Source organism: Oryctolagus cuniculus, chromosome 4, assembly GCF_051225735.1.
Source record: "Oryctolagus cuniculus isolate XC-2025 breed Fujian yellow rabbit chromosome 4, ASM5122573v1, whole genome shotgun sequence".
NCBI lineage: Eukaryota > Metazoa > Chordata > Mammalia > Lagomorpha > Leporidae > Oryctolagus > Oryctolagus cuniculus.
In genome coordinates this window covers 40,852,082-40,996,260 of record NC_142870.1, presented here as the reverse complement: position 1 = coordinate 40,996,260, position 144,179 = coordinate 40,852,082, and the positions used below count along the sequence as shown (strand labels likewise).

General features: G+C 36.6%; 1 non-coding gene and 1 pseudogene across 1 annotated transcript; both read right to left on the bottom strand.

Annotated features, from left to right (window-relative positions):
* Positions 1–29,316: 29,316 nt before the first annotated feature.
* LOC149126957 (eukaryotic translation initiation factor 2 subunit 3-like) lies at positions 29,317–131,439 on the bottom strand (annotated as a pseudogene).
* A 9,022-nt stretch (positions 131,440–140,461) lies between these two features.
* Positions 140,462–140,645, bottom strand: LOC127483018 (U2 spliceosomal RNA). Its single transcript, XR_007909002.3, has one exon. It is a non-coding gene; the product is annotated as a U2 spliceosomal RNA (small nuclear RNA).
* Between the last annotated feature and the right edge of the window lie 3,534 nt (positions 140,646–144,179).

Genomic DNA, 144,179 nt, shown 5'->3' with positions numbered 1-144,179 from the left:
AACATGGGAAGTGAGATACACAGCAGACCCATAGAATTGGAGATGTCCTAAACAGCACTCTGGCCTCAGAATCAGCCCTTAAGGCATGCGGATCCGGCTGAAAAGCCCATGAGAGTATTTCAGGCATGGAAAGCCAAGACAATCTGGAAAAAAAAAAAAAAAAAAAAAAAAAACAAAAAAAAAAAAAACCAAAAAAAAAAAAAAAAAAAACTAAATGAAAGATCTCCGTGAGTGAGATCCCAGTGGAAAGAACGGGTCATCAAAGAAGGAAGTACCTTTCTCTGAAGGGAGGAAAGAACTTCCACTTTGACCATGGCCTTGTCTAAAAATGATCAGAGTCAGTGAACTCAGAGGGCTTCCATAGCCTTGGCAGCTCATGACAAGAGCCTAGGGTGATTACTGAGGCCATAAACAAGAGTGTCAATTTGTAAAGTCAACAACAGGAGTCACTGTGTACTTACTCCTCATGTAGGATCTCTGTCCTTAATGTGCTGTACATTGAGATTTAATGCTATAACTAGTACTCAAACAGTATTTTTCACTTTATGTTTCTATGTGGGTGCAAACTGTTGAAATCTTTACTTAATGTATGCTAAACTGATCTTCTATATATAAAGAGAAATGAAAATGAATCTTGATGTGAATGGAAGGGGAGAGGGAGTGGGAAACGGGAGGGTTGTGGGTAGGAGGGACGTTATGGGGGGGAAGCCATTGTAATCCATATTCTGTACTTTGGAAATTTATATTCATTAAATAAAAGTTCAAAAAAATAAATTAATTAAAAAAAGAGGTAATAGATCTAAACCAAAACATCTGCTTCCTAAATAGTGTTTTCATTTCTATTATTTTGTATGTCATTATCAGGAAATGGTCATATTATGCACTATTTTATTTATAGTTGTAATTATTATATAAGAAAATACATCTTTGTGCGGTATAAAATATTCTCATTGGTGTAAACACTGATTTACTAGCTACATTTCATAATATTGCACCTCAATTTTTCTCCATATGACAATCACTTTCATGGTGATGTAAATTTGTAGCTGGAAAGCTCCTTCTCTAATGGTGGCTGTCTGGTTGGATGGCTTAAAACATTAAAATTAATACTTAAGAAAAATAAAAGTTTTCACATGTCAGAGAGTATATTATTTCATTTAATTATAGCAGTATGTACATAATCTATTCTTGGTAACGATAATATTTGAAAACTGTTTTCTCAGTTAAAATTGTAATTTTATTATTTTTAGTAGTATATTGGCAAGGGGACAAAAATGTTGCCTACTTATAAAATATTGAGATACTTAGATAAAGGGAAATAAATACTAATATAGAATAAAGATGAGCATTTTTGTACGTGTAATACATTAAAACGTTGACAACTGTAAGCTTGATTAATGCTGTTTGATAGCCCGAATTTAATGGCAAATTTTAATGCATTTGATTTTCAATGATCTCAATGATCTATAGAAGCTAAGTACAGTGTGCATGGGCTATCTAATGTTTTTCTGACCTCTTTCCAGACTAAAATTCTTTAAGGAAAGGAAATTTTTAACTCTAGAATGAAAAGACCTAAATTATCTATCACCATTAAGAAGACATTGAGTGGCGTATGATTTTTGTTTTATTTAAATCCTTACAGCTTCTATGGTGTAACATTTCTATTAACTGTATTATTTCACTAGTACATTCTCCAGAACACTGTGAAATGATATTATAGTTAAGTACTGGAGTGTGCTTAACAAGGTCTTTTGAATATTCTTCTTCTATAGGCTTAAAGACAAGTAAGAAAAGAAATCATTCCAATTAAAATATAAGAGAGGAAGGTGACCTCAATAAGTTGTAAAAATTGCACTTCAAACTTTTAGATGGAGTTGTTTCTGAATAATTAAAACCAGACCTTCCCACCTGCACCCCAATTTTTAGGCAATCTAGTTCGTCTTGTTATTCAGTTGGAGTTTCCTTTAGGGACAGAGGTATTATTGGTTTCCTAAGAGACACATGCCCTTCATATTTTTCATGTTAATAAGAAGGGTGAGCTGAGTGGAATCATTTTATAAAGAGACCAATTTTGATAAAAATTGAAGCATTAACATAAAAGCTATGTTTCCCTGACTTCAATGTGAATTATCCTTATTTGAAATACATATTTGATTTAGCCAGTAGTTGTTCCTTGCCTTCCAATATGAGTGCCCCAGAATGAGAGGTTAAAGAAACTTTTAAGCACATTAAAAATCACATATCACATTAAAAAGAGAATAATAATCAAATTCTATTATGTTATTTTATGGTAAAATTAAGTAGTAGTTATGAAAAAAATAATAAAATAATGTAGATTTATTGAATACTTCCTTGTATTATATGTGCTGTGTTCACGAATGATTTTGATTTATGATGAAATATAATTTATACAAAAGTCAATATGAAACAACACTAATTTTCAAACATAAAAATTAAATTTGTACATATAGAAGTCATCTCACATTTCAGCATGCTGATATAAATTTTAGCAAAAATAAACACCAAAATAACACTGATGAGTAAAATAATATGAAGTACTCAAGCAAATGAGAAGCCAGTATTTGAATAATGTGTACAATGTTTGGCAAAATAATCTATGAGTGTACAAAATTATTCATAACTTTAAATGCTTGATACATAAATGATTATGCTTGATTAATAATCCTCTCTCTGTGAACTGTTTTATTTTATATTGACTGAACCTGAAACAGCTGTGAAAACCTAATTAGAATATATAATTACATAATTATAATATATAAATCATATAATAATTTTGAGGAAGAATAATTAGGATACAATAAATTTATTTTCTTTTAAGATCTAGTCAACATGAAAAAAATAGATGTGGAGAAGGTGCATTTGTATGTATTATATCAATTTTCCATTCACATACACATATTTTTGTCTCTGCAGGTAATCATGATGATACCATTGGTGAAAACATGAGATTTATTTTTTGAATAGATAAGTCAACACTGATTTAATTACACAGCCACACTCAATAAAATTATGGTTTTATGAAGTCAAGTGAATGGTTAATGGAATCAGTTGCAATGATAATTAAACTTTAATAATAATTTATTTGTAATTGTTTATTTGCCAATTCATAATAATTTTTCCAAAAAATTAAGCATTTAGAAATTGCTCAAAATTTTATAGTACATAAAAATTCTAAGATGATCAATTCGATTCCAGTGTCATTAGATATGAAGCTCAGCTTTTACAATTTTTATACATAATTCCTTGGAAAATCTTTAATCTTTACCATGAACTGTCACAAATATTTTAATATATTCCCTTAATTTTTTCAGTATTCATACAAATAAATTGACTAGTGTCTCACAATTAGGAAATAACAGAGTTGGTTGGTCTGAAGATAAATGATGACAAGTTGCACCTAGCTTATGTTAGAGAAATACATTACACAGAAAATATATTTCAAAAGTCAGATATTGTTACCACTAACCAAATGGAAATAGAATGACATTTCATCAGCATGGCATTAGATATTAGTGAAAGAGAAATGTGTCTCTAGGTACCAGAATCAGAGTCTCTAGGAAAAGTGGCCAACTTGCAGTTAACGTGGTGCAGTGGGTTAAGCCATTGATTTGGACACCCATATACTGCACCACAGTGCTTAAGCCTGAGTTTCAATCCACTTCTGATCCAGTTAACTCATAATACAACCTCAGAATAATGATGACCTAACTACTTGTGTCCCTGCCACCCATGTGGGAGACCTGGAGGGAGATCCTGACTCCTGGGTTTGGTCTGGATGATTTCCAGCTGCTGTGGGCATTTGTGGAGTGAGTCAGCAGATGAAAAGACCTTTCTTTCTTTTTCTCACTCTGTCACCCAACCCTTCAAATAAATCGATTAGTAAAACTTGAAACAGCAGAAAAAGAAAAAAAGTGGCCAATGATTCTCATTTCCTTCTATCAGAAAGCCCATTAAAATCTGGGCTACTTTTGTGGCTTGATTTGTGAACAATCACAGAAGTGCAGAGGCCCCAGTTGCTGCCATTGTCCTATCTTCCTGTGCATTACCCGTGCTCCATTGGGAGATAACTAGCAAGTTAACAAATGAGCTTGGACTGCTCAGCTGAGAGTAGGCCAAAGTGATGAACCATAAAATCAAAAACAAGAAACTAAGTTTTAAGGCAATTTTTTTGAGTAGCAGTAAGTGACTGACACATGATACAATTTATTTATTTATTTATTTATTTATTTATTTGACAGGCAGAGTGGACAGTGAGAGAGAGAGACAGAGAGAAAGGTCTTCCTTTTGCAGTTGGTTCACCCTCCAATGGCCGCTGTGGCTGACGCGCTGCAGCCAGCGCATCGCGCTGATCCAAAGCCAGGAGCCAAGTGTTTCTCCTGGTCTCCCATGTGGGTGCAGGGCCCAAGGACTTGGACCATCCTTCACTGCCCTCCCAGGCCACAGCAGAGAGCTGGCCTGGAAGAGGGCCAACCAGGACAGAATCCGGCATCCCAGCCGGGACTAGAACCCAGTGTGCCAGCGCCGCAGGGGGAGGATTAGTCTATTGAGCCGCGGCACCAGCTACATGATACAATTCAAATGTAGAGGGGTTCTACTACTATTCCTCCCATGAACCCCCCTGCATTAATACTAAAAAATCAATGAAATATTTTAACTTGAGATTATGGCCCAATTATATGTATTTTTTTAAAAATTATTTAGTTAGTTGAAAGAGTCACATAAAGAGAGAGAGAGAGAGAGACAGAGAAAAATCTTCCATCTGTTGGTTCACTTTTTAGATGGCCACAATGGCCAGAGCTAAGCCAGGATGAAACTAAGAGCTGGGAGCTTCAACCAAGTCTCCCACATGGATGGAAGGGGCCCAGACCCTTTGGGCATTCTTTGCTGCTCTTCTCAGGCCATTGCAGTGAGCTGGATTGGTAGTATAGCAGCCACAACATGAACTGGCACTCATACAGGGTGCTGGCATCACAGAGCATGGCTTTACCCACTATTTCACAATGCTGGCCCCCAATCATATTTATTCTTTTTTTTTTTTTTTTTTAGGATTTTTTTTTTTTAACTTTTATTTAATGCATATAAATTTCCAAAGTACGACTTATGGATTACAATGGCTTTCCCCCCATACCGTCCCTCCCACCCACAACCCTCCCCTTTCCCACTCCCTCTCCCCTTCCATTCACATCAAGATTCATTTTCGATTATCTTAATATACAGAAGATCAGCTTAGTATACATTAAGTATGGATTTCAACAGTTTGCTCCCACACAGAAACATAAAGTGAAAAATAATAGATGATTTTTTAAAATGATGATGAAATCAGAGCAGACCTATTGTCATGTTTAATCCCAGTGAGAGTCAAGTTGGGAATTGATAATTTCTTTTTTTTTCTTTTTTTTTTTTTTTTACAGCGGATCAGTTTAGTATGCATTAAGTAAGGATTTCAACAGTTTGCACCCCCATAGAAACACAAAGTGAAATATATTGTTTGAGTACTCGTTATAGCATTAAATCTCAATGTACAGCACATTAAGGATAGAGATCCTACATGAGGAGTAAGTGCACAGTGACTCCTGTTGTTGACTTTACCAATTGACACTCCTGTCTATGGCATCAGTAATCTCCCTATGCTCCAGTCATGAGTTTCCAAGGCTATGGAAGCCCTCTGAGTTCTCCGATTCTTATCTTCTTTAGACAAGCTCATAGTCAAAGTGGAGGTTCTCTCCTCCCTTCAGAGAAAGGTACCTTCTTCTTTGATGACCTGTTCTTTCCACTGGGATCTCACTCGCAGAGATCTTTTGCCAGAGTGTCTTGGCTTTCCATGCCTGAAATACTCTCATGAGCTTTTCAGCCAGCTCCGAATGCCTTTAGGGCTGATTCTGAGGCCAGAGTGCTATTTAGGACATCTGCCATTCTATGAGTCTGCTGAGTATCTCACTTCCCATGTTGGATCACTCTCCCCTTTATTTACTCCATCAGTTAGCGTTAGCAGGTACTAGACTTGTCTATGTGCTCCCTTTGACTCCCAGTCCCTTCACCATGACCAACTGTGAACTGAAACTGATCACCTGGAACAGTGAGATGGCATTGGTACATGCCACCTCGATGGGATTGAATTGGAATCCCCTGGTATGCTTCCAACTCCACCACTTGGGGCAAGTCAGCCTGAGCATGTCCCAAATTATACATCTCTTTCCCTGACCAATCATATTTATTCTTAATAAGAACTTAAACTTAGATTCATTGTCTTGAAGCAAGTCTGTAAAACCAATTATCCTGATTCTGTTTGATTTAAACAAATTCCATGCAAGCACCATGGTGTGGTGGGTTAAGCTGCCAATAGAATACCTGCAAGCCAGGTATTATTCTCAGATACTCTCACCTTCTAATCAAACTTTTTAAAAAAAGATTTATTTATTTATTTATTTATTTATTTGAAAGGCAGAGAGTTACAGAGACAGAGAGAGATTTTGCATTTGCTGGTTCACTCCCCAAATGGCTGCAATGGCTGGAGCTGGGCCAATCCAGAGGCAGGAACCAGGAGCTTCTTCCAGTTCTCCTATGTGGGTGTAGGGGCCCAAGGACTTGAGCCATCTTCTGCTTTCCCAAGCCATACCAGGGAGCTGGATCCAAGTGGAGTAACTGGGACTCAAACTGCCATCCATATTGGATGCCGGCACTGCAGGAGTAGGCTTTGACCTGCTGTGCCACAGCCCCTGCTGTATTTGACTCCAGCCTTAGCAGGCATTTCAAGTGTGAACCTGTGGATGGGAGCTAGTTCTCACTATCTCTGTCTCTGACTCTGACTCTCTTTCTCTCTCTGTGTGTGTGTGTGTGTGTGTGTGTATGTATGTATGTGTATGTTTGTATTTCTGTTTCTCAAATACATTTAAAATTAAGATAAAATAAAACTCAACAAAAATGTGTCACAAAAGTATCTGCAACATTGTTTGAATATATATGTGCAAACTGTGTCCTAGTCAGGTTGATATATCAGAGTAACAAACCATCAAACTGGGTATATCATTTCATATGCCTACAGGTTCAGAACCTGAGACTTGCTATTGAAAATACTCTGTTGCTCATAAGATAAATCCTACAACTTTCCATCACATCGTGGTCATAACTGCTTATTGAGTTCAGAATATGTTCTTCCCTTCTTCCTTAGAAAGAGTTGTAGATTTAGTTGGGTACGTGGTCACACAGAACAGACACTGTATTTTGAATTACTACATGGAAATAGTAGTAGTCATGTGTCTGAGATCTGGTCAGTGGAAGGAATAATATTGTGTCTGCTGGTTTTTGTTTTGTTTGTTTTGTTCTCAAGAACCATTTTAAGAGGGAAGGGTATATTCTTCAACTTTCTATTATCTAAATAGAATCTAGAGTGAATTAACATGGTAAGTATAATGCAGTAGGTAGATAGTAGTAAATGGATTCTCTCATATAATGTCCTGATTCTACTTTCAGATTTAATTGGCTTGAGGAAGAAAGATGTTTCCATGTTGGTTAAGTCACTGTTGCATTGTTTTTTAAGTACTCACTTAAACATAACCTAAATAATACACTTATTTTCTAGTTCCTGATCATAAAGTGCCTTGCCACTTCTGTATAAATCCTCTATCATAGATTGGCCCACTACTTATTTTCCAATAATAATCTCTTTCAATGATGATTTTCTATATTTTCAATTTTATTTAAATTCCTTATAAACATATATTTTTACAAATTAAGAAAAGATTATTTTTATAGATAGTTACAAATAAATTTATGATTTAGAAAGTAAGTTGGTACATTATGTGAGGGCAAAAAAGGATATTTATCATATCACATATCAGAGAAAGAGACAAGTGAAGACTCTGAATGTCACTAATAGTTAGTGCCACTAACTTCAAGCTGATTTTATTTATTTTTGTCTATATTCCATGTAAATACTTAAATTTTTATTTTCTCTAGTTTGTATTAAATAAATTTATATTTTGAGATAACATTTTTAATTTGAATTATAATAAAAAGCATAAACTTCACTAAATAAAGAATTCAATAAATAAAAAGTAAAAATGCAAGAAAATTGCAAAGGGCAACAAACATTAATGAAATACAAAGATGTTCAACACCATTCATACAAAGTAAATCTTCAGATAGTCACAAAGTCATTAAAACTGTAGTAGTGTGTAATTCTTAACAATCTTTAAATAAAGATCTAAAACAGAGCTTCAGAAAACACTGAATTTAATTGTCCTCACTTGATACATAAGAAGCAGAAGTGATGCTATGATTCTTACTTCAGCAATATCCAGAGGATTTCTCCTAGGAAATGTAAAATGATTAATGTGGTCAGGAAAAGAAATTTTCTCCACGTTGAAATATAAGTAGACTTTGTGTTACAGAAATGAGCTATATCAAGTTTCTGAATGAATCAGCATATACTTCTGAGTAGGATTTCCATTAATTGATAAAAATATCTTCAGACTTGAGGAACTAAAGTCCACAATTGAGAAGGGAAAAAGAGATGCATTGCATAGCTCTGGGAATTCACAAAGTGAAGGAGTATTGAAAAAAGACTTGGCAGGCAAAGTTCAGTAAGAGTACCATAAAGGAAAGAATAAGATGTATTTGGACTTACGATCTTAACTTTTTCAAGCAGAGAAAAAGAGGAAAACTCCCATAAGAAATTAAGACTAATTGAAAAATGTATCAAGGTTTTTCAGATCCTGGCATCTCAGGAAGAAAGATGAGAAAGACAGTAAGCTAAAAACATAGGCTATTTTTATAGGAAAAATAAGTTCAACTTATACCATAAGGGTCCATAGACAGTAGTTTTCATGACATTACTTCTTGGATAGAACATTGGTCCAGAATGCAGAGAACTGTTATGACTGACTAGATGTCAAAATTTCACAGAAAAGTGACTACCAGACAGATCCCATTTTTCTCATTTTCAAATAGGAGTGACCAAGGCTATGAGTTTGTTCTTATGTTATCATTGCACATTGATTGAAATCTGAATTGATAGTTGCAATATCTGGAAAGCCACATCAGTATACAATTTTAGACCACTAAATTCTTGACTCTATTTGATGTGATAATTAAATGAGATATTGGAAGATACTGGGAGTCAATATACATGTTTTTAAATTGTAGTTAATGGATCATTGGAATTAGTGGAAGGAATTTTTTTTTAGAGTGTAGTATGAGTATATTCCCTCATCAGTGATATTAATCTTCTTTACTGACTGTTAAAGTTCCTTCCCACAAAAATTGTGGTATAATGTTTCTCTGTATATCATTGTCCAAGGGAACAAAAGAAAACTTAAATCAGTAGAAACTTAAAATCTATTTGTGGAGCCTGCACTGTTGCTTAGTGCGTAAAGCCCTTGCCTGCAGTGATGGCATCTGGGCACCGGTTCGAGTCCCAGCTGCTGCACTTCCAATCCAGCTCTCTGCTATAGCTTGGGAAAGAAGTAGAAGATGGCCCAAGGACTTGGGAAACCAGAAAAAGCTTCTGGCTCCTGGTTTCAGATCAGCACAGCTCTGGCCATTGCAATCACCTGACGAGTGAACCAGTGGATGGAAGATCTCTGTTTCTTTCTCTCTGTCTCTGTCTCTTGCTCTCACTCTCACTCTCTCTCCTTCTCTCTTTTTCTCTGTCTCTGCCTCTCTGTAACTCTGCTTTCAAATAAAAAAATAAATAAATCTCAAAAAAATCTGTTTGCACATTTGTGCTTGACATCTTTACCAGTTTTGCTATAGAATCATTCACTATATGGAGAACTTGCAGCCTACTAGATTACAGGGCGCAAGAACCCCAATTGCAGCTGCCCTGTCAGCCAAAGGAACAGTCAATTTGCTTAAGCCAATCTAACATTGATGAAAAACAACCAAGTCTAGAGAAAGTTGAGCCAAATAGATTATTATTTTCCTTATGTTGTACATTTGAGAATATTTTATTATAGCACAAGAAAAACTGATAAAATAATTCATATTTTAAAACTTCTTAACATGGATAATAAAGATACATTCAATGCAACTGATCTGAAATAACAAATCATTTTGTAGGCTAGTTTTCAACATAACATTTAAAAGATTCATACAATGGAGTCACAAACAAATTGAAAAAATAAGCACCAATTGTTTTAGAAACACATTAAAATAGAAACAATTTTTCCAAAAGGTATGGAGGTACTCTAAAAGGATAATATTTGTAAGACAATACTATAGTTTCATAAAAAATTTTTTGAGTTGAAGTAAATTTGCAAAAGGTAGATAATGTGAGTATGAATTTAGTAACTTGATTGTGTAATCTGTCAAGAAGTTTCATGATCAGAATATTCTGTTTAGTCCCAAAAATACAAATAATTACTGTGATGCTACAACATGCAAAAATGGAACCTGGGAAATGAAGCTACAAAGACATAATCCCTTGACTTAAAGAGTTTGCCACATAGTAAGAGATTATCAAATAAATGTAGGAAATATCAAGACTTAAAACTCAATTGTTTTGTTCTTATTTTTTTTCTTCTCTTATTTCAAGATAAAAACCTATCAAAGCAAGTGTGAATCCATAATTAAGTGATCTAATATACAGGGAGAGATTGGAGTTGCATTGCAGGATCATAAACGTGCAACAGAGAGAAATTGTGTCTATTAATATTAATATCTGATTATTTCTCTTCTTATTAAGTGTTCAGTAGAAAAATTTGTCTGTGAAGTCACTAAAGCTGTTTGACCAGTTTGTTATACATTATATTTTATTTATAAATCTGGGCAAAATCTAACAAACTGACTGAGCAGTTTTAGGTAGAACAACTCTTTCTGGTTTGCTCCTTGATGTATTTGTTTTTTAGTGGAAAATTTAGTAGTCAAAGACAAGGCCCTGGTTGTTATATGAGACTACTTTTAACTAGGTATGCATAGGTTAACATCAATAAATTTAAATTTATTAAAATCAATAAATTTAAGTGGGGACTCTTAGTGACAAAATAGGTGATTACCTCAACACTATCCACTACATCAGTCAGGCTTATAATTTAGTAAGCTAGTGCCTTTTGGTGGTCCTATAAAATCATATGGAAATATGGTAGATAGATATATTGCTAATTGGATAAAAACAGGTGAATATTGTAAATTTATTTGTACCAGGAAAAAAGATATAATTTAGTTGTGCTTTACTCCTTTTAGTAGTAGAATCATTCTTCATAAAATGTCTTCAAATACAGTTTGTTTTATCTGTTTTTGAAATAAAAATTATATTTGATAAATGTCCTTGATGAACTAAGTGAAAGGATTTATTTTACTAAATCATGATTCCAACTGAGCTGTTGAATATAAATATTTGTTAATTTGTTTAGAGAACTCCAAAATTGAAGTGTTCAACATAAATCTTCTGTATACCTTTGATCCATATACAACATCACTAAGAAAACCTTCTTAATTAATTCATGAACTTGGTTATTGCCATAATATTTCTTAATGTTTTATTGCCCACTTCTTCCCGGCAGAGTATGAATCACCAGAAGCGTCTCTAGTATGTGAAGAGGTCTGACTGGGATTCTAAGCAAAATGCTTTGATCATTTTATATGTAGAGAGTTCCAATCTCCCTGTTCTGTGTCACAGAACTTCCTTAGCTTCAAAAAAGGAGGAGAGGGGCTGGCATTGTGGCAGAGCAGGTTGAGCCACAACCTGAAACACTGGTGTTGTGGGACTACGAGGATGATCTGGGTCCTTGTCTCACAACAAAGAAGAATTTCCATGTGGACAGGGGATTGAATAAGGCAAAATTTATTGAATTCAAAAAACTTCCTGCTACAGAATTCAAGAGAGGGTCTCCAAGGAAGGAGCTGCCAAAGCAGCTTGTTACTGTTGATTCTTTTATATGCAAAGTGATTCTGTCTGATTGACACCTTTCTGAAAAGTGACTACATATTTAACAAATCAAGTTTGGGGGCTGGCATTGTGGTATAGAGGGTAAAGCTGCTACTGCAATGCCGGCATCCCAGATGGATGCTGGTTCATATCCAGCTGCTCCATTTCCCATCATCTCCCTGCTAGTTCTCTGGGAATAGTAGCTGAGAATGACCCAGCTATCCAGGTCTCCATCACCTACATAAGGGACCTGGATGATGCTCCTGGTTCCTGGCTTCATTCAGCCTGGCCCAGGACTGGGCATTGTAGCCATTTGCAGAGTGAAATAGCTGATGGAACATCTCTGTCTCTTCCTCTATTTGTAACTGACTTTCAGACAAATAAATAAACCTTAAAAAAAAAAAAACAACCAATCAGCGGTCAAAGACAACAACCAATCAGAAGGACAGAATAGAAACCAATCAAAGAATTGAATGTGCATGCTAATGAGGCATACTAAAAGAACCAATCAGTGAACTGGTATTGGAGTAGCCTATTTGTACCGAAATGTGCAGAGTGCTCAATCAGGTTTGGTCAGCAGACTCAACAACATCTGAAGTACATTTTATATATTTTTCTCTCCTATCTTCACTTCCGACAGGCCACTGGAGAGTTATATCCTGTGTTTTTTCTTTCCTATGTTTTTCTTTCCTTTCTGGAGTTCCTATCAATGCCATCCCATCTCAGACACCAGTTCAAGTCTCCCTGCTAGTAGCCTGGGAAATCCACTGGAGATGTCCCACATACTTCCACTCCCTGCACTCATGTGGGAACCTGGATGGAGTTCCAGGATCCTGTCAGTTGCCTGGTCCACCCCAGCTGTTGGAGCCATTTGGGGAGTGAACCAGCAGCTGGACAATCTCTTCTCTGTCTGTTCCTCTATCTGGCAATCTGATTTTCAAATAAATAAAAGTAAATGCAAAAACAAACAATGGAGAACAGTTTGATCTTGGATTTAGTGGATGTCATCTGTTCACTAAGATTCCTAAAATATATAAATAAAGAAATTCCACATCCACCCATCTGAAGCTAATGAAAAACGAATTTGGGCTGTGTCTTAGCGGGTAAAGCCCCCGCCTGCAGTGCTGGCATCCCATATGGGTTCTTGCTCTAGTCCTGGCTGCTCCACTTCTGATCCAGCTCCCTGCTATGGCCTGGGAAGGTAGTAGAAGATGGCCTAAGTGCTTGAACCCCTGCACTCACGTGAGAAAACCGGAGGAAGCTCCTGGCTCCTGGCTTCGGATCTGCATAGCTCCGGCCATTGCAACCATCTGGGGAGTAAATCAGTGGATGGAAGACCTCTTTCTCTGCCTCTGCCTTTCAAATAAATAAATAAATATAGCTTAAAAAGAGAAAAACTGAATTTTTCATTCATGTTCCCATATGATTGTGAGGCAAGCCTCTCAGAATGGCCTCAGTACTCCCTTTGTGGGCTGCTGATGCCAGTAAGCAGAACATTCCCAATGAATTCCATTTGTTTTCCCTTCCTCTTTGCATTATGCTATAATGAGCATAAAAATCCCAAGTTCTTTATTCAGGAGGAAGTTATTTTATCTGTTCCTCATAAAAGTGTAAGAGGCATGTTCCGATGACGATGTTATTATGAGGCTACACGCTGCCGTCTTCAAATAGCAGAGCTGAAGGCCTTGGTGGCTGCGGCTTGCTTTCCTACAAGTTCTCCTTCCTGAGAAAGCAGAGCTGGCAGGCTGTCTGTAGTGCTGTCTTTTCAGCTGGATTCCTTTTTGGAGTTGTGGGCCTCAAATAAGGTGTTTAGTTTTATTGTGACTTGATGCATAGCTGGGTATTACAAATTCTAGCTGGATATTGCAAATTTTATGTTTCTAGCAAGGCAAGATTTTATTCTCATCTCTCTCTCTCTCCCTCTCTTCCTCTCTCTCATCTTCTCACCCTCTCTTGCTCCTCCCTAAGAAATAAATAAAATAGAAGATACATATGTAAGCATATGATTTATAGTAGTCTAAACACAGAGAGGATAACCTCTGCATGGTGTTCTTTGCTAAAATACGAAGACCATTCCTAAATAATAGGCTTTTATTTATCAACACATGAGTGTGGCTGTTAATAAATAGAGAACAATAGTTTATGTGTTTTTCATCACTTTCTCCACATCCTATTCTCACATGCAAATCTAACCATCCCCTTCCTACTTCCTTAATATATACATACAGTTGAGAACCTCTTTAAAAACTCATGTTTTGGCTGGCGCCGTGGCTCAGTAGGCTAATCCTCCGCCTTGCGACTCTGGCACACTGGGTTCTAGTCCCGGTCGGGGCGCTGGATTCTGTTCAGGTTGCCCCTCTTCCAGGCCAGCTCTCCGCTTTGGCCAGGGAGTGCAGTGGAGGATGGCCCAAGTGCTTGGGCCCTGCACCCCATGGGAGACCAGGATAAGCACCTGGCTCCTGCCATCGGATCAGCTCAGTGCGCTGGCCGCAGCGTGCCGGCCGCGGCAGCCATTGGAGGGTGAACCAACGGCAAAGGAAGACCTTTCTCTCTGTCTTTCTCTCTTACTGTCCACTCTGTCAAAAAAATAAAAAAAATAAAAAATCATGTTTTATATAATATATTAAAATTGGAGCTAAGAATTTTGTGTCTAAAAGCTACTGCTCCATTTCTGCTGTTGCTGCTGCTCCTCTCTTAGGTCATGGTTCACTTATACAGAGTTGTTCCACCCAACTAGATGCCAATGGCACTACTGCAGAAGCCATATCATCAAAGAGACCTCTGAAATGACAGACTTTGCCATCAGGTACCTCACTTGGGGTCTTAAGGAGGCAAAAATGCTTTGAACTCTGTGAAATTCACAATAAAGTCATGTGATGACAATGATGTTTCACTCAACACCATACCACATATACCATGATGGCCCTGTAAGATTATAGAGGAACTAAAAAATTCCTATCACCTGGTAATGTTGAAACCACCATAATTTCATAGCATAATTGATAATGTGTTTGCTGGTATAAACAAATATATTGTGCTACAATTTTAAAAAGTGTGACAAAAGCAGCCATGTACAGTACATAATATGTGATAAGAAATGATTATATTACTCTTATAGTATATCTTTTAATCATTATTTTAGAGTTCAGTATAAAAGAAAACAATAAAACAGTAGACTCTCTACGCTAATAGTTAATCATATGTCTCATATTTACTATATCTTGATTGTATCAATCCATGTTTGGTGACTTACACAACTAAGTTTGTATAAATATGTATATTCTGATATGTTCACACTAGGGTGACACATCTAACAATACATATGCAGTTCTCAGAAAATGTGCCCATTGTTAAACAGCATGTAACTGAAAAACAAGGAAACATCTCTATCCCTATGTAAATTGAACTTTTAAATAGATTTAAAGAAGCTTACCCATATAGATTCTTTCATGAAAAACAAAACAAAAAAAAGAAGGTCCTGTTGATTCATCCCTGAATCCTAGACTTCGATATTTGGTCTCGATTCCTTGTTAAGGGATGGGGACGGGGTGAATCAGTCCCATGCACTATAAGATATCCAGTAACATACCTGGCAAATGTGAACCTGGTTGAGAACCACTGCTCAAGAATTTCAATATTATATGGTAGATTACTGGAACAAACTTGAGTGAAAAAAAAATATTGCCGTGAAAGTCTGCTTTTCTCTCAGATAAGATTTTATGACTAATATAAGTTTGCCTGAGTGATTCTTCTCTTATGGTGCCTGCAGTACACCTGCTTATATTAGCCCTCTAAACATGCCAAGTTGCATCTGTTTCACGCACAGAAAACGTTGGATTTTTAACCTGAACTTCATCAAAATTTTCATTCACAAATACAAACAAGGAGCATGCATTTGACACAATCGTTGATATTGCCAGCATTGCACACTGGAGTACTGGCTCCACTTTACGTTTTCACCTTCCTAATGATGCAAAACCCTGGGAGAAGCAGATGATGGTTCAAGTAGCTGGGTCCCTGCCAGCCACACAGGAGAGCTTGACTTCCTGGCTACTGGCTTTATCCATGCACAACCCAAGAGGCTGTAGTAATTTGGGGGTGGGGTGGGGGAGTGAACCAGCAGATTCATGAACATGACAGATTTTCATGTATCTTAACATATCTCACTCTCTTTCTCCCTTTCATATAAATAAAATGAGTAAATAAGAATTTGTTTTTAAAAAAATCTATAAAATCCATACAGGAAACTGAGCAATGGTTTTAAAATTGCTACTAAATGCTTAATTATATAGTATGTTCAGAAAAATAAAAAATACTTCTTGTTGTGATGCCCTAAATGTTCAAAAAGGCTTAAAATCTTGTATCATGACAATTAGATATCTAGCAACTTGAAATTATAAGAAATCTGAATGTTTTGTATAATTCTTATCATTTGTGCAATGTCAAAATAATATTATCAATCATCATGTCAGATGAAATTAGATATCTCAGATATGCAATGGTACAAGGTATAATCAATTAATCAATCAGACATGAAAATAAGGGTAACTTTGAAACATTCTGTTCCCTTTGTGGCTTTCTAAAAATAAAGTTGGTTATTTAATTTTATATTAATCTTAGGTAACCTATTTTATTTTGTTCTGAAAATATATTGTACATGTGTGTATCTTGTGTATATTTAAGCTTTGAATCCTAGCCTGTGATTTCAATTAGCAATGATAAATTTGAAACTACACAAATAGGAAGATATTTGTTTACACAGATAATTGAATTTTTAAAGATTTATTTATTTATTTGAAAGGCAAGTTATAGATAAGCAAAGACAGAAAGAGAGAGAGAAAGAGGTCTTTGATCTGCTGGTTCACTTCCCAGATGGCCGCAAGGCTGGAGCTGTGCCAAACATAGGCCAGGACTTCTTCCAGGTCTCCCATGTGGGTGCAGGGGCCCAAGGACTTGGACCATATTCTATTGCTTTCCCAGACCATGAATCAAAAGTGGAGCAGCCAGGACTTGAACCCGTGCCCATATGGGATGCCAGCACTGCAGGCGCCAGCTTTACCCTCTGTGCCATCCGCTGGTCCTGGATAAATTGAATTTTAAAAGGTTTATGCAACTTTATTTGGTTCTTCTTTTCTTTAGGAGTTGCATTTGTCCTTTCTCATTTCCTGTAGTTGAGTACATGGATTTGCTTATCAGGAACTGCAAACTGACACATCTTCAGAAGTGTAAGCTCACTGCTACTTAAAGTTCTATCCCCAGAGAAGCATTATCAATAACACCCAAGAAATTTCTGAAACAGAAAATTATCTAACTGCCACACCTGGAAAGCCACCTCCCTTCTTCCACATCCTCACCTAACTAGTCTTCCCATGGGATTCAACAATCTGGTTTATCAAGTATTTCAGGTGTTGCTAATGCACACCCTCACTGGAGAAAAAGAGGAGAATTGTAACACTGCTCTCCATAATTATTAAGATACAACACATTAGAGTATGTATATCATGCTTTTGTTTGTTTTACAAATTTGTTTTAAACATTCTGATAAGTGAAAAAAGTCAGCATAAAAATTTTAGGTAGGATAAGTTCTCACTGTTTTGCCTGATAGCTGCCAATTTGAAAAACCTAATTATATAGGTTTTATGTTGGTTTTGTTTCCATTACAAATTCATTTTATTTCTCATTTTATTGATAATTATGTCAATTTTCCTTTTTCCTCACTTTCAATTTTATACATCACTTGAACTATGATCCTTTTAATTTCATGAATTATTTATTTTTAAGTGTTATGTAATTTGACTAAAATGTTTCATTAAGAATTATATATGCCTGTTTTAAACTGCAAAAGTCGCTGAGTTTTCTAGAGTTTATCAAATAACAACATAATAAGCTAACTTTAAAATAGACGATCATGTTAGAAAGACACTAACCATTTAGTGGTTAAGGGGTTATTTTTTGACCTTCAGAAAAAGAATGCAAAGAGTTAACTGCAATTCTGACTCTTTTTAAATAGCCACCAATCCTCTGATAGTTCTGACATTTTGTCCTATTCTTAAATAGAGTTTCTAGGTAGTATCTCTGAAATTTTATATGTTCAATTCTCAAATGATTTAATTTCCATAATGAAGCAGTTATTTTGACTACATAGAAAACAACACTGGAGGGTTCTTGCAAATATTTTCATGCATTCTGATTTTATAGTATTTATTTAGTGAGGAAAACATTTTCCAGAAAGAACCCTTATTTCTTGGTAATTAGAACAAAAGCAAGCTTAGGTGATTAATAACTTTTAGGAACATTTGACCAGGGGCACATGAGTAAAACTTGCAAATCTTCTAAATCTTTTTCCCTAAATGTACAATAAAATATCATCTATGATAAATTATATATATGAACTCAACATCAGCAATAAAAAACTGAAAACTGAAACTTATTTATGCTATTAAATTCTAACATGTAACATGTCTAAACTGCACTGTCTTATGAATTAATTTTTGAAAATTATCTTTAGTGCCAACACTATTAGATGTTAAGAATAATTGAGGGCTGAGACTAACATGATCCACTTGACACTACAAAAAGTACAAATGCCCTGAAAGTACAGTCATATACTAGATATTGAACTTCTTTTTTGCAATATTATCTACAACACCTTACTTTCTATGTTATCCAATATTTTTATAAGAATCTAGGAGGTTTTAGATGTAAATGGATAGAGGTCTTGGTTCTGAAAATGTATTATCTATAAGTGATTATTACAAGCTTAAGTTTATTTTAAATAATTTGAAAGAAGTTTCAACCAAAATCATATGGATCTTTTCAATTGAAAATTCTGTGCTTAGGATGATTTTCACTTTATTTTCTTTTTAAAACTTCTGAGAATATAGGCAATTGTGTAGTTATGGATGTATGAATCTGTGTGTTTGTGTCTACGTTTAAAGATCCTATTCAAATTTTTTGCTATTGTGAATGGGATTGATCTTAGAAGTTCTTCCTCAGCCGTGGCATCGCCTGTGTATACAAAGGCTGTTGATTTTTGTGCATTGATTTTATATCCTGCTACTTTGCTAAACTCTTCTATGAGTTACAATAGTCTCTTAGTAGAGTTCTTTGGATCCCCTAAGTAAATAATCATATCATCTGCAAAGAGGGATTGTTTGAGTTCTTCCTTCCCAATTTGTATCTCTTTAATTTCTTTTTCTTGCCTATTAGCTCTGGCTAAAACTTCCAGAACTGTGTTGAATAGCAGTGGTGAGAGTGGGCATCCATGCCTGGTGCCAGATCTCAGTGGAAATGCTTCCAATTTTTCCCCATTCAATAGGATGCTGGCTGTGGGTTTTTCATAAATTGCTTTGATTGTATTGATGAATGTTCCTTCTATACCCAATTTGCTTATATCTTCCTGTTGAATTGATCCCTTAATCATTATATAGTGCCCCTCTTTGTCTCTCTTAACAGTTTTTGTGTTAAAGTTTATTTTGCCTGATATTAAGATGGCTATGCTCACTCTTTTTTTTCATTTCTCTTGGCATGGTATATCTTTTTTCAGCCTTTCACTTCTAGTGTGCATGCATCTTTGTTGAAAAGATGTGTTTCTTATAAGCAGAAATAGATGGGTTTTGTACCTTAACCCATTCAGCCAATCTGTGCCTATTAACTGGAGAGTTGAGGCCATTAATATTCAATGTGACTATTCAATGTGACTATTGTGACATTAATATTCAATGTGATAAGTAGTAATTTTGCCCTGCCATTTTCCCAAAGATATTTTCTAATATATACTTTGAACTTCCTGTGATATTTTACTGGGAGGTTTTCTTCCTTTACCTTCTTTCATATTGATGGCTGTGTTTCTGTGTTTCTGTGTGTAATACATCTTTAAGCATCTTTTGCAGGGCTGGACGAATGGCGACAAATTCTTCCAATTTCTGTTTGCTGTGAAAGGTCTTTATTCCACCTTCATTCACAAATGAGAGCTTTGCAGAATATAATATTCTGGGCTGGCAGTTTTTCTCTCTTAGCACCTGGGCTATGTCTCGCCATTCCCTCTTAGCCTGTAGGGTTTCTGATGAGAAGTCTGCTATGAGTCTAATTGGAGATCCTCTGAGAGTAATCTGACGTTTCTCTCTTGCACATTTTAAAATCTTTTCTGTATGTTTCACTGTTATGAGTTTAATTAAAATGCATCATGCTGAGGATCTCTTTTGGTCATGGTTACTAGTGGTCCTATGAGCTTCCTGTACTAGGATGTGTCTGTCCTTATCCAAACCCGGAAAGTTCTCTGCTAGTATCTCACTAAAAAGGCCTTCTAATCCTTTCTCTCTCTTCATGCCTTCAGGAACTCCTAGAACCCGAATGTTGGGTTTTTGAATAGTATCCTGTAGATTCCCAACAATATTTTTTAGATTTCTAATTTCCTCTTCTTTTCTTTGGCTTGACTGTATACTTTCTTGTGTTCTGTCTTCTAAGTCTGATATTCTCTCTTCTGTCTCACTGACTCTCTCTAATGTGTTTGTCATTTGATCTATTGAGTTCTTCATTTCATTTTGATTTCTCTTCACTATCACACTTTCCTGTTCTACTAGTTTCTGCATTTCATTTTAATTCCTCCTTAAGATTTCATTTTCATGAGAAAGATTTTCTATCCTTTTCCAGTAAGGACTTCTGTAGTTCAAGAATTTGTTTTTGAAAACTACTAAATGTTCTTATCATAATTTTTTTGAAATCCTTATCTTGCATTTTTTCTATCTCATCATCTTCATAATCTTATCTTGGGGTATCTTTTTCACTTGGGGGCATCATAATGTCTTCCTTGTTCTTGTTCCCTCAGTTTCTGTGTTTGTTGCTTGGCATTATGGAGATATTCTTTGAATTCTTCTTCCCTCTCTGTGGTGTTTTTTTTTCTTGTTACACTATGACTGTGTTAAGTGGACTGTCTGCTTTAGGAAGAGCCTTAGAGGCTTGAGGCTTGAGATGGGTGGGGCCAGAGAGCTCTGCTTGGTTCTTCAGGATTAAGAGTGTGCCAAAGGTGACACACTCAGGTTAGATGTGATAAATCTCTCTCTCTCTCTCTCTCTCTCTATATATATATATATATATATATATATATTTTTTGATTCAGGAGGGAAGTAATACTGCACAGCTGAGCAGAATTGAAGGTAGCCAGCTTCCGATCTCTGCCTTCTGTGGGTATATCATTCGTCTGCTTTTTCCCAAGGACCACATAAGGAATCTGTTCTGCCCTCAGTGTAGGCTCAAATTCTCCTGCAATCTCCCACCGGATTGCCAAGATTACCGAATTGAAGCATCTCTGGAGAGTACTCACGTGAACACTGTGAGTTCTCTCACCCACTGTCTCTTTTTTCACCGCCTCAGTTCATTAGCTCCACTCATTCACTAAGTCCTAACCTCCTCTTATTTCACTCCTCCAGAGTCAGATTTTTCTGTTTGACTGAGGGCGGGCACAACCCTGAGGTCACGCACCTTTTACACATGTCAAAAATGGTGCCTGCTCTTTGTCTCCTGCTCCCCTTTGCGAGGTGGGTGGAGAGAGACCATACTGGTCCCTTTTTTTCCCCCTCTCTCCTGTAGTTAGTCTGGTGAACTTTCCCCAGTGGGGCTTCAAGCCGTTTCCCCGCTGATGTCTTGGGTTACTGAGCTCACCTCCCTTTCCAGTGCAGATGTGTAGACTCTGCTGTTGGGCTTCAGAGCCGTGGGCATCCTTGCTCTACCCGCAGGTCATCTGTGTCACATCCACTAGATCTGGAAGAGTTTCCTCTGCATTTTTTTCCCTGAGTCTTTCCCTGAAATTACCGTAACTCCACTTTTATTAACCTATCTTTTCCCAGACTATCAGTGTGCGTCCTCACTATTCCACCATCTTCATAAATGTATTCTTTCATACTCAAAAATTTTGTGTGTTTTATTAGTCATAAAAGTGTTAATTTAGGACATCTGCCATTCTATGAGTCGGCCGTGTATCCTGCTTCCCATGTTGGATCATTCTCTCCTTTTTAATCCTATCAGTTTGTATTAGCAGACACTAGTCTTGTTTATGTGATCCCTTTGACCTTAATCCTATCATTATGATCAATTATGAACCGAAACTAATCACTTTAACTAGTGAGATGGCATTGGTACATGCCACCTTGATGGGATTGAATTGGAATCCCCTGGCACGTTTCTAACTCTACTGTTTGGGGCAAGTCCTATTGAGCATGTGCAGAACTGTACATCTCCTCCCTCTCTTATTCCCACTCATATATTTAACAGGGATCACTTTTCAGTTAAATTTAAACACCTATGAATCAGCCCTTAAGGCATTCGGATCCGGCTAAAAAGCCCATGAGTGTATTTCAGTCATGGAAAGCCAAGACACTCTGGCCAAAAAAAAAAAAAAAAAAAAAAAAGTTAGGAAGGACCTAAATGAAAAATCTATGTGAGTGAGATCCCAGTGGAGAGAATGGGCCATCAAATAAGGAGGTACCTTTTTCTGAAGGGAGGAGAGAACTTCCACTTTGATGATGATCTTCTCTAAATAAGATCAGAGTTGGCGAGCTCAAAAGGTTTCCATAGCCTTGGCAACTCATGACAAGAGTCTAGGGTGATTACTGATGCCATAAACAAGAGTGTCAATTGTTAAATCAACAACAGGAGTCACTGTGCACTTACTCCCCATGTAGGATCTCTGTCCTAAATATGTTGAACTATGTGAATTAATGCTATAACTAGTACTCAAACAGTACTTTACACTTTGTGTTTCAGTGTGGGTGCAAACTATTGAAATCTTAGTATATCTTAAATCGATCTTCTGTATATAAAGATAATTGAAAATGAATCTTGATGATAATGGGATGGGAGAGTGAGCTGGAAATGGGAGGGTTGCAGGTTGGAGGGAAGTTATGGGGGAGAAAGCCACTGTAATCCAAAAGCTATACTTTGGAATTTTATAGTTATTAAATAAAAGTTAAAAAAAAGAAAAAAGAAAAAAAAGAAAAATTGGAATTGAATCTGCTATCATTTAACCTTTAAGCAAACAAGTACCTGTTTTTAATTAAGTTTTCAATGGAAAGATATGGTATTGTATCAATAAATATTTGGTTCAACTCATAAAAAACAATGTTAATTTTAATGAACTTCATTGATTTCATCCTTTTTTTCTCAATTCTTTTCAATTCTTCATCAATTTTTTTCTTCTCTGTTGAAGAACTCACTTCCTTTTCACCCTAAACCATATAATCACTTTTATTTACTATAAGCTTTTTGTTTATTAATCTTTCACATTTAATTCTATATGTCTATGCTTAATTTTGTTGTGTACTGTAGGTAGGGGTTTGGTCATTTCCTCATGACACTAAGGTGGCATACTTGAGATAATAAATATGCAGTTTAGTTTCTACATTGAGTTTTGTTGTTTTGTGTATTCTTTTGCAAGTATCAAAGTAATGTATTCTATGTATCTTCTCATGTAAGCATTTTAATTTACTTATCTTCTCTAGATAGTCTTATCTTTTGTGCCTTTGCACTTTTTTAAAAGATTTATTCATTTATTTGATAAGCAGAGTTACAGAGAGTCAGAGGCAGAGACATTGAGAGAGGGCTAAGGGTCCTCCTTTGGCTGGTTCACTCCCCAAATGGCCATATGGCTGCAGCTGGGCTGATTTGAAGCCAGGAGCTTGAAGCTTCTTCCAGGTCCCCTATGTGGATGCAGGGGACCAAGGATTTGGATCATCTTCCGCTGTTCTCCAAGTCACATTAGCAGGGAGCTGGACTTGAAGTGTAGCAGCCAGGACTTGAAGTGGTGCCTATCTGGAATGCTGGCACTGCATGCAACACTTTTGCCTGCTGCCAGAGAGCTGGCCTCCTTTCCTTTGCATTTCAACATACACTTTAGAATTTGCCTGTCATTGTGTCAGAAAAGAAATTTGGAACTTGTATTTGCATTATTGTTGGGAAGGCCCCTTGCTAGGCTTGGTCCAGGCTTTTATTTTCATTTGTGAAAGAATTCATGGAGGACATATAGGAAAATGTGAGCAGAGCAGGAAGATCTGTTTTAAGACAAAGGGGAAGTACACACTCAGACATGAGCAAAGGCAAGTTCATGATAGAGTGAGCTGTCATTTATAAGATTTGGGTTATCTTTCAACAGGATAGGGGCTGGTGCATGGGTTGATGTCTAAGTGAACACTCAAAGAAGGCAGAGTTCGAGATAGGGCTTAAATAACATTCACTTCCATGCCCATTTTTTGGAAATTTCAGAAGTGACATTGCAACTGCTGAGTGATGGGAGTGGGGTTCAGATTCATGATGTGAGTGGATATGCCCAGCTTGCAGCCATACATATGGATTACTTCTAGCTGATCCTACCGTGGCAGCTGCAACTGTATGGAAGAGGTAGGGTTTGAGTGGAGCTGGTCTATGGCTTCAGGAGTTGCTGGCAACACTCAGTTTCTTATTACCCACAAACTACCTGCCTACATTATTATCAACATTTAGGGAAAATCGTCATCTTTGCAATAATGAGTACTATAACTACATCATTGTAGTTTACTCTGTTTAAGTCTTTAAATATTAAACAGTAACATTTTTAATGTTCTTATTAGCAGGGGTAGATATAAATAAATATTTCATTGCATATATCCCTAGTTTATAATATGTGATATTACTGTAAATGTATTCCTTTTAAATGTAATTCCCTAATTCCTTTGTGTATATAATGAAATAAGTGTTTCTTTCATATTGATCCTATATAACTCAATACAAAGGAAGTCACTCCATTTTTTTAAATTTATTGAAAATTTAGCTTGTAGGGCCAGTGTCGTGGCTCACTTGGTTAATCCTCCACCTGTGGCGCCAACATCCCATATGGGCACCGGTTCTAGTCCAGGTTGCTTCTCTTCCAGTCCAGCTCTCTGCTGTGGCCTGAGAGGTCAGTGGAGGATGGCCCAGGTGCTTGGGCCCCTGCACCACATGGAGACCAGGAAGATGCACCTGGCTCCTGGCTTCGGATTGGTGCAGCGCTGGCCATAGTGGCCCTTTGGGGAGTGAACTAACGGAAGGAAGACCTTTCTTTCTGTCTCTCTCTGTGTCTTTAACTCTACCTGTCAAATAAATTAAAAAAATTTTTGCTTGTATATCCTCTGCATATACATGGGTCATCTATAAATACGTTTATCTTTCTAATCATCATATATGAATATAGTTTATCATTTGCTCTCTTAGTTTAATCTTCCAATACATAGTTAAATAGCAACTAGTAGAGCAGGCAGTCTTGTTTCTTTCCTAATTTAAAAGAAAAATTCTTTCAGTGTGTCACTATTATACATGATTTTGAGTGAAGCTTTTCTATTCCCAAAAGATGAAAGGAATATACATAGTTGGCTACAAAATTTTGTCATATGGAGTTTCCTTGAAGACTGTTCTTTTGAGGTAGTTACATACAGTTTTCTCTTTTATTTAGTTGATGTGGTAAATTGTGTTGTCTGATTTGCAAATGTTAAACAGATCTCACTTTTCCATAGGAGCAAAATAACTTCACTGTGGTATGCTAATCTTGCAATGATTTACTAAACATCATTTATTAACAGGTTACATACAAATCTTATGAGTATGAGAAAAATTTGCGTGAACTTGGCTTCTCTTTGGTAAATGATAGGATCTGTAGAAATTACTTGGAAAAGTTTTTTTCTTTCTAATATCCAGAAGGGTTCTCTTATTTCTAGTTATTTTATTTGTTCTATTTTTCCTATTTACTCATATAATTTCATGATTTAGGTATTTTGTGATAAAAAAAGGATTTTGGTAACCATTCAAAGTTGTGACTTATGTTGAAGTTTTGGTATGATTCATCAAGCTTGTTTAGCTTTCATAATTATTTCAATACTAAAATACCTTGTTCCTACCTCAGGCAAAAATATCTTTTTCTTTAATTAGTGGAGTGATTAAAATCATTAATCTATTGAATAAAATATGGAATTCATTATGAATGAAGACACAACCTATTAATATAACTGAGGACATAGTGTAGTAAATAAATTAATATTGTAAAATTATCCAAATTGAATGCACATTACATCAGAATACATTCTACAATTACATACAATCGAGTTTGGATAAGTGTAAATCATGTTTGAACTGAAAATTTTATAATTGTGGATTTCTCCATGAACACTTCCCATTAAGGATGATAATGGTTGCAAGGCTCCTAAACTTGTTTAGACAATTCCTTTTGAAACAATAATTGTTATCATTATTCTGTTATCACTAGTATTGTGCCATTTTTCCGCAAAACTAGATTTTAAGAGTTATGCTTCAAGAGGTACAGTTGTTTCTTTAGTGAAAGGGAAGGGTATCTTTTATGCTTATCATTTACACCATATCTGATGTAGGTCAGATATCTTTTACACCCAATCTATCTCTTGTCATTATTAGCATCTTCAAGGCCCATTTTGAAGATACATCACACAACCTGCCTAAAAGCCTTCTACATGATTAGAGCCACTGGTCACCACATATTCATGTTAGGTTAGGCGTGTCCAAGTTTATGCCCCTTGCCTTGATATCATTTTTAATAGCTCTCCTTCATACTCTCAAAATAGATTTCAATAGTTTCTCTTGCAATCTCAAAAATGTCTCATTTTGGACATTATATGACACACTTCTGTAATGCACTCTGATAACTACAAGTTAGATTTTTTTTTTTTTCAAACAATTTCCTGCCCTGGTAAATCCCTTTACCAATTATCCAACACTCAAAAATACCAAAGGAAAACAAGCTACTTCTTGATGTATCCTGAGAATTCATGCAGTGTTTTTCTACCACATTCACTTGATGATGGTAAATATTGATTCAAACTCGTTATGCAGAAACAGTTCTCAGCATTGTCCTGCAGTCCCTTATACATTTAGGCTGAGATATCTCTTCTATTCCCTGCAACACTTCGTCCAAATTTACACTGGATAGACCATTACAAACCTTCTGCTCACCTCCTTATCGCTGACAGGAAATGTCTGCCCTTACATCACAAAAAGGTAGCAAATCAGTGATCCCATTTATATCACCTTGCTTACTGATATGTCTAACTCCACAAGTGGCTTCAATTGCTGCTTTGTAGAAAAGATTCATTATCCTTATACAAATGATCTTTTTTCCCTTTTCTATACTTTAAATTATTTTTTTAAATTGTATTTAAGTTATACAAGTTTCAGGTATTTCATATATATAGATTTAGGGACAGAGTGATACTCCTCTCCCACTGTTCCTCCATCCCACACTCCAACCCTTCCTCCTCCTCCCTCTTGTATTCCCACTCTTCATTTTTACAAAGATCTATTTTCAATTTACTTAATGATCACATGGTTATCCCTAACTAAGCAAAGGAGTTCAACAAATAGCGTGAAGAAGAAAAATAAAACAACAACAACCAAAACCTTTCTCTAAATGGAAAAGATAGGGCTGTAAACAATCATAGAACATCAAAATTTCTATCTCACTCCAATACATTTCAGGTATTATCTCTTATCTCCTTACTATTTTTATATAGGCCTTTGAATTTCTTTTCTTTTCTTTTATTTATTTGAAAGACAGAGTTACAGAGAGAGGTAGAGACAGATAGAGAGGTTTTCCATCCACTGGTTCACTCCCTAGATGACCACAACAGCAGGAGATTCTTCCAGGTCTCCCACTTGGGTGTAGGGGTCCAAGCACTTGAACCATCTTCTACTGCTTTCCCAAGCCATAGCAGAGAGCTGAATCGGAAGAGGAGCAGTTGGGACTAGAACCGGCGCCCATATGATGCTGGCATTTCAGGCCAGGGCTTTAACCCGCTGTGTCACACAGCCGGCCTGGGCCTTTGAATTTCTACACACTTCTAATTATTTTCCTTCAGTGTCCTCCTATTCTTTTCCTGCCTCTCCCTCTAATATTCTTGATTCAATCTTTTAATTTCTTTCTCACATGCTATAAAGATATAGAAGTAATTATTTCACATTTGAATGTTTTCTCACTTAATAAATGACACCATCATCCACATCAACACTCAGAATAAACATTACTATTCTTTTCCTTTCACTTATGTCACTGGCCCAACCAAGGTGTCTTTAACTTTTTGTTCAATCATCTCTGCTTCATCCAGCCACATATTTTTTTTTTTGATTTGCTCCACTCTTTTTCTTATCAAACTTACTTTAACAATGTAATAACTCATTGAGTTAACTCTTTCTTCCCTTCTATTTTTATGCCAGATGGTAGTTAAGTGACAAAAGTGTGTATGTGCTTATTTCATTTAATCCATCTACTATTAAAGTTATGATAGAATGAACTTGAAAAAATTAACATTAAGTAATTTTGTATTCAACCTCTTTACATTTTTTAATGGCTAACTTAAATATTATAGTGAGAATTATTAGATGATAGTCAACTTAGAATTCAGGTTTCCCTATGTGTATATATTATAACAGCTGATATCATAAATGTATTTGCTTCCTCCTTTATTATACCATTTTGCTACATATTTTGTTTTTGTACAAGTGTTACTCAAAAATGTTTAATTATCTTTATTGATATTATTATTATGGGTGTCTTAAACAGTTTACTTTCTTGTACAATGATTAAGATATAGTTGCATTCTTTGAACAACTATATTTATCATTTCTGTTGCTCTTCATTGCTTACTGTAAATTCAAATTGCAATTTTAGCATTGCCCTTTAGTAAACTATCTTCCTTAGGCATTTCAGATAATAGAGGATCTTTGAAAACAAATCATCTTAACTTCTTTGTATATGTTGCAATGCATTATTACTGTATAATATAATATGTATTTTATAATATATAATAAAGGATCTGCTTTGATGATACTTTTTCAGTTACTATATAATTTTCAGATAGTATATAATTAAAGGATATACTTTGATAATAGATTTCAGTTAACAGATTTTCTTTTTTCATCACCTTACAAAAGCTGTTCTATTTCTTAGCAATATTGCTTTAAATATAAATCAGTCTATTCTTACTGCAGTTTCCCTATATTTAATTTTATTTTTCTTCTCTAGGTTCTTTAAGATTTTCTTTTTTCCTTTTGCTTTTAACATTTTGAAAATGGGTTCTGTGGTATAGTGTTCTTTGTGCTTACCTTGCTTGAGATTTGCTGGCCATCTACAGTTTCCTTATGGTAACATTTTGGAAAATTTTGGTGAACATTAAAGCCATTTTCTATTTTATCTTGCTTATTTTTGGAACTTCATTTCTAGATTTGCAACACTACTTGATATTGTACAACACTTCCCTGTGTATCTCTTTATATATTTTTATTCATTTTTCCAACTTTTCCACAGACTTTTGCTTCTTCACTTAAAGCTCCCCCAAAAACATTTTTTAAAAAGAAAAATGAAAAGCTTTATTTTAAACAGGTTCAGTAGTATGTGTGCTACAAAAAGGCTGGTTGTAGCAGTTTCATCTCAAACCTGCCTTGATGTATAAATTAGACATTATTTCAGCTGAAATGTAGATCTATCATTTTACCTGATCCAACATACCAATTTTTACATTTATTGTAGGCTCTTTTCAGTCCTAGAGGTTAAATTTTCATCAACAGCTAATGAGAATAACCTTACAGCTACCTACTAAGGTAATGAACTGTGAAATTAATCCCCTAGTATTACTACGAAAATATACCCCTAGGTTGTAAGAGAAATTCCAACTTCATCCAAATGTATTGTTTAACTGGGATTCTTCAGTCATCATCTACTGTTGGCTTAATTGTCACTCTTCTTCTTATCTGACCCCACCCAGTTAAACGCCAGTGCTTCTCAACTCTTCGGCTAAGGGCAATTTTCTCTCCTACTTCTGTGCATACAGTGTTAGTCAAAACAATTTCGCCCAAATCAGCCTTGACAGCACGGACTCTCCCCAATGTGAACAGGGATCCAATATTCACCATGAGCACTTCATTCTTAGACAGCTTTTGTACTTTCGCTGCTTTCTTGATTCCTTCAGTGCATATACCTAGAAGGCGTCTAAGCAGGAAATATGAAATTCCCAATTCTTTTTTTTTATATCTTCTTTTTTTTAAATTTTTTTAACTTTTATTTAATGAATATAAATTTCCAAAGTACGATTTATGGATTACAATGGCTTCCCCCCCATACTGTCCCTCCCACCCACAACCCTCCCCTTTCCCACTCCCTCTCCCCTTCCATTCACATCAAGATTCATTTTCGATTCTCTTAATATACAGAAGATCAGCTTAGTATACATTAAGTAAGGATTTCAACAGTTTCCTCCCACACAGAAACATAAAGTGAAAAATAATAGATGATTTTTTTAAATGATAATGAAATCAGATCAGACCTATTGTCATGTTTAATCCCAGTGAAAGTCAAGTTGGGAGTTGATAATTTCTTTTTTTTTTTTTTTTTTTTTTTTTTTTTTTTACAGAGGATCAGTTTAGTATGCATTAAGTAAAGATTTCAACAGTTTGCACCCCCATAGAAACACAAAGTGAAATATATTGTTTGAGTACTCGTTATAGCATTAAATCTCAATGCACAGCACATTAAGGACAGAGATCCTACATGAGGAGTAAGTGCACAGTGACTCCTGTTGTTGACTTTACCAATTGACACTCCTGTCTATGGCATCAGTAATCTCCCTATGCTCCAGTCATGAGTTGCCAAGGCTATGGAAGCCCTCTGAGTTCTCCGACTCTTATCTTGTTTAGACAAGGTCATAGTCAAAGTGGAGGTTCTCTCCTCCCTTCAGAGAAAGGTACCTCCTTCTTTGAAGACCTGTTCTTTCCACTGGGATCTCACTCACAGAGATCTTTTGCCAGAGTGTCTTGGCTTTCCATGCCTGAAATACTCTCATGGGCTTTTCAGCCAGATCCGAATGCCTTTAGGGCTGATTCTGAGGCCAGAGTGCTATTTAGGACATCTGCCATTCTATGAGTCTGCTGAGTATCTCACTTCCCATGTTGGATCACTCTCCCCTTTATTTATTCTATCGGTTAGTGTTAGAAGGTACTAGACTTGTTTATGTGCTCCCTTTGACTCTTAGTCCTTTCATTATGATCAATTGTGAACTGAAATTGATCACCTGGACTAGTGAGATGGCATTGGTACATGCCACCTTGATGGGATTGAATTGGAATCCCCTGGTATGTTTTTAACTCTACCATTTGGGGCAAGTCAGCTTGAGCATGTCCCAAATTATACATCTCTTCCCTCTCTTATTCCCATATTATGTTTAACAGGGATCACATTTCAGTTAATTTTCAACACTTAAGAATAACTGTGTATTAATTACAGAATGAAATCCCCAATTCTGTAAAGATTTCAGGTAAAGCTCCAACTGCACCAAGCACCTGTCCCACCATTCTGTCAGCATGGCACAAAGTAGGGTCAATTTTTGTTCTGACTCCAATAAAATTGCCTGGAGCAGCATACTGAAGATCATTATGCTCCGCAAAAAGTGACACAATTTTGGAAAAGACTGGTTTACACATGAGTTTTCCTTCACTGTCTTTGGACTGTACAACACTTCACTGTGTATCTCTTTATATATTTGTATTCATTTTCCAACTTTTTCACAGACTTCTGCTTCTTCCCTTAAAGTTCCCCCAAAACATTTTGAGCAGCCTCTTTCTCTCCATTAGCACTCCACAAATGTTAGTTGCCTGAAAATATGTGAAAAACTATCTTCACCTAACTTGATAAAGAGAAGGGCTTTTTGGAATGGAATCGAGAAGCTCAAAGACTAAACAGGAGAGCTAGAGTAAGTAAATCAAATTAAAGCAATACATTTTTTATTACAATAATCTTTAGGGGCATTGCTGCCACTGTTATTTCAACTGCCTATGTTCTTCTTACTAGTAGTACACTACAATACATGGATTTTCCTTAGTTTGCCACTAGACATCTGTCTATAATGAAACTATGGAAAAATATCACAAAGAACACATAAGGATTTTCCTTCCTCAAGCTGCCAGTTAAATGAATTATTCAACAGAGAGCATGATATGTCTACATGAACTTTGAGAGATACTTTAGGTCATTACTTTTCCACAAAAGGGAGGAACCTGACCAACTGATAAACCATAGTAATCCTCTCTACTTCATGTTACACAATTGGATCATGAAAGTCTCAGTATCTCAACATTTAACACACTCTCTGCTTTTATAAGCCCACCCTGCTCTGTCCTTAAAGTTTCTGTCGGTTGGGGCCAGCACTGTGGCACAGCAGGTTATGCTGCCACCTGCAATGCTAGCAGCCATTATGGCTGCTGGTTCAAGTCCTGATTACTCTACTTCTGATCTATCTCCCTGATAATATACCTGGGAAAAGCAGCAGAAGATGGCCCTCCCATATGGGGGATGTGTAGTTCCAGGCTCTTGGTTTAGGCCTAGCTCATCCTTGGCTGTTGTGGCCACTTGGCTAGTGAACCAGCAGATGGGAGATCTCTCTCTCTCTCTTTCTGTAAGTCTGCCTTTTAAAAAAGTAAAAAAAAAAAAATGTTAAAAAACAAATAAACAAAATTCTGCCTGCAATTCCCCTATTTTTCAATTAACTGATTATGGCAAAAGACCATATTCTTCTTCTTTTTAGGATTCCATAATTTGGATTTCACAAATTTTGGAATTTGGATTTTGACAAAATTTAAGATTTTCACAATTTGTAAATTAATAGGTTTATCAAAAAACTTAGACTCGCAAGCAGAAATTAGTATTTCAATTAATTATACCTGTGGTTTATTAAAATTGTATATTTCACAAGTGACATGTGAGAGGCTTATAACATTTACAGCAGTTGAGATAGATTTCAAAGTTGGGAACTTCAGAATTGACCATCACTGAATGATTGGTCATAGCTATCATACAGGATTTGTGTGTTCCTCAACATTCATTTCCTTCCCAGAACCTCAAAATGTGACCTTATTTTAGAATAGGGTCATTGCAGATATGATCAATTAAGGTGAAATATTGGCACAGAATGGGGCATTAATCTAATATGACAGATGTGCTTTTAAGAGGGGAAGAGGAGACAAAAAATAGAGTCATATAAGAAGAATGTCATATGACATCAGAAGGTAGATATTGATTTATACTATCACAAACCAAGGAATGTCAGGAATTGTCAACAAACTGTAGAATCTAGGAGAACCTATCATAAATGCATGGAACAGAGATTTGTCAGAACCATGATGATTATCCATTTCTGTCTACATCTTGATTTCAGATTTCTAACTTTCGAAACTATGAGAGAATTTTTTTGCTACCGAGTTTGTTATTATAACCATATGAAACCAATACAGCCATATGTTATCTTCAAGGTGAAATAACCCAAGGTTGCTGAATAAAGGAGGTTGATATATTTAGATAATGGCACATGACATACTGCATTATATGTAGGAGAATATTAAGTCAATTATCAGACAGCCATAGCAGAAATTTTGGAAGTATAACAACTATATAAAACCAAGGATATGGTGAAACTTAGTTAGCAAAGTATAAATTAGTTGTAGTCTTAAATATAATTAAATTTATAATTGCAATGATGTGTCTTGAGAATAAACTGATGATGAGATACTGAGCAAATTTGAGTTCCAACAGTTTTGTTTTTATTTATTTTTATTTTTTTTAATGGGCAGAGTGGACAGTGAGAGAGAGACAGAGAGAAAGGTCTTCCTTTTCCATTGGTTCACCCCCAATGGCCGCTGTGGCCAGTGTGCTGCGGCCAGCACGCTGCGGCCAGCACGCTGCGGCCAGCGCACCACACTGATCTGAAGCCAGGAGCCATGTGCTTCCTCCTGGTCTCCCATGTGGGGGCAGGGCCCAAGCACTTGGGCCATCCTCCACTGCACTCTTGGGCCACAGCAGAGAGCTGGACTGGAAGAGGAGGAACTGGGACAGAATCCAGCACTCCAACTGGGACTAGAACCCAGTGTGCTGGCACTGCAGGCAGAGGATTAGCCTATTGAGCCACGGCGCTGGCCTGTTCATGCAGTTTTAATTGGTCATATTATATGGGAGCCATAAGAATTTCCCAGATTGTGCTTAAAATATATATATTAAAGGGCCATTGTTGTGGCACAGTAGGTTTAACTTCCCCTTGTAATGCTAGCATCCAATTTCAGAGTGCAGGTTTAAGTTGTGGCTGCTCCACTTCTAATTCAGCTCTATACTAATGTCCCTGGGAAAGCAGCAAAAAATGGTCCAAGCTGTTGGGTCCCTGACACCCACATTGGAGACCCAGATATAGTTCCAGAGTTTTTGCTTCAGCTTTATCCAGCCCCTTTTGTTGAAACCATTTGGGGAGTGAATCGCCAAATTGATCACGTTTCTCTCTCTGGACCTTCCTCTTTCACTACCACACTGTCTTTCAAAAAATAGATCTTTTAAAGAGGGGAGTGGGGAGAGAGAGAGAGAGAGAGAGAGAGAGGACTAATTTTAAAGGAATTAAGTAAATCATTTAAATCATTGGGAAGAATCAGTAGAACTTATTTTCATGAAGTATCTCTGCTACAGTCTTATCTGGGCCATGACTAAAGAAATGATTTTGATTACTCTGGCATAGAGACACCAACTATATTGTTGGTCTCCATTATATTCTATTTGGTAAAACCAGAAAAGAAAATTCCAAACGCTGAATATTGTGATAGAGTTGTTTAAAGTTCTCTTTTATGTCCCAGACTCAGGTGAAAGTCACTCAGAATTCAAATTTCTTATGGGATGAATTGCAATATGTTTTCATCATTTGTCTAAAAGTACTTAAAAGCTGGGGTATATTATCATTGCTTTATGAGATATTAATTCTAATACTATTAAAGTGAGTTTAATTATTACACATATGATATCATGGTTATTTTCCCCTTCAGACACAGAAGTTAAAGAACGCTTAATAATTGCAAAAGCTTATATGAGCTACCAAAGGATTAAAAAATTAACTAGATAAAATAATAGACTCTCCTTCCCATCACTTGAATTCAGTATTTAATTCAGTATTCAGTAGCTTGAATTCTTGAGAATGACTTAGTGGGGGAGAGAACAGAAAACATTATTCAGAGAGCTCAAAACAGACTGTCTTTGGCAATTCTAATAACAAAAAGGACACAAAATGCACATGCTACATAATCATTAGAACAACACTTTCTCTTCAGGTGTTTGAATGACATCTGAATTAGAACAGAGCTCAGGTGATTATTGGTTTACAGAAGCTTATTAAGAGGTGGCACCCAAGCTATTTACTGTAGATTACATTATATTTCAAGCAATAATATTAGAAATTATTTTGTGATATTATAAATGATTTTGAACATTATAATGAACTAATTTGAAAATAGCCTTTGCATAGGAATATTCTTACTTGGAATCTATAGTGGATTTCTAATACTGTCACAGTAGGAATTACTTTTTACCTGACCCAGTGTAAAACATTGCTGGAACTTTGTGGAAATAATTTTTTAAGACATATTTTTATGAGAGAGAAGGGGGAGAGAGAGAAAAGAGAGAGAGAGAGAGAGAGAGAGAGGGAGACACACACACATTTTTTTTTTTTGGACAGGCAGAGTGGACAGTGAGAGAGAGAGACAGAAAGAAAGGTCTCTCATGAGGGTGCAGGGCCCAAGGACTAGGGCCACAGCAGAGAGCTGGCCTGGAAGAGGAGCAACCGGGACAGAATCCGGAGTCCGGACTGGGACTAGAACCCAGGGTGCCGGTGCCGCAGGCGCAGGATTAGTCTTTTGAGCCATGGCGCCGGCCCCGTAGAAATAATTTTAATCTCAAAATATAGGCTTTGGGTCCGACTACGTGGTGCAGTAGGTTAATCCTCCACCTGCGGCACCAGCATCCAATATGGGCGCCAGTTATAATTCTGGCTGCCCCCTTCCAATCCAGCTCTCTGCTGTGGCCTGGGAAAGCAACTGAAGACGGCCCAGGTGCTTGGGCCCCTGCACCCACATGGGAGACTGGGGAGAAGTACCTAGCTCCTTGCTTCAGATCGGCGTAATTCCAGCTGTTGCAGCCATTTGGGGAGAGAACCAATGGAAGGAAGACCTTTCTCTCTGGCTCTCCCTCTCACTGTCAGTAACTCTGCCTCTCAAATAAATAAATAAAATCTTTTAAAAAATACAGGTATTTATCTCCTGGGTAAGGACTAAAATTTCAGTACAGATGGTGTAGCCCAGAAGACGTCACTGGGGAAAAAAACAATGCCCCCTCCAACAACAACAACAACAAAAATCATGGTAAGGCAGATACAGAAGTATGCTTCTGATACATTTGAAGGAAGGTGTGGTTCTGCCACTAGGACTGCTGATTGAGCTACTCAATATTTCAGTTCTAATTCTAAAGGGATAGTAAGGTAAATCTCTCTCTCTCTCTCTCTCTCTCTCTCTCTCTTTTTTTTTTTTTTTTTTGACAGGCAGAGTGGACAGTGAGAGAGAGAGACAGAGAGAAAGGTCTTCCTTTGCTGTTGGTTCACCCTCTAATGGCCACCGCGGCCGGCGCGCTGCGGCCGGCGCACCGCACTAATCTGATGGCAGGAGCCAGGTACTTCTCCTGGTCTCCCATGGGGTGCAGCGCCCAAGCACCAGGGCCATCCTCCACTGCACTCCCGGGCCACAGCAGAGAGCTGGCCCGGTAAGTATCTCTTAAAACAGAACATTTCCTGAATAAGAGAAGCAATGCAATGAGAGCCAATGCATCCCTGTAGTTATGTCAATATTAACACCTTAGATGAAGGAGGCAAAGGGAAGTCTTGAAACCAGATATAGTAATGGCATTTTATCTACTGGTGTGATCATTGGGATTTTGCTCCCAGAATATTGATTGAATGTTTATTCTCTCTTAGTTTTGACAAATAACTTCTCTGTCTGGGAAAAGAAAACTATCCCTACCTGATTGGAGAATCCAAAGCAATTCAGTGTAAATGATATGAATATGGGATTGTAGTGGGTTTTCTGATGCAAAATTAATTGGGACCTCAGGGTGTGGTGCAGTGGGTGTAGCTGCTGCTTGCAACACCAGAGTGCCTATTTGAGTCCTTGTTGATTGCCTTCTGATTTAAGTTCCTGATAATGACTCTGGGAAAGCAGGGGAAGATGATGCTAACATTGTGTGGATGTTCCCAACATAGGAGAATGGAATGGAGTTCCAGGCTTCAGTTTTAGCAAGCCCCAATTGTCGCAGTCATTTGAGGAGTGAACCAACCAATGGGAGACCTTTTTCTCTTTCTTTCTCTCCTTGTCAGTCTGCCTTTAAAATAAATATATCTCTTTTTAAAAATCTTTTAAGTTTATATAAAGGAAACAAATTTTATGTTTCACAATACAGTTTTTTTTTTTTTTTTTTTTTTTTTTTTTTTTGACAGGCAGAGAGAGAGAGAGAGCCAGAGAGAAAGGTCTTCCTTCCATTGGTTCACCTTAAATGGCCGCTACGGCTGGTGCGCTGAACCGATCCAAAGCCAGGAGCCAGGTGCTTATTCCTGGTCTCCCATGTGGGTGCAGGGCCAAAGCACTTGGGCCATCCTCCACTGCCTTCCAGGGCCACAGCAGAGAGCTGGACTGGAAGAGGAGCAACTGGGACAGAACTGACATCCCAACTGGGACTAGAACCCGGGGTCTGGCGCCGCAGGCGGAGGATTAGCCTAGTGAGCTGCGGTGCCGGCCCACAATACAGTTTTAAAAGCAGAATGATGCTCCCTAATCTTCCTCCCTTGCTCCCACTCTCCCTCCTCCTTTCCTTATTTTTCTTTGTCATTTTTACAATGACATTCTTTCAAATTACTTTATAACCACAAGTTTAACCCTCCATTAAGTAAAGAATTCAGCAAGTAGTAAGTAGAGAAACCACTGTTCCTCAAGAGTATAGACAAGGGCTATAAACAATAATCAAATCTCAAAATGTCAATTTTGTTCAATCTATTTTAAGTTGCTGGCTTTAAAAAATATTAAAGTGGGACCATGTAGTCACCCAGCAATGCATGGTGACAAAAAATTGTTTACTTTGAAAGGCATTGGAACTCAAATACTGACATGCTCTTCTCTTACAGATACATGAAAGGAGGCAGTACTAAGGACTACAAAGTATTCAATATGGCAATAAATGAAAACTTTTCCATCTCCTGCCTACTGACACTATTAATTTGTAAAATGAATATGAATAATGTAGGAAAATATAGCTTTGAGAAGGATTTCCCAAGGAAAAACTCCTACAAGGAAGTGATTCTAAAAAAGAACCGTACTGGTATTGTAGAAATTTAAAAATTTAGAAAAAATGACCTAACTTTTCAGACAAGTATTTCCCTTAGTCTAAAAATACTTATTAAAACTGTGAGTTGATTGACAGTTTTGTGCTCAAATGAATCAGATTGTTAATTTCACAAGTACAATGGCATAAATTGGCTAAAAGGCATACAATAATTTGAACTTAGTACATTGTCTGCAAATCAAACATTGCTATTTGAGTTAGAATCATATCAAGCAACTATAATGTAAAATAATTGTTAGTAAAAATGGGAAAAGGAGATCATAAAATATTATCTACTGACTTACTTAAGGTTTATGTGTCCTTAAAATTACATACATAAAGTGAGCGCTTTGTTGTGATTGAAATGATGCAATCACACAAAACCATTATTTCTTACATCGCATATCTCATCAGAAAGTCTTTGGTAAGGTGTATGATTACCTGCACATCTGGAAGAAGGAAATAGTGTTGCTTAGTAAAGAATTTAAATTTCTCTGAATTTACCAGTGCATGTTCCTAAACAAAACATGGGTTTGATCAGGTTTTTATTTAATGTGTTTTAAATGGGATTGATTATAATAGTTGCTCTATTGACTGATTTGAATAGGTAGTCACATTATTAATTACTCTTTTATTCTGAGTTCTTCCTCAAAATGATGCAAATGGAAGGTTTGGCAAATCTAATTGTGTTCTTTTCTCTGAATAGGTGATGTGGGCTAAATTGAAATGTCCAACCTGGGGAGATCAGGTTGGCAATGGAACAGTCAACACATACAGAAAGAAATGTTACATTAGGGAAAGAAAGTAGGGAAAGAAAAGTACACATAAACGTGTACTCATAAAAAAGAATACCATGCTTTTACTGAGAGAATATCTCAAAGCAATAGAATAACACTCTTAACTTTTTCTTTCATGATCAGTATTGAAAGAAAACCAAGTGAGTTTTGGTGCTGTTTGTTTTACCCCTGAGAGGAATAGAATTGAAGGTGCAATATAAGATTTACTGGAAGTTTATATGTGAGTAGTAAGCAGAAATGAAGTCAACTGATATCTTCTGATTATCTAAATTTCTAATATCAAGGGGGATATATTTTCTTAACTATGTTTCATCACATTTATTGTTTATAGTGTTGATAAAAATTCTATCTTTGAAACCACATGTACCAATAAGTAAAAACTGTAGCTAGAAATTTCATTCTGTAAATTTAGATAGCACTGGGCCAGCACAGTGGCGTGGTGGGCTAAGCCTCTGCCTGAGGTGCTGGAATCCCTATGGGCACTGGTTTGTGTCTTGGCTGCTCCTCTTCCCATCCACCTTTCTGCGATGGCCTGGGAAAGCAGCAGAAGACGGCACAAGTGCTTGTGACCCTGTACCCGCGTGGGAGACATGGAAGAAGCTCCTAGCTATTACTTTGATCCGCCCAGCTCTGGTCATTGCAAACATCTGGGGTGAACCAGGCATATAGAAGACCTCTCTTTCTGTCTCTCTCCCTTGCTGTATGTAACTCTACCTCTCAAATAAATAAATAAAATCATTAAAAAATTTCAGATAGCATTTTGTTAAGGAAACTTCTTAGGTATAACATGAAAGAATCAGAGGTATTTTTTCTTTCTATTCTTTTGAAAATGAATATTTATGCAATACACAAAATCAAGGCCTGAATGTCTTGATTATGTTAAATTTCTGCAAAAATTTCTATATATCTATGTTCACTACTTTTATCCTCTTCTAACCCAGCAATAGTTTCTGGACTCATACCTTTCAGAGGTTAAACTGAGTAGCAACATACTGTAACAAACATGATTGATTTTAAACACTGAATATGTTTAATTTTGAACTTCTGAAAAAAAAAAATGGAGACAAGCATGAGATTGAGAAAAAAAGTATTCAGATTATACCCTGGCATTTTGCAACTAATAAAATATTTCAACTAATAAAAGAAAAGAGGGAGGTTATGGAAAGTGGTGAAATTTACCAACAACCAACTACTTGCCAAAAAGAATGAGTTAAATCCCACAAATAAATAGCAGGTATTTAAACATACTAAATCAACAATTACTAATAAGATAATACAAGGAAGTAAAATTGAGAATTTTAGATAAAGAAAAAGGAAGATGGTTAGAATCAACTACTACATAGTTTTATTACTGCTTATAGTATAAAATAAACAGAGTCAATAGATAAGACATAATAGAGATTTAAAATTAATATGATTTATGCTGCCTGACAAGATGTTTTAGATTACTTTAGGTGATTTTCTTTCTAAATACAAATACCCTGAAAACAATTTAACATATAACGTGAAAGGATACTGAAAACTTGACTAAAGAGTTGAAGACTTGAGGAGTAAGAATGCAGTGAGTTTTGTGCTTTTTTTCCCCCATAAATCCCATTTTGTGGGCTTGATAGGGAAAAGGAATTCCTTACAAAGACCTGAAGTGAAAAATCTAATTTTACTCCAAACTATACGTCCAGTAGGCTGTTCTAGCCCTTAGCAACAGTGGCTGTAATGAAAACTCAAGCTATTTCAATCCCTTCTATCTGAAGATGCCTCAGTGAATGACACAACCAGTCCACGGTGCCATCAGCAATGAAGTTCTGTTTCTCCAGACACTAGACTTAGTGGACTAAGAAGACCCACAATCAGTGGGTTTATCCCAACTTTCCTTGCAGGTTTTCCAGAAAAACTGGGGTTCACGAAATTTCCTTTTCTATTTGCAAACATCACTACTAGTAAGATTTCATAAGAAGATTTCAGTAGTACCAGAAAAAAAAAAATGAAGAAAACCTGGATATTCTTGCAAGGGAAAAAAAAAAAAAAAAACTAAACCACCATAGAACCAAAGGGGAGCTAGAAAAGTCAACATCTACATAGAAGATATAAGTAAGAAAAATAAGTCTCCCATAGCAAAAATGTCTATGACACAACTAAAATTCACTCATCAAAGGGAAGCCCCAGAAATCCATCATGTAAAGGAAAGTAGAATATCAGCAGAAATAAAGATGTCAACATTATCTGTCAAAGATTTTAAAGCAAAAGTTCTTCAGCAATCACCTACACATTTTTTAAAAAAAACATAATTTCAAAAATCGAGAACATTTAATAAACAGATGTTAAAGAACAGAACATGTTAGTGGTTACAGAATTGAAAGAAAGAGCTATTAAAAAAACTCATGGAATAGACTAGTAGATAGATTGACTATACTTGAAGAAAAATGAATAGAATCACCAAAATCTGAACAACAAAGGGAAAAAAGAATGAAGAAATGAAAGCACATCATGAATGCATGGGACAACAGCAAAATATGTAGCAATTTATCAGGAGATATCCAGGACAGGAATAGAAGATGTGGAACTGAAATTTTTCCAACAAATAAAGCTTGGAGAAGTCTCAAATATGGCAAATAAATAAAACACAGATATTTATGATGCTGAGTAAATTCCAAACAAGATAAAATCAAAGAAACACATCACACAAAAACCATAGCTAAACTATGGAAATACATAAAAAAGAAAAAAGATATCTAAAAATCAATAAGACTAATTATGCATTGCTTATCATGGAAGACTAATTTGAATGATAACAGACTGTATCTGAAAGCATGGGGAGTAGAAAAAATGATAAAACAATTTCATTTGGCAAGGAAAAAGCATCTATCTCAAAACTATGATTGAAAGGGGTAAATGAATATTCTCATTTAAAGAAAAACACTATAAATAATGCCTAAAGTAATTTTTAATTCTTAGAAAAGTTTATTTATTAATATGAAAGGTAGAGTGTCAGAAAGAGGAAGAAACAGAGATCTGATTCATTCCCCAGTTGGCTGCCAATGCTGGAGCCAGTCTATGCCAAAGCCAAAAGCCAGGGACTTCATCTGCAAATCCACTCTATCCTGTTAATAATAGACTTACTTCAAATGAAGCAGTATCAATTTTTTGGAAATATAAACCTGAAAGTGCTATAAAATAATATGTTTAATTTTATTAATGTAAAACAAATTTAAAAATCATATTAGATATTGAAAATTTAAGGCAAAAATTACTAGAAAGAAAGACATTATATAATGATTAAAGGATCAATCTACTAAGACGATACAGCAATTCTCAACATGTATGTCAAAAATTTGAGTTTTATATACATAATAGAGTAACACTGCTGCCTGTGATGCATAGCATATGGCACCACCAGTTCATGTCCCAGCTACTCCACTCCTGATCTGGTTCCTGTTAATGGTCTGGGAAAAGTACTGGAAGGTGTATCAAGTGTTTGGGCCCCTGCAGCCCATGTGGGAGATCTGGAGGAATCTCCTGGGTCCTGGCTTCAGCCTGGCCCAGCCTGGTCTTTGTGGCCAACTGAGGAGTGAACCTAAAAATGGAATATCTCTTTGTGTGTCTCTCCTTCTCTCTATGTAACTCTGACTTTAAAAATAAATTAATTAATCTTAAAAAAAAACCATAAGACAGAAAAACTGGTATAAATAAAATATAAACAATACGGTATCTATTGTCGAGAATATCAAGGACTCATTAACAGCAACTAATAGAAATACTAGACAGAAATTTGGTAAGGATATAGACTGGAATATCACCAGATAACAGCATACACATTTTTTTCAAGAATCCATGAAATACTGGAAAACATAGACAGCATGGTGGATCATAAAACATATTTTAAATAATTGAGCATACAAAATACAACTCTTTCAATAAGAATGAAACTCAGGCACAATGCTATGGCATGGTGGATTGGAAGCGCCCATATTCCTTATTAGAGTGCCAGTTCAAGTACTGGCTACTTAATGCTTCCAATCCAGCTTCTGGCTAATGCTCCTAGGAAGCAGAGGAAAATGGTTCAACTACTGGAATTTTGTACATCACCTGGGAGACCTGGGTTGAATTCTTGTATCCTGACTTTAGCCTGACCCAGAGCCTTAGCAGTTGCGGCCACTGGGGTATTGAACCAGTGAAGGAAGATCTCTTTCTCTTTCACTTTTACCATCTCTCCATACACACACACACACACACACACACATAAAACATTTAAATAAATAACCATTTAAAAGTAAGAGTGAAATTAGAAATTAATAACATAGAGACAATGGATAATCTCAAAAATTTAAATTAAATAAACTTTTAAATAATCCATAAATCAAAAGGAACTCTTAAAGGAAATTATAGATAGTATAATTGAGCAAATTAAAAACCAGTACTGCAAACTTTGTGGGATGAAGATAAAGCAGTTCTGAGAAAACATTCAGAGCGTTCAGTGTTAAATGAGAGAAGAATGTCTCAAGTCAGTAATGTCGTCTCCTACTCCAAGATCATAGGGGGAAAAAGAGTGTTATGAACCTAAAACAACCAAAAAAAAAAGTGAAATCAATGAAAACGTAAATAGATAAATGATAACTAGTATCAATGAATCATAATATTAAATTTTTAAAAATGTTAGATTAATGAGCTTCTCATGTGATTGATAAGGATTAAAAGGAAGTAAATGAAATCACTAGTATGGGGAGAAACACTAAATCACAACAAATACAAAATGCTTTTAAAAGATAATAATGAAATAGTAGGAAAATTTTTTCATATATAAATTTGACCATTTTTTCTTTTTTTTAAACTTTTATTTAGTAAATACAAATATCCAAAGTACAGTTTATGGATTACAATGGCTCGCCCCCGCTATAATTTCCCTCCCACTCACACCCCTCCCATCTCCCGCTCCCTCTCCCATTCCATTCATATCAAGATTCATTTTCAATTATCTTTATATACAGAAGATCAATTTAGTATATATTAAGTAAAGATTTCATCAGTTTGCACCCAAACAGAAACACGAAGTGTAAAATAATGTTTCAGTACTAGTTATAGCATTACTTCACATTGGACAACATATTAAGGACAGAGATCCCACATGAGGAGTAAGTGCACAGTGATTTCTGTTGTTGACTTAACAATTTGACACTCTTGTTTATGGCGTCAGTAATCTCCCTAGGCTCTAGTCATGAGTTTCCAAAGCTATGGAAGCCTTTTGAGTTTGCTGACTTGCTGACTTGGATCTTATTCTGACAGGGTCATAGTCAAAGTGGAATTTCTATCCTCCCTTCAGAGAAAGATACCTCCTCTTCCTTCTCACTCACAGAGATATTTCATTGAGGTGGTGTTTTTTGTTTTTTTTTTTTTTTTTTTTTTTTTTTTTTTTTTTTTTTTTGCCAGAGTGTCTTGGCTTTCCATGCCTGAAATACTCTCATGGGCTCTTCAGTCAGATCCGCATGCCTTAAGGGCTGATTCTGAGCCCAGGGTGCTATTTAGGACATCTGCCATTCTATGAGTCTACTGTGTATCATGCTTCCCATGATGGATCGTTCTCTCCCTTTTTGATTCTATCAGCTAGAATTAGCAGACACTAGACTTGTTTGTGTGATTCCTTTGACTCTTAGACCTATCAGGGTGATCAATTGTGAACAGAAATTGATCACTTGGACTAGTGAGATGGCATTGGTACATGCAACCTTGATGGGATTGAATTGGAATCCCCTGGCATGTTTCTAACTCCACCATTTGGGGCAAGTCTGATTGAGCATGTCCCAAATTGTACCTATCCTCCCTCTCTCATTCCCACTCTTATATTTCACAGGGATCACTTTTCAGTTAAATTTTAACACCTAAGAATAATTGTTTGTTCATTACAGAGTTCAACCAATAGTACTAGAACAAAAAAAAATACTAAAATGGATAAAGTATTACATTGTACATCAACGGTTGGGACAAGGGCTGATCAAGTCACTGTTTCTCATAGTGTCAATTTCACTTCAACAAGTTTCCCCTGTGGTGCTCAGTTAGTTGTCACCAATCAGGGAGAACATATGATATTTTCCCTTTGGGACTGGCTTAATTCACTCAGTATCATGTTTCCCAGATTCCTCCATCTTGTTGCAAATGAGCGGGTTTCATTGTTTTTGACTGCTGTATAGTATTCTATAGAGTACATGTCCCATAATGTTTTATCCAGTCTACTGTTGATAAGCATTTGGGTTGGTTCCAGGTCTTAGCTATTGGGAATTGAGCCGCAATAAACATTAAGGTGCAGACAGCTTTTTTGTTTGCCAATTTAATTTCCTTTGGGTAAATTCCAAGGAGTGGGATGGCTGGGTTGTATGGTAGGGTTATCTTCAGGTTTCTGAGGAATCTCCAGACTGACTTCCATAGTGGCTTAACCAGTTTACATTCCCACCAACAGTGGGTTAGTGTCCCTTTTTCCCCACATCCTCGCCAGCATCTATTGTTGATAGATTTCTGAATGTGAGCCATTGTAACCGGGGTGAGGTGAAACTTCATTGTGGTTTTGATTTGCGTTTCCTTGATTCCTAGTGATCCTGAACATTTTTTCATGTGCCTGTTGGCCATTTGGATTTCCTCTTTTGAAAAATGTCTATTGAGGTCCTTGGCCCATGTCTTAAGTGGGTTGTTTGTTTTGATGTTGTGGAGTTTCTTGATTTCTTTGTAGATTATGGTTATCAACCCTTTATCTGTTGCATAGTTTGTAAATAATTTTTCTCATTCTGTCGATTGTCTCTTCACTTTCCTGACTGTTTCTTTTAAAGTACAGAAACTTTTCAATTTGATGCAATCCCAAATGTTAATTTTGGCTTTGACTGCCTATGCTTCTGGGGTCTTTTCCAAGAAGTCTTTGCCAGTACCTATATCTTGCAGGGTTTTTCCAATGCTCTCTAATAATTTGATGGTGTCGGGTCATAGATTTAAGTCTTTAATCCATGTTGAGTGAATTTTTGTGTAAGGTGAAAGGTAGGGGTCTTGCTTCATGCTTCTGCACGTGGAAATCCAGTTTTCCCAGCACCATTTATTGAATTGACTGCCCTTACTCCAAGGATTAATTTTGGATCCTTGATCAAATATGAGTTGGTTGTAGATGTCTGGATTGCTTTCTGGTGTTTCTATTCTGTTCCATTGGTCTATCCATCTGTTTCTGCACTAGTACCATGCTGTTTGGATAACAACTGCCCTGTAGTATGTCCTGAAATCTGGTATTGTGATGCCGCCGGTTTTGTTTTTGTTGTACAAGATTGCTTTAGCTATTCGAGGTCTCCTGTGTCTCCATATGAATTTCAGCATCATTTTTTCCAGGTCTGAGAAGAAGGTCTTCGGTATCTTGATTGGTATTGCATTGAATCTGTAAATTGCTTTTGGGAGTATGATCATTTTGATGATATTGATTCTTCCAATCCATGAGCATGGAAGATTTTTCCATTTCTTGGTATCCTCTTCTATTTCTTTCTTTAAGATTTTGTAATTCTGATCATAGAGATCTTTAACGCCCTTGGTTAAGTTTATTCCAAGGTATTTGATCGTTTTTGTAGCTATTGTGAATGGGATTGATCTTAGAAGTTCTTTCTCAGCCATGGCATTGCCTGTGTATACAAAGGCTGTTGATTTTTGTGTATTGATTTTATATCCTGCTACTTTGCGAAATTCTTCTATGAGTTCCAATAGTCTCTTAGTAGAGTTCTTTGGATTCCCTAAGTAAATAATCATATCATCTGCAAAGAGGGATAGTTTGAGTTCTTCCTTCCCAATTTGTGTCCATTTAATTTATTTTTCTTGCCTAATAGTTCTGGTTAAACTTCCAAAACTATATTGAATAGCAGTGGTGAGAGTGGGCATCCCTGTCTGGTACCAGATTTATTTAGTTCTTCTCTTGTTCTCTATGTCAGCCTAATTATTTCCCTATTTGTTTTTTCAAACAAATGAAAAAATCAAAGCTTTTTTTTGGTTAATATTTTTATTTATTTATTTATTTTTAGGTACAATTTCATTTCTTTCTGCCCCAAACCTTATTACTTCTTGCATCCTGATAATTTTGTTCTTCTTTTGTGCTTTTATTTATTTTTTTTTGATTACTTGATATACATCATTAGATGGTTGACTTGAGACCTTTATCTTTTTTAAAAGTAAGCACTTAATGCTATAAACTTTCTCTTGATTTGTTTTGGCTATATCCTAAAATTTTTGTTTTGTTTTGTTTGGTTTGGTTTGTTTTTTGTTTTTGTTTTTGTTAAGATTTATTTTAAAATCAGAGTTACAGAGAGAGGGAGAAACAGAGAGAAAGAGAGAGAGAGAGAGAGAGAGAGAGAGAGAGAGAGAGATCTTCCATCTACTGGCTCACTTTGAAAATGGCCAAAATGGCCAAAATGTCGAGGGCTGGGTCAGACCCAACCCAGAAGCAAGGAGCTTCTTCTGGGTCTCCCACGTGGATTCAGGAGCTCAAGAACTTGGGCCATCCTCCACTCCTTTCCCAGGTTGGATCAGCAGGGAGCTGGATCAGAAGTGGATCAGCCTTAAGTAGAAGAGGTGCCATGTGGGATGCCAGTGTTGCAGATCGTGGATTAACTCACTAAGCCACAGCAACAGCTCCGTCCCACAGGTTTTGATATACTGTGTTGTCATTGTCAATTACTCTAAGAAGTTTTTGATTTTTATTCCTACATCTTCAATTACCTACTGTATATTCAGTAGCATGCTACATTATTAACATATATTTGTAACTTTTCTATTACTTTTGCTGATTTCAAGTTTTATTTCTTTGTGATCTGAGAAGATACAGGATATGACTTCAATCTTTTTAAATTTACTGAGATTCACGGCCGGCACCGTGGCTCACTTGGCTAATCCTCTGCCTGCAGTGCGGGCACCCCGTGTTCTAGTCCCAGTTGTGGCGCCGGGTACTAGTCCCGGTTGCTCCTCTTCCAGTCCAGCTCTCTTCTGTGGCCCAGGAGGGCAGAGGAGGATGGCCCAAGTGCTTGGGCCCTGCACCCACATGGGAGACCAGGAGGAAGTACCCAGATCCTGGCGCAGTGCTGGCCATGGCGGCCATTAGGGGTGTGAAGCAATGGAAGGAAGACCTTTCTCTCTGCCTCTGTCTATAACTCTACCTGTCAAAAATAAAAATTAAAAAAAAATTACAGAGATTTGATTTTTTGTTCAACATATGATTTATTCTGCTGATTTTCTTTCCTGGGCTGATGAGAATGTGTATTCTATAGATGTTGGATGAAATGTTCTGCAAGTATATGAAAACTCAACAAAATTTTAGCACATAATTGAGTAAATCATAACTCATTATTATAACACATTATTATATTATATATCATAATATATATTATAACATATAACACATTATTATATTATTATTATATTATAATTATTATTATCCCATGACCAGTATAGATTTATTCAATTTATACAATGCTGGTTTGTATTTAAATGATCTGCAGTACAGTTCATCATTTAAAGTAATGAAATAGCAGAAAATTATATGATCATGTACTTTAACATAATATCTCAGTTTACTAGGGATACAGGGAGAACTTCCACAAATTGTTTCAAGAAACAATTTACAAAATCATACAATACCATCATAATTCCAGATGAATAAAAAGAATGCTTTTTCTCTACATTCAGGCAAAAGGCTCTGATATCTGCTTTCACCATTTTTATTCAGTGTAATACTACAAACTCCAGCCATCTGTGTAAAGTTAGGAAAATGCACACACATTGGAAAGGAACAAATAGAACTTCCTTATTTTGTAGATAAGACGATTGTATATACAAAAATTCCCAAGGAACCTATAAAAAGTCCTGGAAATAAAAATGAGGTTTTCAAGTCTGTAGAATAGAACCCGACACTCCCAGGTAAGTTAAATTTACACATATCGATAAAAAACTAGACAATAATATTTAAAACCATACACCAATTGTGGTTAGTCCAAACAAAATTAAATGCTTTTGTACGTATTGAGTAATGAAATGTCAAGGTATAACTGCCAAAACAAGTAGATAATATATTTGAAAGAAATTTTCAAATGCTGTTGAAAGTATTCAATGGATATCTAAATATATGTACCACATGTCATTTTTATTATGAGAGTTACTATCCATAGGTAAGGATGTGAAATCAGTAATTACTGAGAGAGATATCTAGAAAATAATGAAGCAAATTATAACTTGACTAGTTATTAAATAAATGATTCTTAAATATTTTGAAATGATTGCAAACATTTCCTACTTACACCTTGATGACAATGCTAAATCATCACTTCTGATACTGCTTTTCCCATAATTACCTGATTAAATAATTTCATATAATGTAAATTATATAATAATGTGAGAGATATTTGAAACCATATTTTAAATTATTGCAAACTTAAATGTGAATTCAAACCTAAAGAAATGAAGCAAAAATAATAAATTAAATTGAAAATTTCTTCATAGTATAAGCCAAAATTTCTAGATTTCAAAAATTATCCCCAATTACTTATGAATGAAATCTGTTTATTTATTTGCTTCACCTTTCATTATTTTACTTATAATGCCTTTTCCTAAACTTATTTTAGAAAGTCTTATTAATATGCAGAAAAGATAAGTTCTTTTGTCAATGTTTATTTTTCTAAAATAGTTCACATTTTAATTTAAGATCTTAACATCCAATTATGAAATTTTGCAAAATCCTAGCCAATATCCTTCATACCATGTGTAAAGACTTATTAAAATAAAATGCATTCAAGAAACTAGGTATAGTCATTGCTCTCTTAGAGTAATGATTTCAATTTCTGCTATCTTTTTATCATTGCTGTATTTGCCATTTCTAATATCACTAATGAATAAAATTATGAATATTTATGGCCATATATTTCACAACTAAAGTTACACTTACATGGTTTATATAAAATAAAAATTTTATATGAAATAAAATCAATTGCCATATTGAAAATCCTGCTACTAGAGATAATAGGTTGTGCCCTTGAGTTAATGTATTTTATTACTTACCAAGTGAGCTTTATGATACGAAAATATTGGCTATAGAATGTTTTCATTTTTCCCCCAACTTCCCAGTGTCTTTTGAGGTATTGAAATGTCTGTGGGTTAGACATTTAGAATGTTTTCAAATTAACTAATTGTTAGCACCTCTTTCTTTCTTTCTTTCTTTTTTTTTTACTTTTTTTTAACTTTTATTTATAAATATAAATTTCCAAAGTACAACTTTTGGATTATAGCAGCTTTTTTTCCCCCATAACCACCCTCCCACCCACAACCATCTCATCTCCCATTCCCTCTCCCATCCCATTCTTCATTAAGATTCATTTTCAATTATCTTTATATACAGAAAACTTCTTTCAATTTAACTGCATGAAACAAAACTTTGCTGTTCCATACACAGAATGTTTCACATCATTGTTTCTTGTTGTTACCTGTTGCTAAAAAATCCCATGGATCACTTTATTGAATGACAGCTATGTCAGGAATTTTATATGTGTTACTCCAAGAACAGTTTCAATGCAACTCCTGATGAAGATGGAATTTCTTTCCATTTATATTTGCTTTGTGTGATACATCTTATTCATATAATTGACATGCAGTACCATCACAGAATCATTTGAATTAATTTACTATTGAAAGACAATGGTGAGGACATAATTTATAGCAATGGTCTGAATTTCAGAATATGGGTATATGTTTATTCTTTGTCTTAGTTTTTGAATATTGAGATATATCATAAACCTTGACATAAATCTACTTGATTTTGTTACACTGTATGCCTAGCTTCAAAATAATGTAAAACGACAAGGATTATAGCATCATCCGTAATAAACATGGTATAAAACTCAAAGGTAAAATATATCATTCAACTTTTTGGGAAATAAAACAGATCCATGAAATATAGATGGAGTTCTGTTTTTCCTTGGTGAGTAGGAAGTGAATGAAAATGAATGAGATGGAAAAAAGTGGATGGGATCTTACACTTTGCTTGTGCCATGATAAAAAAAATAAATCAATGACAGTTTTTCTTTAGAACAATTTTGTGTTTTCTCTAGAGTACATAGTACTGATGGAATTGATTTTTCTCAATCACTGTCAGAGTTGTTCTGTATATTTCACTAACAACAATAGCTTTTCTCATAGGGTAAAATTTTAAAATATTCCCTGGTGAAGCTAAACATGACTTGTTATATAGGTATATCAATCAAGACATTCTTATGTAAAATGATACTAAGAGTAAATAGAAATGGATGTGTATATACAGAAATATAATATAACAACACAATTACTTCTGAATAGTTCACTTTACATGTGCATGTGTGTGTACATACATACACATGTATGAAAGGAGTTTCAGAAAATATATGGAAAATGCACATCACCTTTAAGTTTTCCACGAAAATTTTAAGTTCCCTCCTATATATATATATATATATATATACACACACACACACACATACATACACACATATATACATACATATGCAGTTTGCATATATATTATGAATGATAGAAGTTTAAATGAATTTTTTAAAATGTATTTTACAATATAACCTGGAGCAGGCTTTAATCTCAGTAGTTAAGATGACCAAGTTCCTGAGTGGGCATTTGACACAATTACTAAGATGCCACTTACAATGCCTTTATCCCACATCAGAGAGGGTAGGTTCCAATCTTGTCTCCATTCCTGATCCAGTTATTGACTAGTGTACAACAGGTAATGGCACAAGGAGTTGAGTCCCTGTGATTAATATGAGATGCAGAAAAACTTCACTGCTCCAGACTTCACTTTGGTGAAGCTCTGGCTGAGACAAGCATTTGGAGAGTGAAACAGACAATGGGAGATTCTCTCCCCTTCCCCCATCCCCCTGTCCTTCCCCCTCCTCCCTTCCCCCTCCTCCTCCTCCTCCTCTTCCTCCTCCTCCTCCTTCTTGTTCTTGTTCTTCTTCTTCTTCTTCTTCCCTGTCTCTGCCTCTTAAATAAATATATTTCAAAACATTTTTTGAAATAAATAAATTTCAAAATATTATTTCAAAAATATTTATTGATTTATTTTTAACTTTTATTTAATGAATATAAATTTCCAAAGTACAGCTTATGGATTACAATGGCTTCCCCTCCATAACATCCTTCCCACCCGCAACCCTCCCCTTTCCCACTCCCTCTCCCCTTCCATTCATATCAAGATTCATTTTCGATTCTCTTTTTATACAGAAGATCAGTTTAGCATACATTAAGTAAGGATTTCAACAGTTTGCTCCCACACAGAAACATAAAGTGAAAAATAATAGATGATTTTTTAAATGATGATGAAACCAGATCAGACCTATTGTCATGTTTAATCCCAGTGAGAGTCAAGTTGGGAATTGATAATTTCTTTTTTTTTTCTTTTTTTTTTTTTTTTTACAGAAGATCAGTTTAGTATACATTAAGTAAAGATTTCAACAGTTTACACCCCCATATAAACACAAAGTGGGCCGGCGCCACGGCTCACTAGGCTAATCCTCCGCCTTGCGGCACCAGCACACCAGGTTCTAGTCCCGGTCGGGGCGCCAGATTCTGTCCCAGTTGCCCCTCTTCCAGGCCAGCTCTCTGCTGTGGCCAGGGAGTGCAGTGGAGGATGGCCCAAGTAGTTGGGCCCTGCACCCCATGGGAGACCAGGAGAAGCACCTGGCTCCTGCCATCAGATCAGCGCGGTGCGCCGGCAGCAGTGGCATTGGAGGGTGAACCAACGGCAAAGGAAGACCTTTCTCTCTGTCTCTCTCTCTCACTGTCCACTCTTCCTGTCAAAAAAAAAAAAAAAAAAAAAAAAAGAAATGTATGTACATAGCAAAAATATTTATTTTGAAATAAATTTCAAAATCTGTGTCTCTAAGATGCTCTTCAGTTTCTTAATTAAGTATTTGTGTCCTCAATATTCCTGATTTTCTTTCCTTTTGCTCACTGTTAGGCAAGGTGCATATGACTTATCTTTGCCAAATAGTTGAGAGAAGATACATAGTAAAATCTGGTAAAACTGTTTAAGAAGCAGTGTAGGCCGGTGCCACGGCTCAATAGGCTAATCCTCCATCTGCGTCACCGGCACCCCGGGTTCTAGGCCCGGTCAGGGCACGGGATTCTGTCCCCGTCACTCCTCTTCCAGTCCAGCTCTCTGCTGCGGTCTGGGAAGGCAGTGGATGACGGCCCAAGTGCTTGGGCCCTGCGCCTGTATGGGAGACCAGGAGAAGCACCTGGCTCCTGGCTTCGGATTGACGCAGTGCCGGCCGTGGCAGCCATTTTTGGGGAGGGTGAACCAACAGAAAAAGGAAGACCTTTCTCTCTGTCTCTCTCTCTCACTGCCTAACTCTGCCTGTTAAAAAAAAAAAAAAAAGGCAGCGTAATTTTTTGTGTTATTTGTTTTGTTCCAACATTCACAGATTGTGTGTTCAGGTGTAACTGTCATTCATCTGGTCCTTAAGAGACTGAAATAAACATAGTCACAGCACTCCTTCATATGAAAAGAAGAATGAATGAGAAATTTGAACTGGTCAGCCACTGAGAGGTTGAAATTGCATACCACCTCAGCACAGGTTGCACCATCCGCTCTAACCAACAGCTAACACAAAGTGAGTTTCATCATGTATCTCTCAATATTCTCACTCACGTTGTGTGTTCTACTTGCATGAAAATAATACCTGAATGATAATGATATATTGAATTTGACAGTTACAGATCTGATAGATCTTTGAAGCACTGTTCTTTTGGCATCTGTAACTGGGCCTAGTCTAAACATGAGCATACACAATGTGGAAAACTGCTGTTCTGTTTTGTGCATGTATTAAGGTGGAGAAAATTTTGCTGTATGGATCTATGTGTATTTTAGCTTTTACGTTATTATATTTTTTTTCAAGATTTTATTTATTTATTTGAGAGGTAGAGTTATAGACAGTGAGAGAGAGAGAGACAGAGAGAAAGGTCTTCCCTCTGCTGGTTCGCTCCCCAGATAGCCCCAAATGGCGGCAGCTGAGTCTATCCGAAGCCAAGAATCAGGAGCTTCTTCCAGGTCTCCTATGTGGGCTAGGGACCCAAGAACATGGGCCATCTTCTGCTTTCCAAGGCCAAAGTACACAGCTGAACTGGAAGAGAAGCAGCCAGGACTAGAACCAGTGCCCATATGGAATGCCGATGCTGCAGGCCAGGGCTTTAACCTGCTGCACCACAGCACTGGCCCCTATGTTAGCATTTTTAGCATTTCCTGATTTAGCCTCAGTCTTTTTATTTCTACTTATTTTTCATATTTCTCTATTTTCACTGTTTTTTATTTTTACTGTTTTTTACTCAATTTTGAAAAAAATTGAGATTCTTGAAAATTGGGTTTTCAAACTATACTTTTGCAAAAAATATTATTTTATAAACCTATTCTACTGTATAATTGAATGAAAGAATTTATTTTTAGTTTCCTGGAATAAATACATATAAATTTAATGTATATTTAATGTGAAGACATACATCTATTGAGTAAAATACTATGTTTTTATTCAATACAAGAAAGTGTATATAAATGTATAAATGTATATAAGGAAATTAGTAGATAAAAGGTTGAATTTTCTGTTTTCTTAATTGGGTAGAATTTCATCCACAGGAAACTTGAATCATATTTTTCACACTCAAAATAAATAATAAGTACTTATGCCAAAAATTAATATATGACATGTATGTAGCTCTGCTTATTGTTTTTAATATAAAGAAACAGTGTTTGAAAAACTTTATCTCTAGCCACAGAGAGCCTTGTGAAAAGATGTTGTCCATAATGATCAATCTAAGGGATATTTTTAAAAATATAATAGAATTACTGCTCAGAGAGCACACACAGGATGCAGCAGGATGTACCTATTAGACAACACAGATTATTAAAATCCTCAAAATATTATATAGCAAGTAAGTTATAAAAACAATTTAGTAACTTTTCATTCTGCAGTGTTACTAAGAAACCCAAAATAATTATTCTTTATAAAATTTCTGCATTGAGGTTAAGTAAATATCAACTCAATCTGCGCTACAATATTTTAAATGTTTATTTATTTACTTGACAAAAAGAGAGATAGAGAAAGAGACAGAGAAGGAGCCCCCATTTGTTGGTTCATTTCCCGAATGTCCTCACCCCTGGAGCTGCACCAGAGCCCAAGCTGGAAGATAATCGATCTGGGTGTTTTCTTCTATTCCCTTATATTTATATTAAAATTCAAATGACCATAATATCAGTATGCAGGTTTCATTTTGCTGGTGTGAAAACAGTATTGTATTAATAATGATTGATATCTATGAATGAAAATATGCCCCTAAAACCAAGTATTCAAGTAATAACTTTGTGCAGATGCATTTAAAATGATAATAAAGCAACACATAAAGTTCCATCAACAAACAATCAAATATATGGTACTTCCATTGCTGAAAGATTTTGTGACTAGCATTGTATATCACTGCTGAGATCAGTTCTCCTACATAGGTGGTGGGAACTCAATTATTTGAGTCATCCCCACTGCCTCACAGTGTCTATATTAAGAGAAAGTTGGACTTAAGACCAGAATCAGGAACCAAAGCCTGCATTTAATAGGTAAAAATCTTAAATTCTTTATTTCATTTGAATTGAATATTCCTATACTTCTTAACAATTTGTTTTGCCCTTAAATATTTTTCAGAAAGATCATCTTCATTCACAAATGATATTTCTTCAACTTAGCGTTTTATTTTCTTTCACAGAACTGTAGTCTGAAATTAATAAATTCAATATGTACTATGAGTGGTTTTATTTTAAGAAAAAAATTCCAAGTCTGTTGCTAGTTGGGGAAATGTCTCTGATATGTATGAAACTTTTAATAGCTTAACTGAAGAAGAATAACCTTTTTTGTTCACTACTTTATTTCAAGATTGAGTGCTGCAAATATTTCCCAGCAGTCTACAAATTTGCTGTATTGCCTAAAATTGTAATTTCCTCTTTGCTTAAATTCATACCTCTCTCCTACCTGCTCACAATTTTATTTCTTCAGCTCACTATACAATATGTACACTGTTGTTCATTTATCTGATGACATTCAGCTCAACAGTTTTATTCATCACACATGGATGTCATCTTTCCCTCTTACAAAATTTATCTCACTTATAAGTGAACCTGATTAATCTGTTTCAGAATCATTGCCTTCAGCAAGCCCAAGTGTAACATTGATGCCTGTGACCTGTGTGTTTTCAAATTCTCCAGCTGCATGAGGAAACATTCATTCTCATATGTGAATAAAAGTGACTCAAATTTCCATAAAAGTTATTAGGTCCATGCAGACCTTCTTTAAAGCAAATGTTTTATTGTATTTTTCAGTCTACCCATGACTGGAGTGCATTTTCATTGCTTCCCCGGTATAGTCTGTTTTCCCTTTTCAGTTGTTATATATGCAGACAACACAAAACAAGCATGGTTTCCCAAGGCACAATTGATACAATGTTTTTATGTGTGCTGCAAAGTTTCATGAAAATTCTATAACAAAAGTGATATTATACAAAGTAGTACAATAGCAAAACTAAATAACACATGTAACTGATATTGGCATTGCCGTAGAGTATTGTCATTACGTGTATTTTACAATGGCTATTCCTTCATCTTTTCTTCTTTTTAATCTTCTAGGGCCTTTAACTCTTACTCTACAATGCATAGCACCTCACCAAAATGACAAAAATTTAATTTTTAAAATCTTCATTCAAATTACTTTTTATATCAAAATATCACATCAAGAGGGGCTGGTGATTCAGTGAAGTGAGTTAAGCCACCTCCTGCAACTCCAGCATTCCATGCAAGTGCCAATTATTGTCAAGGCTGTTACACTTCCAATCCAGTTCCCTGATAATGGCCTGAGAAAAGTAATAGAAGATGGCCCAAGTGTATGGGCCCCCACCATCCAAGTAGGGAACCATATGAAGCTCTTGGCTCCTGGCTTCACCTGGCCCAACTTTCGCATTGTGACCTTCTGGGGGGTCAATTGGCAGATGGAAAATTTCACTCTGTGTCTCTCCCTTTCTCTACAACTCTGACTTTCAAATAAATAAATAAATAAATCTTTAAAATAAATATGACATATATACTCTCTCACTGTCCACTCTGCCTGTCAAAAAATAAATATGACATATATAATATACAAAATTATGTTTTTGGTAGTGAGAATCATTTAAAACAATACAGTTTCCCCCAGTGTATGCATTTGATGAGCTATGTATAATACTTGACAACATATAGTAAGTATGTAGGTCTGTCTTTTACTTTCTTCCTTATTTTTGGTTGTATAAATGCTGTGTTAGTATTTAAAGGATAATTATCTTTCAATTTCTACCGTATGGATTTCTCCTGAAAATTTTTATACAAGGGAATTTACACAAAGACGTTAGCAAATGCTAAAGTATAAACTTTGAATAGGAGCAGATATGCTTCTGCTAGGGGAGCTCAGAATTAGAATATCAATTTTATCAAAGCACCCTTCCTTTGTAACTGTTGAAAACGATTTTATGTGTGATCTCTAAGAAATTCCCAAGATTTATTATCTCAACAGAGAAGAGCAAGATAGGATTCTCTAAGGACAGACTGTGGAGATAGCCAACCATGGTGCTTTGCAGGAAGCAGACTGCTTAGTATTGGTTGGAAAGATGAATGCCAGTCATTGATAGACTTAGCAGCAAGATGCTGTCTACTAGGAAGAGGAAACACCACAAGGAATGACATACATACACAGACACACACACTTTATTCAAGTCAAAATAAGTATTTCTTTAAATCAGTGATGATGTTTGTTATTCCACAAAATTGCCCAAATTGCTCCCTATAAGAAGTCTAGAAAATAAGCAGATTATTTAAGAATAAGTTTCCATTAACAGAATCCTGCACAGTGTTTTTACAATGAGAGTTTGAGAATGAAAATGGACAGAATAAAGGAAAATGACAGAGAAGAACAAGCACTGTGTGACCCCAATACCTAACCATGAAATCAAATATCATAAAAATAAAACCAAAGATGTCAAATAAGTAGAGAATTGTGCTGGAAATATCTGATCACAAAACAGATATTAAAAATATCTCAAAGAATAAATGGGAGAGCAAAACTAAAACATTAGAATGAATGGCTACATTACTGGAAAGATGGTGAAAATATTCAGTGTCAAGATTTGGAAAAGCAAGCAAAATTACATGAAATTAAGAATGAAAATTTTTAAATATTTATTTATTTACTTGAAAGGCAGAGTTACAGAGAGAGAGAAGGAGAGACAGAGAGAAAGAGCCTCCATCTACTGGTTCACACCCCAAATGGCCACAATGGCAAGGGCTGGGCCAGACAGAAGCTAGTGTCCAGGAGTTTTGTCTAGGTCTCCCACGTGGGTGGCAGGGGCCCAAGGACTTGGATTATTCTCTGCTACTTTCCCAGGCACATTAGCAGAGAGCTCGATTGGAAGTGGCAAAGCTGGAACTCAAACCAGCACCTATATGGGATGCTGGCATTGCAGGTGGTACTTAAACTGCTATGCTACAGTACCAGCCCCACATTTTTTTTAATTAAAGAGAAAGTAAGGCATACACCAACAAATGCTAATCTAAACATTACTTTTCTAAGGAAACAGCATATTCCCAAAATACCCAGTGTATAATTTGAGAAATATTTCTTGAAATAAAATATAATTTCAAACTATATATAGAAACACACCACAGTGTTATATTTAAAGATTCATTTATTTACTCAAATGGGAGAGGGAGAGAGAAAGAGAGAGAGAGGGAGGGAGAGAGAAGGGGAGAGAGAGAATCTTCCATCCACTGGTTCACTCCTCAAATGGCCACAATGATCAGGATCTTCTTCCAGTTTTTCCACATGGGTGCAGGAGCCCAAGTACTTAGACCATCCTTTGCTGCTTTCCCAGGCACATTAGCAGAAAGCTGGATCAGAAGTGGATCAGCTCACATGGAAAGCCATCATTGCAGGAGGTGGCTTTACCCCCCCATACCACAGCACCAACATCACAGTGGTTTTTTTTTTTTAAAGAAAAATAGAATTATTGGAAGGTTAATATTTGTTATGACTAAGTCAAGGCTTTATTTCCTCCACACACTAAATATTTATTATACAATCATTTTTGAAGTGAGAAATTTTGGGTACAAAGTGATTAGGTAATTTCCCCAGTTTCACACAAATAGGAAGTGACAGAATCATGGTTAAAGTATATCACAAAATATTTCATATATTAGCAGAAACATAACAAAATCAAACAGGGAGTCTGCACTGTGGTACAGGGTGCTAGTCCACCAACTGCTATACCAGCATTCTGTACCAGAGTTCCTCTTCCAATTCCGGTGGTAATGGTTCCAATCCAGCTTCCAGTTAATTTTCCTGGGAAAAGAGTGGATGATGGTCTTGGGTTCCTGCCACCAACATGTAAAACTCTGATAGGAGTTACTGGCTCCTGGATAAGGCCTGGCCCAGTTGTGGCTGTTGAGGACATTTGGAATCCAGCCAGTGGAAGATTCTTTCTCTTTCTGTCTCTCTTTCTAGCCTTCCTTCCCCTTCTCTCTCCTTTCTCTTTCTCTCTGTCACTATGCCTTTCAAATAAATACATGTTAAATGATTTTTAACTTTAAAATAAATTAATAAAAATAAATTTTGAAATACAAGTTTCTAGTCTTTATACATCACAATTATTTAGGCAGATATCAAGCATAAATGAGAAAGAGGACCAAAAGGAAACACAAATGTGTATAAACAGATGAATAAGAAAACAAAATGAAAATTATTTCAAAATTATGAGATTAAATGGCAGATTTTAATGGTAATTTTTAAATATTTTGAATTTTATTTTACTTATAAACTATCTTGTCTATCCTTACTAAACATTTATGATCCATACACTCAAAAATTAGTGAAATAATCTCTTGCTACCTTATAAAAACCCTGTCTAGTTGCCTACTTTTCAGGCTTATCACCTGAGTCTTTGAAGTAGCTTCCCTTTATCCTGTTCTACAGATGTTTCAAGTTGCCTGAACAGGTTAAAAATGCTCTCGCTTTGGAGCTGGTGCTGTGGGGCAGCGTATTAATGCCCTGGCCTGAAGCGCCGGCCTCCCATATGGGTGCAGGTTCTAGTCCTGGCTGCTCCTCTTTCTGATCCAGCTCTCTGCTATGACCTGAGAAAGCAGTAGAAGATGGCCCAAGTCCTTGGGAACCTGCACCCACGTGGGAGATCTGGAAGAAGTTCCTGTCTCCTGGCTTCGGATAGACGCAGCTTTGGCTGGTGTGGCCAATTAGGGAGTGAACCATTGGGTGGAAAATTCTCTCTCTCTCTCTCTCTCTCTCTCTCTCTCTCTCTCTCTTTTGTTAAGGCTTTCCACATATTAAATTCTTCATTCCTAATATTTCAGTTTGTATTCTCTTCAAAATATCTATCTCATAGGTAAATTTTTCATCCATGTCATATATTGATTTCTTTAACTCATGAATTTGCTTCTCATTGCTTCTGAGTAGTTGTATAATTATTCTTTTGAACTCTTTTTCAGGCATTTCACCAAAACTTTCATCTTTACATTCTAATATAGAAGTGCTGGGATCATGTTGTCTTCCTTGTTCTTATTTCTTGTATGTCTGCATTTTTTTAGATATTGCTGGAAATACTTGTTGGTTTTATCTCTAATGAGTATGTGCCTCTGTGGCTTAGTGAAGTGTCTGCTCCTATAGAGAACACCCAGAAGCATAAGCTGGGTGCCACCAGAAAGCTCTGGTCAGTGCTCAGGGTGGACTGAGAGTTGGGCATGGTAGATTTCCTCTATTGTCAGCAGGGGAGAGGATATGAACATGCCTGCTGGTATAATCACAACCTCTTCCAAGGTGAAAGTGATTGGTATCAGCCCACGGCGCGTACATACCCCAATCACACAAAGGATCTTCGAGTTCCTAAGTGACCCACACCAGGACACCAGAGATTCCTGAGTCTCTGATGCAAGACACAGGGATTGCCCAGGGACCCAGCTACAACCCACGTCCTATCACACGGTCACAGAATCCCTACAATCCCAGCAAGCAAGGCTCCCACATTCACGGGTGCAGAGGATCCACTCAGCCTCACATGCCTGCCCTGTCCTCAGAGAAAGTAGAAATGTACCCAAAGCCAAATTCCTGTGGGTGCTCTGCCTTGGTAGTTTTAGCCCAGTACTTTGTGATAGTTTGAGAGGATAGGGACACCTCACATTCCTATTTGGGTGGCCAACCCCATGTTGGCCAGACTCAAAGTAAGTGGGGAATGAGGATTTTTTCCCTCTTTAAAATCTCATGTTTACATATGCACACAAGAGCCACTGCAGCCTCTACTGGTATCAGGATGGCACCTTCACCCTGCCAGCTGCCAGGCACACTTGTTCGGTGAGAGAGAGAATTTGGTTTCCTTTTGTTAGATTCGGTGGATACCCTGCCTCTTGCTAGGGCTCCAGGCTGGACTCAAAGTCACTGTGGTCCACAAGATACTCCATCAAGCAATAAATCCAATGGCATGGGCTGCCGTAGTCTGCTCTCAACTCGATCTCAGATGCTGGTGTCTCCTTTAGCCTCCAGCTGCATGAGTAGTGTGTGGTGTCCCTGTTCTCTGCTGTGTGTCCACACAATCCATGCTGCTGTACAGTGTCCCCTTCCTTCTTTCCACAGCAAATTTCTCTCAAACTCTCTCCTTGGAAGGAATTTCCTCTGTTTTTCTTATGCTGGGGTCAAAAGCACCAAGTCTTTTCCCTATTCAGCCATTTTGGAATGCAAATTGATGTAATTTTACAGGCGAATTCTGGTGGATTTGTATTTTTCTTTAGAAGTAGCCCCTTAGAAGCTACGTCTTGAAAGAAAATTCTCTTTTGGTATCTAACAGTGCTTTTCAATAGAATGTCTTTTTTTCTTCCCTCAAATTTAAAGACACTTATATTATGAATAAGAACAAATTAATACTCAGAAAAATATTAGTGTATTTAAATTTTATTTTAAAAAGAAGCTTTCTAACAATATTGTTTGCTGAGTAATAAGTATAGTACTTGAAAAGTTGTTGCAAATTTGTTAGATCAGAATCCATTTTTGAAAGTGTTAACAAAAGTGGTGAAGTTTATTCTACTAGTTTTGAATAAATATTTTCTTGTTATTTGATTATTACTCAAGGGGTGTTTTCATTTATTGCATTCATTTCTAACATCATGTAAGCTCTGGTACTGAATTAGTTATTTGTTTTTTTTTATTTATTCCAGTAAATTTCATGTGATTATAAAAGATTCATTTGATCTTGTTCAAGCAAATTATGATTTTCCACAGGGTTATCTTTCAAATTATGTTCTCTGTGTAATTTGCATATTTGTATTAGAATTATTTTTAGGACATGAGTTGTGAATTATTGCAGTTTCATGCATCAAACAATCTTATTGGTGCCACACTGGATATGCAAATATACATTCCTGTCATGAAACTTGTTCAAAAATGATTTTTATAAACACTTAAAGATTGAAAATTGTATTTGTATTAATACAAATCCTCTCCTAGCATCAAAAGTCACAAGTAATCTTATTTGACTAGGTTTGTTGTGACAAAATAAATGGCATAATAATTGATAGTCCTCATCCTTCTGTCAATCTTGACATACTTATATTAATAAACTAATAATGTTTAACATGGGCCAATGATAATGCATGTATTTATATCACTAAAATAATGGAACAATCATTAGATGTAGACATTTAAAAGTATTTAAGTGCAAGACTGTAGTAAATCCTAGGGCTGATCAATGCTAATTTTGCTTGCAACTTTTGCCAAAGCAATGGACATACACACATGCAAAATAGTTACTGTTATTACTCTATTCCCAAGATATGGATGTTGTTTGACTCATGCCCTTACACAATTGAGGAAAAAGCAATTAAAGCAACTGGTCTGTGATCAATTTCCCTGTTCATATCTGGGATGCTGAAAGAGAAATAGAAGATATTTGGTCTCCCTTGCTTGTAAATATAGTAGCTGGATTTTATGACAAGTGGAACAATGATACATGGAACAAAGAATCATTTAATTTGAAATGTTTTTAATGCAATACAAAATTAATTATTGCAGACAAACTTAGAATGTCTAGATGAAAGATAACATGGCTCTTTATGAAATATTAGATAAGCTATGTTAAAATTTGATGTAAATCAGAGATGATTTGCAACATGTATTAAACCCTACTTGTGCTCATGCTTGCTGAAACAAGGAAGCTTGAGAGATGACCTTACTGTCCCAGATATTTTCCCCGCCTCTTCTCTGCCTTAAATTTTCTAGTAACATGTAGTGGATCATTCACCCAGACCAAGTGGTGTTTATCCCTGGTATTAAGGAATGGTTTAACACTCAGAAATCAATAAATGTGATACATCATATTAATAGGTTGAAGAATAAAAACGATATGATTATCTAAATATACTCAAAGAAAGCATCTGCCTAAATACAGCATCCTTCAACATCCTTCCATGTTAAAAATTTTAAGCAAATGGTGTATAAAAGGGACACTCCCCAACACAGTCAAAAAAAGCTTATGACAAAGACACAGCCAGCATCACATTCAATAGGGAAAGGTCGGAAGCATTTCTACTAAGACCTGGAACCAGAGAAGGATGAGCAGTTTCATCACTGCCATTCAACATAGTCTTGGAAGTTTTAGGCAGAACTATTAGGTACATTGAATACACAGACAATGCCATGGCTGAGAAAGAACTTCAAAGATGAATCCAATTCAAAATAGCTACAGAAAAAAAAATAAATCCTTATAATAAATTTAATCAAGGAGCTGGATAAACTCTACAATAAATAAACATTACATGCCATTAATTAAAGAAATAGAAGAAGACACAAAAAAAGTTTGTGGATTGGAAGATGATATAAACAAAATTTCCATACTACCAAAAGCAATTTACAGAGCCAATGGGATCCCAATCAAAATATTAATAACACTTTTCTCAGATCTAGATAAAAAGAAGATAAAATTCATCCAAAAACAGATGACCTAAAGCAATCTTATACAACAAAACAAACTAAGAGGCATCAGAATACCAGATATCAAGATATATTATAAGGTACAACTTGGAACTGGCACAAAAATAGACATGTAGGGACAAATACCATATGTTCTCCCTGATCGGCAACAACTAACTGATCACCAAAGGGGAAACTTGTTGAAATGAAATGTACATATGAGAAACAGTGACTTGATGAGCTCTTGTCCTGACGGTTGATGTACAATGTAATACTTATTCCATTTTAGTACTTTTTTTTGTTCTAGTACCATTGGTTGAACTCTAATTAACACACAATTATTCTTAAGTGTTTAAATTTTAACTGAAAAGTGATCCCTGTTAGGAATTTGGAAAACATTATGCTGAGTGAAATAAGCCAATCCCAAAGGGACAAATACCACTTGTTCTCCTTGATAGGTGACAACTAACTGAGCACCAAAAAGGAAACCTGTTAAAGTGAAATGAACACTAGGAGAAACGGTGACTTGATCAGCCCTCACCCTGACTGTTGATGAACAACTTGATATGTTATCCCTCTTAGTATTTTTTTTTTTTGTTTGCTCTACTTAATACTTTTGGTTGAATACTGTAATCAATACACAATTTTTCTTAAGTGCTGAAACTTAACTGAAAAGTGATTGCTGTTAAATATAAGAGTGGGAATAAGAGAGGGAAGAGATGTGCAATTCAGGACATGCTCAAGCTGACTTACCTCAAACGGTAGAGTTAGAAACATACCAAGGGATGCCAATTCAATCCCATCAAGGTGGCATGGACCAATGCCATTTCACTAGTCCCAGTGATCAATTTCTGTTCACAATAGATCATAATGATAGGACTAAGAACCAAAGGGAGCACATAAACAAGACTAGTGTCTGCAAATACTAGCTGATAGAATCAAAAAGGGAGAGAATGATCCAACATGGGAAGTGAGATACACAGCAGACCCATAGAATGGAAGATGTCCTAAACAGCACTCTGGCCTCAGAATCAGCCCTTAAGGCATGCGGATCCGGCTGAAGAGCCCATGAGAATATTTCAGGCATGGAAAGCCAAAACACTCTGGCAAAACAACAACAACAACAACAACACCTAAATGAAAGATCTCTGTGAGTGAGATCCCAGTGGAAAGGACAGGTCATCAAAGAAGGAGGTACCTTTCTCTGAAGGGAGGAGAGAACTTCCAGGTCGACTACAACCTTGTCTAGATATGATCAGAGTTGGTGAACTCAAAAACCTTCCATAGTCTTGGCAACTCATGACAAGAGCCTAGGGTGATTACTGAGGCCGTAAACAAGAGTGTCAGTTTGTTAAGTAAACAACAGGAGTCACTGTGCACTTACTCCTCATGTAGGATCTCTGTCCTTAATGTGCTGTACATTGAGATTTAATGCTATAAATAGTACTCAAACAGTATTTTTCACTTTCTGTTTCTATGTGGGAGCAAACTGTTGAAATCTTTACTTAATGTATGCTAAACTGATCTTCTGTATATAAAGAGAATCGAAAATGAATCCTCATGTGAATGGAAGGGGAGAGGGAATAGGAGAGGGGAGGGTTGTGGGTGGGAGGGACGTTATGGGGTGAAGCCATTGTAATCCATAAGCCGTACTTTGGAAATTTATAATCATTAAATAAAAGTTAAAAAAAAAAATAGACATGTAGGCCAATGGAACAGAATGGAAACTCCAGAAATCAATCTACATATCTACAACCAACTAACCAACTAATTTTTGACAAAGGAACTAAAATCAATCCCTGGCAAAAACATTGTTTCTTCCACAAATAGTGCTGGAAAATTGGAATTCCACATGCAGAAGGATGAAACAAGACCTCTACCTTACAACTTAGGCAAAAATCAACTCAAAAAAGATCAGTGATCTAAATCTATGACCTGGTATCTAAAGCTAATAGAGGAAAACATTGGGAAAACTCTGAGAGATGTTGATTTTTGGAAAAGACCACAGAAGCACAAGCAATCAAAGTCAAAATAGAAAAATGCAACCTTATCAAGCTGAGAAGATTCTGCACTGCAACAGAGACCCAGAAAAGTGAAGAGGCAACTGAGATGATGGGAGAAAATATTTGCAAAATAAGCAATTTATAAAGGATTAATATCCAGTATCTATAAAGAGCTCAGGAATCTCAACAGCAGCAAAACAAACAACACAGTTAAAAATGGACAATGGGATGGGAGAGGGAGCGGGAGATGGGATGGTTGTGGGTGGGAGGGAGGTTATGGGTGGAAAAAGCCACTGTAATCCAAAAGCTGTACTTTGGCAATTTATATTTATTAAATAAAACCTTAAAAAAAGAAAAAAAATGGACAAATACTTGAATGGGCATTTTTCAAAGGAGGAAATTCAGATGGACAAAAGGAACATGATAGCAAATGATCAGGATCACTAGCCATCAGGGAAATGCAAATCAAAACCACAATGAGATTCCACCTACTACAGTTTAAAATGGCTCTCACACAGGTGTCAACAAACAATAAATGCTGACAATGATGTGGGGAAAAGGGTACCCTAACCCACTGTTGGTGGGAATGTAGACTATTACAGCCACTGTGGGAGACAGTCTGGAGATTCCTCAGAAAGCTGAAAATAGGCTGGCACCGCAGCTTACTAGGCTAATCCTCCGCCTGTGGCACTGACACCCTGTGTTCTAGTCCCAGTTGGGGCACCAGATTCTGTCCCGGTTGCTTCTCTTCCAGTCCAGCTCTCTGCTGTGGCCCGGGAGTACAGTGAAGGATGGCCCAAGTCCTTGGGCCCTGCACCCGCATGGGAGACCAGGAGAACCACCTGGCTCCTGGCTTCGGATCAGCGCGGTGTGCCGGCTGCAGCAGCCATTGGTGGGTGAACCAACGGAAAAAGAAAGACCTTTCTCTCTGTCCCTCTCTCTCACTATCCACTCTGCCTGTCCAAAACAAAACAAAACAAAACAAAACAAGCTGAAAATAGATATATCATATGACCCAGCAACCATACTTCTGAGAATTTACCCAGTAAATTTCATATACCCAGTATATGAAAGAGTTAGCTGTACTCCTATTTATATTTCAGCTCCATTCACAATAGCTAGATATGGAATCAACCTAGATGTCCATCAACTAAAGACTGGATAAATAAATTATGCTTTATATACACTGTGGAATAATAATTAGTGGTAAAAATACTTTTTTTTTTTTTTTACAACAGAATGGATGCAATTGGAAACCATTGATTTATTTAAATAAAGCAGTTCCAAAAAGTCAAATACCATATGTTTTCCCTGAACTGTGGTAACTAATAATACCAAAGGTGTAATTCATAGGAGTGAAATTGACATGTTGAGCTTCAATGACTGTTTACAACTTTTGTCTCTACTGTTGAGGAACAGTGATTTTTTTTTGTTTGTTTCACTACCTGTTGAACCTTTATTTGGTGTATTGTTAGTATGATGAGGATAAAATAAGTTAAAGTAGATCAATGTAAAAATTAAGAGGGGGATTAGGAGGGGAAGGAGGAGGAAGGGTGGGAGCATTGGTGGGAGGGAAGGTAGAGTGGGAAGTGTCACTATGCTCTTATATCTGTACATATGAAATTTGTGTACCTTAATGAAATTTTTTAAAGAATGTGGTACTCAGTATTGGGTAAGACCTCTAATTCAGATGAGTCTTATTTTACAATATTATTTTCTGTGTTAGGTTGTCCATACTCAGTGCCCATTTAACTTGGCTCAGTACCAAAGCATTCAAGTTACATTACAGTAGAAACCATACTTTCAAGAGTGTCCTACCTCCATCTATCCCAAGGGGAAAGAACAGTACAACCTAGAGTATTTCACAGTAGAATTTCCTGCTTGCTGGCTTCTGCATATTTTTTTTTCTTCTCTCTCTCTTTCTCTCTACCTCCCCACCACATCCTTTCTCCCTTCATTTACTCTCTTTTCTTTCCTTGGTCTTCTCAGAAGCCCCCAAATTTGAGCTGTATATTAGTATATGACAAGCAAAAGTGTACATTAGAAACTTCTTACATTCAAATTCTTCCCCAATAGCAGTTCCTACAAAGTGTACATAACAATTCTGAAGAGTTCACAAACACACACACACACACACACAGGCACACAGACACAAGAACACATACACTCAGCAATTAAATGTTTCTTCAATTATATAAATGAAACTTTGTTCTTATGATCTGCTGTATTTTTGATATATAAATGGTCCCTAACTTAAGATAATCTAATTTACAATTTTTTACTCTATCATAGCGTGAAGGAGATGCATTCTACAAAAATCATAATTTCAGTCTTGAATTTAGATATTTTCTTGGCTAACGGTAAGTGTTGCTCTCTTGAGAGGAAGGACAATGGCAGCAGCATGCAGGCTTTGTCAGCTACCCAGGCAGGAGGGTTAAGAGCCAGGACTAGCGCCTGACACTGGCTTAGTGGGTAAAGCCACCATCTGCAGTGCTGGCATCCCACTTGGGCACTGGTTCATGTCCTGGCTACTACACTTCCAACCATCTCCCTGCTAATGGCCAAGGAAAGCAGTGAAAGATGGCCCAAGTACTTGAGCCTCTGCTCCCACACTAGAGACCTGGAGGGTGCACCTGGCTCCTGACTTCAGCCTGGACTTGCCCTAGTTATTAGGTTATTAGAAGAGTAAACCAGCAAATGGAAGATCTTTCTCTGTCTTTCCTTCTCTCTGTCTGTCAGCCTAATTGTCAAATAAATAAATAAGTATTTTTAAAAAGCCGATACTATTCAGTGCCTTATGTCGACAACATTTTTTGGATATAATGATTCAATTAGTTATATTATGTATTCAATATATTTATATGCAAATTTAATTTATTTTAAATATTAAACTTTATTATACAATAAGCTGTGTTCTACTTGACTTTGTCCAACTAAGGCTACGTTTAGAGTAGGTCATATCTTTATTTTGTTTGGTAAATTTGGTATATAAATGATATTTTCAATTTTCAATTTACAAAATTTTGCTGGGATGCAACCACATCATATGTTGAGGAGCATCTGTATATTTAACCAAATTTATCAAAAGTCCTATTTCACATTTTACACTCTAACTTTCTTTCTGATCATTTCTTTGCCTCTCACACTAACCCATTGTTTGTAGTCTTCCATAGTACACTGTAATACTAAAATGCCTGCTGGTGCCCTGGCTCACTTGGCTAATCCTCCACCCCAGGTTCTGGTTCCGATTAGGATGCCGGGTACTAGTCTCAGTTGCTCCTCTTCCAGTCCAGCTTTCTGCTGTGGCCCAGGAGGGCAGCAGAGGATGGCCCAAGAGTTTGGGTCCCTGCACCCACATGGGAGACTGGGAGGAAGTACCCGGTTCCTGGCTTCGGATCGGCTCAGTACCGGCCGTAGTGGCCATTAGGGGAGTGAACCAACAGAAGGAAGACTTTTCTCTCTGTCTCTTTCTCACTGTCTATAGCTCTGCCTGTCAAATAAAAAAAAAATACTGAAATGCGTTTTACTTAACAATATTTAAATTACGTGAATTTTGGTTGTGCATAGGAAACACTACAGTGAACATTCATGCTAACATAACGCTCCTTTTACAACCCAAGATAGTATCAGAACTATAATCTCCCCAAAGCTGTATGCAAATTAAGAATTTTTAAAAGATTTATTTATTTATTTGAAATGCAGAGTTGCAGACAGTCAGCAAGAGAGGGAAAGAGAGAGAGGGAGGGAGACAGGGAGGGAGGGAGGAAGGGAAGGAGAGGCTGGAGAAGGAAGAAGGAGAGGGAGAGAGATCTTCCATCTGTTGATTCACTCCCCAGATAGCCACAAGGGTAACCAGATGGCTGTAATGGCTGGAGCTGGGCTGATGCGAAACCAGGAGCTAGGAACTTCTGGGTCTCCCACAAGGGTGCAGGGTCCCAGGGACTTAGGCCATCTTCTACTGCTTTCCTAGGCAATAGCAGAGAGCTGGGTCAGAAGTGGAGCAGCCAGACCTCAAACCAGCACCCATATGGAATGCCAGCATTGAAGGCAGCAGCTTTACCAGCTACACCACAGCCCTGCCCCAAGAAATGCTTTTACATTTTTTTTCTTTTTCCTTATTTATGCAATAATAGGGATGTTAATTATATTGTTATTAGTGATTTTCAGTTTTTCTTTCTTGTTTATATCCTTATCCAAATCTTTACTAGCTTATTTTGACTTCCTCTGTGACTCATTCAAGCTCTTTTATTAATGTATCAAATATGTTAGCCACTCAATTATTTCATATCTTTTTATACAAGATTTTGTATTTTCTATAATTCATTAATGTTTATATATGCAAATATAATCTTTGTTCTTTTATAATCTCTTAATTTTATGTATGTAATTAAGGTGGTTTCCACTTGATTACTATACAATTTGCCTCTTTAGTTTTCAATTCATTCTTCTATTATTTTAATTTTTTTATTTTTTTAACTTTTATTAGATGAATATAAATTTCCAAAGTACAGCTTATGGATTACCATGGCTTCCCCCCCCATAACTTCCCTCCCACCTGCAACCCTCCCCTTTCCCTCTCCCTGCCCCCTTTCATTCACATCAAGATTAATTTTCAATTCTCTTTATATACAGAAGATCAGTTTAGCATACATTAAGTAAAGATTTCAACAGTTTGCTCCCACATAGAAACAGAAAGTGAAAAATACTGTTTGAGTACTATTTATAGCATTAAATCTCAATGTACAGCACATTAAGGACAGAGATCCTACATGAGGAGTAAGTGCACAGTGACTCCTGTTGTTTACTTAACAAACTGACACTCTTGTTTACGGCCTCAGTAATCACCCTAGGCTCTTGTCATGAGTTGCCAAGACTATGGAAGGTTTTTGAGTTCACCAACTCTGATCATATCTAGACAAGGTTGTAGTCGACCTGGAAGTTCTCTCCTCCCTTCAGAGAAAGGTACCTCCTTCTTTGATGACCTGTCCTTTCCACTGGGATCTCACTCACAGAGATCTTTCATTTAGGTGTTGTTGTTGTTGTTGTTGTTTTGCCAGAGTGTTTTGGCTTTCCATGCCTGAAATATTCTCATGGGCTCTTCAGCCGGATCCGCATGCCTTAAGGGCTGATTCTGAGGCCAGAGTGCTGTTTAGGACATGTGCCATTCTATGGGTCTGCTGTGTATCTCACTTCCCATGTTGGATCATTCTCTCCCTTTTTGATTCTATCAGCTAGTATTTGCAGACACTAGTCTTGTTTATGTGCTCCCTTTGGTTCTTAGTCCTATCATTATGATCTATTGTGAACAGAAATTGATCACTGGAACTAGTGAGATGGCATTGGTATATGCCACCTTGATGGGATTGAATTGGAATCCCTTGGTATGTTTCTAACTCTAGCGTTTGAGATAAGTCAGCTTGAGCATGTCCTGAATTGCACATCTCTTCCCTCTCTTATTCCCACTCTTATATTTAACAGCGATCACTTTTCAGTTAAGTTTCAACACTTGAGAATAACTGTGTATTGATTACAGTATTCAACCAAAAGTATTAAGTAGAACAAACAAAAGAGAATACTAAGAGAGATAATGTATTAAGTTGTTCATCAACAGTCAGGGTGAGGGCTGATCAAATCACCGTTTCTCCTAGTGTTCATTTCACTTTAACAGGTTTCCTTTTTGGTGCTCAGTTAGTTGTCACCAATCAGGGAGAACATATGGTATTTGTCCCTATGGGACTGGCTTATCTCACTCAGCATAATGTTTTCCAAATTCCTAACAGGGATCACTTTTCAGTTAAAATTTAAACACTTAAGAATAATTGTTTGTTAATTACAGAGTTCAACCAATGGTACTAGAACAAAAAATATTAAAAGGGATTAAATATTACATTGTACATCAACAGTCAGGACAGAAGCTAATCAAGTCACTGTTTCTCATAGTGTCCATTTCACTTCAACAAGTTTCCCCTTTGGTGCTCAGTTAATTGTCGCCGATCAGGGGAACATATGATATTTGTCCCTTTGGGACTGGCTTATTTCACTCAGCATGATGTGTTCCAAATTCCTCCATCTTGTTGCAAATGAATGGGCTTCACTGTTTTTGACTGCTGTATAGCATTATATAGAGCACATGCCCCATAATTTCTTTATCCAGTCTATTGTTGATGGACATTTGGGTTGGTTCCAGGTCTTAGCTATTGTGAATTGAGCTGCAATAAACATTAATGTGCAGACATCTTGTTTGTTTGCCAATTTCATTTCCTTTGGGTAAATTCCAAGGAGTGGGATTGCTGGGTTGAATGGTAGGATTATATTCAGGTTTCTGAGGAATCTCCAGACTGACTTCCATAGTGGCTTAACCAATTTGCATTCCCACCAACAGTGGGTTAGTGTCCCTTTTCCTCCACATCCTCTCCAGCATCTATTGTTGGTAGATTTCTGAATGTGAGCCATTCTAACCGGGGTGAGGTGAAACCTCATTGTGGTTTTGATTTGCATTTCCCTAATTGCTAGTGATCTTGAACATTTTCTCATGTGTGTTGGCCCTTTGGATTTCCTCTTTTGAAAAATGTCTATTGAGGTCCTTGGCCCATCTCATATTTGGGTTGGTTGTTTGGATGTTGTGGAATTTCTTGATTTCTTTGTAGATTCTGATTATCAACCCTTCATCTGTTGCATAGTTTGCAAATATATTTTCCCATTCTGTTGGATGTCTCTTCACTTTCCTGACTGTTTCTTTTGCAGTACAGAAACTTCTCAATTTGATGCATTCCCAAATGTTAATTTTGGTTTTGACTGCCTGTGCTTCTGGGCTATTTTCCAAGAAGTCTTTGCTGGTACCTATATCTTGCAGGGTTTTTCCAATGCTTTCTAGTAATTTGATGGTGTCAGGTCATAGATGTAAGTGTTTAATCCATGTTGAGTGAATTTTTGTGTAAGGTGTAAGGTAGGGGTCTTGCTTCATGATTCTGCATGTGGAAATCCAATTTTCCCAAACCATTTATTGAATAGATTGTCCTTACTCCAGGGATTGGTTTTGTATCCTTGATCAAATATGAGTTGGCTGTATATGTTTGGATTGATTTCTGGTGTTTCAATTCTGTTCCATTGGTCTATCCATCTGTTTCTGTACCAGTACCAGGCTGTTTTGATTACAACTGCCCTGTAGTATGTCCTGAAATCTGGTATTGTGATGCCTCCAGCTTCGTTTTTGCTGTACAAGATTGCTTTAGCTATTTGAGGTCTCCTGTGCCTCTATATGAATTTCAGCATCATTTTTTCCAGATCTGAGAAGAATGTCTTCGGTATCTTGATTGGGATTGCATTGAATCTATAAATTGCTTTTGGGAGAATGGACATTTTGATGATATTGATTCTTCCCATCCATGAGCACGGAAGATTTTTCCATTTCTTGGTATCCTCTTCTATTTCTTTCTTTAAGGTTTTGTAATTTTCATCGTAGAGATCTTGAACGTCCTTGGTTAAGTTTATTCCAAGGTATTTGATTGTTTTTGTAGCTATTATGAATGGGATTGATCTTAGAAGTTCTTCCTCAGCCATGGCATTGCCTGTGTATACAAAGGCTGTTGATTTTTGTGCATTGATTTTATACCCTGCTACTTTGCCAAACTCTTCTATGAGTTCCAATAATCTCTTAGTAGAGTTCTTTGGGTCCCCTAAATAAAGAATCATATCATCTGCAAAGAGGGATAGTTTGAGTTCTTCCTTCCCAATTTGTATCTCTTTAATTTCTTTTTCTTGCCTAATAGCTCTGGCTAGAACTTCCAGAACTATATTGAATAGCAGTGGCGCACGTGGGCATCCCTGTCTGGTACCAAAGGGAGACTTAGACCCCAATACAATAGTACTGGGGGACTTCAATACTCCACTGTCAGAAATAGACAGATCAACAGGACAGAAGATCAACAAGGAGACAGTAGATTTAAATGACACTATAGCCCAAATGGATCTAACAGATATCTACAGAACTTTTCATACTACACAGAAAGCATTTACATTCTTCTCAGCAGTACAAGGAACCTTCTCTAGGATTGACCACATTCTAGGCCATAAAGCAAGTCTCAGCAAATTCAGAAGAATTAGAATCATACCATGCAGCTTCTCAGACCATAAAGGAATGAAGTTGGAAAGTAGCAACTCAGGAATCCCTAGAGCATAAGCAAACACATGGAGATTGAACAACATGCTCCTGAATGAACAATCGGTCATAAAAGAAATTAAAAGAGAAATCAAAAATTTTCTTGAAGTAAATGAGGATAACAGCACAACATACCAAAACTTATGGGAAACTGCAAAAGCAGTGTTAAGAGGAAAGTTTATATCAATAGGTGCCTACATCAAGAAATTGGAAAGGCACCAAATAGATGAGCTTTCACTGCATCTCAAGGATCTAGAAAATCTGCAGCAAACCAGACCCAAATCTAGTAGGAGAAGAGAAATAATTAAAATCAGAGAAGAAATCAACAGGATTGAATCCAGAAAAACATTACAGAAAATCAGCCAAATGAGGAGCTGGTTTTTGGAAAAAATAAACAAAATTGACACCCCATTGGCCCAACTAACTAAAAAAAGAAGAGAAAAGACCCAAATCAATAAAATCAGAGATGAAAAAGGAAATGTAACAACAGACACCACAGAAATAAAAAGAATCATCAGAAATTACTACAAGGATCTGCATGCTAGCAAACAGGGAAATCTATCAGAAATGGATAGATTCCTGGACACATGCAACCTACCTAAATTGAACCAGGAAGACATAGAAAACCTAAACAGACCCATGACTGAGACAGAAATTGAAACAGTAATAAAGGCCCTCCCAACAAAGAAAAGCCCAGGAACACATGGGTTCACTGCTGAATTCTACCAGACATTTAAAGAACTAACTCCAATTCTTGTAAAACTACTCAGAACAATCGACAAAGAGGGAATCCTCCCAAATTCTTTTTATGAAGCCAGCATCACCTTAATTCCTAAGCTGGAAAAAGATGCAGCATTGAAAGAGAATTACAGACCAATATCCCTGATGAACATAGATGCAAAAATCCTCAATAAAATTCTGGCCAATAGAATGCAACAACACATCAGAAACATCATCCACCCAGACCAAGTGGGATTTATCCCTGGTATGCAGGGATGGTTCAATGTTCGCAAAACAATCAATGTGATACACCACATTAACAGACTGCAGAAGAAAAAACATATGATTATCTCAATAGACACAGAGGAAGCATTTGATAAAATACAAGACCCTTTCATGATGAAAACTCTAAGCAAACTCTGTATGGAAGGAATATTCCTCAATACAATCAAAGCAATCAATGAAAAGCCCACGGCCAACATCATATTGAATGGGGAAAAGTTGAAAGCATTTCCACTGAGATCTGGTATTTTAATTGTTTAAAAAATGTATTTAAGGTATACAAATCCCATGTATTACATGTATACAGATTTAGGAACATAGAAATACTTGCCTTCCTATCTCCTTCCCACCCCACTCCCACTCTTCCTCCTCCTTTCTCTTCTATTCCTTCTCACTTTTACAGTGGTCTACTTTCAGTTTACACTCATAAGATTAACCCTACAGTAAGTCAAGAGTTCAACAAATAGTATGAAGGAAAAACCACTGTCCTCAACAGTAGAGACAAGTGCTGTAACAATCATTGAACCTCAAAATGTCAATTCCATGCCTGTACACTACATTTGAAACTTATTGTTGAATTTTTTAAAACTTTGATGCAATTAAGTTGTCAAGTATGTATTGACTTTTCTATTCATTAGCTAATCATTAGAGATATTGGCTAAGTACTAAATTAAACATCATGTATCTTGTAATGCATCTGGTTATGTTCATACTATTTTTTTTCTTTTTTTAACTTTTATTTAATGAATATAAATTTCCAAAGTACAGCTTATGGATTACAATGGCTTCCCCCCCATAACGTCCCTCCACCCGCAACCCTCCCCTTTCCCATTCCCTCTCCCCTTCCATTCACATGAGGATTCATTTTCAATTCTCTTTATATACAGAAGATCAGTAAAGATGTAAAGATCAATCTTTACATTAAGTAAAGATTTCAACAGTTTGCTCCCACACAGAAACATAAAGTGAAAAATAATAGATGATTTTTTAAATGATGATGAAATCAGATCAGACCTATTGTCATGTTTAATCCCAGCGAGGGTCAAGTTGGGAATTGCTAATTTCTTCTTCTTTTTTTTTTTTTTTTTAACAGAAGATCAGTTTAGTATACATTAAGTAAAGATTTCAACAGTTTGCACCCCCATAGAAACACAAAGTGAAATATACTGTTTGAGTACTCATTATATCATTAAGCCTCAATGTACAGCACATTAAGGATAGAGATCCTACATGAGGAGTAAGTGTTCATACTATTTTTATTCATCAATCTCTTTGTCTTACAAATCCTGCATTTCTGTTTTTTGTTTGTGAGTTTGTGTAGTCTACTTGAAAGTCAGAGAGAGAGAGAGAGGTCATTCACCAGATCATTCTCCAAATATCTGCAACTGCTGGGCAAATCCTGGAGCCAGGGATTCAATGCAGAGCTCTCCCAGTTGTGATAGACATCCTACTGGTTTATCCATAATCTGCGGCCTCCTAAGGTGTGCTTTGACAAGAAACTGCAATTAGTTCCTGGGCTGGAACTCAAATCCAAGCACTCTAATATGGGATACAGTCATCCAAAATAGGATCATATTCCAAACACCAATTCTAGAGCCCACATGTTAATTGGTATATCTATATAGAATGTCTCAATACATTTGAAAGTGAATTCCATTTTTTCTTTCTGTTTTCTGATTTTAAAATAAACTGGAAGTGCATCGTTGTAAAAATTAAAAGAAACAGGAAAGAAGGAAGGGTGGGGGTGGGTGTGTGGGCAGGACCAAGGGTAGCGTGGGAACTATCACTCTGCTCCTAAATCTGTATATATGAAATACATGCAATTTCCTCACCTTATATAAACTAATAAAATTGTTAAAAATAATTACAGAGTTATTTCTGAAGCCTATAATTAATTTAAAAATCTTGATCTCTTCTGCCTCATGACATATATGTATCCTCTTTTTAGAACAATTTGTAAATAGAACACTTTTCCAGTATTATTTATTTCTATTAAGAAGTCTTTGTATTTCCCACTTGTTCACATATGTGACTATTTATTTTATTCAGATTTCACTGTTATTTTTTTAAATTTTACTTAGTTCTAATTAAGTTTGTATGCAGTTAAGGATTTTAAAATTTAAAATTTAATTACATTTATAAATGAGATATCCTATTCATTTCAAAGTGATTTTTTGCTAGTGTGTTTTAAACTAATTGTTCCTTTATTGACTTCACAGCTGATTATTTTCCTTTCTTTGTTCTCTGTATATCACATGTTGAAATTCAATCTATGGTAGAATTGAACACCACCAGCATAAAACACATTACAAAGCACACATGTTGTAAAGTTCAATTAAATTTTAGATTGAAAACATGTATTATATTTGAGCATGAAGTTCTAATAATGTGGATCATTAATCTGTAACTACCACAAAAGCTAGTTAAGGAAATCATCACAGAATTTTAGCTCATGTGTTTTTGTTAATACTGCTTGTATTATCTGTAATATTCATCACGCTTTTTTCCATACTGATTCAAACTCCAGTCCTATGAAATAGTTCACTTTTCTGTGAATTTCCCAAGCATTTGCTTTTGAAGTATGCTTTTACTTTAGAGCTACTTCACATCTCCTAGGTTTGTTTTGAAACTGAAACTGTATCTTACTTATTTGAATCATCCTGTCCTCCATGCACATGGGAGTGAAATTTGATACAAATAGTTAGAAGAGATTCTTACTACTTTGGACAAAGCTACTCAATAGACACCGAGAAAGCATTTGATAAAATACAACACCCGTTCATGATGAAAACTCTAAGCAAACTAGGTTTGGAAGGAACATTCCTCAAAACAATCAAAGCAATCTATGAAAAACCCACAGCCAACATCCTATTGAATGGGGAAAAGCTGGAAGCATTTCCACTGAGATCTGGTACCAGACAGGGATGCCCACTCTCACCACTGCTATTCAATATAGTTCTGGAAGTTCTAGCCAGAGCTAATAGGCAAGAAAAAGAAATTAAAGAGATACAAATTGGGAAGGAAGAACTCAAACTATCCCTCTTTGCAGATGATATGATTCTTTATTTAGGGGACCCAAAGAACTCTACTAAGAGATTATTGGAACTCATAGAAGAGTTTGGCAAAGTAGCAGGGTATAAAATCAATGCACAAAAATCAACAGCCTTTGTATACACAGGCAATCCCATGGCTGAGGAAGAACTTCTAAGATCAATCCCATTCACAATAGCTACAAAAACAATCAAATACCTTGGAATAAACTTAACCAAGGACGTTCAAGATCTCTACGATGAAAATTACAAAACCTTAAAGAAAGAAATAGAAGAGGATACCAAGAAATGGAAAAATCTTCCATGCTCATGGATGGGAAGAATCAATATCATCAAAATGTCCATTCTCCCAAAAGCAATTTATAGATTCAATGCAATCCCAATCAAGATACCAAAGACCTTCTTCTCAGATCTGGAAAAACTTGTGCTGAAATTCATATGGAGGCACAAGAGACCTCGAATAGCTAAAGCAATCTTGTACAACAAAAACAAAGCCGGAGGCATCACAATACCAGATTTCAGGACATACTACAGGGCAGTTGTAATCAAAACAGCATGGTACTGGTACAGAAACAGATGGATATACCAATGGAACAGAATTGAAACACCAGAAATCAATCCAAACATATACAGCCAACTCATATTTGATCAAGGATCTAAAACCAATTCCTGGAGCAAGGACAGTCTATTCAATAAATGGTGCTGGAAAAACTGGATTTCCACGTGCAGAATCATGAAGCAAGACCCCTATCTTACACCTTACACAAAAATCCACTCAACATGGATTAAAGACCTAAATCTACGACCTGACACCATCAAGTTACTAGAGAACATTGGAGAAACCCTTCAAGATATTGGCACAGGCAAAGAATTTCTGGAAAAGACCCGGGAGGCACAGGCAGTCAAAGCAAAAATCAACTATTGGGATTGCATCAAATTGAGAAGTTTCTGTACTGCAAAAGAAACAGTCAGGAGAGTGAAGAGACAACCGACAGAATGGGAAAAAATATTTGCAAACTATGCAACAGATAAAGGGTTAATAACCAGAATCTACAAAGAGATCAAGAAACTCCACAAAAACAAAACCAACAACCCACTTAAGAGATGGGCCAAGGACCTCAATAGACATTTTTCAAAAGAGGAAATCCAAATGGCCAACAGGCACATGAAAAAATGTTTAAGGTCACTAGCAATCAGGGAAATGCAAATCAAAACCACAATGAGGTTTCACCTCACCCCAGTTAGAATGGCTCACATGCAGAAATCTACCAACAACAGATGCTGGCGATGATGTGGGGAAAAAGGGACACTAACCCACTGTTGGTGGGAATGCAAACTGGTCAAGCCACTATGGAAGTCAGTCTGGAGAATCCTCAGAAACCTGAAGATAACCCTACCGTTTGACCCAGCCATCCCACTCCTTGGAATTTACCCAAAGGAATTTAAATTGGCAAACAAAAAAGCGGTCTGCACCCTAATGTTTATTGCAGCTCAATTCACAATAGCCAAAATCTGGAACCAACCTAAATGCCCATCAACGATAGACTGGATAAAGAAATTATGGGATATGTACTCTTTAGAATACTATACCGCAGTAAGAAACAACGAAATCCAGTCATTTGCAACAAAATGGAGGAATCTGGAACACATCATGCTGAGTGAAATAAGCCAGTCCCAAAGGGACAAATACCATATGTTCTCCCTGATCGGTGACAACTGACTGAACACCAAAAAGGAAACCTGTTGAAGTGAAATGGACACTATGAGAAATGGTGACTTGATCAGCATAGCCCTGACTGTTAATGAACAACTTAATACATTATCCCTCTTAGTAGTTTTTTTGTCTGTTCTACTTAATATGACTGGTTTAATTCTGTAATTAATACACAGTTATTCTTAAGTGTTGAAATTTAACTGAAAAGTGATCCCTGTTAAACATAAGAGTGGGAATAAGAGAGGGAAGAGATGTACAATTTGGGACATGCTCAAGCTGACTTGCCCCAAATGGTAGAGTTAGAAACATACCAGGGGACTCCAATTTAATCCTATCAAGGTGGCATGCACCAATGCCATCTCACTAGTCCAAGTGATCAATTTCTGTTCACAATTGATCATAATGAAAGGACTAAGAGTCAAAGGGAGCACATAAACAAGCCTAGTACCTGCTAATACTAACAGATAGAATAAATAAAGGGGAGAGTGATCCAACATGGGAAGCGAGATACTCAGGAGACTCATAGAATGGTGGATGTCCTAAATAGCACTCTGGCCTCAGAATCAGCCCTAAAGGCATTCCAATCTGGCTGAAAAGCCCATGAGAATATTTCAGGCATGGAAAGCCAAGACACTCTGGCAAAAAAAAAAAAAAAAAAAAAAAAAAAAAAAAAAAAAAAAAACTAAATGAAAGATCACTGTGGGTGAGATCCCAGTGGAGAGAACGGGTCTTCAGGGAGGGAGGTGCCTTTCTCTGGGGGGAGGAGAGAACCTCCACATTGACTATGACCTTGTCTGAACAAGATAAGAGCCGGAGTACTCAAGGGGCTTCCATAGCCTTGCAAACTCATGACTGGTGCATAGGGAGGTTGCTGGTGCCATGGACAGGAGTGTCAATTTGTAAGGTCAACGGCAGGTGTCGCTGTGCACTTGCTCCTCTTGTGGGATCTCTGTCCTTAATGTGCTGTACATTGAGACTTGATGCTAGAACGAGTACTCAAACAGTGTATTTCACTTTGTGTTTCTGTGGGGGTGCAAGCTGTTGAAATCTTTACTTAATGTATACTAAACTGATCTTCTGTAAAAAAAAAAAAAAAAAAAAAAAAAAAAAAAAAAAAGAAGAAGAAGAGGAAGAAATTATCAATTCCCAACTTGACTCTCACTGGGATTAACATGACAATAGGTCTGATCTGATTTCATCATCATTTAAAAAAATCATCTATTATTTTTCACTTGATGTTTCTGTGTGGGAGCAAACTGTTGAAATCTTTACTTAATGTATGCTAAACTGATCTTCTGTATATAAAGAGAATCGAAAATGGATCCTCATGTGAATGGAAGGTAAGAGGGAGTGGGAGAGGGGAGGGTTGCGGGTGGGAGGGACGTTATGGGGGGAAGCCATTGTAGTCCATAGGCCGTACTTTGGAAATTTATATATATTCATTAAATAAAAGTTAAAAAAATAAAAAAATAAAATATATATATATAAATTTCAGGAGTATAACTTTTGGATTATGGCGGTTTTCACTCTGTGGCCACCCTCCCACCCGCAAACCATCACATCTCCTACTCCCTCTCCCATCCCATTCTTCATTAAGATTCATTTTTAATTATGTTTATATACAGATCAACTTAGTGTTTACTAGGTAGGGATTTCAGCAGTTTGCACCCACACAGACACACAGAGTGTAAAGTACTGTTTGAATATTAGTTTTACCGTTAATTCACATAGTGCAGCACATTGAGGACAGCGATCCAGCATGGGGGGTGGGTGCACAGTGACTTCTGTTGTTGATTTAGCAGTTGACGCTCTTGTTTATGACATCAGTAATCATCTGAGACTCTTGTCGTGAGTTGGCAGGGCTATGGAAGCCTCTTGAGTTCCCTAGCTCCGGCCTTGTTTAGACAGGGACTTAGTGGGGGTGGAGGTTCTCTCCTCCCTTCAGGGAGGGTTGCCTTCTTCTTTGATGGCCGATTCTTTCCACTGGGATCTCACTCACAGAGATGCATAGAATTATTTCATGGGAATATTTGATTGTAATGATGGAGCACCCTGAGATAGTGGGCTTGGCATTTGACTTATCATATGGTGGTCTACATAGCATTCATGCGTTTTGAGGATGCCAGCACCCAGAGAAACAATGGTAGAAGCTAGGAAACATGGTAGTACAGGGGCTCCGTAATAGGCCAGAAGAATTTAGAAGGAAATCTGCCAGTGACATTTGATTGCTGGAATTTTTCAGAGAACCTGGATGCCTATTTGGTCCAACCCTTAGTTACATTTTGTATTGTACTGCAATGAAATCTCCACTTGACACTTCAGTGCTTTAGCTTCAAATTTTATTTGAAAGTTGTGTACACCTAAAAGCTGGTGAGTGTCAATGTGAGGGAGATGGGAGGATAAAGGAAAATGATCTGGGCATTACCTTTGTGTTAACTTACGGAGACAGGAAAAAAGAGCACCCCAAAGGTTTCTTTTTAGAAGTTATTTTAAGTTTTAAATAAAAATTCTTAAACTTTCAGAAATGTAAATATAATACAAGGTACATTATTTTTTGGAGCACTGTGATAGTAAATTGTCATGTTACAACATTACAATGTTTAGTGCATATTTCTTGTAAATAAGGGAATTTTTTTCTTTTTTTTCTTTTTTTAACTTTTATTTAATAAATATAAATTCCAAAAAAAAAAGAATCTATCAATGGACTATGTAATAAAGAAAACATTTTGATTTCCTTCTAGAATAAACAATACAATTTCAGAATTGTTAGCTAAATATGATAGTAAAAACATCTGATTTTAAAAATTAGTTTAGGATAATGAATGTTTACATAAAGTTTTAAATTATTTATATTCAAGTTTTGAAATTAATCATGTGTGTCTGTGTTTCTCTGTGAGTGTAAATTCACCATTACTAACAAGTATTGAATCTCAAACTGGAAGACATCTATTTAAATAATGTAAACTTCTGATTATTTTCTCGGTTTGTTATACAGAATATAAACAGTCTTCATTTCCCTTTCAATAATCCCTTATCACATGCAACAACTGTCCTGACTTTCATAAGCATGAAATAATTATACCTGAATGTGAGCTTCATATGAAAATGGAATGTTTGATTTTTCTTTTGTCATTTAAGTTTATATTTTTATATGTTTTAATCTGGAGTTTTAGGTACAGTAGTCAATCAGTGATACATTCCATATGAAAATATTACTTTTATCTACTCTAATATTCATAGCATTACTTTTATTTAATGTTCTTATGACTTTTTTAAGTTTTATTTTATTTTTTTGCAAGACAGTTACAGAGAAGTAGAGACAGAGAGGGAGGTCTTCCATCCACTGGTTCATTCCCCAAATGGCTAAAACAGCCGAAGCTGAGCTGATCCTGAACTAGGAGCCAGAAGCTTCTTCCGGGTCTCCCACGTGGGTGCAGGAGCCCAAGGACTTGGGCCAGCTTCCACTGCTTTCCCAGGCCACAGCAGAGAGCTGGATCAGTACTGGAGCAGCCGGGACATGAACTGGTGCCCATATGGGATGCCGGCGCTGTAGGCTGTAGCTTTACCTGCTACCCACAGCACAAACCCCTACATGCATATTTTTAAAGCACTGTTCCATGCAATTTTGTTCAATTAAAAAAACAGTTAATGGCCGGCACCGCAGCTCCTTTGGCTAATCCTCCACCTGCTGTGCCGATACCCCAGGTTCCAGTCCCAGTCGGGCAGCGGATTCTGTCCAGGTTGCTCCTCTTCCAGTCCAGCTCTGTGCTATGGCCCAGGGAAAGCAGTGGAGGACGGTCCAAGTGCTTGGGCCCTGCACCCGCATGGGAGACCAGGAGGAAGTGCCTGGATCCTGGCTTCGGATCGGTGCAGTGCGCCGGCCATAGCAGCCATTTGGGGGGTGAACAAACAGAAGGTAGACCTTTCTCTCTGTCTCTCTCTCTCTGTCTAACTCTGCCTGTTAAAAAAAAGAAAACAGTTATGATTTTCTATATATGTGCTTAAACAAATAAATATGAAAATAAAAAACTTTTAGAGAAAATGTGATATATTTATTTAATTTTTAAGAAACCTATTATATTAATGATCTTTTTAATGTAATAAAGAGAAATTACAAATAATGTAATGGTTTAAGTTATAAAATTTACCTACTAGGATTATAAGTAACACAGATACATATGAGAAAGTTCTCTTATAGTGGTAGTAAGAAATTGCTTCTAATAAAGTAATATTATAATAATAACCAAAAATCAATTGAGACTATCATAGTAGACCCTGGATAATTTCAAGAAGAATATGAAATAATTTCTTAGTGTTTGCCAAATTTTAAATGTAAATAGCAATGGCACTATTTATTTATTTATAAGACAGATTAAGGATCAGCTCTGTGGCTCAGCGGGTTAACGCCCTGGCCTGAAGTGCTGGCATCCCACATGGGCGCCAGTTCTAGTTCCAGCCACTCTGCTACTGATCCAGCTCTCTGCTATGGCTTGGGAAAGCAGTAGAAGATGGCTCAAGTCCTTGGGCCCCTGCACCCATGTGGGAGACCTGGAAGAAGCTCCTGGCTCCTGGCTTCGGATCTGCACAGCTCCGCCTGTTTCGGCCATCTGGGGAGTGAACCAGCAGATGGAAGACCTCTCTCTCTCTGTCTCTACCTCTCTTGGTAACTCTCTTTCAAATAAATGATATAAATCTTAAAAAAATAAACAAAAGCAGATTGACTGAGAGAGAGGGAGAGACGCACAGAAAAGTCTTCCATCTGCTGGTTCACTCTCCAAATGTCTGCTATGGCCACCAGTTCTGGGCCAAGTTAGATTCCCAAGTCTTGGATCTCCATTCTGGTCTCCCAAATGGATGGTTAGGCCCAAAGTACTTGACCCGTCATCCACTAACTTTCCTAGGCACATTAGCAGGAATTTGGATTGGAAGCAGAATAGTAAAAACTCAAACTGAACTCCAGTATGGGAACTCATTGCCACGCATCACCAGCCCCTGGGGAGTAGAGACCTTTACTATCACCATCAAGGCACATTAAAAAATTAAGCTGAGAAATGCTGAGTGGTTTTCTCATGGTCTCCAGAAGTTGACAGGATGGAGTAATTTCAGCTCAAAATGCATGCTAATACAACTATATATGCAGACTCTACAATTACACCCTAAATCCATGTTTCCAAAACAATTATAACACTGTTGGTATGATCATATTCATGAATCAATATTATGTGACAATAGCCTCTAAGCATTTGATCATAGCTATCTTTTATGATAAATTTTCTCCTAACTTCTTTGATTACAGATAAAGGGATATCAATTTCCTACACAATTCAGATGGAGAAAACTAGACGTTAATTATTCAATGATCTCTCTTACTCATCTATGTGTTCAGAAAATTAATAGATGTCATTTAGGGGAAAATATTTTAAATATACTTTGTTAGCAATATTGATAAACCATTGTTAAAGTCAAGATAATCTTTGTTAACTAATTTGTTAATTCCCAGATCCAATTTTAGGGGTAGCATGTGGTGACATACTTCCTCTGGATTTTTCTCTGCTCCCTGAATCTCTCCTTACCTATCTCAAGTGGAGAAGGGATTTCAGGAAGAAATTATTTAAAAGTTGCCAAAATCAACATAGAATTTTTACTGAAGGCAAATATTGAAAATCCTAGTTTTACCAGGTAGTTATTTTCTAATAAAGAGGTGTGCATTGTTTTCTAAGGGTTGTGAAAGACAGGATTTCCCAGAAGGAGTCACTGGACCCAATATTAGAAAACAATTGATTTCTTTAGAATGAAATCTTGGGAAAAACTCAAAGGACAGAGAAGTGAGGTTGGAACTGGGGACATCCCCAAAAGAATACATGCATATCATGAAGCAATTTAAAATTTAGGAAAATAAAAAGGAATCCACCAGTAATAAAACAGCATGCTTTGTGTATTCCCACAAACCAGGAAGGGATAGCCTTTATTTTCTTGAGGTCTGTCACTTTTATACCTAATTTGTTTAAAGTTCTTATAATGAAGTGATATTGTGTTTCATCAGATTTTTTTTCTGCATTTAATGAGATGATATAATTATATTACCCTCATTTTGTTGATATGATGTGTCATATATATTGATATGTATATTTTGAGCCATCCTTGCATTCCTGGGATGGATGATCTTTTTGATGTGCCATCAGATTTGACTTGGAAATATTTTGTTGAAGATTTTTGCATCTAAGTTTATGAGGAAAATTGGCCTATAATTTTCTTTTGCTGCTGCTGTTGTTATAACCTTTTCTGTTTTGGAATTAAGGGAATTCTTGACCCAAAGATTAAGTTTGGAGTTGTTTGGCATATTTTGAAAAGAACTGATGTTATTTGATAGAAATCAGTGGTGGATACATCTGATCCTTTGGCTTTTCTTCTTATGGGAGAGTATTTTTTTTTAACATTTATTTATGTATTTGAAAGTCTTAGTTATACAGAGAAAGGAGAGGAAGAGAGAGAGGGAGAAAGAGAGAGAGAAGTCTTCCATCCTCTGGTTCACTCCTCAATTGGCCACAATGGTACTGATCCAAAGCCAGGAGCCAGGAGCCTCCTCCTGGTCTCCCACGTGGATGCAGGGGCCCAAGCTCTTGGGCCATCTTCTGCTGATTTCCCAGGCCAAAACAGAGAGCTGAATTGGAAGTAAAGCAGCCGGTCTTGAACTGCTGCCCATATGGGATGCCATTGCGCCACAGCCCTGTCTCTGGGAGAGTATTATTGATTCAAGCCACCCATAATTATTAATCTGTTCAGTTTTTCTGTCTTCATTATTCAATTTTCATAAGTTACATTCCAAAACTGTGTCCATTCTTTCTTGGTTTTCAAGGTATTGGCATATAGTTGTTTACAATAGTTTCAGTGATCATCTGTTTTTCTGCAACTGATAAGTTGTAATATCTCCATTTTCATCTCTGATTTTATTGATTGGAGAGTTTATTTTTTCTTGGTTATTATGGTTAAAAGCTGATCAATTTTATCTTTTCAAGAGACACCTGTGTTTCATGAAATTTTTTATTCCTATTTTGTTTATTGCTTATATATTGTTTATGAGTTATTTCCTTCTAATTTGGGGTTTGGCTTTTTGACTTTTATATATATTAGCTACACATTGCATTATTTATTTGATGCCTTTCTACTTTATGATATAGACACTCCTATAAATTTTCATCTTAACACTGCTTTGCTATATACCCTAAGTTTTGATATGTCTTTTTTTCCATTTTCAATAGTTTTGACAAACTTTTAAAATTTTCCTTTTTCCTTCTTCAATGACACATTATTCATTCAGGAACATATTATTCAGTGTCCATGTAAGTGTATAGTTTATAGAGTTTTTTTCATTGTTAACTTCCATTTTCATTCCATTGTGTTCAGAAAAGATATATATTATTTCCATTTCTTTGAATTTGTTGAAACTTTTTTATGGCATTGTATATATGGTCTATCCTAGAGAATATATTATGCAAAAATTAAAAGCACATGTACACTGTAGCTGTGGGATGGGATGTTTTATAGATGTCTATATGATTCATTTCATATATAGATGTAAATTGTTGCTGTTGTTACTTTGGTGACTTTTTTCTGGTAGATTTGACCATTGATGAAAGTAGGGTGTTGAGGGTTAGTGTTGTGGCATTATGGGTAATGCCACTGCCTGAAGTGCCAGCACTTCACATGGGTGCTGGATTGTGTCCTGGCTGCTCCACTTAGCTCCCTGCTAATGATCTGGGAAAAGCAACAGGAAAATGGCCCAAGAGTTTGGCACCCTGACATCCACATGGGAGACCTGGAAGAAGTCCTTGGCTCTTGGTTTTGGTTAGGTTCACTGCTGACATTTATAGCCAACTGGGTAGTGAACCAGCTGATGAAAGTGCCCTCTCTCTCTCTCTTTCTGACTATCCCTCACTCTGTGTAAATCTCACTTTCAAATAAATAAATAAATAAATAATTATTTTTTTTCTTTTTTTAAACTTTTATTTAATGAATATAAATTTCCAAAGTACGACTTATGGGTTACAATGGCTTCCCCCACATACCGTCCTTCCCACCCACAACCCTCCCCTTTCCCACTCCCTCTCCCCTTCCATTCGCATCAAGATTCATTTTCGATTATCTTAATATACAGAAGATCAGCTTAGTATACATCAAGTATGGATTTCAACAGTTTGCTCCCACACAGAAACATAAAGTGAAAAATAATAGATGATTTTTTTAAATGATGATGAAATCAGATCAGACCTATTGTCATGTTTAATCCCAGTGAGAGTCAAGTTGGGAATTGATAATTTCTTTTTTTTTTTTTTTTTTTTTTTTTTTTACAGAGGATCAGTTTAGTATGCATTAAGTAAGGATTTCAACAGTTTGCACCCCCATAGAAACACAAAGTGAAATATATTGTTTGAGTACTCGTTATAGCATTAAATCTCAATGCACAGCACATTAAGGACAGAGATCCTACATGAGGAGTAAGTGCACAGTGACTCCTGTTGTTGACTTTACCAATTGACACTCCTGTCTATGGCATCAGTAATCTCCCTATGCTCCAGTCATGAGTTTCCAAGGCTATGGAAGCCCTCTGAGTTCTCCGACTCTTATCTTGTTTAGACACGGTCATAGTCAAAGTGGAGGTTCTCTCCTCCCTTCAGAGAAAGGCACCTCCCTCTTTGAAGACCTGTTCTTTCCACTGGGATCTCACTCACAGAGATCTTTTGCCAGCGTGTCTTGGCTTTCCATGCCTGAAATACTCTCATGCGCTTTTCAGCCAGCTCCGAATGCCTTTAGGGCTGATTCTGAGGCCAGAGTGCTATTTCGGACATCTGCCATTCTATGAGTCTGCTGAGTATCTCACTTCCCATGTTGGATCACTCTCCCCGTTATTTACTCCATTTGTTAGCGTTAGCAGGTACTAGACTTGTCTATGTGCTCCCTTTGACTCCCAGTCCCTCCACCATGACGAACTGTGAACAGAAATTGATCACTTGGACTAGTGAGATGGCATTGGTACATGCCACCTCGATGGGATTGAATTGGAATCCCCTGGTATGCTTCCAACTCCACCACTTGGGGCAAGTCAGCCTGAGCATGTCCCAAATTATACATCTCTTCCCTCTCCCATTCCCACTCCCATGTTCAACAGGGATCACATTTCAGTTAATTTTCAACACTTAAGAATAACTGTGCATCAATTACAGAACTAAACCAGTCATATTAAGTAGAACAGATAAAAAAACTACTAAGAGGGATAATGTATTAAGTTGTTCATTAACAGTCATGTCTATGCTGATCAAGCCACCGTTTCCCATAGTGTCCACCTCACTCCAACAGGTTTCCCTCTTGATGTTCAGTCAGTCGTCACCGATCAGGGAGAACATATGGTATTTGTCCCTTTGGGACTGGCTTATTTCACTCAGCATGATGTGTTCCAGATTCCTCCATTTTGTTGCAAATGACTGGATTTCGTTGTTTCTTACTGCGGTATAGTATTCTAAAGAGTACATATCCCATAATTTCTTTATCCAGTCTATCGTTGATGGGCATTTAGGTTGGTTCCAGATTTTGGCTATTGTGAATTGAGCTGCAATAAACATTAGGGTGCAGACCGCTTTTTTGTTTGCCAATTTAAATTCCTTTGGGTAAATTCCAAGGAGTGGGATGGCTGGGTCAAACGGTAGGGTTATCTTCAGGTTTCTGAGGATTCTCCAGACTGACTTCCATAGTGGCTTGACCAGTTTGCATTCCCACCAACAGTGGGTTAGTGTCCCTTTTTCCCCACATCCTCGCCAGCATCTGTTGCTGCATGTGAGCCATTCTAACCGGGGTGAGGTGAAACCTCATTGTGGTTTTGATTTGCATTTCCCTGATTGCTAGTGACCTTAAACATTTTTTCATGTGCCTGTTGGCCATTTGGATTTCCTCTTTTGAAAAATGTCTATTGAGGTCCTTGGCCCATCTCTTAAGTGGGTTGTTGGTTTTGTTTTTGTGGAGTTTTTGATCTCTTTGTAGATTCTGGTTATTAACCCTTTATCTGTTGCATAGTTTGCAAATATTTTTTTCCCATTCTGTCGGTTGTCTCTTCACTCTCCTGACTGTTTCTTTTGCAGTACAGAAACTTCTCAATTTGATGCAATCCCAATAGTTGATTTTGGCTTTGACTGCCTGTGCCTCCCGGGTCTTTTCCAGAAATTCTTTGCCTGTGCCAATATCTTGAAGGGTTTCTCCAATGTTCTCTAGTAACTTGATGGTGTCAGGTCGTAGATTTAGGTCTTTAATCCATGTTGAGTGGATTTTTGTGTAAGGTGTAAGATAGGGGTCTTGCTTCATGATTCTGCATGTGGAAATCCAATTTTCCCAGCACCATTTATTGAATAGACTGTCCTTGCTCCAGGAATTGGTTTTAGATCCTTGATCAAATATAAGTTGGCTGTAGATGTTTGGGTTGATTTCTGGTGTTTCAATTCTGTTCCATTGGTATATCCATCTGTTTCTGTACCAGTACCATGCTGTTTTGATTACAACTGCCCTGTAGTATGTCCTGAAATCTGGTATTGTGATGCCTCCGGCTTTGTTTCTGTTGTACAAGATTGCTTTAGCTATTCGAGGTCTCTTGTGCCTCCATATAAATTTCAGCACCATTTTTTAGATCTGAGAAGAATGTCTTTGGTATCTTGATTGGTATTGTATTCTATTGTAAAGGATTTCAAGTATGAATTTTATTTGATTGTTTGAGTTCTTCATTTCTAATATTCTTGTCTGGCTCTTTTACAATATCTACCCCTCTTCTGAAATTCTAATTCATGTTGTGCACTGATTTCATAATTAAATTTAATTGTCTTGATATGTTCTCCTGTATCTCTGAATAATCTTACAATAATTTCTTTGACTTCTTTCTTGGGAATTTCATTGATCTCACTTTCTTCATGGTCTAATAGTAATGCATCTATTCTTTTTGAGGCATAATGGTGCCATGCATACTCATGTTTCTTGTCTTCCTAAATTGGACACACCTATGTTATCACTTTTATAGGCTGCTTTTATTGATTGAAGTCTTATCCTGAAGAAGTATCTTTGGGTATTGATTTGGTAGGCCATTTTTGGCTTTAGTTCTGGTTGAACTTCATAGTATAGTAAGCATACTATACTATACATTTTGTTGCTGTGTTAATTATAGCAGCAGTAGGGATCTGATGTACTCCTGGAGCTCATTATGGTCACTGGGATCCCTATAACACAGACCCAACTAACTTCTGAAGGAAGAATTAGAGTCAGGAGCTTCTCAGTTGCTGGAGGAAACCGCTGCTGATACTATCAGTGGATCTGTCCTAGATTCCCAGCCAATATTGATATCAAGAGCTAAGGATGTAAGATCAGCAGTAATTCAGGGAAGGGACATTGACTGACGTCACAGATGGTGTACAGTGACCCAAGAGTAGTTCTAAAGTTAGGTGGAGGTGGCAGGTACCCCATCTGCTGTAGAAGAGAATGGGTTGATCTACCAGAATTACCTTTCCTCTAAGACAGCATAACAAGAATTTGCAAGCCACTCTCTGTGTTGCTTACTAAACTGAGAGTTACGTAGGAACCCCAGGCTAAAGACACAAATGAGTAAGAATACACTAGTCTTGGAGGGTCATTGAAACCTGGCTGCTCCCATGGGAGCACTGAATCTCTGGGCCAAAGTTTTCAGTAAGAGAGTGTGGTGCTGGACTGGTCAAGGTTTGGGAAACCTGAGCCACAATCCCCCCAAGTGGGCATGTTATTCTCTTAGATGGGAACAGAAAGCCAAGACCAAATTCTGGGTAAGTGTACCATGTGATGAGTTTTGTAGAGCACAGAAAACCTGGGTCAAAGCCCCAGCAAGTGAGCAGTGCACTGGGCTGCACTGAGCACAGAAAGTCCTGATAAAAGCTCTGAGGGAGTTTTGACATGTTAACTAGGTGAGGCATGGAAAGCCCAAGCTGTAGCCTCTGAATGACATATGGGATGGGATAGAGACCTCATGCCACTGTTCCTGGCAGGATCAAGAGTCCAGAGTGATGCCCGGGAAGTGTGGGATACAGAAATGTTGGTTGTGTTAGTGCTATTGGCTGGAGTCATGCATTATGAAGCATAGTCTACAGGTCTTTCTTTGTGCTGGTGTTGGGAGTGGGCTTGTCCATTGTTCAGATTGATCACTCTGGCTTGTGTTCACCATCCAAGATGTGTGCATTGACTTGTGCATGGGCACTTTCCTTATTGCATTCTCAGACCCTACTGTTAGAACCATAATTAATATGCAGGGACCTGTGAGCCAGTGTAAGCAGACTAAATAAAAACAAAGAAAACCTGAGTCCTGGTGTGCCCAGGTTATAGTAGAAATGAGAGATGTTTTGAAGGGTCACGAAAGAGGAGGCAGTGGGGAGAACCATTCCCTAATATGAGGGTGGAACAACCGTAATTCTTATGTCCCAGGGGCTGGCTATCCCAGTTACCCTGCTGCCACTGTGTCCTGAGATACAGAGCACTGTTTGCTGGGATGCTGGGATTTCCTTGCTAAGCTGGCACCTTCTGGATCTATGCTGCACAATCTTTCTGGCTAGAATGCAGGAATAGTTGTGGGGCTTCTGGTAAGGGATAGGCAAGGACTTCTGTCCCGTGAATCTTTTCTCAAAATGACACTGCATTGCCATAGCCTGTGCTCTAAGGGCTTGGGGAGGAGATAATGTGAGTTCCTTCTCTGAAGCGAAGCAGCAGTGATTTCTGCTTACTGTGCTACTAGACAGTGGTGACTGGATCCCTCTGTCACAAGGACTGCTTGCATAAGGTGTTCTTGAGAAGGGCTCCACTGAGGTTCTACTCTTCACCCCTTCCATTAAACAGGAAATCCTCCAGTCAGGAGACCAGGCATTCAGATACTGATGGGCATTTTTTCCTCTCTCTATGCTGGTGCGCCTGTACTCCTGTGGTTCCACCTGAAACGCATACAGGTGATTTCCTCTGGCACTCACCTGGAGATGTACCTGTTTGGGCCTTCTAAGGGAAGAAGGCAAATACTGTTTCTCTATTTGTTTATCTTGAATCTTCTTCCTCTATGAACCCTTTTCTTGATTAACCCTCAATTTAGCCACTGTTCAGGCTTCAGCCTGAACATTCATATGAGCCTAGTCATAATAAAGAATTCTGCCAAGTCCTTGATTATCTTAACACTTGATATTTGGTTACCTTGGCCTGCCTTAAAACAGGAACCCTGTTAATTCAATTTAGCAAAAATCCTCCTAACATTGTTGTCTCCTATTGGTGTTTTTGCATCCAGTGACACCGAAGCCTGGTTCTGGAATATAAATCTCCCCTAATCCTTGGTGGATGTAGAATGGAGCTCAATTAAAACTGTGAAGTCTCTTTCCCCTATTTCAATACCCACTTAATAAAATTAGCTTTTATCACTTTATGGTGTGAAGCTCTAATTATCTTTGACTGGATGCTTCTGTGACATTCAGCCAGTTGATATTTTGTTTTAGCTTAAAATGTTCCTTTCTGTATGTATTTTGATTGTCCCTCAGTATTCTCTCAAGGAAGATAAGAGTTTTTACCTCATGTACCAAAAAATGTCTTTATGGTATTTCAAGCATCTATTCCAAAAAGAATGGGTGTACATTCCAATCTTTCTGGAGGACAGAGTCTTTGTATAAAAACTAGTAAAATCTGATTTCATATTTCACCATAATCCAAGGCCCTACAGATTCATTCCAAGGCCTTTTCTCCTATTTTATATTGAAACATAAAACCCACATCCTGATTAACACCTTTCTCTCAAAAATAGGGAAATATCACCACATTTATTTGTTTAAAACAATAATTCTCAAACTCCAATGTGTGTCTGAATGACCGAGTAAGTTTGCTAAAACTCCAATTTATTACTCTCCATCAGAATTCCTAATTAGTATGTCTGTGGTGGCTTTCAAGAATATGCATTTCCAAACGGTAGAGTTAGAAACATACTAGGGGATTCCAATTCAATCCCATCAAGGGGGCATGTACCAATGCCATCTCACTAGTCCCAGTGATCAATTTCTGTTCACAATTGATCATAATGATAGGACTAAGAACCAAAGGGATCACATAAACAAGAATAGTGTCTGCAAATACTAGCTGATAGAATCAAAAAGGGAGAGAATGATCCAACATGGGAAGTGAGATACACAGCAGACCCATAGAATGGCAGATGTCCTAAACAGCACTCTGGCCTCAGAATCAGCCCTTAAGGCATTCAGATCTGGCTGAAACGCCCATGAGAGTATTTCAGGCATGGAAAGCCAAGACACTCTAAAAAAAAAAAAAAAAAAACAAACAAAAAAACACCCTAAATGAAAGATCTCCACGAGTGAGATCCCAGTGGAAAGAATGGGTCATCAAAGAAGGAGGTACCTTTCTCTGAAGGGAGGAGAGAACTTCCACTTTGACCATGGCCTTGTCTAAAAATTATCAGAGTCAGTGAACTCAGGGGGCTTCCATAGCCTTGGCAGCTCATGACAAGAGCCTAGGGTGATTTCTGATGCCATAAACAAGTGTGTCAATTTGTTAAGTCAACAACAGGAGTCACTGTGCACTTACTCCTCATGTAGGATCTTTGTCCTTAGTGTACTGTACATTGAGATTTAATGCTATAACTAGTACTCAAACAGTATTTTTCACTTTATGTTTCTGTGTGGAAGCAAACTGTTGAAATCTTTACTTAATGTATGCTAAACTGATCTTCTGTATATAAAGAGAAACGAAAATGAATCTTGATGTGAATGGAAGGGGATAGGGAGTGGGAAAGGGGAGGGTTGTGGGTGGGAGGGACGTTATGGGTGGGAAGCCACTGTAATCCATAAGCTGTACTTTGGAAATTTTTATTGATTAAATAAAAGTTTTAAAAAAAGAATATGCATTTCCAATTTGTTTCCAGTGATGCTCATTCTGTTGGTTCACTTAATAAAATCACCAAGCAGAAGGGATGAAAGAAGGTATGGGGGCGCTTAGAGCAAGATAAACAACAATCAAATGCCATCTGCTCCAGGTGAGTTCTTTTCCTGTTCTACAAGAAAAGGAAATTTGTTCTAGGGGTGGCAGATAACTCTGTTTGTCCAGATGATTCAGGAGAATCTGGGTTTACCAGGTTCATCAGAGCTTTACATCTTACTTTTTTTTTAAAGATTTATTTATTTGAAAATCAGAGTTACACAGAGAGAGGAGAAGCGGGGGAGGGGGCGGGGGGGAGAGAGAGAGAGAGAAAAAGAGAGAGAGAGGTCTTCCATCCCCTTGTTCACTCCCCAATTGGCTGGAATGGCCAGAGACGAGCTAATCCGAAGACAGGAGACAGGAGCTTCTTCCAAATCTCCCACTTGGGTACAGGGGCCCAAGGACTTGGGCCACCATCTACCGCTTTCCCAGGCCACAGCAGAGAGCTGGATCAGAAGTAGAGCAGCAGGAACTCGAACCGGTGCCCATATAAGATGCTGGCACTGCAGGCAGCAGTTTTGCCTGCTACGCCACAATGCCGGCCCCATCCCTTTCAACATTAGAGAACTACATTTTTAAAATGTTCCATATAGAATTAGCAAGGCTACAAATTCCATTATAATTATCATTTCTTGTGTCAAATTTTAAAAAAAATATTATTTGAGAGACAGGAAAAAAAATGAGAAAGGGAGCGAGAAAGAGAGAGAATGAGCTCTTCCATCTGGAAACTTACTTCCCAATGTATGAAGTAGCTGGGAGACAGGGTGGAGAATAAAACCAGGAATAAGTATCTCAATCTAATATTTATGTGGGTGGCAGGATCCAACTATTTGAACCATCACTGTCAGTTAGTAGGGTCTTCATTGCAGTTGCCACAAAGTTGTGGAGCCAGAAATTTAACATAGGTATTCTGATGTGGGATGTGAGCCCTCTAACATGCAGATAAGCAGGCCAAACACCTACCCTTCTAGTGTTGATTTTTTGGTATACTATTTTTCAGAAATGGTGTCTTTTAGAAAGATGAAGAAATCTTCAAATGTTATCAAAGATACCTTTAAGACATCTCACTGTGCTTCTGTCATTTGCTATTAAATTGGTTGGTAAAAAGGCTAATCTGCTGTGATTTCCTTCTGTTCACTGGAAAATAAAAATAATATACTAACTGCATTCTGAATATGGCACATCACCAACTCCATGTTCCAACTTCTGTCAACAACAAATTATGTATTCTCATGCTTTATTTCACATTTCCCACATAGTTTCAAATATTAGAGAGGTTCAGTATACAAGTGCTTGGGTCAGGGGTGGGAATGACATGGAAATATTTGGTGAAGATACTAATGGCTCTGTTTCAAGATACTGACCACTATATATTTGGTTCATTGCCCTATCACAAACAAAAAAAATCCACAAGCATGTACATACTCTTACATACATAAATATACTCAACCTCTATGCCCATGAAAGATTATCCAATGCCTTTTTGATTTATTCCCTTAAACTCAGCATCTTAGATTTCTTAGTGGAATAATTTCCTCATCAGAAGATGAAGGGTCGACATAAAAAAGAAAGGAGTTTCAACTAGCAATATATTTGATCTTATTCAGACACAAATATCCTATTAGTTATCTCAAAGTCTATAATCAATTCGTAATACTTTTATTACTAAAATAGTAGGCCACTACAGATTAGATGAGGGTTTAGATTAATTGCTTTCTGGAACTTCTACTCTCAGAATGCTTTATACAAAATCTAAGAAGCTGGGCTGTCCTCTCTGGTGACCTCATTATCTACTCAATGTGTGTGCAAGGTGAAGAATGGTTTTTCAATCACCCTCCTGAAGGACCAGTCTAGGTTCTGTGAGAGGATCCCTTTTTATCTTTTAGGTCTTTGATCTTCATGGGATGCAATTATCAGGCCACTGACTCCTGTCATTTTAATCTTTAGGGAAACACCCGCGAGCTTCTGTTTTCACATGTACTGTAATTCAGCCTTTCCTTTCCTTTGCTTCACGACAGACACTTACATTTATGTGCATCACTATTTACTAAGTCTTTTATCAAGCTCTGTGTTCTGTCATACTCCATTTGTATATTTTAGAAATCACTGAGATATTGTATATTTTTCTCCCATAACTCCAGAAATGCAGATCCCCTAAAATTGCTATATTTGATAGGAAATCTCATCATTTATTTTCAAAGGAATTTATGTTTTTACTGATCAAGGGAAATTGCACAAGCAGCAAATGTCACCTCTGGCAGCATCTATTTAAGTAACTACCTATCTATCATCTGTGTACATACAGCATCCGTGATAACAGATACAGGGATGCTCCCCTAAAAAACGAAATTGTTATCACATTTTATAAGTTGTAACTACTCAAAATTAATGTAAGGAAAATATTGATGATTCAACAAAATGATACCAGCTATGCAACACAACAATCTATTCCCTAAAGACTGAAACACACACACGCACACACACACACACAAACAAGAACTTGTGAATGTTCATAGCAACTTTATTTATAACAGCAAAAATCTGCCAATTATTGAAGTGTCAATCAATGGAAAAATACATACATTTTTTGTGTTCATCTGATGATCACACGGAAGAAAGAACTAATGGTGCATGCCACTGCATACATAACCCTTCTAAACCTTAAGCCAACTGAAAAAAAACAACAAAAAGAGCACACGTTGTATAATACTATTTATATAAAGCAATAGCAAATTCAAATGTGTATAATGATGGAAATATCTCTGTTTTTACTTGTTTTTGGCCTAGAGGAGATTTACTGCAAAGTGTGAAGTGGAAAATATTGTGCATGATAGAAAAGTATTAAATCTGTATTATGGTTGTGGCTTCACAGGTGTTTACATATTTCTCAAAATCCATCAAGTTATGCATTTTAAGTAAATAATTTTATGAAAATTATAACAAATACTAAAATCATAAAAGCAAAACCAGTGAGAATATATTAAAGATTTTAATAGTACTAAACAAAATAGAGTTTATACTCTATTTTATATGTATTGATAAATAAATAGAAGTGGTTAACTAAAACCAAGATGGATTAATAGATTTCCTTTCACTTAAATCCGAGGGAAGAAGAGTGTATAGTTATAATCTGAACTCAGAAGAACTGAGCTGTGAAGTTAAATCCTTTTGAACTCTGTGAAATAGGTGTCTTTTTAATGGTCACAATTAGAAAAATTATTCAGTTTTTCCAATCAAAATAGACATGCTGTTTATGTGTTAGCACAAGTTTTAGTAATAGTAGTCTAAAAGTCTATTCAGTACATATCCTTAGCTGAGCTTAGATTTTTTGGTCATGAGTTGTACTTGCTTGAACATCCTGAAGATAACATGTGGGAGTTAAAAGAGACATTCTTACACCCTTCATGTCTTAATTTAAGAGTTTTATATAAGCTAAATGTCCTGGCACACATGCTATCATCACCAGTCTCTGTGTTATATTTTCTAAACTCTCATGAATAGCAAAAGTTAGAATATATACCTATTTATTTTCTTTATGACTTTTTTTCCTACACTACAATGCAGATAAGACTCATCAGTATAGGAAGTTTTGTCCGTTCAATGCTGCAACTTGTGTGTAATGCAAAGTAGAAACTAATGAATATTTATTTAATGTATAAATCAACAGAGCAGTGAATTGTCATTTGGGGTTTATTACAAGGAAAACTTGGAAGGAAAAGGATAAAAGATTTTTTTATTATCTTTGAGCTAATTGAGGAACAAATAATAGTACATTCCTAGAAATATAAATATGGAGTTCATATAAATTTCAAATTTAAGTATCATCATTCATTAAAAATATTTGATTTTATAGGCTGAAAGCTAGGTTCTAGTAGAATAGAAATGAATACATGTAGACAGCCTATGCTTATATTGAACTTACCTTGGGACTTTGTATCTACTGATAATAATTTAAATCTTTGTAACAAATAAGAGATCCTGGATGAGGAAAATATACAGTATGATAATAGCCAATATAAAAATATATTTTTGAAATAGCAGTTTCTAGGGGATGTGAAGAAACATGCTGTAGTAAAAGTGCGAAGATGTATAAGAAACACAATCAGAATAAATCTCTGAAGTGAGTAACAAGATCTAAAGAAGTGTATTCAACAGTGCCAAATACTGAAGCAGGATTAAGTAGGATGAGAACAAAACCCAGGGATCGGATTTATTGATGAGGATTTCATTTGTAATTGTAGCAAAAGCTCTTTCTATGTAGTCATAGAGATTGGGAGCAGATTTAATGCATTGGGGAATGAAGTGGAAATAGAGACATAGACATTAACTGTTTCAGTAAATGGGTTTTATAAATGCATACTCAATAGGACAATATACAAGGAAACATATTTTAAAAAAATAGTGAAGATGAATGTGTGGCTTGATTAGTAGAGAAAGCTCTCTAGAGATAGAAAGCACAGCTTTGGAAAACAAATGGGGTCAACAATGCCAAAACAAACAAACAAAAACCTTATGGGGCCAGCATCATGGCATTGGGAGTAATCTGCTGCCTACAGTGCCAGTGTCCCATATGAGTGTCAATTTGTGTCCCAGCTCCTCACATCTGATCCAGCTCAGTAATAATGGTCTGGGAAATTCAGCATAAGATGGCTTAGATGTTCAGACCTCTGCCACGCATGTGGGAAACTCCGATGACAATCCTGGGTCCAGGATTCAGCCTGGCCCAGCACTGGCCATTGTGGCCATCTGGGGAGTGAACCAGCAGATGAAAAAAATCTCTCTGTCTCTCCCTCTCTCCCTGCAACTCTGACTTTCAAAATAAATAAATATCTTAAAAAACTTAGAACAACAATTTTTCCTTTGAATTGGGTGGTATATCAGGTTAAATATATTTCATTATTCCTTGAAGGAAAGTAAAATTTAATAATTGGGGCAAATGAATATCTGACAGACTGCTTCAAAAATAGCTGATTTATCAAGAAAGATCTCAAAAAGTATGTTTATGATTTGCCAGATCCTTCCATCTTTGGTCATATTTTCTTTTTAATTTATTTGACAGGTAGAGTTATAGACAGTGAGAGAGAGAGAGACAGAGAGAAAGGTCTTCCTTCCGTTGGTTCACTCCCCAACTGGCTGCTGCGGCCGGTGCTGTGCCGAACCAAAGCCAGGAGCCAGGTGCTTCCTCCTGGTCTCCCATGCGGGTGCAGAGCCCAAGCACTTGGGCCATACTCCACTGCCCTCCCGGGTCACAGCAGAGAGCTGGACTGGAAGAGGAGCAACCGGGACTAGAACCCTGCGCCCATATGGGATGCCGGGTGCCGCAAGCAGAGGATTAACCAAGGGAGCCATGGTGTCGGCTGTTTGGTCATATTTTTGAGATTTTTCTTCTCTGAGTAGTTTGAAGGCTCAAAATAATGGTTGCCTTAACTTTGGTGACAACTGTCTTTAGTTTTCTGGGCAATGCAGACTACCATTCTCTAATATTGTAGGTTATTCTAAGAAGTCTTAACAGGAGAATAAACCCCTCAATTGTGTAATGTTTCCACAGAGAAGGAGTTAATGAGACACATCACAGTATTGGGACATTTTTATTAAATTTGTTAATAGAATGTGATGATAATCTAAAAAGAGTCTGATGGAAGGCCTACACTCTTAAGGACTGGAGAAGAAACAAACAGGGATTGCTAAGGTTTGGATATTCAACTGGATGTTGAAGTTTTGGTCCTCAGGGTGGTGCTACAGGGATGTGATGGAAAGTGCAGGAGATAAGGCCTAATGAGAGATCCTTAGGTCACGGGACTGTGCTGGTTAGCAGTTCTCGTGAGTACGTTATTATAAATACCTGCATGAGACCCAACCGCTCCCTCTGCTTCTTATTTGCCCAGGTGGTCCTTCTTTTGCTCACGCTTTCTTATTTAGATCCACTGCCCTCATCAGAGGCCAAGCCAGAGGACCACCCAATCCCGGACTTCAACTCCCAAAGCTGTGAGATAGAGACATATTTTCTCTTTTTGAATGTAGACACCTCAGATACTTCATTGTAGTCATGAAAAAACTGATTAATGCAGGAAATTTTCAAATTCAGCCTAGGTCCAAAAAAGTTCTAATTTAGCCAGTGAGAGTGGACATATCTTTCAAAGCATAGGAGAATAATGGTGGTATTCTCAGGGCATACAGCAGTAGGGTGGGCAAATGGATTGTCAGGATCTGGTTGGAAGAACAGTGCTTCCTCCTAGGGATCCTTGCATGTGGTTCCTAATAAAGACCAATGGCCCTTTTTATGAAATATCAGGGTCAGGAGAGTATGAGTGTATACTTGTTGGGATTCCATACTATAGTACCCTGTGGAGATCTGTAATGCAAATTGATTTGAGTGGAATTGCATCCCACTATAATACTCAATTGTTGAAGCCCTAACTGCCAGTACTAGGAAATGGCATTGTATTTGAAGATAGGGCTCTTAAAGGTGAGTATGTTGCAGTGAAATGATTAAGCTGTTCCCTAATTCAATATAATATTGTGTCTTTTATGATGAAGAAAATTTTGACAGGTTAAGAGACATCAGGGTAGCACTGCATTGAGAAAATGTTTATCATTTACAAGAAAAAAAAAATCTTTGACAGGAGAAATCAAACCTGCCAAAACCTTGATTTTGGACTTCTAACCCCAAAAACTGGGAGAAAATAAATGCTTGTTTTCTAATTCACCCATTCTGTGGCATTTTATTATAAAAATCATAGCAAACTACAGCACTGTCTTTGTATATTTTGGGATAAACTTTGCCATTTCTTCTGTTAAATAATTATGCTAATGATGAAAAATAATAATAGCAAAATTGGTAACAGTTCTAGCATTAATACTAAAATATGACATGTCTTAAGATATTAAACACTTACCAAATATTTACTCATTTTATGAATAAAGATTAAATAACTTCCCCACAGTAACAAAAAAAAAAAAAAAAGAGTAACAAAGTCAGTGACTGTCATTGATAAATTGATTTGCACAAAAATTCATACATTTAAAAAGTGTTTTAAGGGGGCTAACATTGTGACACAGCAGGTTAAGTGGCTGCCTGCAATACTGGTATCCCCTTAGAGTGCCATTTGACTACCTGTCACTCCACTTCCCATCCAGATCCCTGGGCGTGTATGGGAAAGCAGTGGAGGATGGTCCAAGAGCTTGGGTCACTGTATGGACTTGGGAGACCCAGATGAATCTCCTGGCTCCTGGCATCATCCTGATCCAGCCTCAGAAGTTTCAACCATTTAGGATGTGAACTAGTGGATGGGAGATCTGTCTCTTGCTCTCTTTTTCCCCTTTTTCCTCTTTCTCTCTTTCTCTCTCTCTCTTTCCTACCATCCCCCCCACTCTCTGCAACTTTGTATTTCAAATAAAATAAAATAAATCTTAAAAAATAAAACAATGGCTTGAGCATCATACAGTAAACTCACTGATAACATAATATATTTGAAAGAAGGGAAACTTACAGAAAATCCACATATTGAAGGAGAGATAACATCTAAATCAAATTCAAAATCCATTTAAGATATATTATACCTCATATATTTTATAATTACAGAACAAAATCATCTGATGACTTTTCAGTCTACAATCTCTGGAATAAAAATGAAGTAGTAAAAATCTGCATTGAAACTTTGTTTTATCTTTGTAAAGCAAGTTGTTAAGAATTATATACTACTACATTTTTAATGACAGTAATTGCTGTAAAATGTACTGTATTTAAGTGAGATTGACTATCTTTCCATTTGATTATATAGCATTTATCTATATTCCTGCTGAACTGTGCTCTTTTTTGCTTTTTATCTGATGAACTCTTTATTTAGAGGAGCATTAAGCCTTTGACTATAAAGTAAATTAAAATTATGTTATCTCAAAAATAATAAATAAAATATTAACTTGAAACAAAATGTTAGATTCTTCCAGAGTTCTGCTTTATCAAACTAATATAATAACAACAGAGAAGGGCAAGGAGGTCATGTTTATAAGCAAGCGAGTGCTTATGGCTGTCTGTGAAATTTAAACTGAATAAATGCAGACATTAGAATGGATAAGATAATGGGTTGATGGTCACAGTGAAGTTCAAGATGGGGGCATGATGATACTAGAGAGAGTGAGCTAGATTGATATGAGATGCTTTTCAGAGAGTTGAATATATACATTTATATATAGCATAATTTATAATATATATTTATATATAATATGTATTATATATAAAGTTGAGTTCTAAAGGGTTGCTGTGACTAGTACTGATGATAGCTGAATACAAGTCTGCAAATAAGTGACTGGGAAATATTGGAGTATCTGCCTTTGGGAGAAAAGAATTCAAGGTGTTGAGCGTTTAGGAGTAGGAGGGTCATATACATGTGTGTTATGCTACCGGGGTATACCTGAGAATATTAAGACAATCATAGTATTGGAGAATATATACTGATATAGGAGTTAAAACAGGAGAACAAAGGAAAATACACAAGAATAAATTGAAGACTGAAACAAGAGGTGGTGGTTAGTATGATTTTATTGTGGAGGTTTTATAGTTAATTGTGTTTTCCCAAGTGGGAGACAAATGATCTGGAAATGGGCATTTCGAGTTACCACTTAAGAAGGCTTGAGGTAAATTTATGTCCTCAAAGGAAAGCCAGGTTTTTAGTAAAGCAAGAAAATAAGGTGGAGAAAAATGAAATATAGATGGAACTATGCTAGTAATGGATCATATGTTCCAAAGAATATTATGAAGCTGGAGAAAGGAAAGAATGGGAAAAATACAGGGCTTGTAGTCTATAACAGAAGGGTTAATTTCAGACTTCAGTGTTCTTTGGGAGGCTCACGTACATCAGGTAGAAAAGACCTAATGATATTCGTTTTGGTTGATTCAAATTACCTCATGTGACATAGCTTAAATGTGAGGAGGTTGTAAGATATAGGTTATGGCTGTTACTGAAAGTCTGAAAATACAAATGAACAATGGCTAATCCATTAATGAAAATGGAACTCTGATCTATCATCTATCAGCATCTGTCTGGGGAATTCAATCACCTTTTCCATAATAAACATCATAGGAATACAGTATGCTATAAGCCCAAGCTGTGGGACATGACTTTTCTTCCTTGTAATAGCCCAAGAATCAAACAATTCCTGTAAGAATGATCCCAAATGGCCAGGGCTTGATTATTAATTTCCTTAGATTTTCTTTTCCACCTTCAGTTTAGAACAACCAGAAAAAGGCAAATATGCATTTTTTAACCAAATAGAATGTCCCTCTTCCACCTGACCCACTTACAGCTTCTGCATGGAAAAGTGTCTAATCAGGGTATATATGAATATTTTTTCTTTTCTGGACTGTGCAATTTCCCTCAATTGTGCCTGCATCTCAGCCAGCCAAAACAGGTAGTGACAACCTACTCAATTTCTATAGCATTTGCCTTTTCTCCATTGTTTGATCTTTATTTCCATAAACTCTTTCAATACTAATAATGGGATCAAATGTCACCAAGAAGTCATAGTGTTAATCTCAGTGGTACTATACAGTGTTGGAATACCTTGTGGTCAAGGTCTTAGTCCTTGTATATATATGCTATTTTATTCATGGTCAGTGGACTTGGGGACTTTTGAATCACCTATTGCCTTCTAGGATCTGTTCTTTCTTATGTTATTCTTTGATCTTTTCAAATAGGGGATATGATGTCTTTCTGGGAGCAGAATCAAATAGCAGTTTTTTGGCCGGCGCTGCGGCTCACTAGGCTAGTCCTCCACCTGCAGCACCAGCACCACAGGTTCTAGTTCCGGTTGGGGCACCAGATTCTGTCCCGGTTGCTCCTCTTCCAGTCCAGCTCTCTGCTGTGGCCCAGGAAGGCAATGGAGGATGCCCAAGTGCTTGGGCCCTGCACCCACATGGGAGACCAGGATGAAGCACCCGTTTTTTAAAGATTTATTTATTTATTTGAAAGTCAGAGTTACACAGAGAGAAGGAAAGGCAGAGAGAGAGAGAGAGAGAGAGAGAGAGAGAGGTCTTCTATCCACTGGTTCAATCCCCAACAGGCCACAATGGCCAGAGCTGTACCTGTCCAAAGCCAGGAGCCAGGAACTTCTTCCGTGTCTCCCATTTGGGTGCAGAGGCCCAAGGACTTGGGTCATCTTCTACTGCTTCCCCAGACAATAGCGGAGAGCTGGACTGGATATGGAGCAGCTGAGACTTGAACCGGCGTCCATATAGGATGCCGGCACCACAGACGGCAGCTCTATCTGCTATACCCCAACATTTATTTTTATTTCAAAGGAAGATTGCACTACTAAGAACAGAGGACTAAATAATATAGTGTACAAAACATGCAAACATTTAAATACTGGAGTGGCGAGATATTGAAACCTCATTCATGTGAAGGCAACAAAACTACTAAAATATTTGTATTAATCTCATATTACTTAACCAGTGATAAATGTTGCATCCTATTGGAGTCATTTTTAGAGGTATGAAAAGCTAGGTTTGATGCATTTGTGATGACAATGAACCGGAAGACTTAGATTAAATTAAGTTACCAAAAAAAGGTGAAATAATATAACCTGTGATTTATTATTAATTTATTTATTTGTTTGAAAGGCAGAGAGCCAGATAATGCTTTCATTCACTGATTTACTTCTCAAATGCTCACTGCTGCTGTCACCTGCTACGTCTCAGGGTGAACATTAGGAGGAGGCTTAAATTAGGAACAGAGTCAGGACTGGAAGACAGGCATTCTAGCTGTAAGAAATGCCCACCCGAAATTGTGTCATTTTTTAAAAGATGTACTTTTTATTTTTTTAAAGATGTATTCATTTATTTGAAAACCAGAGTCAGAGAGAGAGAGAGAGAGAAGCAGAGAAAGATAGAAAGAGAGAGGGAAAGATCTTCCATCTGTTGGTTCATTCCCCAAATGGTCACAACATCCAGTGCTGGATCAATCCCAAGCCAGGAGCCAGGAGATTCTTCTGGGTCTCCCATGTGGGTGCAGGATCCCAAGCACTTGGACCATTTTTGCACTGCTTTCCAAGGTGCATCAGCAGGCCGCTGGATAAGAACTGGATTAGCCGGGACTGAAACCCATGTCCATATGGAATGCTGGTACTAAAGATGGCAGCTTTACCCGTTACACCACAGTGTTGGCCCCATGTACTTATTTTTTTATTTATAATTTATGTGAAAGGCAGAGTTTCAGAGTGACAGAGAAAGAGTAGAGGGGGATCTTCTACCCCCTAGTTCACTCCCCAAATGGCTGCCATAGTCATGGTTGGGCCAGACAAAAGTCAGGAGCCAGGAACTCCATCTAGGTCTTCCACCTGGGTGGTAGAGGCCCAAGTACGTGGTCACATTGTGCTGCTTTCCTAGATGCATTAGCAGGAAGCTGCCTGGATAGAAGCATAGCAGCCTGGACTCAAGCCAGCACTCCAGTATGGGATGCCAGTGTTGGAAGGAACTGTATAACCTGACGCTATGAAGGCCCCACCTTGTGATATCTTGATGCTAATTATTGTTAGATCACATAGCAATTTCTCCACTGTTCCTCTTTATAGGAGCTGTTGTATTTTTTTAAAAAATCACATGTAAAAATTTACCACATATTGGTAAATTTCATTATAAGGTACATGCTCATGATGAGACAATGAATTAATTTTTCTTATATTTTCATTTTTTAGTTTTAAATACATTTGATATAGTTTATAGATACATTTCTAAAAGTAAAATATTACCTGCTGCCATCCTCTCTCTCTCTCTCTCTCTCTAGAGAATGAATTTTTTTTCTTTAGAGATAGTAACTTATTGATACATGATTAGTGTTTTGAGTCCATATGAGAGTGACAGTATATTTATGTTTTATCATTTCAAGTCACATTATGAAATCCATTTCCATTGCCACCCAGAGTCTGATAGTATTTCACATATTGAATTATTAAACTTGTTTCATAATCTGAATACTAATTTTCAATTGATTTAATGGTTAATATCATATTTCTGTATACTCAAACTTGCTTTCACATGGTTTAAATCTACATTGTGTTTAATTTTATTGAAGGGAAATTATTAACATTTTTTTCATTCTCTAGCTTTGATTTGAATGTCTCCTCTCACCTTCCATAGTACAAACACATTTTGAATTTTGTCATTGTAATGTAACATGACATGCAAGACCTGATTAGATCATCAGAGCCATGCCTCCATGGATGGGATTGATACCCTCCTGAAAAGGTCAAGTTCACCCCTTCTTGCTCTCACTTGCCTTTCCAACTTCCACATGGCATGGAGAAGTAAACAGGCCCTAGATGTGGGTCCCTAAAATTTGCATATCTGTATTTCAAAACTATACACCAATAAATATTTGTTCATGATAAACTACCCATCTTGTAAAATGGTGTTTCAGTAACACAAAATGGACTAAAAGAGACATTGGTACCAGAGAATTGGAGTGTCTCTCTAATAAACACCTGAAAATGTGTAAGTTTCTTTGGAATTGGGTAATGGGTAGCAGCTAGAATAATTTTCAAGTGACTGCTGGACAAATGTTTGAAATACCAGGAATTGAGGCCGGCGCCATGGCTCAATAGGCTAATCCTCCGCCTGCGGCACCGGCACACTGGGTTGTAGTCCCAGTCGGGGCGCCGGATTCTGTCCTGGTTGCCCCTCTTCCAGGCCAGCTCTCTGCTGTGGACCAGGAGTGCAGTGGAGGATGGCCCGAGTACTTGGGCCCTGCACCCCATGGGAGACAAGGATAAGCACCTGGCTCCTGGCTTTGGATCAGCGTGATGCGCTGGCTGCAGTGCGCCTGCCGCAACAGCCATTGGAGGGTGAACCAACGGCAAAAGGAAGACCTTTCTCTCTGTCTCTCTCTCTCTCTCTCTCTCTCTCACTGTCCACTCTGCCTGTCAAAAAAAAAAAAAAAAAAAAAAAAAAAAAAGAAAAGAAAAGAAAAAAGAAAAGAAAAGAAAAGAAGAGAAAATACCAGGAATTGAGCATTAGTGAAATTTTTCATTAGGGTTTTGTGCACAAGAGGAGCTATGAGAAAATCTGGAACTTCTTGGACATTATTATCAGAATGCTGGTAGAAATATAGACAGTAGAAGCAATTTTGAAGAGATCTCCGATGGATGTAACGTGCAAGGTATTAGAAACTGAAGCAGGGATGAACCATTTGTGCAATGCTTCAGAATATTTTTAGGGCAACCACATGCCATACCCTGACTCTGCTTCTAATTAGAGCTTTCTACTAATACGCATCCTGAGAGGTGGCAGGTGATGGCTCAAGTAGTTGGATCCTTGCCACCCATGTGGGAGACCTGGATTACCTTTCTAGATCCTGGCCTAGAATTGGCCCTGTCTTGGGCATTCTGAGTTTTTGAGGAGTGAATCAGTGGTCGAAATATTTGTTTTTCTCAATCTCTCTCTCTCTTTCAAATAAAAGGTAAATAAATGTATAATTTAAAGAAGAAATTGTAGTAGGGGTTAGTTTTGTCACAAAGTGGCAAATAACTTGACCGAATTGTATCTACATTCCATGGACTCTATAAAAGGCAGAATTGAGGAGCAATGAGCTAAGATATCCAATAGAAGAAATAGCTAAGCAACGAAGTATTCACAGTATTGTCTCACAGCTTTTAATGGAATATAGTTGAATGTAAGGAAAGAAAAATTTTGATTGCATTTACAAATATGTGAATTAATGGTGAAATATTCTGTTTATCAACTGGGATACTCAATGTTATCAAGAAGGCAATGTTTCCCCATTTTATTTGTACATTTCTTACATTTCTTACCAAAATCATAGCTTTTTTTTTAAGAAATATGTAGTCATCTTTAATGTATTTGGAAAATAGATTTATCCTAAAATTGGCTATAAAATAATGTATTTAAATCATAAAAATAAAATGAATATCAAGGCTGGATAACACACAAGGTATTATATTTAAATAGTTATTAAACTAAGACAATCAGAAAATCTTTTCTTTGGCATTAGACTAGCCACATAAAACAATAAAACACAGAGAAATTCAGAAATATGCAAATCAAGACATATTTGTCCAATTAAAATTTGAAGTCACTAATGTAATTAAATTCACCAGTGAATCGTATTAACAACAAAAAATACTGGGAAAAGTATATTTGTATATTTTTTAAAGATTTATTTTATTTATTTGAAAGACAAAGTTACAAAGATAGGTAGAGACAGAGAGAGAGGTCTTCCATCTGCTGGTTTACTCCCCAGATGGCCGCAACTGCTGGAGCTGTACCAATCTGAAGCCAGGAGCCAGGAGTTTCTTCTGGGTCTCCCATGTGGGTGCAGGGGCCTCAGAATTTGAACCATCTCCCACTGCTTTCCCAGGCCATAGCGGTAAGCTGGATTTGAAGAGCGGTAGCTGGGACTAGAACTGGCGCCCATATGGGATGCTGGCGCTTCAGGCCTGGGGTTAACCTGCTGCACCACAGTGCCAACCCCACATATTTATATTTAAAATTATAAAAACAAGTGCTAAAACTTTCAGTAAACCATATATCAGAGTTGTGTGAAGTGGATTATAGAACTAAACAGAAGTAAAATGATAATGTTTCTATAAATAAATATAATAGAATGTTTGTAACTTTGTATTGGGCAAAGATTAATTGAGCAGGGCACAAACATGGATTATATGTGATATAGTAGACTTCAACCAAGTTAAAAAATTCTTCCACTTTTCTATAAACACAAATCAGGGAATAAAAATATAAGTAACAGATTGGAAAAAAACATTCAGAATTCATACATCTTTTTCTAGAAAAATGACTGTAGTAGATGTGTGGGTTAGCAGATAAAACATCACTTGGGACACACACCCCTTGTAAGAATGACTGCATCTGAGTCTTGGACCTGCTGCCTATTCTAAGTTTCTGTTAACGTGTACTCTGATAAGTAGCATGTGATAACTGGAGGCTCTCCATCACCCACACGGGAGATTCGGATTGAGTTCCTAGCTTTGGCCTGGCCCAGAATCAACTGTCATGGGCCCTCGAGGGGTGAACTAACAGAGGAGAGATTTGCCTAAAACTATCTGTTTCTCAGTGTCTCTCTGACTTTCAAATAAATTTAAAAAATATTTTTGAAAAATAAATGCAAAATTCTTAGTGCTCAATAGAACTTAAAAAACAAAGAATTGGAAAAAGAGACTGATAATTCAAAACAATATATAAATAAGAAATAAGTACATGAAAAGTGTTCAACTGATCAATATCAATGGTAATCAAGGAAATGAAAATTTAAACCAAAATATAATATAATTATTTCCACAAGAGAATTGTTGAAAATTACCAAGACTGGAAATATAATTTGTTACTGAACATGTAATGTGTTTGGAATTTTCATACATTTCTCATGGGTGTGAAAAATGCTATAGCTACTTGCAAATTAGGATAACAGTACCTTATAAAGTTAAACATACACTGAACCTATTCATTATTTAATATTCCCAAGGTATTTGATCACAAGACCCAAAACTCTAATTATTCAATCAAAGGAAGCAAATTAGGTTCAACACAGAAAGTACATAACTGTCTAAAGAAGTTTTCATCATAATTGTGAAACACTAGAAAAACTTTATTGCCCATCACTTGGTCAATGAGTAAACAAATTGTGGTATATCTATACAGTGGAATATTAATAATAAAAATAAATTAACATGGATAAGCATTACAGAACTTATGCTGTGCTAATATATTCAAATTCAAAAAAAATATATCTTTCATGGCCTTTTTGAATTTCAAGAAAATAAAAATTTGTATTAAAAAAGAGGACTTCTCCCTATATATTTAAAATTGGGAAAGAAAATTTTCTAAAGAAAGCATAAAGGATATTTTTAGAATGTTGGAAATGTTTATATCTTAATGGTGGATATGATTAAAAATCTGTATCTGAATGTCAAAACTTCTGTTGTATACATTTAAATTGTTTGTATTTTATAGTTTAATAGACTTTGAATAAATAAAACACATTGTAAAGGAATATGGAAAAATAAGGTAAATGCCCATGCTAAGGATCACTATATTCCTAAAGTTGCACTTAAGAGATTTGCACTTATTAAATAAAATGTTTCTTTGGGGAAAAAAATAAAGTAAGTATGTCCTGTTCAAAAAATTACCTCGTAAATGGCACACTCTTATTCATATCCAAGAAGAGAAAATTTTGTAAAAATATAATTACTCAAATTCCTTCTATATCACGAGTAAAATTCTCAAGTTGTGGTACTGCAAGCCTTATATTTGTTTCCTGGGATTTTTGCACAGTCTTAGACAAAAGCAATTATTTTGCTAAATTTGATATAAATTTAATCTGGCTCCTGAAATCCTAATCTAGATTTTAAATAATTTCTTTTCCCATCTTCTCTGATTCTTATTATAGTAAATTAATACAGAGTATTTCACTCTTGAATACTCCTAGTTTAAACTAACTTAACCAACATTCTTTATTGAAAGATTTTGGACTGTAATTATAGCATTAATGTGCAGAGGTCAGTTCTTCAGAGACCCAGTACCAAAAGGTAATTGCATCCCATGTATTTGTTTTTGGAAATTGCCTCATGGCTGGAGGTGATCCTTTTCCCTTTATCATTTCTATCAGTAGATTCATCAAGTCATTGTGATATTAATTTCATATTTGTATTATGTATTTGCATAATTTATATTGTGTTCTGTTTGTATTTGTCTTATGTTCTGATTTTAATTTTCATTTTTGTTTGGCAGTATTTACTATTGAAATTTTAACAGATTGCACATTGATGATATTTTTGTTTTGCATTTTGTACTCTAAAGACATTTTTGAAATAAGCAAAATAAGTTCTTAATAATTGACTACAACATTTAACAATTAATTCAACTATACCACTATTAGAGAATTTTAGAAGACCTAAAATTTCTTTATAGAAAATTGAAGACAATGACAAAAATTTATAAACATAATAAAACTTGGTTGATTTTGTATTTATAATTTCTGAGAATTATTTCAATATGTTAGTAATATAAAAAATAATTAATATTTAAGACTAATCCCTCATTAGTATAGTGGTCATTAGCCAACTATATTAATGATAAGCATTGGTTATCTCAATGTTTTATATTTCTCAGTCAGCTTTTTAAAAGCTTTAATTATAATCCTTTTCATAGTCTAGTAATGCAGTCTTTTCAACTGAAATGTGATCCCTGTTGAACATGGTGGTGGGAATGGGAGAGGGAAGAGATGTATAATTTGGGACATGCTCAGGCTGACTTGCCCCAAGTGGTGGAGTTGGAAGCATACCAGGGGATTCCAATTCAATCCCATCGAGGTGGCATGTACCAATGCCATCTCACTGTTCCAGGTGATCAGTTTCAGTTCACAGTTGGTCATGGTGGAGGGACTAAGAGTCAAAGGGAGCACATAGACAAGTCTAGTACCTGCTAACGCTAACCGATGGAGTAAATAAAGGGGAGAGTGATCCAACATGGGAAGTGAGATACTCAGCAGACTCATAGAATGGCAGATGTCCTAAATAGCACTCTGGCCTCAGAATCAGCCCTAAAGGCATTTGGAGCTGGCTGAAAAGCTCATGAGAGTATTTCAGGCATGGAAAGCCAAGGCACTCTGGCAAAAGATCTCTGCGAGTGAGATCCCAGTGGAAAGAACAGGTCATCAAAGAAGGAGGTAGCTTTCTCTGAAGGGAGGAGAGAACCTCCACTTTGACTATGACCTTGTCTAAACAAGATAAGAGTCGGAGAACTCAGAGGGCTTCCATAGCCTTGGAAACTCATGACTGGAGCATAGGGAGATTACTGATGCCAGAGACAGGAGTGTCAATTGGTAAAGTCAACAACAGGAGTCACTGTGCACTTACTCCTCGTGTAGGATCTCTATCCTTAATGTGCTGTACATTGAGATTTAATGCTATAACGAGTACTCAAACAATATATTTCACTTTGTGTTTCTATGGGGGTGCAAACTGTTGAAATCCTTACTTAATGCATACTAAACTGATCCTCTGTAAAAAGAAAAAAAAAAAGAAATTATCAATTCCCAACTTGACTGTCACTGGGATTAAACATGACAATAGGTCTGCTCTGATTCCATCATCATTTAAAAAAAATCATCTATTATTTTTCACTTTATGTTTCTGTGTGGGAGCAAACTGTTGAAATCCTTACTTAATGTATACTAAGCTGATCTTCTGTATATTAAGATAATCGAAAATGAATCTTGATGTGAATGGAAGGGGAGAGGGAGTGGGAAAGGGGAGGGTTGTGGGTGGGAGGGACGTTATGGGTGGCAAGCCATTGTAATCCATAAGTCGTACTTTGGAAATTTATATTCATTAAATAAAAGTTTAAAAAAAATTACAAGCAAAACTTATTCGAAAAGACTATAATTTTTACCCTGACACACAATCTGTAGTGTAAAGATGTCACAAAAATTTGTAATGAAAAGCTGAGTAACATATACATTCAAGTCTAATGTCATGACACAAAAATAACTTTAAGGGCAGGTTTTGTGGCACAGTAAGGTAAACTACTGCCTCAGATGCCCACAGCCCACAGCAAACTGCTAATTAAACCGCCAGCTATTCTGCTTCTGATCCATCTTCCTGTTAAGGCATCCTGGGAGGCAGCAGATGACTCAAGTGCTCAGGCCCCTGCTGCCTACCAGGGAGACTGGGAAGAAGTTTCAGGATGGTAGCTTTGGTCTGGTCCACTCCACTTGCTGCATCCAGAAGTGAACTCTCATATGGAAGAACTCCATCACACTGCCTATCAATAGAAGAAAATCAATAGATATTAAAAAGAATTTACTTCATCTAGTCCTTTATTGCTTTAGGAGTCTTTAAGGATCCTAATTAATTCATATATTACATCCATGAGAACTTCTTAGACACTGGTGTTCCCAAATTTAAAAAAATGAATATCTTGTATTTGATGTTGTATTTTATGTTTGTTTAAAGAAACAGCATATTCATAACCTAACCACACCAATGCCTAAGCAGATAAATGGTTATCAGGGCTTATGTTTTACCTGCTGTGGTCTAACTGAAAAAGATTTCTAGGACACTGTTAGATTTTAGGTCACTGTGTTCACTTGTCAGAAACTAAAAGTGCTAATGTTTCTGTCATCATTACTATAAATGGATACAGTGTCTTCATGCATCTGCAGACTCCTGCTTGCTCTGCCTCTGCTATGTTTGTCTTAGAGAATCTTTCTGTGTTTGTTTGTCATGTAGAGTGTGGCTGGAGTTCCTGCTATTTTCACAAGTTCAAGCCCCTCTCAACCTGAGTCTTCATTATTGAATGGTCATGGAGTTATATGTAATTGCTACTGAGCAGTGCATCATAAAAATTAAATCTTTGTTTTGCACTTTAAATGAAACTCTATGTAACTGTCTTTTTAATCCTTAATGACAAATGTGTAATATTACATAAAGTTCTGTTCACTTTGAGTTATTACGCTGCTCAATCCAGTTTAAAATTCAAATCTTATTTTGAATTTTAAAAAGTCTTCCCCCATGGTGTGAAGTTAGGAGAGACATCTCCTCTTTCTGTTTCCAGATCTAGCTCTTCTGGTGTGTTAAGTTAGGTAGTAAGTGGAAAAAAGGCTAACATCTCTTTGCTTAAATATCTGTTGTAGTAGTTCACATTCTGTTGCTGTACACTGCCTTCACAACCAGCACTATCTATAAGAGTGGCTCAAAAGAGTTGCCTTTTTGGATCAAGATCAGTTATATATTTTACAGTAACTTTGATCTTGCATTTTCCTATTATAACAGGGTCTCTTATGAAGCCTTATTAGATTAAAAGTAAGATCATTTAAATTACTCTATTTCTTGAAATAATGTTGTGATGCTTTAAAAAACATGTGTTTTGTCATTCTGCATGCTGACTCTAAATCTGCTCAATTATAATCTCATTCTCCAATCTGGATCTTGCTCATTTTTTTTTTCACCTGCTCTTTAAGCACAGAAGTTCATTCAATCTATTGAAAAGCAGTCAATTGGGCCTTAGGGGCTGGTTTCTGGTTAGGTAAGCATTTTAAGTCTGTTTTTAGTGATTCTATTGGAGCTCTTCTCATGGATTTCAGACTGTAAACTTGTATGCCATCTTGCAAGAGTATCACCAATTAGTCCCATATTTGCCAAAGATGTTGTTTAATATAGCTTATCTTTATTCTACATTCAGGAGATTTTGACACTAGTGAAAATGCTGGTGTGTGTATGTGTGTGTGTGTGTGTGTGTATGTGTCTGTGTGTTCTATAAATGAAGGCAAGTGATAATTTTTGGTTTTCTTTTTCAAAATTTTGATCACTTGATGTCAGTTTCTGTGTAATTTTTTCCTCCCTGTTCTCATTGTCTTATTGTTAGTATCATTTAGGAATCTCTTTTAGGTCATGTCTGATCACTGTTACTACTACTTATTTTTGGACATAGCTATATCTTCAATTTTATAGCTATATCTTCAATTAAAGTTCTAGTGGATGGTATATTTTGCCATTTTTGCTCTTTTCTTATAAAATGCACATCCTTGTGCATTGTTTGAAATGTAAAAGGAAACATTAAGGAAGGTGAATAATACCTTGCCTTTTGAATTTATTCTTGGCCATTAACTTTCTGTTGACAATGAAACATGAGTTGAAGAGATTGAGCAGAAGTTTTGTGAATATTGCTAATTCCAACATCAGTATTATAATTGTCCATGTATGAATTGATGATCATATGTCTGGGCTACAACTTCAGACTAGCTCTCATATCAAACAAATACATCGACAGACCTGTCATCAATAAACAGCCTTCAGGTAGGTCACAGTTTAGAATATATCCAAAGCTAGACTACAGCTGAAATATAAGCACAGAATTTTTATTCATCTTGTTATTAAAAATATAGATAATGTTGAATGCTGATATAGTAAAAATGACTGTGTATATTTTTTATTTATATAAAAGGAACAGATTCCATGTATTTCTTACATATAACTTTAAGAACATAATGATATATATGATCTGACCTCCTCCATCTTTTCTTATTTTTCTTTGACTTTTTTGTGATGACATATTTTCAATTTATTTTATGATCAAAATACAGCTACATCCCTGTAGTATATCATGAAATCTGGAATTGTGATGTTTCTGGCTTTGTTTTTGCTGTTAGATTTTTTTAAATATTCAGGGTCTCTTGTGAATTTTAGTAGGAGGAAATAAATAATAAAGTTCAAGAAGAAATAAACAAAACTGAAACCAAACAATTCCACAAAAGATCAGTAGAATGTAAAGCTAGTTTTTTTTTAAAGATTTATTTATTTATATGAAAGGCAGAATTTCACAGAGAGAGAAGGAGAGGCAGAGAGGTCTTCCACCTGCTGTTTCACTCCCCAATTAGCTGCAATGGCTGGAGCTGCGCTAAAACCGAAGCCAGGAGCCAGGAATCTCCTCTGGGTCTCCCAAGCGGGTGCAGGGGCCCAAGGACTTGGGCCATCCTCCGCCGCTTTCCCAGGTCATAGCAGAGAGCTGGATCAGAAGTGGAGCAGCCAGGATGTGAACCAGCGCCCACATGGAATGCCGGCACTTTGGGCCAGGGCATTAACCCACTGTGCCACAGTGCCACCCCAAGAGCTTTTTTTTTGTTTGTTTTAAAGAGAAACTAAACAAGATTGATACATCATTGACCCAAATAACATATAAATAATACATATATATATTTATATATATGAAGAGACTCAAATGAATCAAATCAGAGATGAAAAAGGAAATCTAATAACAGACACCTCAGGAAAAAAAATTGCCAGAAATTACCACCAAGAGCTCTATGCCAATAAGTTTGAAAATCTAAAAGAAATGGATAGATTTCTGGACACATACAATCTACAAAAATTGAATCATGAGGACACAGAAAATCTAAACAGATCAATAACTAAGATGGATATTGAATCATTAGTTTAGACACTTTCAAGAAAGAAAAGTCCAGGATCGTTGGCTTCACTGTTGAATTCTATCAGACTTTTAAAGAGCTAACTCCAATTCTCCTCAAATTATTCAACACAAATGAAAGGGAGGCCAGTAACATCTTATTTCCTAAGCCAGAAAAATATACAACAGAGAAAGAGAATTACAGACCAATATTGTTGATGAACATAAATGCAAAAATCCTCAGCATTATACTAGCTAACTGAATCCAACAAAACAACACATTAGAAAGATCAATCACCTGGACCAAGCAAGATTTATACCTGTCATGCAAGGATGGTTGAACATTCGTTTTGTTTACTTATACAGTGAAGCACTTTGTTTACACAATGTCTGTCATGTCTTCGATTTCAACACATATTGAAGAAAGTATATATAAGTAAAGATCATCTTCCCATAGCTTCTTGTGTAATATTCTCCATATTTGAAATCTAGTAATAGGTGATAAACTTTCTGAACAATTAAATCACAATTAAATTAAATATTTGCATTTCTATTACAAAAGCAATACTCATGATATTTCTTTTTTAATGAAAACACAAGTCCTAGGCTTAGGATGTGTGTGTAACTTTAAACATATGCTCAGATGCAACAAAATATCTACTTTTGGATAAGGCAGTTAATAAACTTAAAAAAGGAATACTCTAATTTCTTGAAAACAGCTGTGTATATGAAATGAAGGCAAAGATTCTTTGATTTCTTCCAAATAAAACAAGGGAAAACTCTTAAAAGGTGGTTAACCACGTGCATTTGTGTGTTTTTTCCTCTCAAAATGTATTCCCTATTCAGCTTATGTCAGGTTGTTGAGTGTAAGAACTATAGAATAGGCTCTATCGCCATTCTTTCTCCATTAATATGTTTAACTGGTATACCTTTAGCCTACTTAAACATAATGGACTAAATGTCTTCACCACCCAAGGCAATAGGTAAATTATATATACACACACACCCCACATATCGTAAGTCATCAGCACAATCTGTTCGGTGAATCTGAGCTACTTCACGTTAGAATTGGCCAGTGATTCTGCTTAGGCTTACAACCCAGCAACCAGCTATTTGTCCAAAAATTCCCTATATTCTAAAATTAATTATGCAGGACATGAAGTCCTTTCTTTTCTATAAATGCAATGTTTAAAATATTATTTCTAAACATTTGAATGTAAAATAACTTTAGCACAGACATATAGATATTTATTAAATGGGAAAATATTTATATTTATATTTATAGCTGATATGGACAAAAAAAAAAAACAACCTAGTAACTCAGAAGCTCTTAAAACACACAGGAATTACAATCACTAACTTAAAAGTGGTTGTGAAGGTGTAGTGTTAGAATGTGATAAACGCTCTACAAGTTGCTTGAACTACTTTAGAATTTTTTCCAATATTATTTTCTTTATTTTGCAAGACTAGAATTTCCATTTAATGTGAGTTGTGTTCTTTTCAAACTAAGCTTTGAGGAATCTGAATTAAGTTTATTTACATGGAATTTGCGGGTTTCAAAATACATATTCTAGCCGGCTCTGTGGCTCACTTGGTTAATCCTCCGCCTGTGGCACTGGTATCCCATATGGGTGCAGAGTTCTATTCCCAGTTGCTCCTCATCCAGTCCAGCTCTCTGCTGTAGCCCAGGAAGGTAGTGGAGGATGGCTCAAGTGCTTCAGCACCTGCACCCACATGGGAGACCAGGAAGAAGCACTTGACTCCTGGATTTGGATCAGCGTAGCTCCTGCCATAGTAGCCATTTAGGGGGTGAACCAATGGAAGGACGAACTTTCTTTCTGTCTCTCTCTCCCTCACGGTCTAACTCTATCTGTCAAATTAAAAAAAAATACATATTCTGCTTTTAACATAAATTGTCCTAATTATTCTGTTTAGATGATGCCTTTAATTCTTCTCCGAATAATCAGTGTATTCATATACTATCACCAAATAGGAGTAATTAAAAAGTTTTGATATGTTCTCCCTGATTGGTGACAACTAACTGAGCACCAAAAAGGAAACCTGTTGAAGTGAAGTGGACACTATGAAAAACAATGACTTGATCAGCCCTTGCCCTGACTGTCGAGGAACAACTTAATACTTTACTCCTTTTAGTAATTTTTTGTTCTACTTACTACTATTGGTTGAACTCTGTAATTAACACACAATTATTCTTAGGTGTTTAAATTTAACTGAAAAGTGATCCCTGTTAAATATAAGACTGGGAATAAGAGAGGGAGGAGATGTACAGTTCAGCACATGCTCAATCTGACTTGCCACAAACGGTAGAGTTAGAAATGTGCCAGTCGATTCCAATTCAATCCCATCAAGCTGACATGTACCAATGCCATCTCACTAGTCAAAGTGATCAGTTTCAGTTCATAATTGATCATAATGATAGGTCTAAGAGTCAAAGGGATAACATAAACAAGACTAGTGTCTGCTAATACTAACTGATAGAATTAAGGAGAGAACCATCCAACATGGGAAGTGGGATACACAGCAGACGCATAGAATAGCAGATGTTCTAAACAGCATTCTGGCCTCAGAATCAGCCCTTAAGGTATTCTGATTCGGCTAAAAAAAACCCATGAGACTATTTCAGGCATGGAAAGCCAAGACACTCTGGCCAAAAAAAAAAAAAAAATGGTGACCTAAATGAAAGATCTCTGTGAGTGAGATCCCAGCAGAAAGAACAGATCATCAAAAAGGAGGTACCTTTCTCTGAAGGGAGGAGAGAACTTCCAGTTTGACTATGACCTTGTCTAAATAAGATGGGAGTCAGTGAACTCAAAAAGCTTCCATAGCCTTGGCAACTCATGACAAGAGCTTAGGGAGGCTGGCACAGCAGCTCAATAGGCTAATCCTCCACCTACCCGCGCCGGCAAACCGGGTTCTAGTCCCGGTCGGGGCGCTGGATTCTGTCCCGGTTGGCCCTCTTCCAGGCCAGCTCTCTGCTATGGCCCAGGAAGTCAGTGGAGGATGGCCCAAATGCTTGGGCCCTGCACCCCATGGGAGACCAGGAGAATTACCTAGCTCCTGCCTTCGGATCAGTGCAGTGCGCCAGCCGCAGTGCGCCAGCTGTGGCGGCCATTGGAGGGTGAACCAACGGCAAAAAGGAAGACCTTTCTCTCTGTCCCTCTCTCTCTCACTGTCCATTCTGCCTGAAAAAAAAAAAAAATCCTAGGGAGATTACTGCTGCCAGAAGCAAGAGTGTCAATTTGTTAAGTCGACAACAGGAGTCACTGTGCACTTATTCCTCATGTAGTATCTCTGTCCTTAATGTGTTGAACTATGTGAATTAATGCTATAACTAGTATTCAAACAGTACTTTACACTTTGTGTTTCTGTGTGGATGCAAACTGTTGAAATCTTTACTTAGTATATACTAAATTGATCTGTATATAAAGAGAATTGAAAATGAATCTTGATGTGAATGGGATGGAAGAGGGAGTGAAAGATGGGATGGTTGGAGGTAGGAGGGAAGTTTTGGAGGGAAAAAGCTGTACTTTGGAAATTTATATTTATTAAATAAAAGTTTAAAAAAGTTTTGATAGGTATGTATTTGAGCTGGAAGAATAATATAAATGTCTCTGTATAGTTTACATCTATAAAGAAAGCTATGCAAAAGGAGCTGAGAGGTAAGGAACATTACCACAGACACAAAGCACTTCAATAATACAATGCTTGGTGTATGAATTAATGCATTCAATGTCCTTGAAAGGAAAAATAAACAAGATTAAACAAAATCAAAAGCTGGTTTTCTAACAAAAGAGATCAGGGAATTAGTAATGATTTTAGAAAGAAGGACTACTGAAATAATCTGAAGATTGTACAGTTATGGAACTGGTGTAGATTTAATGAGATCTCTGTAAATTGATGGAAAACCTGTGGTTTTCAAATTTATTCTCGTCTATCTTGACTCAGAACTTTCAAAAAATAAAAGAATAATTTTCATCTTTCACTCTGCTTCACTAACAAACTGTTGTCGAACCAGGAAAGGCAATTCTTTTTTTTAACTTTTATTTAATAAATATAAATTTCCAAAGTAGAACTTTTGAATTATAGTGGCTTTTTCCCCCTATAACATCCCTCCCACCTGCAACCATCCCATCTCCCACTCCCTCTTCCATCCCATTCACATAAAGATTCATTTTCAATTATCTTTATATACAGAAGATTGATTTAAGATATACTAAGTAAAACAGAAAAGACAATTCTTATGGTTTTGGAATTTGAATTCAAAGAAATGGACTTACAAAGTTAGAAGGCAAAGAGTATAATGGAATTTATAATATTAAATATAACAGAGTTGGGCATTTGACACTTGGGTTAAGAAACTTTATGGATGGCCACATCTTGTATCAGAGTGCATAGATCTGAGTCACCATTCTGCCCTGGGAGTCATCAGGTGATAGGTGATGAACTTGGGTCTATGTGACCTTCATGGCAGACCCCAGTGGAGTTTCTGGCTTCTGTATTTGTCTTGGTCCAGTGGCTTCTCTTGCAGGCATTTGGGGAATGAATCAGAAGTTGGAAATTTTCCCTTTCTTTCTGTCCATCTATCTCTCTGTCTTTTCAATAAACAATAGTAACAATGATAAAATTATTATAATACTGAGATTTGAAAAGATATGTTAAAGTTATTTTGAATACTATATAATCTCTACCTTTATAATTTAATACAATTTCTCACTTATGTATTTGTGATAGATGTCTGATATTCATTATATTGTAACCTATTTATTAAAATCTATGTAAAGCAACATTGTAAGACAATAAACATGGAGATCTCAGTAATTGTAATTAAGCATTTAAACTGTGGTAATTGATATAGCTGTAATTGTGGTAGAACCACATATGTCACCTGCAGCTCACCTCCAATTCAAAGTGCAAGTATAGTCCTCTACAGAATCTTTATAAAATGATACAGCAGTTTCTTCACTGAACACCAACAAAATGAATGAGACATTAGGAAGGAAATTTTGTTTACTATAGAAATGTCATGAGCTATAGACTGATGATATTAACTTATTTCCATATTCCCTTAATGATGTCTCAGGCAAAACTTTGCATGGTAAATATTGTGCTTTGCACATTTTTATATTCTAGATAAAAAGATGAAAATTATCTTATATATTCTCTCCAAGGATTTAAAACATTTCTCTAATTTTTGCACAAGTCTACTGGGAGGCACATACAGTTTAGCCAGTGCTTTGAAATTATTCATGCAACTCACTTATTGCTTTCTTTCTAAAGGATGCCAAAATTCTTCCCCTTTCTCTTTTGATTGCTTCTTTTCTTTCTTTTTTGATTAGTCCCATGTTGGACAACGTTTCATGCTGCTAAGAAATATAATTCTATTTTTACCTTAGATGAATATGCATTATAATTTAAAATATATTTCATTTATTTAGCCCTTTTTAGGATAATGTCCAATTACAATTTTTAAACTATGCTCTAGATGATGTTATGTCTGCATTGAACTTTGAAGATATGTTTTATGATCGGCATTTATTTAAGAAACATAACTTGTTATGTGATAATTTTAAAGTTCTGTTTAGTTCCTATTTTGTTTTCTCAATTGGTGTTCACTATATAATCTGTGTAAGCCATATGTTTTTAAAAATCATGTTGGGCAGACAAATATTTTGAAAATACAGGTTTTTTTTTATATTCATGCTTGTAGTTCTTACAATTGCTCACCTTTTTGTGAGCAAAAATTACTAATTGTGTACTCAAATTAGCAAAATAATAATATTTACATCAGTGGTTAAATTATTTTATTTTTAAACTAAATAAACAACCTATTTTTCATTGTTTTATGGATACCTAAATCCAACAAGATGCATCTAAGAATTTTTAAATTTAATAATGAAGCTTAAATATTTCAAACCTTAATACTAACACTAGATGTACAGAGAATTTCAAAGCCTCATGCAAAATTAAATTAAAGATAAATTTTGTATGAAATTTGAGAGAATAGATGAGTCAGGAGGAAGAAGAGTGAAAGCAGGGGAGAGAGGGAGCATAGTGTGAGAAGAATCACTGTTTTCCTAAATCTGTATACATGAAATACCTGAAATCTGCATGCCTTAAATGAAATTTAGAAAAATAAAAATATATTTATTTAAATAATATTTTTGAAATGTATATGTATAAGGGATATTCAAATAGTTCAGGAAATATCTGTATTATAAAAAAAACTATAGGAGGATTTCAATATTACTTACACCAAAATAAATGTATCTTTTAATTCCATTATTTCAAAAGCTTTCTGAAGTCCTTTCATATATCATTCTAGTATTCACAAGAGTAAATCCTCAGGATAATTAAGTACTATTTCAGTAATTCACAGGTCTTCTCTCTCAGTTTTAAATGTTTCTCCTCCAGGATGTACTAAATTTAATATGGATCTTGCCCTTACTCTAATGTATCCACTTTCCCTCAGTTTTTTTCCATAGATAACAATTTTACCTATGGATGAAAGTTTCCTTCTTTCTACTTACCTATTTGCAACTCTCCCCCTTTTTTAGAGGATGAATCTTGATATTACATCATTGAGCTTAGATTCACAGAATGTTAGAAATGAAATACAGGATAAAGAGAAGATCTCTTTTAAAGTAGAAATAGCAAACAATATTTATGTCTAGATTGCGGAAATAAAATGAATTTAATTTGTAACCTTCTAATTCAGGACACTTAAAAGATTTATTTATTTTTTGTTTATTTGAAAGAGATACAGAGAAAGAGGAAAAGGAAGAGAGAGAGAAGAGAGAGTGTGAGAAAGAGAGAGAGAGAGAATCTTCTATCTATAGGTTCATTTCACATATATCCACAATGACTCGCCAGGGCCAGACCAGGCTGAAGCCAGGAGCCAACAGCTACATCCCAGTCTCCCAGATGCGTTCAGGGTCCCAAGCACTTGAGCTATCTTCCCCTCTTTTCCCAGGTGCATTAGTAGGAAGCTAGATCAGAAATTGAGCATCTGGATCTTAAACCAGAGCCTATATGGAATGTTAATGTCAACATCAGGTGCTTAACCTGCTATGCCATAATGCCAGTCCTAATTCAGGATATGTCTATGTTATTGGTGGTTTTGATTCTAAAAAAATGAATCTTTGTGTGTATTATTCATCTTACTAGTAGAATAAATTTTGTGAGTCCTGACTATGGGCCTGAAAGAAATCTTTAATTTATCATTTTGTAAGAGCACGCATAGCTATTATATTACCTGATATCAGGAGTCAGAGAGAATGCAGATTGAGGTCGATATTCATCTGTTGGCAACATATTCACTTTATATTAAGGAAACTAAATGCCCATAGCTTAGGTTGGTATAACCCTTAACTTAAAGTCTTAATAAATAAATAAACTTCACAGTTACAACTTTAAAGACATTCATGCTGTCTGACAACCAAAGGATTCTTTCCTGAATCCTTGCAAAGTAAACCAGAATTGTAAGTGTTCCATGGTTTATCCAACACTAGATAGATTGACATAGGTAATAAGGTAGCTAGAGAGTAGTAACCAAATAACCTACCTGTATTAGCCAAACCTGGTTCTCTTGTGCTGCAGAAAATCTAAAAACACCACAATTTTCATGAAACTAACATCCTGATCTGCTATTCAAAACTGGACAAAAATAATCAAAATGGCTTCCAACTGGGTCCCTGCAATTTCCATACATATTTTGTAAAATTTTTATAATGAGATTACTGTGGCTGTAAATCATACCCCCAACACGCACTTGATGAACAGCACGTCCAAGTCTTCCAAAAAAGGTCAAATAAAGGGAAGTACTCAAGCTTCTCCCTCTATGACCATTAAGTTAAATACCACCCCTCAGATATCAATTCCTATGCCTCCAGATCATAAGATATTACCCCAAAACTCACTGGGCACAGTCATTCACAAGCATGTCCCTGGTCCCTTTTGAGTGTACTTTTGCTTAGTTAACAACAAATATTGTTCCTCTGCTAACTTCTAATTTGCATCCCATCCTCAATTCTTTCTTGAATCAGACAAGATCCTGGACCTAGCTATCTGATGACAATTGTGATTAGTTCATTAAGAAGCAGGTGAAAGCCCATCAAGAAATTGTTGAGTTTTTCCCATGCTTGAGAATTTTGGTTTTGTTCTTCATGTCTTTCATTTACTCATTCCAATCCAATATATTCTAACTACATCTCTTAACTCAGTAGTGTCTGCTCCCTCTGGTGACTGTTGCAAGTAAAGATGACAAAAGCCAAGTGCCCCATCACATAATTTACTACCCTCACAGATGAGTGTTTTTTCCCCATACTGTAAGCCACAACCTATATATGGCAAAAGAGTTCTTTCATCTTCCTAAAAATGCTTGCTGCCTCTCTGGAAAACCCTTTGAAATATACCTATCTTCACATTCTTGGCTCAAATACCTACCCGACCCTGACACTATCACCCTTCTTACTTACTTTGGGGTAACATTCTCTGTTGTTTGTTGCCTTTTTTGTTATATCCCATCCACGGCAACACACAGAATAAGGGATGGATGTTGTCCTGAGACATGATTTATGAGAGCCCTAAAGAATAATCCATTTGAGTTCTTTTATAATTTTCAAAAGAACTGTCTTCCTTCCCCTGGACTGACAACTTTCAGAAGTATTTTTTGTCAGCCATATGGAACCTCTACAGACAGGACATGAATTGTCAAGCTGGCTAATGCCTTATTAAGGTACTAAAAATTAGATCTAAGGCCTTTTATGGTAAACAGCGTACAGTATCCCACATGGAAACTATGCATGAATTTCAAAATTTCTCACTAAAATAAACTCATATTTCAATTGTTTTCCATGAAATCTAAAAAGTATCTCCATATGTCTTTTTTAAATGTAGCAAATTTATCAAAACTAAAAGTATCCCTCTGAACTTATAAGTAACTTTTCAAAAAAATTTGATGAAGAACATAACAGTACATTTTCTTTCTGAATCCATATATATTCCTATTTGTGCACATACTAGCTACATTCTGATCCTTAATCCTTATATTTTATGCTATCATGAAGTTATATTTTATTTATCGTGACATGTTTGGTTATTTTTTTTTGACAGGCAGAGTGGACAATGAGAGAGAGAGACAGAGAGAAAGGTTTTCCCTTTTCATTGGTTCATGCCCCAATGGCTGCTGTGGTCGGCACGCTGTGGCCAGCGCACCGCACTGATCTGAAGCCAGGAGCCAGGTGCTTATCCTTGTTTCCCATGTGGGTACAGGGTCCAAGCACTTGGGCCATCCTCCACTGCACTCCCGGGCCACAACAGAGAGCTGGCCTGGAAGAGGAGAAACCGGGACAGAATCCGGCGTACCGACCGGGACTAGAACCCAGTGTGTCAGCGCTGCAGGTGGAGGATTAGCCTATTGAGCCATGGAGCCGGCTTGGCCTGGTTTATTTAAAATAAAAAAGAGAAGAGTTCAAAAGTTCCTTATGGTCATCACTGGTCATTATTGTTGTTTTATTAGCACTTAGTTGTTAAAGACCAGCAATACAAACTATGTGATTTTCCAGAGCTAGAACAACAAAAGACACAGAGAGTCAGAAGCATTAGGATAAAAATCAAGATCGAGAACTAGATAGAATGAGTGCTATTAAACAGTGAGCAAAGGACAGTGGAATCTTTTCATTTACACTTTTACTCACATCCTGGAACCTACTAACCAATAATCTTTGTTATATTATTAGTTTAACTCTTGTATTGTACTCCTTGGTTCACTCCAGAAGTTTTGAATGGAGAATTTTGCTTGGCACACTTGGTTGCTGGAAAGAATCTTAATTAGGAAATATCCTTGTCTAGTAGCCTCTGAATTCTAAAGAAATAATGGAAAATACAGTCACATAATAGATGAACAATTCTTAGATCACTATTCTGTACAATTTTGTGAGTAGTTATGAGCCAATTCTAATAACAGATGAAATAGCTTATAAAAATAAACAAACATTCCTTCAGTTGAGGAGAAGTTATCAGAGAAAAGGATCACCTTAATTAATTGATTTCAATTTTCCCTTTTATTTCTTGGAAAAATTGAGTGCTGCATATTTGGAAGAGAGCAAATATTCCAAATTTTTCTAATGCCACTGTAAATATGAAATGAAAATTCTGGTTTCACTTTGGAAAATAAAATAGCACAATCAAATATTTTGTGTAAGATTCCAAAAATGTGAAACTAGGGGCTGGCGCAGTGGCTCACTTGGTTAATCCTCCGCTTGCAGCACTGGCATCCCATATGCATGCAGGGTTCTACCCAGGTTGCTCCTCTACCAGTCCAGCTCTCTGCTGTGGCCTGGGAAGGCAGTGGAGGATGAACCAAGTGCTTGGGCCTCTGCGCCTACATGGGAGACCAGGAAGAAGCACCTGGCTCCTGGCTTCCGTGGCTGCCATTTGAGGAGTGAACCAGCGGAAGGACTGTCTCTCTCTCTCTCACTGTGAAACTCTGTCAAATAAAAAAAAAAGTAGACCTCTCTCTCTCTCTACCTCTCCTTCTCTCTCTGTGTAACTCTGACTTTTAAGTAAAATAAATAAATCTTAAAAAAAATGTGAAATGAGTATCTGAAGAATAGAAAAGTTAGATTAATCCATATTCACTAAGAAAATGGGCTAAAGAGTCCACCTCATTTATAAATATACAAAGATATATATTTATGTTTAAATAAATATTTGAAAGAACATTAAATATATTTTAAATTTTTATTCTAGAGTGAAACATGTCAATTTTATTTAGAAAATATGCTCAATAGCAACTACCATAAGCATAATTATAGGCTACGGATTGCTGAGTCCAATATCAGGGTGCATAGTAAAATCTTCATAATCAAACAAATATTTATTTTAAATCGTCAAATATACAAGCTGAATGGGATATATAACTCAGAAGGAGATTCAATGTATGACTAAATTTTATTTATATATATATATATATATATATAAAATTTGGTTAATTTAACCTTATGATTTGAAATGTATAACTACATTGGAAGGATATTAAGGTAAATCTAGTAATTAAATTAGGGACAAGTTTCAAATAAGAAACAACCCAGGAAAAGAAAATCAGGACATTTTTAAAGCTATTTATTTCTATGCATTTAAATTTGCTTACCTAAATGTGATTCAATCAAAATAGCTATTACATTCTTTCAGATCTAGAAAAAATGTTAAAATTCATATGGAAACACAAAAAAGCAAGATTAGCTAAAACAATCTTGTACAACAAAAACAAAGCCAAATGCATCACAATACTTGAGTCCAAGACATATGACATGGCATTTATCATCAAAACAACCTGGTACTGAAACAAAAACAGACTAGACCAATGGAACAGAATAGAGATTTCAGAAATCAATCCATGCATATACAACCAACTTATATTTGACAAAGGAGCTAAAATAAATCCCTGGAGCAAGGACAGTTTCTTTAACAAATGGTGCTGGGGAAACTGGATTTCCACATGCAGAAGTATGAAACTAGATCCATACCTTATACCTTACACAGAAATCCTCCCAAAATGTATCAAAAACCTAAATCTATGACCCAATACACTCAAATTACTAGAGAACATTGAGAACATTTGCCACAGGCAAAGGCTTCTTGAAAAAGACCCCAAAACAAAGCAATCAAAACTCAAATTGATAAATGGGATTACATCAAGCTGAGAAGCTTCTGCACTGCAAAAGAAGCACTCAGCAAAGTGAAGAGGCAACCAACAGAATGGAATAAAACATTTGCAACTGATAAAGGTTAACATCCAGAATTTATAAAGACCTCAAGAAATTCAACAAGAACACAACCAACCCAGTTAAGAAATAGACAAAGGATTTGAACAGGAATTTTTCAAGAGAGGAATTTCAAATGGCCAGCAGACACTTGAGAAAATGTTCAGGATCAATAGTCATCAGGCAAATGCAAATAAAAATCATGGTGTGTTTTCACCTCACTCCAGTTAGAATGGTTCTCATACAGAAATCAACAAATGACAAATGCTGGCAAGGATATAGGAAATGTTACCCTTGTCCACTGTTGGTGGAAATGTAAACTGATAATGTGATTGTAGAAGACAGTATGGAGATACTTCAGAAATCTAAATATGGACCTATTAATTAGCCATTCCACTCCTGGGAATTTACCCAATCCAAAATAAATCAGTATATGAAACCATTATCTGTACCTATGTTTGTTGCAGCAAAATTCACAACAGCTAAGATATGGAATCAACCCAAATGTCCATCAACTGTTGACCAGATAAGGAAATTATGGTACATATACACTGTGAAGTACTACCCGGCTGTTACAAAAAATTAAATACTGTCTTTTGTAACACAATGGACACAACTAGAAATCATTATATTTAGGCAAAATAAACCCATCCCCAAAAGACAGATATATCTTTTTCCTGAACCAAGGCAACTAGTAAGGCACCTGAAATGCAATGTACTGGAATGAAATGCACATTTTGATATTTGATGATTGTTTATTGCCTTTGTCTCTTCCATTGAGGAATGGCTTTTTTTTTTCTCTTCATATCATTGGTTGAACTTTTTTACTTACTGTAGGGTTAATTATACAATCATTAAGTTAACTGAAAATAGATCTCTATAAAAATTAAGAGAGGGAACGTTAGAGGGAGAACAAGGGTTGGAGGTTGGGTAGGAGGGAGGGTGGGGGGAAGTATCAATATACTCCTAAATCTGTATATATGAAATACATTAAACATGTATAACTTAAATGAAAATTTTCAAACTTGCCATATTAATATTATGCCAAAATGTGGATGGCAGAAACAAAATTACAATTTAAATGATTACTAAAAATATTTGGTATAGGAATCAATTGTTCCAAAAAATCCATCCAGTAAAAAGTAGCATCAACATTTTGGCAAACTGTCAGAAAAATCAAATTTCAGGAGGTCCCCAAGATCTATAGATTCATAACTCTGAGCACGTGCACCAATTTGAATTTAAGCAATTCTCGAGTATTTCGATTGTGACCACTGATCTGAGATATTCAAAGTCTTCTCATAAGTTGACAAAAAATGACCTGTCTAGGCAGAGTTCAACTATAGGTGTAAAAACTAATGTATGTATGTTTGTTTCTGTGCATTTGATCTTGTTATATTGGAAGCTGATTAACCAATATGACTTAGATTATGTCTTCATGCTTGGTATTAAAGTTTGATATCTGCAGAGCATGCAGTTGAATAGGGAAGAAGAAGGCAGAATAGAAAATCTTAAGAGAAACCTTGAAAATGCATGAAATTGGGACTTGCAGGAGGTACTGCCTCTCACCATGGTGCTCTACATACATTGTAAAGGGCAGGACCCTTTGTCATCCACCATGGCCCAACAGTCTGAGAAGCTAAAGGTAGTTCTAAGGCTTAGTAGAACACTTACAAGTCCGGCTTCTGCTTTGTGACAGAATTTGAATCAGCAAAGGAAGAGCAATGTTGTGAGGTCAAAGTGTTTATTCTGCAGAGGGTGGTGTGGCGTCACACCTAGGAAAGCAGCAGAAGGTGAATAGATCCAGAAGACATTCCTGGCTCTTCACTTCGGTCTGGCCCAGCCCTAGAACTCTGGCCACCAGGGCAGTGAAAGAGCAAATAGAATATATCTCTCTCTCCTCATCTCTCCCTCTCACTCACTCTCTGAATACTGACTTTCAAAAAACAAACGGTTTTTCTTCCTTGAAATTGTCAAATCTTCAAGAATCACATATGTGGTCTACATGTACTAGGTAATAGTTCAACAAGTTAGTGAGTGTAAGTTCAATTGTTATGGTATAACTGGGCACAAATAATTCATTTGGCTTAAGGTACATTAGCTTGTGGACATACTTGAAGTTTCAAGATAAAGGGTTTTCACCATGAACACAGTGATATTTTTGAAAGTTACATTCCAACATTTGTAGTACATTACTTAGCTGAATTGTTATTTTACTTCATATTTGGACTGACACCAAAGCATTAGTAGATTAATCTTTGTTTTAGCAGATGATGAAACAAAAGCGTAATTCTGGTTATGGATTTTCTTTATAGGCCATGTAAACAAGCTTTGAGTAAAGCGTAATTAAGAAAGTAATGACATGGCTTTGGCTTTTTAAAATTTTTATTTTAAAGTAGTATCACTTATTGAGTGCCTACTAAATATCTAGTACTGTGATAATGTGGAACTCACATTATCTCACTTCACACGCAATTTATAACACTGCCTGTTTCTAGAGTATTCGTATATGCAATATTTTGTTCATATTTTACAGGTGAGTTATCTGGGTTTATACAATGAGTAAGTAGAGCTCTGAAACAATTCTATCTGTTTCAAAACTCTAAGTCTCTAACCAGAGCATATTATTGTCTCCAACTTTGTATGTTTTACTTAATCATGTTATTCATTTATTGGTACATTTATATTAGCTCACCATCTTTGTTCTGTTTTGTTACTTCTACGCTGAAGATTGCTGTCAGTCAGTCCACTGGGAACATGGTCCTTCTTGTGTTTTCCTCTTATCTTTCTGAAGCTGAGGTCACTGTACCTTCTCACCATTTAGCGGTATTGGATCTCCCTGGTGTTTAAGAATGCCACAGTGATATCATTATAATAGTCCAATAAAGAAATTTTTAAAAATTTAAATTAAAGCAGAAGGACTAGAAACTAAATATTATGAACATTATCTAAGTGATATTGGTATGCTTTTAACTGACAAGTATTGGTAATACCCTGGATGTTTGAAATCAAGAGGAAAAATAGAATCCTGTATGACTATGTTTAAGTGCCTGAAAGAATAGAAGTGCCACTAACTAAAACACAAAATGTTAGAAAGAACATGTCATCCTTATATCAGAGAGGTCATAAGTTTTTATTTAACTTGATTAATTGAGTTGCCTATGGGATATTCAATTGAAAAACATCTAGGAACACTGAGAAATCTGTCTAGTTCAAAACAGAGATGCAACATGGCTTGAGAGCCATCACCTTTTACATGGAAACTGCAATAAGCATTACATTTTAAAATCATACATTTATGTTATTTCCTTGACTAACAAATGAATCCTGATTGGATCAGTCTTGCTACACATGTGTAATTATCTTATTTCAAAATACTAAAATAGGTATACCTTTGATCAGCTAATTTTTTCCCTCTTTAAATGTTTAGATGTAAATTGCCTATCTGCTTCTATTTCTTATTTTCTGGATGTTATAATGATTTTAAGATCTTTAAAAACTCTTTAAGAACACAGAAAAAGATCAGACAAATATTTTTTACAAAAGTGTAGGTGATCCCATGGTGTGGGTGATCCCATGAGACTGCCTGTCTACCCCATGCAGTTAGACTGACTGGTGGCAGGCGGGTGGGAGCCCCAGGCACATTTCCTCTTACCCCTTGCCTTCCGCCAATCAGGTAAACTGCTCCCAGGTGTGGGCCAGGTGCACCTGGAAAGCTACCCTAGCTATATGACTCTCAAGCTGATTGGAGAGGCACATTGGCACCAGTGTCAGTTCTGTCCTATAGAGATAGTGTTGCCCTGAATTAGTTATGGCCCTTCTGCCAGCCCTTTAAAAGTGTATGTGGTCATTTATAAAGGGGGACATGTTCAGCAAAGTCTGTCCCCAGTGCTTCTTGTGGAAGAACACTTTCATCCCACTGTCCCTGACGGTGTGACACTTGCAGGATTAGTCTGCAACTGGTGCCTGAACAGGGACCTGAACACATAAGATAGGTGAAGATTGGGGTCGTCTCCTGCTAGGTAGGGAGGCATTGACCATTGGTTGGGCCCCCAACACCTACCCCCCCCCATTATGTGAAGAGAAAACTCCTGTCTGTCTCATTATAGAGACCCCTGGCTGTAAACCTCTAAACAGGCTCCAAGGCTTCTCTGCTATGAGAGAGGAAATCTCCATCTCATTCTGCAGAAAACTGCTGTACACCAGCCTGAAACCAGCTAGATGAAGAGGAATCTCCTGTTCTTGTTTTAGAATCTCCTGTTCTTGTTTTAGGAACCCCTGCCAGGGGTTGCAGGGCTCTATGTGGCGAAAAGACCTGGGAACATGGTGAATAATGGCTTCCCACATTTTCTTGCTTTGCTCCTCCTACATTCCACCTTGTCACTTATCTCTGCCCCCCTCTCAGGCCATGGGTTGGCGAGGGGGAAGGCGGGGCTTGAGTGCATTAGTGACACCGAGAGTGACCCCCAGAACTGCCTGGGACCTGTACTGGTTTCCCACCAATGTGCAAACTTTGGGGGGGGAGGCGGATCTTGCGGTTGGCTGCATCAGCATTGGTCCTCTACACCCAGCCGGAGTGGTAGATCAGCACCAAGGCAACCTGTACTCTGGCTTCTTGGACCCGTGCCTTTGAAGTAGGCAGGCATGCAGACTAAAATCACTCAGGTTTGTGAGCTGGAAGACCATGCCTTCACCACGCCCCTGTGTGACCTCATGCCCCTACCTGGCCACACCTGGGTGCCCACCAGCCAATCAGGTTAATTAACCACTCCCCTTTGGAAGTGGGTTAAAAGCCTGGGACACAGTGTGTCCTGCCCTTCTCTTCAGCCCTGGCCTCTTGCCAGGAGGGGGCTTGCTGTAGCCCTGCACCTCCAGAGCATGTGGCCTTTGGGCCACCCACCCTAGGCTTCCTGGCCTAGATGCTCCTCCACGTGGCTGGTTCCTGGTGCTCGGTATAAACCCAGATTTACCTCTGTCTCTCTTAGATAAAGCTCTCACTCTCTTATGATTTCTCTCACTGAATAAAAGCCTAAAATGTACCATGCTGCCTTGTTTATCTGTGCCAGTATTTAGAATTCTTCTTTAAATATTAAGCAAGAACCCTCTCAGGCTTATTAATATTGGGGGTTTATTAATAAGCATATGGTGATATCATATGGCACCCCAAATTCCATTAACATATGTGGCATCCCAGATGGCATTTCTGGGGCACTTTAAAGGACCATAAAATAAGACCCCATAAATTTTATGGGGTCATTCCTGATATCACCTTGGCCCCACGCCACTGTGAGGGACAGATGTAGTGCCCGCTACAGTGGGCCCAACCTTGATTCCTGTGGCTCTGCTGGCCCCTACACAGACCTGATGCTGCCAAATTCAGACAGATATAAGAAAAATTTTCAGTTTAATCTTATAGTTACTGCCATCTTACAATCTCAAAATCAGGCCTAGTCCAAAGTTTACTCCCCTTCCTGTTCCAGTTCCAATTTTACCATAAGAATACTATAGGTTGTCCCCACCCTGTAACTGTATACCAAGAAGAAATTTCTCTCTTCGAATTCAAGAGAATCACTGTCTTTGGAAATATTGCTTTGTAACTTGCCAAACTCATTTTGCAATTTGTTTTAACAGGTTTCCAATGATATAACAGTGAATAATCAGTACTCGTTATGGTCCCTAAAGTAAATTTTGCAATCGCTAGTTTAATTGATTTATACCTAGAGATTTATGTAAAGGAGTAAAATTTGATACAAATGTGACTCTGACCTCAATTCAAATAGAGGTATAATATAATATCAGCATATTCAGTCATCTAGGTGTAATTGCTATATGTAAATTGGGTAAAGCAAATGAGATAAATGTGTCTAAACATAAACTTAGGTAATCTTAGCACCTTGTTTTATGTAGAAAAACTATTTGGGTTTGCTAATGTGTTTTCATAAATTGTCCATATGAAAGTAGCTCAACGCCGCTTGGAAGTAACTAAGCTTGAAATCTGATGTGTTATGATATTTAAAAATGTTTTCTTAATTTGAAGATTTCTAAAGGGTTATTTTACAATGTAAATCAAGGAAATCAGCAGATGAAAGCAAAAGCTATTAGTCTATTTGACATAGAACTAGAATTTGATCCTCTGTTGAAGCAATGAAGTTTTTGCAATATGTATGTTAGTAAATATTTTTAATTGTCTTAAAAATCTGTTTAAAACCTGTAGCATCTCCTTTTGATAGTTTTGTTTAATTGGTGACTCTCAGTTCAGGTTTCTAGCCAGTTCCAGTGGGTAGTCTCTCTTCCCTAAATCTAATTCTGTTAAAACTGTTCCAAATTATGGGATTTGAGTCAGTGTGCCAGCTCTTGAATATAAGGTTTTATTTCTGATTTTAGGAACAACAAAAGAGACACAGATTTTGTGTTATGTTAAATAATTTATTATGTTCTGTTAATGTCTCTGTTAGTTTCTAATTGTTTAAAACAACTGAGTTTTAAAGGAGTTATGATTTGTTTAAATATATGCTTAATCTGAAACATGTGAGTAATCACCTCGTAACAATGATGAAATCTGGTCTATACTATGTCATGATGTTAAGGGATCTTATTTAAACCAGATATTTTAAGCATTTTTGACATCCTTGACAGGCATGCAAAAAAATCAAAGTTCCAAAGTATTTGGACTTTGGTATTTCCAGTTGGGCCCCAGGAAATATCAAAGGATATATCTCTGATTTTGTAGAGATACCAACTAATACAAATATTTGGAGTGTATTAAAGATACTGTCAAGATGTGAAGTGGTGCTAAATTTTAAGTTTTAATAATAAAATGCTACTGATATAAATGTCTGAAAGTTAAAGTCTTTCGATCTTGTGTTACTGGACATGACAGTTATCTTAATGAGAAAGGCCGAGAGTCCTAAAGGGTTAAATGCTCAGTGAAATCCTATAGGTGCTTTTGAATACTCTGTGTGAAGTAAGAAAGTGTCTCTTGTTGGTCAATGAGTTTATAATTTTAAATGTGGCTATTTAAAGTTTTGTCATCCACAGTTTTGTGTATCAGAGCTGCTGCTCATGATACTAAACCATTGTTGGTTCTGTTTAGCTGTCTGATGGACTTTTACCAGCCAATTCTGTCGTATTTGGTGCTTTGGGATGGCTCTGTAAACAGATGAAGCCAAGAAAGCACTACGGGTTCCAACTGGGAGAAAGTATGGTTATTCGAGGTTATTAAGAGCAGAAAGTAATTCTAATTGGTTGATGGCAATACAAAACAGCTAAAGATTTTAAGTAACTATTACTAAAACTGATTCATTGTTCTATTTTTTATGTTGTGTTATATGTGCATATATATTGTATGTCCATAGAAAAATTTATTAAGCGCTCTGTCTTTATTGGCTTATAAATGAAAGATTGCTCATAAATTTAAACTGCTAAAATTAATTGAAGATACATTTGACTCATGTGACCTGAATCTCTTTGTCAGATGTTTTAAATCTGTTGGTAGAAAGAAACTAAAAATGCTTTAATGTTTGTGCTTGAGTTTGCTGGTTAAACAAGCCATACCATGTTAGATATTTAAGAGATATTTCCAAATATATGAATTCTTAAAATTTATAGGAGGCATTGGACTTTCTGATAAATGTTGCCATAAGCTGTTATTTAACCACTTGCTAAGATTTAATTTGATATTGTTATTGTCAGTAAGCGATCTGGGAAGCCTGACTTGTTCTCTCATTTCTCTGTTTGCTTAAAGATGGGAATCTGATTCTATGCTGAGAGACTCTCCAAGATGTATAGTTTGATTTTTAGATCTTATGAAAGGAATGGCTAACATTTTCTGTATAATAGCATAGCCAAAATGAGAGCTTAAATCATAATAATTTCACAGCTGGATTTACTTCACCATGGAATCCCAAATCCCTTTGGGCTAGATGGTGAAAATGATATCTTAAGTTTTAAGATAATTATATAGATTGGATTAAGTTTTAAAGCAGTTGTATAGATGGGACTAATTGTTAAAGTGATCATATCAATAGAATTAAAGAGGAGTAAATGCTCCAACATAGGAAGCCATCCATACAGCAGACTCATAGAACAGCAATTGCTCTAAGTAATACTCAGTAACATCAAAGTCAGCCCGAAAGGCATTCTGTTCTATCTAAAAATCCCACAAGAGCATTTAAGGTGTGGAAAGCCAGGACACTCATGCAAATAATGTCCTTATATGAAGAACATCCCCTAGGTGAGACCCCAGTGGAAATAAGTTGCCATCAAAGAAGGATGTATTTTTCTCCGAAGAGAGGAGAGAACTTTCACTTTGCTTATGGCCTTGTCTGAATATTGACAGAGTTTGTGGATTCAGAAGGCCTCCATAGCCTAGGCAGCTCATGTCAAGAGCCTCAGGTGATCACTGATGTCACACATAAGAGTGTTAATTGTTTAATTAACAACAGGAGTCACTGTGTACTAACTGCCCATGCAGGACCTTAGGGCTATGCTTAAAAAACAGAGGAGGAGGTATGGTACCACCCTCTGAGAGTGTTAGCTTTGCTCCTTTCACCTTAATTTCTTCCAAGTCTCACCCCCTGGAGAATCATGAGCTATGAGACACTGGAGACCTCTCACAGGTCCAACCCAGTTGCCTCTGGTTTGATGAAGGGACCCGACCACCCAACAATGGAAGGGGCCTGATCCCCTCATAAAAATGCAAAGAGGTATTGCTTGTGCCTTTCCCGAGATTGTCCCACAGGCTATGTGGATACCGGCCTGAAATGTCAAACCCTGGAACCAAGTCAACCAAAGCTGACCCTCTGACAAGCCAACCTCAATGACTTTCCTTGAATGAGCCATTCATAGAAAGTCCTCTTCAGATCAGTTACAGCTTAAATGGAAGGGACCTTACCAGGTGCTACTGAACACAACCCTCTCAGTAAAATTAAGATTAAACATCTACCTCTGAAGTCTTCACAGATGAACTCAAAAGATATTCCTGATTAATCCTGTAAGCCAATCAAATACCTTAGGCAAAAACATAAGTAAATCCTTTGCTTTCCTCACATCAAGCCTACCATACCCAAGGCAGACATGCTGTACCTTCCTCTTTTGATTCTCTCTGGGAACTGTTATTGACAATAAAACACCTAATGTGTTCTTCTGTTATAATCCTTTATGCTCAAGCTAAATTGGCTTATAGTCTATCACCACCCACTATCTGGGAGTCTGTAAAATATATTCTTTTCATCTTGAAGGGACACTCCACTTATAGTTATTCTTGTTCCAGTTTTGCTCATGCTAATTAACAAACATATGTTTCAGAATTCAACTTCTGGGAGAAACTTCCATGCAGGTGATGTAGACATTGGCAGTGATCAAGACTGCTCCAGCTCACAAAGCGAATTTGTTAGATGAGATAGGCAGAGGCCTTCATACACAGGACAGGCAGGGCTGGCACTACGCCCCTCATAAGCAGGAAGCATCTATAGAAGACGTGATGATTCTACACCTTTCAACATCTCTTAGGACTAAGGAAATGGAGTCTCTGAAAGGGGAATGATGTAAGCAGGCACATAGGATTAGGTTTGTAAGCTAGAAGACTACACCTCCACCACGTCCCCTGTGGGATCTTATGCCCCTGCCTGACCACACCTGAGCACCCACCTACCAATCAGAAAGGCCTGAAACACTGTGGGCCCAGCGTTTTTTCCCTTTGCCCTTCTATTTCCTCCATGCCCTTAAGGATTTACCCCCGTGCTAGGTGCTCTTAAATTTAACCTGAAGCATATTGTAGGTTGTGGTTTACTGCCTACCATGCTAAGCACGGTCACATCTGCCAAGAGAAGAGCTACTCTACTAGCTGAGATTTTGGCTGTAGAGATAGTTCGCCCTAAAATGAAGGAGGGAGATATGGGAGATCACATGAGATTACCTACCTAGCCCATATAGTTAGCCTGACTGCTGGCAGATGGCAGGAGTCCCAGGCACATTTCCTCCCACCCCCATCTTCTGCCAATCAGGTAAAATGCTCCCATGTGTGGCCCAGGCCCACCTGGAAAACTACCCTAGCTATGTGACTTTCAAACTGATTGAAGAGGCATATTGGCACCAGTGTCGGTTCTGTCCTATAGAGTCAGTGTCACTCTGAATTAGTTATGCCCCCTCTGTCTGCGCTTTAAAAATGTGCCCCATCATTATTAAGGGTGGGCATTTCACAGAAGCCTGTCCCAGGTGCGTCTTGTGGAAGAACACTGTTGCCCCACTCTCCCTGATAGTGTGGGCCTAGCAGGACGAGTCTGCACAAAAGAGCAAAAACCATTCAATAAACGATGATTCAGTTAATGATCTTTGATCAGTTGTGTACCCATAAGCAAATAATTGGGTTTCTAACTAAACTTCAGACTAAATTATATAATCTTTAGTAGAAAAGTCATTGCAAACTAACACTAGTAAATTAGCCATTTGATTGGACACCATAATTATAAAATATGAAAAGAAAATTCATCAAATTAGTCCTACCTCCTCAGAATTCAAAATATTTACTCTATGAATAATCAAAGTGAATAAAAAACACAATTCATAGAATTGGAAATTACTATAATATTATATATAACAAATAACTTGTATCTAGAATATATAAAAATGCTCTCAAAATTTAAACATAAAATAAATCCAAATAAACATGCTCAAGGGGTGTAAAATGATATTTTACCAAAAAGGATTTAACAGTGAACATATTTTTTACAAGCTCAATGTAATTGGCAATTAAAATTGCAAATGGAAAATAGCGTAAGATATTGCTATACTTCTACCAGGATGACTAAAATACAAATTAGCCATGCCACCAAATGAGACAAGAATACAGAGGAATTGGATTAATCATACAATGTGGATGGTAAAGAAAGACAACAACTCTGGAAAATAGTTCGGCAGTCTTATTATTTTCTTAGTTGAAAATGCATTTATCATAAGACCCAACAGTTGTACGTTCAGGCAAAAATCCTAAAGAACTGAAAATGCATTTCATTTTGAAAGTTGGAAATTCATGTTCAAGTTGGTTTTATCAGTAACAACCAGAAACTGGAAACAACCCAAATGTCCTTTAATAGTGAATTATTAAGCCATCTGTGGTATATTCTTACCAAGCAATACTTCTCAGTAACGTGGAGGAACAGATTCCTGAGAAATATAATTTGTATGAACCTTAAAAATGTTCTACTGAATGAAAAATTAGTATACCCAAAAGAACTTATTATGCATGATTACGTTTTTATAATAGTTGTGAAACAATGTAATTATTCAAGTGTAAAATAGATTAGTAATTGACAGAGATTTGAGATAGGAAGAGGGATGGCTCTAAAGGGAGCGCATGGGGCAGTTTTGGAATTTGGTGGTGCTTCTATAAAGCTTGCCATGGTTAAAATAAACTACACACTCACACACACACACACTCACACACAATTGAACATGTCTAACTGATAAAATCTGAATAATCTTTATTATTTGCATGAAAGTCAATTTCTTGTTGCATTCATTGTGGAAGATGTTAATGGTAGATGAAGTTGAAGGAAGAATATATGAGGCACCGTTTTTGTGAAATCTATAATTATTTTAAAATATTGAAACAAATCCTTCTTCAATTTGTGAATTATTGCTGAACCACAGGATCCCTATATGGCATTGGATGACTTTATTTGAGGGTCCTTTTTTATTTCGTTGGCCTCCTACAAATTTCCACAATTTAAATACCCAGTTTCTAATATTTATACTTATTAATATTATCTTATGACAACATAAGTGTTCATGCAGAGAGAAGGTAATTAATATTTATTTACAGTAAAAAATAAATATGTTCATTCCAATTTATACCAATGCTTCACCCTGTGGTGAAGTAAGAAGTAGATATTACTAGACATATAAAGGAATTTACTGTAGATAAGGAAATCCTGAGAAAATTAAGGTAGACATTTATTTAGGAGAAAAAGTTAACTCTGTCCAATCTCTTTCTACACTTGATCTTAGCCAAAAGGCCAAGAAGCAATCTGTCCAATCTCTTTCTGAGTCTTCTCAAAAATATGTTGGCAGGGATCCTAGGTTCTTAAACTAATTGTTTGGAATGTAAATAATTTTTGAGAGGGAAGATGAGTCCAATCGATACCTTCTACTTTATGATCTGATGATCCAACTAGAGATACTTTTGTCACCAGCTAATTAATTGTAATTTAATTTTAAGCTTTTATGTTAAAAAAGAATTCAAGGTTTAGTAAAATCTAATTAAAATGTCCTGTGAAGAAAATACAATATTATTTTTCATATTCCTTTAAAAAAAAAAAACTTAACTTGCTAATTGAAAAGGCAGAGTGACAGGCTGTCACATACAGATACAGAACTCCCATCTACTGGTTTCTCTGCAAATGTGTGCAACATCTGTGACTGGGTCAGTCTGAAGGCAGGCGCCAGGAACTCAATCCAACTATGCTACAGTCCAACTATTTGAGCTGTCACTTGATGTTTCCAATGATGAACATTAGCAGGAAGTTGGAATCAGGGGTAGAGCAAGCACTTGAGCCCAAAGATTCTGATATGTGATGCATGAGCCCTATTGTGGCATATGAACCTTGACACCAAATGCTTGCCCTATTTTTTTACACATCTTTTAATATTCCCCATTAAGCTATGCCTTTATTCTTAATTAATGAGATAAAATATGTTCATGTTTTTATTTAAGCTTGTTGGTAATACTTTATTTGGCATATTCAATTTGTCAAGATTATTAGACATATGTTCATATTTCAATTTCAAAAACCTTAAGAAATTTTAAGAATCTCATTCTAGAATACAGAAAATGTTTGATATCCAATTGAGTGTGTTATTCCATTTATTAATTTTACTGAATCATTTCTTGCAGTAGATGAGAATTCAGGTGTCCTTAACTGTTGTTCTATCATACTGTGGTTAAAAAGGTTTTTATTTTTTTAAATATTTTATTTATTTATTTGAGGTAGAGTTACAGACAGAGAAAGGGAGAGACAGAGAGAAAGGTCTTCCATCCACTGATTCATGACCCAAATGGCCACAATGGCCAGAGATGAGCTGATCTGAAGTGCTAATTGTTTCGCTTGAGTGAGTACAGAGGAGAACTACACATTGATACAATTTGATTGTTCTTTATTTCCAGTGATGGAAAGCCCTATAGAACTCTCTACCCCAAAACTCAAAGCAACAGGGTTTATAAAGGCAAAAAACACAAGGAGGGGAGAGGAATATACGGTTTCTAGGGTCATGATGACCTAAGGCCTATGCCATACTAAGGTCAATTACAATCTTGACATTAATCTTAACATTAATCCAGGTGCAGCTTACTTGTTTTAATCTTGAGTGATCATGCTAGGAAGTTTCTACGTTACTGTTATTGTCTGTGGTTTAGAACATAGTTTCAGACCATAGTCTCACGATAGGGGCTGCTTTCTCAAGATGGACTCTTGGGTGCTCTAAAATGGAGTCCCTCTTGTCAGAGTGTCACTTCACTATCAACTTTTGTAAACTGAATTTGCAGAATACTTCTTTCATTTTATAATATCCACATTGACTTTTAAGGAGAAAAGCATGGTGACTTCCTCCAGTTTTGATTTTGAGGAGTTCGTATTGCCAGCCTTTTTTGATAGATAGAAGAGTTAGATCAATTACCAATATGCTGTTCAGAACCCCTTGGAGGGTTTCTAAAAGGACCCCAATTACTATACCTGGCAGGAGTCCTGCTTATTAGTTGTCAGTTATCTTCTGCAAACTCAAAAGGGCTAATTTTTTTGAGTCTTAATGAAATTGTAAAGCATCATTCTATGTGAGTTTTTATAATTTTAGGCCAAGTTTTCTTTTTAATTTTTCTTTTTAGTTTTTAACAGATTCAATGTGCTTTGCGTATACAATTCTAGGAACACAATGATATTCCCTTATCCATTTCTTCCCCCTCCATCCCTAAATTTGTGTGAAGTAAGTTTGGAAATAATCATAGAAATAGAAATGACTTAACCAGTCTGAAATCCATATAGATAGATAGATAGATAGATAGATAGATAGATGCACATATGCAGTCATTGAGGAAAATACCCAAGGAAGCAAACATAAATATAAAATTTCTGCCTCTTCAGTAGAATGGTCAGAAAAAGTAACTTATATGCGGTTATTATATTTAGTAAAGAATTATTATGTTTAGGTTTGATACAATCTAGTAAACAGAGCTTGTGGATGTGTATGAAGTTTAAGTGAGCCTAAAATTTCATCAACTGATATCATTTATGCATTAATATATGAAAATGATTTTCATCAGTAGTGTTTAAAACCATGGTTAAATTCTAGGTATAAATGCATATTTGGTATAGATGGTCCTGAAATATGAAATACATACATTAGCCATGTTATATACCATGTAGCTGAAAGTGATGTTAAGTTATTAGTATAGCCAGAACTTTTAGTAGTCATCAACTTGTATAACTCAAAATAATTTGCAACATCTGGAAGGAATGTAAAATCATTTTTAAAAGGTTTTGTATTGCACACAATGTAGTAAAAAGGCATAGATACTTCAAGTTGTTGGATATTGGACAGTAAAACATTAATTGAACATATTTAGACTTAGACATGCAAAAGTGTTCTGATGAGTTAAAGGGTCACTCTTCTATGACATCTGATTCTGCTGATCTGTGTAGTAGCATAAGGATTCATTTCTCATAAGTCAGAGCAAATGCTAGTATTATGTTATATTAATAAAAATAACCAGTTCTGTTATCTTAAATTTAGTGATTTGGTTGGATTTGTACCCTAAACACTGTTTACATGGCTTTCCTGTTGCTTTTCTTTTAAGTTGCTTAAAAATTACTTATTTTTTATGCAACAGTGTTGGAGAATGATACTGGGAGATTGCAGGCTAGGTGCACAGGGACACAGGATCCCTCCCTCACCATCTGGAGATAAACCTCGGAAGACCTGAGAAAATTCAAGCAGCCAACTTCTATGAAGGATGTTGATGTCATGTACTAGTCCTTGTAATCAAGGACCTGTAACTGATCTATCTGACAAGAATTTTGTGCACCTTGAGGGAATGTTTCATATGTTTTCTGTTGTTTCCATAGAGTCTCAATTGAAACTTTCACCAAATTAACCAATCAACACCATTCCTCTCCCAGACTAATCGTGAGAACTTCCCTTTTTACAATCAAAAAAGCTCCCCAGACAATCTGCCCTCCTTGAATCTCTTCAGGGGTCCCTTTCTGCATAGCTGGGAGATTTTTAATTTTGCCTTTACTTTCTCTGCTTTCTTTTAATAAATAAGTTCTGCTTTTATACTCTTCCTTGTTTGTGCTTCTCATTCTTTGTGAATGCCAAGACATAAATCTGGCAGAGACAAAGGATTGTAATAACCACAGACTCCCGCAATAGTTTTGGGGGTGCTTATCTGAGACTGTTGGAAGGGTGAGTAAAGATAATTGCCTCTGCTTCTTATTTTGGATTTTCTTATTCCCCACCATAGTCCACTATCAATTAAAAACCTCTATCAATCAGTTAAAAGCATTTAGTGC